At 47.1% G+C, this 144179-nt stretch overlaps 3 protein-coding genes and 1 non-coding gene across 5 annotated transcripts; all 4 read right to left on the bottom strand.

Moving 5' to 3' along the window:
• Positions 1-45863: 45863 nt before the first annotated feature.
• On the bottom strand, positions 45864-47548 carry LOC119445979 (putative nuclease HARBI1). The gene has a single exon (XM_037710280.2). The coding sequence runs from the start codon at positions 47120-47122 to the stop codon at positions 46397-46399; it is 726 nt and encodes a 241-aa protein (XP_037566208.1). The 5' UTR covers positions 47123-47548; the 3' UTR covers positions 45864-46396.
• Positions 47549-47775: 227 nt separating this feature from the next.
• Positions 47776-48979, bottom strand: LOC119444950 (uncharacterized). The gene is made up of 2 exons (XM_049665056.1): positions 48304-48979; positions 47776-48219 (listed from the first exon to the last, which is right to left on the bottom strand). Exons 1-2 carry the CDS (start codon positions 48712-48714, stop codon positions 48076-48078), a joined length of 555 nt encoding a protein of 184 aa, XP_049521013.1. The 5' UTR covers positions 48715-48979; the 3' UTR covers positions 47776-48075.
• A 19028-nt stretch (positions 48980-68007) lies between these two features.
• On the bottom strand, positions 68008-128859 carry LOC119445978 (uncharacterized). 2 transcript variants are annotated; one of them, XM_049663770.1, is made up of 6 exons: positions 128588-128859; positions 125007-125190; positions 121032-121280; positions 115288-115533; positions 112831-113163; positions 68008-68499 (listed from the first exon to the last, which is right to left on the bottom strand). In XM_049663770.1, exons 1-6 carry the CDS (start codon positions 128750-128752, stop codon positions 68495-68497), a joined length of 1182 nt encoding a protein of 393 aa, XP_049519727.1. In that variant the 5' UTR covers positions 128753-128859; the 3' UTR covers positions 68008-68494. The 2 variants fall into 2 exon arrangements, with proteins under 2 accessions (XP_049519727.1, XP_037566207.1); XM_037710279.2 differs by lacking the exon at positions 68008-68499 and having other exon boundaries at positions 112104-113163.
• A 2800-nt stretch (positions 128860-131659) lies between these two features.
• Trnam-cau (transfer RNA methionine (anticodon CAU)) lies at positions 131660-131732 on the bottom strand. The gene has a single exon. It is a non-coding gene; the product is annotated as a tRNA-Met (tRNA).
• Between the last annotated feature and the right edge of the window lie 12447 nt (positions 131733-144179).

Raw genomic sequence — 144179 nt, 5'->3', positions numbered from 1 at the left:
TGCTTTAATACTCACGTAATGTGCAATGCTGCTACATTTCTAGACACGCCAAATGTGCTTGAAGCTTTTCTCGCGCCTTATGTGTCGACGCCCCTTCATGTAGGGGAATAATTGTCAGCCCTGATGGGCGCCAACTGCGGACATGCATTATTCGCCAAAGAGATGAGAATTATTCGCTTTCACGACCATGCCTCTACGTCAAGGATTTCTCCAGAACCAATTTTTTCACCCGAGGCCTTTGTGCGAAAACACGATCACACCGACTTCCTTAGGCGGTCATACTTGTTTCAAATTATAGGTGCTGAAATATTGCACGTTGCACTTTCTCTCGCGTGCTTTATATCGAAAAATTTTAACTGCTCTTAGGAAATCTTATGGATTGTGTCAATTGGTTTATTAAAGTGACTTTTCTGTGTACAGTCTGTTTTAGGGGAAATCTCGGAGCGCATTGCGATGCGGCTAGCGCTGGAGTCGGGTGCCGGCAGCAGCTCGCGCAGACGGTCGAGGCGCGTTATCTTGAACCGCGCCGACCGCTACGGCGGCGCGCGCCAGCCGCATGGTCGGCAGGCGTGCTACTGTCAAGGGCTGTGCACGAATTTCATCGTTACTGCAGGAATTGAGCCGATATTCTTAATTAAACGTTGTGCGACTCCAACCTTTGAGCCTTTATTGGCTACAATGGGGTTCTACAAACGTCTTTTGACAGCATGCTTTGTTTGTTCTTTCGGAAGGCCGGGGTACTGAGTGCGTGCACGTATATTTCTTCGCTTTGTGTGCTACCTTCATACGCAGCGACAAGAAAGAGACCAAAATGTGCGCGCGACGTGCTCGGTCTTTATTTGACGCGAAAGGAAAACAAACCACTCAGCAATAATAACTATGCGGGCCAACACGATGAACACCTGTCTGGTTTATGGAACTGTTGTCGAGAAGAATCACTTCCAGCTCATTGTCTTAACCTAAAGCATTCCTTTATTCGTATCCGTTTGTTTCATCGTGTTTGACCCGCATAGTTGTTATTGTTGAGCGCTCTGTTTTCCTTTCCCGTCAAATAAACTTCAGTAGGACGTTCTGGTGGGCTAGTTGGTTCATAGCTTTTAGAAGTTTATAAACTGCGCAAGAAAACGAAGACACAAGAAGGAAAACACACACGCTCGTGGTGTCGTGTGTGTTTTCCTTCTTGTGTCTTCGTTTTCTTGCGCAGTTTATAAACGTCAAATAAAGACCGAGCGCGTTGCGCGCACATTTTGGTGTCTCTTCCTTGCCGCTGCGTATTACGGTAGCACACACAGTCAAGAAATGTACGTGCACGCACTTAGTACCCTGGCCTTTCGAAAAAACAAACGAAGCCTGCTGTCAAAAGAAGTTTGTAGAACCCCATTGTCACCAATGAAGGCTCAGGGGTTGGCGTCGCACAAGGTTTAATTAGCAATATCGGCTCAATTCCCGCAATAACCGTGCACTGCACTTGACAGTAGCACGCTCGTCGACCATGCGAGCGTCGACGCGGTTCTACCAGCGTCTGCGCGAGCTGCTGCCGGCACCCGACTCCAGCGCTCGCCGCGTCGCGATGCAATTCGCTCCGAGATGTCTCCCAAGTCTGAAACAGACTGTACACAACGTAAGTTCTGGCAACTTAAACGAACACGATAAGCCGTCTTTTGCCTTTCTCGTTTACTGAAGCAGTGCCAAAGGTTAACGAAAAGCAGTTTTATCGGTTTACTGCACCATTTCTTCTGCACATTGTTGGCGCTGCTTGAGATTAAAATGTTTCAGCTGAACCGCCGGGCCCATATTAACATTTTAAGCATTGTAACCCCCCCCCCCCCCCCCGCCACACACACACACTTTTACTCGATGTCCTGTAATGGGCCCGTAAGATATTCTGAATATATAAAACCAACTACACCTTCAAGCTCCCACTCATATGTCACGTCGCCTTTATTGGTGAACCTATTATTCTATTTAAAGAAACGAGGAATTTAGTTTTTTCGCACAGGCGTCATGACTGCACATTCAGCTATTATGCAGTCCCCTTGATATATTTTCCGCTTAGCTAACTGCTCTATAGTTTTCCTGGATGTGGACGACCGAGCATGACTTGACAAGTTTTCGCAGACTCATTAGTTATGGAAATAGTTTACTGTGCACGTTTCAACGAGTATTTTAAAAACCTTTATTCCCTGCCTTTCCCATCTCATATCTCTCTTTAATTGCGTCTCTTATTTCCACTTCGAAAAGCATTATTCCTGACTAATGATTCATTACGCGCTATAGCTTGAGGTTCATTTACCATTGTTGTCCCTGATACGGTGTGTTTGGGAATGCGGTTGCGCCAGTGGTGTAAATTGTAAGATTCCTCAGCTCTATCTACGTACGTAGCTATACCCCTACTCCTGAAGGTATTAGTTGTAAAGCGCGCACATTGAAAGACGATGGGCGCCGCTTTGTGTCCATATGTGGCGTCATTGCTCTTTCCTTGTGCGCGCTTTTGCAAACGACGTCACAGCTGACAATTGGACGCGGAAGTCCATGACGCGCCCCTGCAACCTGAAGGTGGTCAGAAGATGTTCTTCCTGGCCTTTTGTCACCATCTATATCAGAGTGAGGCTTTAAATGCTATTATCATAGGCGTATCTAACGGGGGGGGGGGGTAGGTGGGGCACTTGCCCCCCCCCCCCCCCCCCCACTTTCGTAAGCGGGCACTTTCGGCTGCACACTGGAAAGTCCAACAACACTACAGCTGAAGCTAAGTTTTCATAATAGAGTCACCACGTTAGTATTGCTTTTCTTTACTATAAAAGTATACGTATCCCCGGTTTGGGCAGCGAGTATTCTCCTCGTGACGCGCTACAGGCGAGATTCGCCATACACGCTTGCATTGCGCAGGAGTCCTGGCACTGGACAGTTCCCGCAGTTACAAATTACCGCCTAACCATACTTGAAAAAACAAAGCAATCGGCTTGATATATGTAACCTTCGGGCGAGGGGAGAAGTCCGGATGAAGTATTTTAATCAGCGGCGCCCAACGATGGGTGTGCCTTACTGCATGAAATGGTTGGATTATCAAATGCTGGAACTATTGAATCTCCGTTCAGGGATAGTCTACGTAGCGTTGCAGCATAAATATATATCTTATCACCATCAAAAATCTAATCAAACCACTTACAGGAGTAACTGCCGAATTTCTTTGTGTAATCACGACTTATAGCATATTTATTTATTCATTTATTTATTTATTCGTGATACCTCAAAGTCTCAGAACGGGACATTACATGAGGGGTGGGCACGTAGAAAAATGGCGGGACAGGTTAGGTGGCGTGACTTGAAAGATGGTCTTCAATATCAGTTTTGAAACGGGAAATGTCGGTGATGAGGGCGATGTCAGAAGGAAGGGCATTCCATTATCGGGCAGAAAAAAAAAAAGAACGGTGATACGTGGCGGAATGGGCGCGTGGTAGATACGCAGCATTGGGATGCGTATGGCGGGAGAAACGATGCGCTGGAATGATGATTTGGTTACCTGTGGGCAGCGAATGAAAGAACCTAAAGAAAGAAAAGAAAAAAGACGAGCACTTTTGCGGCGGGAGGTGAGCGAGGGAAAAGATTTTAAGGCTGAGACACTTGTATTATAGGAGTAGTCAGAGAGAATGAACCTGGCAGCACGGTTCTGAACCGATTCAAGGGAATTAATCATATTAACCTGGTGCTTGTCATAGATAGAACTGACATATTCTAGTTTAGAACGGATTAGGGTTTTATATGCAAGTTCATTTATTCATGATATCTCAAAGGTCCCAGAACGGGGCATTACATGAGGGTCTGCGAGGTGGTACGTTCATGAAAGTGACCTCGGCCGAACGTGCAGAGCCGTTTGAGTGCCAAGAGAACATTTAACTGAATCTTTTTCTAAAGGCCTGTGTCACTTCTGGTTCTATCGATTCCATTTTCAGGCCGTTTCTGAATAAGAGCTATCCTACTACTTGTTTCCCAGCAGGAGCAAGAACAGCTGATATTTTATATTTTGAAGAAATGAAGACCACCTTGTTGTGACGTGTTCCGAAAATTTGAACTGCGGTGGTTGCTTACGTACTCGAAAAACCGCTACTGAATACTCGCTTTCCCCCAGTTTTTATGCTTTATACACGGCATTTAGTTGTTGATCCCGGTACCCTCAGTAAACTATGCGGGGCACGGTGTTAATATTTATTCGAAGTACGAAACAATATCCTGAGTGATGAGCGATAAATGTATTTTCTGTGTAGGTTCATTGCAAGCCTTTGTAGAAAGTTACATATTGAAGTGTTCGAGGGTGCCATACCGCCGCTTTCCCCGACTCCTAAAAAACAATTGCATGAGATATGGACTTGAAATTCCATGAAAACAGGGAGAATTTTAAGCGCAGTGCGTTGGGAAAATCTCACTTTCCTGGTTTAAATGCAAGTTTTGCACATAATTACTAAACCCTTGTTTTCCCATTTGTTCCCGTGCACCATACGGGATGCGTATAGGTTGCTTCTCCGGTGTCCTCGGTGAGCTAAACAAGGCATCTTGTTTATATCTGGGGATAATGAAATTTTCTGACGAAGAAAGATGTGTATTGATGAATTACTGTTTTATTTTTTTTTTTCAAGTTTCCAGCAAGAAGTGCTTCAAAGCATCACACGGGGACAAGGTTTAAAACGGAACACTAATATACTGGTAACATTTCAAAGTATGCGATGTAATTACAGGAAACAAGCATTTAGTGCAACTGTTCGAAATAAAAAACAGCTTCACTAAAAATCAGGTTGTAATTCACCAAGTTTGCACACCTCTGCGTCTTTTTTTTTTTTTTTTTTTTAGTATTGAGAGTAATTTATCTTGATTGTACTTCGGTCTGTATAACCTCGACAGTACTATTACCTTAACTACCGATACATTCATGCTGTAGACTTAAACACCAAGTAAATTTTTTTTTTGTTTTGTTGCAGTCAATTTTACTAATTAATGTCTTTTTTTTTTTTGGGGGGGGGGGGGGGGAGCTGCACTGCTGCTACTGGGGTGGATCAGGGACCTCTGGGCACTCAATGCCTTTTGTCCCTGCATCACATAGGTTTTATAGCGGCAAGAAATAAATGCAAATTGAAATACTTTATCGGGCCTCGATGGTTCACCATGTGTTAATGAGAAATAGGTCAATGGCAACAAATAAAAATACCTGACAGATGCATTTCCAGGCTTTTTCACTTATTATAATAGCAATTCAATATATATATATATATATATATATATATATATATATATATATATATATATATATATATATGGAGAGAGAGAGAGAGTCCGATCTGCAGTTTGCCCCATTTCCAGCCTCTACTGGTATATATGCGAACAAGATTGTGATGTACGGTTTTACTGGCTACTTTAAAAGGCTACTCGGATATTTAGCGTTTTCTGAGATCCCATGGTCCGTAAACTTTTTTGGTCGATAGTACGTTGCCTCAAAAAGTTCGATCGGGCGTTTTGGAATGCCCTGTACAACGTAACGAAACGCATTTGGCCCTAAAGTGAATATTACACATTTTGTGTAATTGATCTTAGTTAACTAATTAGGCGCAATATAAAAAATACCTTAAGGAGCGCCACATGACGGAAAACCACAAGTCATTGGTTTCATTCAGTTGCGGTTAACCACTTTTTTTTTATCATTGGTTCAAGTTGCGTGAAACACTTCAGCTGCTTCTTGCTGCAACAATGCCCAAATGTGGAAACTGAAGAAAAAAAATTGAACAAAATTCTCGCTCTAAGGATTATAGATGTATGAAATTCAGCAACACCGCCGGAAAGCGACGGTAAAACTGCAGAGTCAGCAATTACTGTGTAACTCTAATATGTTCTACGCTTGCTTGATCATATAAGTGTGCAATAAAGTCTTTGTAGCAGCTTCAACAAGGCAACTCGCAGAGCTGCTGCCAACACCGTCCGCGTTTCCCCGCGTTCGCGCCGAACGCACGCGGTGTCCGTGACTGCAGCCGGTGCCTCTGCCGGTGGTTCGGCAGGTTTCGACCAGACAAGAACCGGACACTCGTCGAGTAGCGTCGAAAGTCACTGCCTCTTCTCACCTCGCAACGTTTCAATATAAGTTCCTGTTGTAGATTTATGCTTACTTGTGCTTAAGCAACTGCTTCACGTGCAATACATGCACGCTACATCTACAATATTGGTGACCCGGACTTTGGAAGCTTTGCGACTAGGTGCCGCCTGCGGTGAGAATGGAATCCACCGGCGACTCCAGACAAGCCTTCTCCGACCCCGCAGTGTCCAAAGCAGTCTCGGCTTATTCGTTCCTCCTCCCGAAATTCTGGCCAGCTCATCCCTCCCTCTGGGTAGCGCAAGTCAACAGCCAGTTTGTGACGGCCCCGATAACGCTGCAGACTTCAAAATTTCGCCACTGTGTGTCTGCGCTTCCTCCAGAGATTGCCGCGGAAATCCGAAACCTCATTCTTACTCCGCCCGAGACAAACCCCTCTGACATTTTGTCGGCTGAGCTCCTCAAGCGTACTTCGTCTTCGGAAAGGCAACAACTCCAGCAGATACTCTCATCTGAAGAACAACGCGACAGCAAGCCTTCACAGCTTTTGCGCCGTCTTCAGCAGCTCCTCGGTGATAAGGCTGCCTCTTTCGATCAAGACCTACTCCAAGAAATCTTGCAGCGCCTGCCTTCCACAGTCCGCATGGTTCTCGCCGCTGCGGCTAGTTTATCTCTAGCGAATCTCGCGCAGCTTGCCGACTCCGTGATGGACGTCGCCTCACCACCAATTTCTTCCGTCGCCACGACTTCCGCACCAATTGAGGCCTCTCGTTTCTCGGCAACTGATCTGCAGGCACTTCGAGAGGACTTTCGCAGCCAGATAGACCATCTATCCGCATTGTTTGCCACCCTATCTTCACGCTCTCCATCCTTATTACACCGGCGTTCCTCATCTCGATCGCCGCGTCCCAGCGAGTGCTGGTATCACCGCACCTTCGGCGGTGATACCTAACTAGAAGCGGCGAGTGGTGTCGGTCCAGCGAGCAGCCGCTTATTCGTTTTCGACACGGCGTCTGGACTCCGTTTCCTACAGTGGACACGGGAGCCAAAGTTAGTGTTGTTCCAGCCTCGCCTGTATTTCCGAAGAATCGCCGAACCACAGCATGCCACCCCATCGAAAATCGCATGGTCGAACGTTGCCACCGGACACTGAAGGCATCCTTGAGGGCGCAACCCGACACGGTCAGCTGGGCAATTTCCCTACCTCTTGTTTTGCCTAACCTTAGGACAACATTAAAGCAGGACATCAGGTGTACACCTGCTGATGTAATCTATGGTTCGTTACTCCGCCTTCCCAGAGAACTGTTCGACCCTATATATACACATCAAGCTCGCCTTGTCCCGACCCGTCCGTATATGTGGTGCAGCTGCGTTCCGCTCTGCGAAATGTTTGTGCTTCACATCCTCGCCCACAATGCCGTGATTCCCCCTACATATCCCTCGTGACTTGGAGACGGCAACACATGTGTTTGTCCGTCACGGAGCAGTCCGGCAGCCTTTGCAGCGCCCTTACGATGGCTCTTATCGCATCATCAAGCACAGTGACAAGTTCTACACGCTTGATTTGCACGGGCGCCACCACACCGTGTCTATAGACCGCCTAAAAGCAGCCATCGTTGAAAACCCGCAGCCCCGTACAATTCCAGACCACTCCTTCCCTCCCATCCTCGTTGCCGACAGTTCGTCCTTTATTGCGATAGCAATTATATGGACACTCAAAAGCAGATTTCTGCCGTCGGCGTCGCCGTCGCCGTCGGCGTCGCCGTGAGGTTCCGTATGACGTCATTTGGAGATGAAATCGTCGCCGCGCGCCGCCGAACGCTGTATGTGCGAGTGAAAGGGCGCGAGAGGCGCGTCTTTCACTGGGAGCGAACGCACGGCGGAGAACAAACGCGCGTTCTGCGCCGTGCTCGCTTAAGGGCTGCAGAAGTAGGCGTCTCGTTTCTCCTTTACAATCACCATATATGTAGAGCAAACGCGCCTTCTTCAGACGCGCGAGAGGCCATGGGGGAGGGGGAAGGAAGGGAGGCGACGTTTAGCTGCGGCACCAAGTGCCTATTTATATCAGAGGCTCCAGCAACAGTCACCAACGCCGCACGCATTTTGAGCTAACGCGGGCAAAACGCCGATGGCGTCGACAACAGTTCTGCGTGTTGTTGCTACCAAAGCCACTCACCTTACTTCGTATGACATTGCTGTGTTGCTATCGCATTCATTGCTTCGCCCTTCGGGCGAAACTGTGACATTTTTGGAGTGTGCCCCGATTGGTCCCCTTCACGTACAGGTTTAGAGGTGTCACGACCCCGTGTACCGAAGCCATTCCGATACTACCGTGCGAAATCGTAATAATCTAGCGATAAATTAGCTTAGTCAATCTTGTGCACACTTTCTTTAACACCCTGCGTTACGCAATTTGGCGACAGGTGTAAAGAAAATTACGAGGACGTTCGTCACACTTGGTTGTCGTACCGCGCGATGATGGGAAAAGGACGCAAGAAAAGCAGTCGGACTCATGATGAAAAATCCAAACTGCATTCATGAAAACAAAAACCAAACTACATTTACGAAACTGTAAAAGAAAAAAAAAAACTACAAGCACAAAGAACCTTACGGCACATGACATGACACGCGTAATACGCTAGAATTGATGTTGCTACGAGTCCGAGAAACAAACGATTGCAGGACTGCTCACGGTACGGTAGACTGGAGACGAGAGGTTGCCGAAGGGAGGGGCCGGCGATGACGTGACGACGTCGTACACGCCTCGATGTTGGAGGGCGGGCAGAGGATGGCTCTTGGTTAACCGGGGTCGACTGCTCAGTAGTCGAGCCTCCATCCGATCCGCAGTGCACGTTGCAGGAATCGTCAGCCTGCCCAGCGGACAGCTTTCGCGCTGGGCCGCAGTGCTCGGCGCATATGCGGCCATTAGCCAGGCCACGAACGGTGCTCCGCTGGACAGCTGACCGAGGAGACGCATTGCCCGCGATCCGCAATGCTCGCGGCAAGTGGTAGCACAGCAGGCCACGCCACGCTCCGAGCTGCAATACTCGTGCTGGCGAACGCCTTGGCCAAGGGCAACGGGCGGGCGGCAGCTCCATGGACGGCCGCGTTCCTTCGAGCCTTGATTGTCGGCGTCCGACACGTCGGCCTGCTGTCTTCCGTCTACCGCTCACTATATATAGGCGCGTGTCTCGCCACGAAGCACTTCGCCACGTGCTCGCCATACGTGGGCCAATCGTGGCACAACGCATCTTCGGAATACCACTGGGTCATTGCTGATTTGGTGAGATCACTCAAATGCGTGGTCTACTCGCGAAAGAACGCGTGCACACTTTGTCGTTTTCTTTCATTCATCACAACAGGCATGCAATGTCCCGCTAATACGCACGCGCCTATAGAATTACCAGGGCCGTAGCACTAAAGTGCACGCCAAATATATTATTAACGGGGCAGGCACATTGTTTAATCAGTGTAGCCATGTTGGCGTCATAGAAAGCCACCAGAGGCAACGATAGTGGCCGCACAATCTGGGAGAGAGAGTGGCGATAACCACCATCAGAACAGTCGGTCCCGGTTCCCTTCCACGTGCAGTTTTCCGTCATACAACAAAGTAAACTCCCCCAGTGCTTTTCATGCTGGCAAGGGCACGCCATGAGCTTGACTCTTTACTTGCTCCCTTTTCAGGTGCAGTTATTTTTCGGGAAAGGGCACCGCAGATTTCTGCCCGAGAGAGGAACGTGGTGGGGATGTTCACCCTCGCCCTTTTACCCTCTTTCATTGGGGAAAGGAAGCACCGCGTCACAATCCCGGCGCCTGGTTTCTCATTCTGTGGCTGTGCACGGTGCTGCTCGGTGAGTTGCATTCCGTCTTCCGCAAAAAACTGTTCGTGTCTTTCCTAGCAGGCGCTGTCTTCTCTGCCATGCCGCTGAACGTGAGGGGCGCTGAGTGGTTGGCCGGCAAGAAACTTGCCCAGCTGAAGCGTCGCAACCGGGACCTTCGGAAGTGGCTACTCTTGAAGATCCTGCTGGCGATGGCTCGGAAGATCCGGCACAACTGGGAGGTATGCTGAGTTTTAGCCACTGTAGATGCTTCCTTCACTAGTTTAAAGGTAGCCGAACCCTCTACGTTTCTTGTTGTGGGTATTGTTATCGCGATGTAGATAATAAGTAATAAGTCACAGCGGAAAGAAGTGCGTTCACCCGCGCTTCAATGCCGGCGATAGCATAAGCATAGTGGTGGTTTGGGCGATTTCTTAATGCATGGTTCGCAGTTTACGCCGCATAGTGCCGACGTCCCTCTCCGTTCCAGAGATGGTATTGCTGTCGTAACGAACCTAATAACGAAAAGCCGGTAGCTTGACATCACGTTTATAACCGCGATGGTGGTTGTTTTGGTGCAAGGAATACGGCACGAAAAAGCGAGGACAAAGAGCACACAACGAACGCCGTCCTATTTCTACTCTCGCTTTTCCGAACCTTAATACTTCCACCAGCAGGTCTGACAAACTAGGTCTAGCGGCAACTTCTGCTTGCTTTAGATGTGCAGTTGCAAAAAAAAAAAAAAAAAATCGAAAAGTAACGATACGTTGCTGATTTACGTAATTTGTCATCGATATTTTTTATGTCGAATTGTATGTATAGTAGTTGCTTGCCGAAAGACACATTTGCCGCAAACTCGCACAAGAAGGAAGACGCATGCCGCTTGTGTCGTCATCAATGTTACTTCATTTTCGCATGTGTCCCCTTTCCGGCAAACATGTCTCAGCAATTTGGATGAGATTGGGATGCATGGCTTGGAAATACTGTGGAAATAGTAACGACGCGCGTGAGCTCCATTTCGCAAATATCCTATTTGTTGTAAGCGCGGCAAAAAAAAAAAAAAAAAAATGCGTAGCCTACATGGGAGTAAGCACAACTGCACAAAACAAAATGAGATAAATCCAATGTAATCGCGCAGATGTTCACTCTATCAATCGGATGCGGCAGTGCAGTCTTTTCTGAAGCACTTCGTATGGTAAGGTTAATAAATTTCTGCGTGCGCAACTGTGTGATGAAATGTGTATCCTATTAGCAACTTCTGCATTAGCCAAGCATTCCTCGCGCTGTCCGAAAGAGAAAGACGTCGCATATGTGCTCAAGGCGCATTCTTTAATGTGTTTTTTTTTTTCATACCTATAGACGTGACTATATTTTAAGCTTTTCCAATAAAAAACAGCTTGTGATAGCACTCACCCTGTCTGTTTTGACTTGTTCGCGCCATTACTCTTCGGTGTAATTTCTGAACCCTGTATTAGCTCCAGCTATCTCCGTTTTGAATTCCCTTGCTAAGTAAGATTACGCGCATGTAGGGTGCGAAAAACAAGGACAAATGGGCAGCGCGCTACTAGTATCTCCAGACTATTCGTTCTTTCCATGGGCTGGCTGCACGGGACCATCCGATATAGGATGTTAGGAATGTGGAAACTACTGGCCTGTCAGAGAAAATTTTATTTTATTGCAGCACCATTGCAAGTACCTTATGGCGTAATGTTGTTCTCTCAGATGCAAGTCCGTTATTGCTGAATGCGTAATTGCATGCACCGGAAGAGTGCTCAACTGGGCTGGTTCGTGCTTTCCTAGAAGGTAATCGAACAGCGCTTCAGACAGGAAGGAGTAAAAACGACAGACACTTCATCCTGCCTGAAGCACTGTTCGATTACCTTTAAGCATGCATTGCTCTTTCGGTGGGCTACCGCTAACTTCTACGTAGCATCTCCATATAAACAAGCTGTTAGGAATGAGCTACTCCAGTAAACTGGAATGCTCCAACGGTTCCATAAGTGCCCGCAATGTTCAGTGCATGCCGTGCTGTCAAATGTGACGTTACCACCTTACGTTTGTGTTTTAAGTGACGTACTCGGAAATTTCCACAAGTCAAATAAAATTCATTACTGGCCGAGTTGGTTGAAGATTAAGGGGTGCATATTGGAACAACTATACTGCCGCGGGTATGTGCCAGTGGGGACAAGGTTGAAGCAGCGCAGGCTTTTAGGTTAAGCGTGGAGACGAAGACGTTGTTGGTTTTTCTTTGCGACTGATAAAGTGTCTTTGTTGGTGCTGCTCCGCGAAGGGGTGCCAAGCATGAAGGATGGAGAGTACCCCGCACCTCCACCAGTGTAACGACGTGGGATCGACGAGGACGCGGAGCAGCACCAACAAAGACGCTTTATCAGTCGCCAAGAAAAACCAACAACGTCTTCTTCGTCTCCACGCTTAACCTAAAAGCCCGCGCTGCTTCAACCTTGTCCCCACTGGCACATACCCGCGGCAGTATAGTTGTTCCATTGGTGGATAATCGTCGCCACGGATTATCTCACTAGATATGCCGAGACAAGTGCTCTGCGACGGGGAACAGCAGATGAAGCGGCGCAATTTTTTCTTCAATCCATCGTTTTAAGACATGGCGCTCCGGCAGTAGTCATCACGGACAGAGGTACTGCGTTCATGGCCAAGTTTTTGGACATCGTTCTACGTTTAAGTGGTACCGCCCACCGGAAGACCACGGCCTATCACCCTCAAACAAACGGTCTGACGGAACGACTCAACAGGACACTGGCTGACATGATAAGCATGTACGTCGATGTAGAGCACAAGAACTGGGACGAGGTTTTACCCTATGTCACCTTCGCGTACAATACGGCTCGTCAAGAGACCACTCACCAGACACCCTTCAGCCTCGTGTACGGCCGTGAGGTTACGACAACATTAGACGCAATGCTCCCTCATGAATTTGATGACAACGAGACGGGTGCTGAAGAGATCACACAGCGAGCAGAAGCAGCTAGGCAGCTTGCGCGTTGGCGAATCCACGAACAACAGGAATGTGACGCCAGACGCTACAATCTTCGGCACAGACCCGTAACATACAACATCGGCGACAAAGTGTGGGTCTGGACACCTATTCGTCGGCGTGGGCTCTCTGAAAAGCTCCTGCGCAGATACTTCGGGCCCTACATAGTCCTTCGACGCATCAGTGACGTCACCTACGAAGTCGTTCCGGATGGCTCTCACTGTTCAAAGCGCCGACGGCATTTACCCGAAGTCGTTCACGTGCTTCGTATGAAGCCGTACTATGAAGATGTAGATGTAGATGTAGAGCCTTGAAGTTACTGGCACATGAAGACTGACAAGACTGCACAGTTCTTTTTCTTTATCGCAGTTTGCCAAGCCTCTGTCATCGGGACGATGATTTTTTTTTTCTATGGGGGGAGCCAATGGAACAACTATACTGCCGCGGGTATGTGCCAGTGGGGACAAGGTTGAAGCAGCGCGGGCTTTTAGGTTAAGCGTGGAGACGAAGAAGACGTTGTTGGTTTTTCTTTGCGACTGATAAAGTGTCTTTGTTGGTGCTGCTCCGCGTCCTCGTCGATCCCACGTCGTTACAATATCACAGCCCGACGAGGAAACAAAGGAACGAAAAGAGCGTCCGCTCTGCTCATCCTGCTCTTTCCTTTGCTTCCTCATCGACCTCATATGCATCCCTTAGGCTAAGTCAGAGGTGTTTCTAATCGTATGTACTGAATTATTGCTAGTTGCACTTAATTTCGCGTATTTACCGACTAATAAACCCACTTCGGCCACATGAACCTATCATTTGTCACCTCTTTGGCCGCTAGTTAAAAACACGAATCAGATTGTTTTACGCAGGCGACAATGGTAATTGTAGCAATTGCGGATGTTTTATTGTCGCACTTCATTTATCGTTTTTTTTTAACTCTCCTTCCATTTCCAATATATGGAAATGACGCCCGTACAGACGTCCGTACATCGCTTGATACGATTGCGCGTGCAAGTTCTTACTGGTGCCGCGTTAGTACGCGGGAGTGTTTTCCTTGTGCACTGTAATTACGGCGTGCTTTTTTTTTTTTTTTTTTTTTGCACACGCCTCCTGGCACGAAGTCCTATGCCCTTGAATATTCTACTTGATTTTAATTTTAATGGATCGCAGTCACGAAAGGCAATCAAAACTACGGGAATCGTACCGCTGAGCAACTTTCTTTAATGGCAGCGTATGCAATGGGACCCTTCTTCTAACGGCATTGAACGCTGAAACCACACAATAAATGCGTAGTCATTTAGATTCACACGTGCGCGGCGACACCTTTAAAGTGCTATACTTACATTTGTCGTGCCTGATGTGGTGTGTTTTGCACCACTGGCACAACCGCTAACTATTCACCGTAAAATTCTACACTTCCAGCGAACGTATCTAAATAGACTAGCACGGCGTCCCACAGCCTACAACGGTGCGTGCTACCGATGATAACTGTAAACCGCGCATATCGAATGACGGTGGGCGCCTCTCTGTGTGCGGGGTCATCGTCCTTGTGTGCGATTTGGCAAACTACGTCACCGCGGACCATCGGGTGCGGGAATTCATGGCTCACCTTTTCGAACTGACGACGCGCGAAAGCTTTTTTTCGCGACACTTTTGTCATCATCCGTGTAACGCCGTTAGACCTGGGGTGCCATTCTGAATATTGTGAAATGCCACCGTGTTCGTGCTTTTTATAAGGGGGCCGTAGAAGCCATACGAGTCAACCAAAGGAGTCGAAATGGCTAATTCGACAGTGTCCTGAACAACGCATTTGATTACTTATCCTCATTTCTAATAATGACAAAAATGGCAGGGTGGACGATAAATACCGTATGTACTTTATTCTAACGCGCTTTTTTTTTTTTTTTCGGAAGTTTTTCAGCTAGGTTATACAAGTAAGCCGGTTGAAACAGCTGCAGGTTGCTAATAGATGCTCTTGAAAGTTGCAACTATTCCACCACCGCCGTGGATCCCTACACGCATTTGCGAAGTTAATTACCTACCAATTTGACTTGACTTGACCAATCTGATCTATGGTATTGTCGTGGCGTCGGCGGTGCGCTACGAAGCCCGAGGTCACGGGATCGAATCCCTGCCGCAGCGGCTGCATATCGCTGCGGTTGAAATGAAAGAACGCCCGTGCACCGTGCATTGGATTCACGTCAAAGGGACACGGACACGAAATCTGAAAATTTTACGAATATGCTGAAAACGATTACTCAGTGTGTGATTACCCCGAAAAGTAGTAGTCACTTCGCTCATTTTTGAGCCGATGGCTTTATTTTTGGCGTTTTTGGCGTGCGCGCTGGACAATTCAACATACCTGGTTATGTGGCCTACCCCAGTACCACCAAGTGAGGGTCGCAGATCTGCACCAGCGCAAACTGTCGCGACGCGCAACATGCGCCCGGCCGCTCGCGAGCGTCTGTTTACGTTCGCGCGTGTCTCCCTCAGTCTGCGGTCCACGTCGCGGACATACTGACCAGCTCTGTATAGTGTGTGGCAGTGACTGTGCGCGTTGGGAGGACAGACACTTGTGTCGCCAGCGTGTATGTGCAGCCAGTGCGTCAGTGGGACACATCGTTCAATGTGAGCCTCGCGGCGCGCATTGGTGGTGACCGTGACACGACGTGGGGCAGCGCCCACACTGAGCTGCGCGGCAGGGACCTGCTAGAGTCCATCTCTTCGGCCGGCCTCCTGCTCATTAACACCGGCAGCCCCACTTTCGTGCGTCGAAGCATCCAGACCTATCCCTGGTGAGCGAGAGGTGCCCACCGTACCATCCGGTGTGTCCCCGGACGGTGGGTGCTTGCGACGGTGGTAGGGTGGCGGGCACCATAACCGAGGAAGCGTGTACGGTGTTCCTGGTCAGGCACGCCGCACCCGGCACCCGGTACGTCGCAGAACCGCGAGGACACACTTAAGGCTGGAGCGCCTCAAGCCAGGTTCGTTGTAGACTGCGCCATCGTAAAGGAGAGAAGTAGACAAAGAGTCGTTACGCTGAACGCCTCGTTTACTTCTGCTTATCTCCTCGCCACGCACCCGCAGTCCCAGCCCAACTGCGCCTTTGTCTTACTGAGATACATTACACTCTCTGATCTGCTTTAGGGCGACTGTAGAAAACAGGTGAGAAAGTGATAATTACGCACTCATAATATTTAGTGCTTTCGCATCATAAAACGGCGACAGAGTTCTGAGCTCCGATAAGGTTTTGCGGTGGCCTTACTGCATTCGTAATAACGTCATTCCACGGTTGCAAGAACCTGGATATCGAAGGCCATGCTTTTGCCGGGCTTCGGGCGCCTGAAGACCGGTAACTTCATAGCCGCCGTGGGACATCTATTTAACATGTCTTGCGCTGGCCGCCATTCTTGAGAGCGGCAAGTGCTAAAACATGTACTTATTATAAATAGAGTAACCATATAATTTACCATGTATATATTATTTTTTTATTTTTATTAAACTTGGGGAAAAAGTCGTCTTCAGAACATTATTTTCCTTGAAAAATAAAATTATAAGGCCCCTAACAGCATAAAAAGTTAAGCCGGCTGTCTTGTCAGGTTCTTATTCCTCCCTCAGCGCGCGCATACCCTTTTTCGGGACTGCACTTTAAGGCCCACCACACCTATAGTACAGTGTGCTAGAATACCCCTATTTTAGTACACTGTACCTATAGTCAGGCGCAACTTTAGTAAGCAGCAGCATTTAATCCCTCGAAGGTGGATGCACACGTCGCCGGACGGCTGATGACCCCGCGGACGGAGCACACATGGCAGCCCGCGCTTCGAGCTGTGCCGAGTCGCGTCAGCGGTACTATTTCTTTGAGGCCCCAATATACTCTACGTAGCGCGCGCGCGGCACGGCGACGTCACGTCGGTCAAAGCGCTCCCATAGAGAATTCAACAAGAGCGGACACTCCCATAGAGCCCAGCGGCGATGATGATGATTTAATGGAATCCCCTTTGAATCGGGGCGGTGACAGTCCCCTAGCCTGCTTCATTTAATCAGGTATGCTATACATGTTTTTTATCTAGCATTTTTAAATACCTCTGATTATTTTTTTTAAGTCTACCTTGTACCGCAACCTATGATTTTAGATCAGGTCGTATAAATCTCTTACCTGCTTTTTTCCACCAATACCGTAACTGTAACCTCTATAATAATTGTAATTGTAATACCGTAATCTCTATGGCTAATCGGTTGATGTTTCCTTCCACTTTAAAGTCATGCGCTTCTGGAAGTTGTACGTTACCTATGGTTCTTGCTGGTGAATCCTCCTCGCCCGTTCAAGAGGTCTATACTCTACGTAGCGCGCGCGCGGCACGGCGACGTCACGTCGGTCAAAGCGCTCCCATAGAGAATTCAAGAGCGGACACTCCCATAGAGCCCAGCGGCGATGATGATTTAATGGAATCCCCTTTGAATCGGGGCGGTGACAGCCGCCTAGCCTGCTTCATTTAATCAGGTATGCTATACATGTTTTTTATCTAGCATTTTTAAATACCTCTGATTACTTTTTTTTTCAAAAATCTACCTTGTACCGCAACCCAGTAGCGCACCCAGGATCTCTGCCAGGGGGGGGTTGACAGTTTGCCAATACCATCCAAATAGCACTAATTTCAATTTCTTCACGGGAAATTGTCAAAAAATGCGCTTTTTGCGAGTGTGCAGACGATTGCGCGTCTTACATCTGATTGCGCGTCTTACATCTTAGTTGCAGTACTCAAATGCGCAAGGACAGAAAAGGGGTTAAACAAAAAAATGTGGTTGATCCCTCTTATATAGGAATCGGTATAGAACACGAAAGTGAAACGTGTCTTCACAGAAGTAGTGTAATGTTTATTTCACATTGATATATAATGTCTATTGGTGTTTTGTGGCTAAAGCGCCCTTAGGCGTTGATGCACCCACGCTGACGCCTGGTGGCACGTCTCCTCCATCACGACTACCAACGTCGATGACCATGAGCAACCGTCGTGCATATGGAAGCTGCACTACGCTGCACACACTAGCACAACGCGAAAGACGAAGCACGTAACTGACACACTAATACAACGCGCAAGACAAAGCACGTAACTGAATCGTCACCGAGTCAAATCAGCGCGTACAGCACGTCGTAATTGCAGCCTCCGCGATCAACTTCAGAAACATTTTCAGAGCTAATTGCGGAGGCCACGCTCCGCTGTGCTGAGTACGGTGAACGCCACCTAGCGCGTTTCTAACGCGTTTGTGCTAGCGTGTTACGGCGTTGGTAGTGCTTCTTGATGCCAGCGTCCCTTCGAATGCTGGCATCGAGGCGTCGTAGTGCTGAGACCACCGAAGCGTTCACTGTCGGTGCGCGTTAGTGTCATAATGCAGTACTTCTCTTTTCTGCTCGTAGGCGGCGGCACCGCCCCGAGCAAGAGCGCGGGTACACGGAGGAGTGTTAGATATATAAGGCGCGTCTGTGTAGCTCTCTGCAAATGCGTTTGTGGCGCAATGGGTTAAACGCTCGGCGATCTATCGTCGCGGACCGAGAGGTCGTGGGTTCGATTTCCAAATTTTGCATGTTTGTGGAACTTTTTCTTCTGGTTTCTTTCTTTGTATTATGTTCTATGACGTATTTCCGTGACGGAAATACGTCAGTGAAGTCTTGGTGGACCCCGGCATAAACACTTTCGTGTTAAAAAGGGGGGGGGTTAGGTCGGCCTCAGGGGGGGGTTACAACCCCCAAATCCCCCCCCGTCGGTGCGCTACTGCCACTACCTCTATATAATGTAATTGTAATACCGTAATCTCTATGGCTAATCGGTTGATGTTTCCTTCCACTTTAAAGTCATGCGCTTCTGGAAGTTGTACGTTACCTATGGTTCTTGCTGGGTGAATCCCTTCGCACTCCATTGGGATGTGCTGAGTGGTCTCCGGATCTTTACTGCAGCATACACATGCCTCGTCTAGTTCCAAATATTTGCTCCGGTATGTCTTGGTCCTTAGGGAACCGGCTCGAGCCTCAAATAGCAAGGCACTGCGCTTCATGTTATTATACAGATTTTCTCATGTAATTTCTTTCCTCTCATTCTTGTAAATCTCCATGGTCCTTTTTGTGTCCATTCTTTGCATCTAATTCGCTCTCAATATAGCGACCGAATTGACTGCAGCGTGCCAAGCGGTCGGCATCAATACCTAAACCACACTTTCGGTTTTGGGCGCGCACGTTTTGAACGTTAGCTGGCACACATTACGCCGGCTGCACCGATAGTTTTTTTTTCTTTTTATTGCTCAACTGCGCACGGTCTTAGTGTGGAATTGCTTTATTATTTAGCAAAAATGATTTCAAACGACCTTTACAACCCCATCGAATCTCTGCCACGTGCAATTTCACAAAGTAGACGCAAGATGCTGTCTGAAATGAGGAAATGTTTATTTTGCTCTACATAAATGCTCGGTCCGGCTTTTTGTACATTCATCCAACGTTGTGGCCCCAGGTAAACAGTAGTTCCTGAACGAAGCTCCACCGGACGATATCAGCTGAAAAAAAAAGTAAATTACAAGCATGGTGTCATTTTCGTATTTAGACATCGGAATACTGCGTGTAGAGGCGAAACGTGCGAAAGCGGTGAATGGGCGGCATTACAAACAAAAGCAATTCGCTTTTATATACATGGCGTAGAAAATATCCAACTCAACCAAAACAATACCACAAAATATGACATCTGATTTCCAAGCCTACCCCCATTCCCGGGCATTATTTCCTGCACTTTAATAGCAGAAATACATGGGCGACTTCGCGCTTCCAAAACTTGGCCTCAGACGTCGTGATGATACGCTATGTACAACAGAGGCTCCCAGCCAGACCATGCTAGACGTTCGCAGAATGCCTTCTACTTGAAAGACAAATGCGTGGGTGCAAAACCTGTTTTCCGCCTTTAGAAGACGGAATTTTTGAATTACTACAAGTTTCTGATTATGTTCCTCGGCGTTATCTTTTACGCGTTCTGCCGGCGCAAGCAACACACTCCCATGTAATCACTCTTGCCAATCGCTCATTGCGTTTTCGACAAGCGTGAGTACGGAAAGAAGGTATATTGCGGGGCCACAAAAAACGTCACAAACTTGTCCCACTAAGATTCATTACACGCCAAACTCGCTTTCTCACCACCGCCGAGCTGCTCATCGCTAACAGCCACGCCAAACTAACTTTGTCACCACCGCCGAGCTGCTTATCGCCAACTGCGTCACAGCGCCCTGTGCGGCCAGCGTGCCTCAAAAGTACACGAAGACAAACGGATTTTGAGAGAACCGCATGTTCTCGATGCCACCGTACCCTGTGACCGTGAAGCAAGCTGGCAGCCCTTTTATAGCTAACCAGCATGTTGTAGCCGCTTGAGAATCCACTGCGCAGCGCTGCGAATACGATGATGTAGGAGCATGACGCCAACTTTCCCATGGCGGCCAGTTGAAATCCTAATGCACGTGTTGATGCACTCCATCGAGGTCAGGCATACCGGCAGGGTACACGAGTAGTTCCAGGCAGCTTCTTACGGGGTCATGCAGTATGCCTAGGATCTGCACAACGAAGACAAACTGAATTTTGAGCGAACCGCATATTCTCGATGCCACCGTGCTCTGTCAAAATCCCCTGCGGCACCAGCATCGAAAATGCTGGGTGACGGCATGAATTTTCAAAGCTGTGTGTTGGTCAAAACGAGTGCACTACACGATACTGCTGAATAAGATATTCAGCATGCGGCCATTAAACGTGCCTGCTGTTCTGTATGGTGTCAAAATTGAGCCTGTGACCAAAGAGCGGCTACTTGAACACCTACAGACAATGCATTCTAATGCATGCATTGAAGTATGTGAACTAATGGTAAACCCAAATTATCCACTCCTTGGCTGCAGCCTTGATGAAATTTTCCTATGTGAATGCCATGACCCTGCACTGCTTGAAGTAAAGTGTTTTTTGCTTGAGAGATTGCAGTCCCGAAGACTCGGTAGCTGAAGGTCAGAAGAGGAAGGGTGTTCTACCTTACAGCCAATGGGACATTGAAAGAAAGTCATCCCTACTACTTACTACCAGGTGCAAGCTCAGCGTCATGTAAACCTGGACATCACAACATGCTACTTCTGCATTCACATTGAGGGGGGCGGGCATCTGGTAGCAAGTAGAGACGAGAGTTTTATGGAGACACACAAAGAGAGCTTGCAAATTTTTCTAAAAGACATCGTAATACCCAGAATAATTCTTGGCAATTCTATGTAGAACTATATGCACTCAGAATCTATTCCACTAGGAGCATAATATAAACATGGCTTGTGCAGTATATGTTTGGAAGCTTTTTACATGTATTCAAGTACATCCAAACGTATAATTTTAATTCATAAATTACATTGGTGTAATGCCAAAATATTTTGGCCATGAGCACGATCTTGGTCAGCTAGAAAAGTTGCAGAAATGAAACGTGTTCCTCTTTGGTGTCTTTTAATGGTAAGGTTTTGCAATGCGGCTTGTGATACGGTATGTTCACCAGTCAATACAATTTTCAGCAGTCTGTTACCATTACAATTACGAATCTTAATTTTGAACTACTTGAAAGGCTATGATAATTAATGAAGCATGTGATAGTGTTCTACTGTCACTGACAAGGCGAGAATGCAGAAAGGTCTACCCCAAAAAAGAATTTTGATGCACCTGCCTTTTATGCGTGTGTGTGCCAGCACCAATGAGATAGATGCACAGTGAAAAAACTGAATGGCCCCCTGATCCTCTGTGTTAGCATTCACACTCGGAACAAAAAGCTTCCTCCGTAAGGAAGCACCAGAGCAAGGCAGAAAGTGCAGACATGGACAAAAAATGGCAAGGAAGAAGAGAAGGACACGGCAAAGACGATTCGGTGCCGCAAGTATATCAATCGACTTTGAAGGCCCACTGCACTCTTGACTTGCCAAACTGAAACGTGTGATACTGCTATATATTTAGTTTAGCCCTTTAGTGTCGATTTTAGTGGTTAAGAATTTTTATCTAGTGCACAGTACAGGTGTAATTTTGTGCACCATGTTTGCCAACTCGGTTACTACCTCTATATATAATGTGATTATCAATGTTGCATGTGATACGTGTTCTAGTTAACAACATGTGATATTTTTACCAGTTTAATTACTGCTCCATATTTTATACAAGTGTCACTCAACCTTTCCTTTTTGAAAACTTTAGCACCTATGAGTCTGAGTGCAACAATGAGTCATACACATTATTTGATCCGATATGTTCATGAGCTCACTTGGTGCTCGTAATTTTACAAGTGCCATACAACAATACTTGTATTTTTAGCAATCGTATTATGTATTTGATATTTTAAGCAAGTGCAATTTGAACAACTCGTATTTCAGAAAGTTGTGTTGAGAATGTCAGTCCTTTTTGCACGCAGAATATAACCAACACTGTCGAGTCATGTATCATAACTAGAGATCAAAACTTTAGGCAAGAAGGCAATTTTTTTCCTTAAGTACTTATCATGCCTATTTAAAATTAAGCATGAACTATGGGACTAAGGCATTTATATGCACAATAAAAGTGCCCTTAAAATGTTTCCTTTTGATGTTGGTGCATATATTGGATTTTCTGAGCCTAGAAATGCCCTTTTTTATTTATGTCCTAGCCGTAGTTCATGTTATAAAATGTTGGGGTTTTACATGCCACAACCATAATCTGATTACGCGGCATGCCGTAGTGGAGCCTCCGGATTAATTTTTACCGCTTGGTGTTCTTTAACGTGCACCCATTGCATAGTACATGCCGGTGTTTGCATTTCGCCCCAATTAAAATGTGGCTGTCGTGGCTAAGGTTTGATCCTGCAACCTTGTGCTTAGCAGTGCAACACCAAAGCTGCTAAGCAACTGCAGCGTGTTTTATAATGTTATCACTTGCTGGAGAACTTAAGTGAAGACAGCCATTTATATCCACGAACACTTCACCATTGTAATGGCTGTATTTGCATGTCTAGGCAGGATTCGCCACCATCCCCAACGGACATGTTGCTGATACAGTTAGTTCAAATCTTCAATTTGTCTGGTTTTTGGTACTGAAAGAACAAGTATGCACTGCTGAGTTTGGTGGATGTTGAGCATTCTTTTTCTGCTGCATTCTAATACTCAGTGAAAAAAGACTGAATGTGAAACCCAAGAATCTTGATATGGTGCTTGTTAGTGCTTTCACAAATGTTCTCATGTCATCTTAAATTGCGCTGAATTTCACTGAACTCTTGCAACCTACGCCTCTTTTCATTATCTGTTATGCACTGTGGCTGCAATAGTGTTTTTCAGTACACATGGTGTTTCATGGGCGAACTCTGAAAATTGACTGTCAAACCCACTTGTGCGGTTATTTCTGTGTGTGAGCAGTTTGTTTTAGGCACACAGCTGGCAACACTATGCTTTGTAAAAATCTATCGGGTAAGCAAGAAAGATTTATGGTAAAAGCTGGTGCACACATCCAATCTCTGCATCATTACGTGCCATATGCTAACATGCACTAAAGCTAGAAAATAATGGTGGTATGGTTAGCCGTATCACAGGGCACACTTTCCTCAAGAGCAATCAGAATTTTGTATAGCCATATCGCTCACCTCTTTTTGACAATAGAGGACAAAGATTTGTAGGCCCAGCAACTACAGCTGTGGTTTCATCGTAAATATCCACTAATGTGTGGGAAACAGTGCCAGTTATTATGCGCCATTTCTTGAGATGAACAATGGCTCTCTCAACAATAATTCGTGTTGAGAAAATTCTCCTTGAGGTTGTGACGTCTTGTCCAGGGAGCTGCACCCTGTTCTTTGTGAAGCTTGGTGTTATCAGCTGAACTTTATTTCATAGAATTTCTCGAACAGGAGAAAGCCACGATCAACCAGAACCTGGTCGCCACTTTGTAGGTGGTCCATAAATCCTGTGTCAAAAATAAAAAATAACCGGCTGAGTTGCTGAAAACATTGCACTAATATAATGCTAATATTGGGTATGCTCACCAGATGATAATGTCAACTTCCTCATCAGAAACTCTTTCTCCATAGGTCTTTGATAAAAACATTACTGCACCATGAGGGTTTACAGCAACGAGGTATTTCATCCTCGAGCAGCTGCACTTCTGCTTTCATAGTAGTGCAAAAATGACATCTTGTACTTTTAGTGAAAAAAGAAAAAGAAAGTGTCTACAAGTCCTTACATTAAACTACCGCTCCAGTCGATCATCATGAAACAGTAAGCTCTTACGTGCATGCAGCTAACGCTTCGTCGAATAACGTTCCCGGCATGTCATTTTCTTCAACTGGTGCAATGTCGTCTTCGGAAACACTGGCTCGTGTTTTGTTGCAGTTAAAATCACTGACAACTGCTGTGTTCCTAGATTCCTCAGCGGTACCACTAGCGTGATATCCTGCGGCCGTTGGCTGCTGTGTCACAACTTGTCAAAGGATCAATGCCAGCTCCGGCTGCATGTTGCACTGCGGCTGTGCGTTTTTCCGTTAAAGCCGTATGCCTGTCGTATCTGCGTAGACAGCGAGATTGTGGTTGTGCCAATGAAAGAACTATATACCTAAATACCTTTCACGCTTCCTTTCATCTTGACACCTCAGTTGTTCTCTCGTCGTGCCAAAATATCGATAGCATGTAGTCAAAATGATGCGGATTTTTGCTAGGAGCCCTGTACGCAAGTTAAATAGCGAATATGCAAGACACTGATACATCAAACATGCAGGAAATACAGCAGATATCACCCACCTGTGACGAAGTGGTCTTTTGGCATACTCTGACTCCGATGCTCGGTATCCAGAGGCTACTCACAGCAGCTCTCCTTACTGTCACAACCCACTTCATTTTTTTTTTCTTTGCTCCAAGGAAACCTCAACATCTTTTCCCCTTTCGTACTTGATCAACAACCATGATTGTGCTGGCGATAAGATATGCAACGAGATCGAACGAAAAACATTGTATCAGCTCCAACAAAGTTGCTGGCAAAACAGCGCGCCACGGATGTCTTGAACCGGAAGTCGATGCAGACGGCGCACCCCATGAGCCTTTACGAGTTTACGCTTCACCTATATGGTGAGCTAGGCTTAGCCTTGCATGCCTACCTCGGCGGCTGCAATTGGCGGCCGAACTGAGCTTCGTCTTTTCCCGCGAGCAAAATCTACTCATTCCGAGCACCAAGAATGCTTATGTGGTGGACCGCCTGCTTAGCGATTTTGTGACCAAATCAGCTCAGGGAGACCTGCCTCTGCAGGGCGATCTCAGTCAAAATGTAGAAGCAATTTGCTACGGCATCATCACTGTGGCAAATCAAGAAACAGCAGAAACACTGAAAGATGGTGTCCATTGGATGAATGGCACCATCTTGGAACTTTGCAAATTTGGAACCTCCAATAAGGCTCTCACCTGACTTTTGCCGGAAAAGTGAAGCCACGGACAGTGACCTACAACTCGGAAGTTGTCCAAGTGAAGCCCTACCTGCACACTATGCCAGCCTGCGGTGTGTGTGGCACCGTGGGCCACAGGGCAGTCAGACTCATGCCCAAATCCGACGCAAGACAAATGCGGCCTGTGTGGACTACAGGCTCCTTTCGTGGAGGCGGTGCGGGCCCCTGATGAGTGCAAGCCGAAATGTGCTGTTTGTAGTGGTGGCCATGCCACAAACTCCAGAGACTACCGCCAAGTACTGCCTCAACACCAAGATGGCCGCCCAAAAGGGTGGGAAACCTGGCACGACAACAGGATCACGCGACCAGCGGTAACCTCACCAACTCCAAGAAGCAAGCGCCCCCAAGAAGGCGTGACGTCAAAGGTGACCAAGCACCACGAGCAAGCAAGCCCACTACCAACTCAAGCAAGGTGAGACCGGTGCCTGTGCAACTGCGGTCAAAAATGGAAAACAGCGGCTCGGGTAGGGCTGCCTCCTCCCCCCCCCCCCTTCCCCTCGTTTGGCGGTCAACTCTGAGCTTCACAACCTGGTAGCATCTCTCTCCAGGTCCAAAATGAGATACTACTTGCCAAACTAGAAGCCTTCGAAGCTAAAAGCTCCAATCTTCCCCCAAGCAGAAGCCATGGAGAGCAACGTGGCGGCACCGGTGGCCTCAGACTCCTCCATGGACAATCTTGACGCCTGCCTTCACGCCAAATTTTGAGACCCTTATCGGGATGGCAATGGAATGCATCATTGCGAAGGTCATGAAGGTCCTTCCTACCATGATCGCCCAACATGCCGCGAATCTCCCCCGCATGTCTCGCCAGGCTGGTCCTCTTAAAGACGTATCCGGCCGGCCCTTCAAATTTTCGCTTCGAGTAATTGACTTCAAGCATGATGAGGACAGCTGTCCCCTCCTAGGAGCTTAATTTCACCCCCCCCCCCCCTTTTGGTTCCTGAGCACCTACGTTCCCTTCTCTAACCCCTAACTCTGAACATGGCGGGACAACCTCGGTGTAGGCCTTCCCCCTAAATTGGCCTCCCCCATCACTGTAACTCAATGGAACTGCCGAGGACTAGTCTCATACTAAGCGGAGCGACCTTGGCTTTTCCTCTCAACTTTCGAGCATAAGCCCACCATGGTGGCCCTTCAAGAGCCAGGAAGGGGCGCCACCCTAACAAACTATAGACGTTTCAGCAGGACTTCTCGTTTTGTCTATGCATTCATAAAAGTTGCACTGCAAATCTGGTCGACTTAGACCTCCAACTTGACTTTTCCATGTAATGGTGACTCTCCTTCCCCTCTGCAAACAGAGCCCACCATTCTGTTCTAAATGTCTACTGCACACCCAAATTGCCGAATGTATCATTCTCGGACCTCTTTAGCCATGCGCTAAGAGTTGCAGGTCGGGATCCCCTCTTGATTGTGTGCAATTTCAACGCCCCCAGTCGAGCCTGGGAGTACCGCCGTTAAGGGAAACGGGGACACAAATTGTCAGAACTTGTGTCAACGTTGAGCCTCAATCTTCACACAGAGCCCCGTCCACCCAACCCGTATAGGCAATTCCGTGATTCGGGATACATGTCCGGATTTGACCTTTACCAGCAACATTCAGTATGCAGACTGGGTCAACACCAAGGAAGCCCTCGGTAGTGACCACTGCATCCTAAACACTACACAGACCATTAGCAAAACCCACAACACAGGCTCGACTCACAGAATGGTCCAAGTTTAAGCACATTACAACACAGCAACATCCATACTCGAGCAAGGCTACCAGTCATGGTCCCAACAATTGTTTTTTAGCCCTCGCTCCACCGAAACCCACATTCACCTCTCCGAGGCAGTATCAGACATGGATAATCACCTTCTCCACCTCTAGGAAGCGCGGCACTGCCTTGTCCGCCAGTGGCGCCGACAGAAGCATAACCGCAAACTTAAGGCTCGAATTGCCGAGCTCACCCAGCAGGCGGCTGAGTATGCGGCTTAGCTCGCAGACGCCAACTGGGTGGATCATTGCAACACGGCGGCGCGGCAGATGTCCAACAGGAACACCTGGCGGCTCTTCTGCGTCCTTATCGACCCAATGCAGACACGCACAGAAACTCAAACATCTACAATGTGCCATACACACATTTCACAGCAACACAACTCGGCTAGCGCCCAAGTTGCAGGACCAATACTTGTGAACTACCCAGGACCCCCATGGACTGGTGTACTCGTATGCAGGTTTAGAGAATGCTGAGCTGGATCAGTCGTTTCAGCTACACAATCTGCGGGCGGCCCTGGCGAAAATGAAACGCGGCACAGCTCTGGGTCAGGACAAAATTAGTCAAATTACTCGCCAACTTACCCGACCCGGCCTACCAGTCCTTACTGGATTACATCAATTCAATCTGGCTCAGGGATGCACCACTCCCCACTGATTGGAAGACCGCTCTGGTCACTTTCATTCCCAAAGCCGGCAAAGCCATCAACACAGACAACCTCCGCCCCATCTCTCACCTCGTGTGAGGGCACACTATTGGAGACGATGATGTGTGACAGGTTGTCCGAGTTCATGGAAAATCAACACATCCTCACAGACTCCATGTTTGGATTTTGCTGGTACAGGATGTTCTGCTACAACTCAATGGGACGTCCTTGACCCGGTCAAGTGCCCCCACAATGATAAAGTCGTACTCGCGTTAGACTTGAAGGGGCCTTCGACAACGATACTCATGAGGCAATACTCGCTCATCTTTCACAGACCGGCTGCAGACACAATGTGTTCAGATACATTCGGTAATTTCTGACAGAACGCCAATCCTACATTAAGATCCAGGGCACTGAACATGGCCCAATCTGACAATTGGAACCAGAACACCACCACAGGGTGCAGTGCTGTCTCCTCTTCTATTCAATCTAACTATGTTGCACCTGTCGGCCCAATTGGGTGCTGTTGCTGGAGTGCAGCATTCGCTGTATGCCGATGACATCACCCTGTGGGCCACGCACGGCTCCCTCAGAAAAATTCAGGCCAACCTGCAGCACATGGCGACCATTGTGGACCGTTATGCTCGCCGCTGCAGCCTTCAATGCTCCCCTCAAAAATCTGAATTTGTACACTTATGCCCCTCACCAAAGTGTACAGCCAAAATTCACCTCTTTAGAGACGGGACCAATTCCTGAACACACAGAAGTCCGGCTACTGGGGCTTTTCATTCATCGACATAGACGGTCGGACACTACCCTGGCCAAACTCCGCAAGGTGGGGGACCAGGTGGGCTGCATGGTCCACCGGGTTACCAAAAAATGTGGGGGGTTGCGGTGTGAGAGAGCCGTGGCACTCGGGAGCGAGCCGGATCTTTTGAGCCACTCTTTTGAAGAGCGAGGGAGCCGTGGTTCAGTAAGCGGCGGTTCTTTCAGACAGAGGAATCTGGCTCTTTCGTTCAGTGAGCCGTGAGGAACCATTCCTAGAGCCGGGTCTTCTATTGGGTTTCGATTTCTGACTGACGAATGGTGGCTGGTGTGGGCAGACTCGCGCTACTGGTACTCGCTCGCAGTGTGTGGTGTGCGCAGCAGTCCCTTTGGTTTTTTGTGCGTCCTATGGTGTGGCACCCGATGCCACCGAGGGGAGAAGTAAAGAAGCCTTAATTGGCAAAGGATGGTACCGTACGTTGCCTGCTGCTGCTCGAACGGTGTCTCACGACTCTCGCTGATCGCACATCGTGCGCTGGTCCAATAACACTTCGAAGATGGTCTTCCATGTCTTTAAAGACAACAGGTGAACGTACAGTTTACGTCCTGGCCTTCATTTGTGCTAATTAGTGAAGTCATGAAAATGTCGCCAATGACATCCACTTCCGTGCATTTTCTGAGTGTGTATCATTAGCATGCCATTAAAACGAGGCCAATAATCTGTTGTGTTGTAATAGAACCTCATTTCTTTTTTTGTCCTGGCACATGATGGCATGATCACCAGTATTGCGCGTGCGCTCAAGAGAAAAAACAAAAACTAAAAAAAATACGAAAGGTACGTGCGGCAGTTCTGTGGATCTTTCGTATGATTTTTGTATTGTACTTCAAGAAATGATTTCTACATTCATTTTGCATGGTGTTACAGCTCAATCACATTAGAGTGAATGTACGTATGTGAATAAATGAATGAAGTTGAATGATAATGTACAATAATTTTGTTCTTTTTTTGACGAAAGTTAATTTTAAAGTACCACAAAAGCAGACAAGCTTTTAATTCAAGCTTTTAATCTATGTAAAGATATTCTCTAAACATAGCGAAAATACCAATAACACTGTTATTAAATTATGCATATATCGTTTTTTTCAAAGCCAGATAACTATAGAATATGCATAACACAGGTTACACGTTTATTTGAACCAGTGAGCCGTTCAAATGAACCGGTTCATTTCGGTGAACTTAGCCGCTCCGAGCCGCTCACTGACGCGAGCTGTTTTGCCCATTTCTAATACACACATCTAAGACACTGTCGGGTCGCCGCCTCCTTGCCCTAATACACATCCAACACACCACCCTTATGGGAAAGCGGGTATGACTTCCTTTTGAGTGGAGATGCGCCTTCCACGTACACCCTCTTCCTAACATGACATGTGAGGACCATAGTGGCTGGTGCCTGGCGCGGGTGGAAGCCCTGTTCTGCACCAGAAGACACCACTCTCATCCAGGTAGGCCTATGTTTGTGCATTTTATGTCCACTTCTTGACACCTTGAGGAGCTACGCTCGCCCTAACGCCGACTGTGCCGGGACTTTCCCGCGGACGCCACCTTATATGGCAGTCACCGCTCTCCGTGGATATGATCTCACTACCTTGGCGTGGAAAAACGTTCCTGCCTCAACACCCGAAGACTCCCTTCCACTCACGTATATCGTGGACGAGGGACTATTCACCGTGATGACGCTTCGCAAGCGCCGCCAGCAATCTAAAGCTGCTAAGGTCTCGGCTGCCGATAAGGCCACGTAAGAGAAGACCCCACCCAAGAAGAAGACATCCCGTGTATCGTGGCGGCCCGCCGCTATGCCCCGAACTGCTGCGGAAGACTTCACCATCATGCTCAAGCCTCGAGTCATGGTGGATCTCAAAGCTGCCTTCCAGCCAGGTGAGCTAGGCGCCAAGCTCGCCTCATATGTGAACACTACCAACAGTGATTGTCTCAGTGTGTGGCCAATTTGGGCACAAAATATCATCGTTGTCTCAACCAACGACATCAATACTGCGAAGCTTCGCTCGCGAGAATTTTCACTCAAGACATCACAGGGTCCCCTACCGATGATCGGCCACGCCACGATCAGCGGGGAAGTGTGCCGTGGCGTCATTACGGTGCACAAACAAGAGACCTCCGCTTCCTTGAAAGCCAAGATCCACTGGCGGGGTGGAAACATCGCTTTCATCAGAAAGCTGGGCAAGACTTCCGTGGCCCTCCTCACTTTCAAGAACCACCACGTGCCACGGTTCATGCACTACAACGGTGTCGTGACCCCGGTACGCGAATACAAACGCACCATACCGGCCTGCTACTGCTGCGGGACGGTGGGCCAACGCCCGGAGCTGTGCCCCCACTCCAACAACCAACGCTGCAGCCATTGTGGGTGCCTCTGAGGAGGGAATGACCCCACACGAATGCAAGCCATCGTGCCTGGTGTGCGGCGAGGGACACCTCACCGGATCCCTGGCCTGCAAGGCAAAATTTCGCTGCCTGCAGCAGCCGGGCGGCCAACATGGTGGCCACGGCTACCTGCAGCAGCGGCCAAAGCCCAAGACATCTGACGTCATGCCGGAAGGCTGCCAGCCGGGCGCAACCAACAAAACCCCCAAGACCAATCAGCAAGTGCCACATCCACCCAAGGCATCACAGACGTCACAGAAGACGTCATCCAAGACCCCCGACCAGGGCGTCCCCGTGTTCCAAGCTGGGGAATTTCCACCCCTGACCTCTGCCGGTGCCCCCAGGCGGCCAGCTAAGAAGACATCCTCTCAGGTAGGCAGCTGGGCGGGAGCCCGCCTCCTCCTCTCTCTCTCTCCCTCCCCCACCTCCTCCCCCGAATTCCTCATGCTCAAACAAGAGCTCGCTGCGCTCCGAGCACAGAACGTGCAGCTTCTAGCCAAAATTGCCACTTTGGAGGCATGCATGTAGCTCATCAAGCATCTGCATTCTGCCGAGGACGGCAGAAAGTCAGGTGGGATGATGAGGTTAGGAAATTCGCAGGCGCAAGTTGGAATACGCTAGCGCAAGACAGGGGTAATTGGAGATCGCAGGGAGAGGCCTTCGTCCTGCAGTGGACATAAATATAGGCTGATGATGATGATGATGTAGCTCATCTATGAGCCATCCTGCTCATCAAGCATCTGTTCTTGAGGTATGTGTCCATTATTATGAAAACTAGCATCATCTCTTTTCAGCTTACAATTACAATCAAATTCAAACAAGCATTGAGGGTACTGTAGTGCCCTCACAACTAATACAGCTTTCTTGAATAGCACAAGCTGTTAATGTTAGACGCCTTATGTTTTCTTAAGCACTCAAATCTCAACGAATTTCAGAACCACTACCCTTGTGCTCAGCCGCAAGAAGCTTTAATTGCTGTGACACTGTGAGAAATTGCAAAGTTTTGAACTGTATAGTGGAATTCATAGCGGGAATCCTATACTGCACTGGAAAAAAATGAAATTTTAAGGGGTAGTTGTCGTGCACAGCAGAAAATATATGAACATGTCTTCTCACCACAACGCTCCCATTCTTATTTCGGAAGCTTCAAATATCTTGCGAGGAAGCTGTGGCACTGGAACAGAATACACGAAACCAGGCCCAAAGTGATACCTGGAGGCAAGCTAGGCGGCTTCGTGTGATGGCTTCGTCATTTGGGGTAGTTGTTCAGCGACCTACATGGACAGAGAAAGGCCTGCACAACTTGGTCTTGGAGAGATACTCCGACCCACAAAGCGGTGTGCATGTTGCTACATGTTATCTCGTGATTTTCCGTGCCTTCTACCTAAATATGCAAAACGAACATTCCCATATTTATATCCTTAAGGTGAGCCACGACAGCTCGATAAAAATGCGAAGGTGCATCGTTCATCGAGCAGCCGTGGCAGGCCGCGGTAGTTAGGTATACGTACACGTACCTTGTTTCCGTGCGCAACCTTTACACCACGCTGAGAGCAGAAGGGTTCGACGCAACAGCACGATGGCATGACGACAGCTGTGTGCTGAAGTAAGGCCATTACTTATTCAGCTGCGTTTTCGGCGCTGGCACTCTAGCAAATCAAACTGGCACGACAGAAAAACAGCACAGCCCCACATGGAGAGGCCTTGGTCAGTGCGGGCAGCGGTCTGGGCTGAACAACCAATGGCGGAAGATAATAGTTCGCACCTCCGCCACTTGGAGCGCTGATTTCTCTAAAGGGGACCCAGAGCTCTAAGGCCACCAGTGTAGACGAAGACGGACCCATAGAGGACCCAAGATACAAGAAACGTAGAGTCGGTAGGAGAAGAAATAGACGTAAGCACCAGGGGCAAGGTTATTCTGACAAAGGGTACATTAACACGCAAGGTGGCAGGAATAGGCTGAAGTGGGAGGAGATAGGCGAGCAACTAAGGCAGGAAAGGCTTATGGTATACGGGTTTGTGGAGAGACATCTTAGGCACATGGAGCAACCACCCTGTAATCCTGACAATGAATGGGAATATTGCAATAAAACAGAGGGCAGCAGAAAAGGGGGTGGAATTGGAGCATTCATTCATAAAAGTATGAATTGGCAAAGGGTCAAGCAGGAATGCAAGGAGCATTTATGGCTAAAAGGTGATGATGATTATTGTGGTTTATTGGCACAAGGGCCAGATGTGGCCAAAGAGCGCCAAGACGATGGTAATGGCTTGTTAGTGGTATACGAATAGTCAACTATATGAACATTGGATGTGGCATGGCTCTACAGGGGGCCTAAAACCAGTCGCTGTAAAGTGCGTAAAATCTATACATAATAAGATTATGGCAATGACTAATGATGTGTACTATAGACATGAATAATACATTGCAAAAGAATGATATGACTTACAAAATATTACAAATGCAAGAATTGGCCAGAAGCACAAGTGCCTAAACAGAGCCCTTGAGACACAAGGACCTGGAGGCATGTGATGATGATGATGTGTGGTGTTTTATGGCGCAAGGGCCAGTTATGACCAAAGAGCACCATGCCAGTGTTTGCGAGTGTGCAGTGGAGCGATGAATTCTGAGAAGTACATGAAGCATGGCTGTAAAGGGGCCTAAAAATAATCGCTGTAAAGTGCGTAAAATATACATGTACTAAAATCATGGCAATGACTCATGAGGTGTACTATGAAATGAAGAATGCACTGAGAAAGAATGACACGGTATTTAAAATATTTAAGATGCAGTATAATTGGCAAATAGCACTACTGCCTAAACAGAGCCCTTGAACCAAAAGGGCCTGGAGGCATGTGCTATAAAAAACTGCTATCACAGCGGCATCCTCTGGAAAGAGGATGCGCTACGACCTTAATGGGCTAATAACATGCAGGACCACATCGTTCAAGAAATCGACGACTGCTTTGGCGTTATAAAGCGGTTCTTCACCAAGAAACATGATGGGATGAAGAGGCACATGATACCGGTACGCTTGAGGAAAATATTTTTCTTTCTGTTTCGGCTTCCCGACACTCCACGAGGACATGGAGGACGGTCAGCCTCTCACCACATCTACCACAGGTTGGCGGTTCATCACCAGTAAGCAAAAAATTGTGGGTGCCATATGTATGTCCTATTCTTAGACGACAGAACAGGACATCAGTTCGTCGTGTTTTCGTTACGGGGGGCCAGAAACCTAATTGTGGTTTTATCAAGTGAAGCTTGTTATTTCTTTCTGCATCCCACAAGCGTTGCCAGTGGCTTCGCAGTTTCTTTCGCAGGAAAGGCTTCAAATCTGTTGCAGGAACAGCAGCTGTAGGGAGATGTAATGCCTGAGATGTAACTGATGTGGCCATTTGGTCTGCTCGAACATTACCCTCAATGCCTTTATGGCCCAGGCAATCAGCATATAATCACATGCTGGTTAGATATATACGCTTTACACAGAATGGAATAGAGCTCATTAAGTACAGGGTTTCTGTGTTTACAGAGTGATTGCAATGCTTTCACAACACTTTGCGAGTCTGTAAATATGATAGTCTTTTTAAGTTTTGATTCCATTACATACTTTACAGCCGATAATATTGCATAGGCCTCAGCCGTAAAGATACTTGTCTCCGGATGCAGTACACCGGATTCCGAAAACGATGGACCAATGGCTGCATAAGATACCCCGGCATGTGACTTGGAAGCGTCTGTGTAAAACTCTGTACACGAGTATTTAGATTGGAGTTCTAAGGAATGGATTCATGTGTGCTTCTGGCGCGTGTTTAGTGACCTCTACGAACGATGTGTCACATTCTATGAGCTGCCACTGCCACGGCAGAAATACTTTCGCTGGAGCCATAGGACATTGTTCAAGCAGCGGAACACCCATTTCCTCACTGAGGTTCCTCACACGCAAAGAGAACGGCTTTCTCGCTGCAGGTCGGTTACGGAAGAGTGTGGCAGCGGTCATATCGTTTATTGTGGAATAACAAGGCTGTTCAATGTTCGCTTGTACTTTCAGAAAATATATAAGACTGCTGTATGACCGCTGCAGATGAAGCGACCACTGATTCGATTCTACGTAGAGGCTCTGGATTGGACTTGTCCTGAAAGCACCAGTAGCGAGACGGATACCCAAGTGGTGAACGGGGTCTAGTATTTTTAACGCACTTGGCGTTGCAGAATTATAAATTATTGACCCGTAATCAAGGCGTGAGAGGACAAGACTTTTATACAAGTTAAGCAAACACTTTCTATCACTACCCCAAGTCGTACGCGACAGAAGCTTTAAAAGGTTCATTGTCTTCAGGCATTTTGCCTTCAGATGCTTAATATGAGGAATGAATGTGAGTTTACAGTCTAAAATGATTCCTAAAAACTTGTGCTCGCTGCTCACAGAGAGCGCATCTCCTTTGATTGCAATACTTGGGACTGGCGTTACGCCTCTCTGTTAGTAAAGAGTATGCAAGTGCTCTTCTGAGCGTTAACTTTAAAACCATTCTCATCTGCCCATTTGGACAATTTGTTTATTCCAAGCTGCACTTGTCGTTCGCAGATGGCAATATTGCATGACTTGAAGGCTATTTGTACATCGTCGACATAAATGGAATAAAACATTGTGCGTGGAATGACTGTGTGTAGGGAATTCATTTTTACTATAAATAGTGTGCAACTGAGCACGCCTCCCTGTGGTACACCGGTCTCTTGGGTGGATGACTTAGACAGAGCGTTACCCACTCTTACGCGGAATGTGCGATTAGATAGGTAACTTTCGATTGTATTTAACATGTTGCCACGGACACCCATCGCCGAGAGATCTCGGAGAATGCCGTAGCGCCATGTCGTGTCGTAAGCTTTTTCTAGGTCGAGGAACACTGAAAGACAGAACTGCTTATGTATAAAAGCGTCTCTAATATAAGACTCAACGCGAACAAGGTGGTCTGTTGTGGACATACCTTCCCTGAAACCACATTGGAAGGGGTCTAGTAATTTGTTATTTTCAAGGAAACAGATTAAGCGCCTGTTGATCATTTTTTCAAATAGTTTGCACAGGCAGCTTGTTAGCGCTATTGGCCTGTAGCTGCTGGCTAGGGACGGGTCTTTACCTTGTTTAAGCACGGGGATGACTATAGCTTCCTTCCACGAGGACGGGATATACCCATCCGCCCACATGGCATTGAAAAGATGCAGGAGTGTTTTCAGAGTTTCAGGATGTACGTACTTAATCATTTCATATATGACACGATCACCGCCTGGCGCCGAGTCATTGCAGCAAGCGAGGGATGCCTTAAGTTCAGTTAAAGTAAATGGATAGTTGTAGGCCTCACTCGATGAACATTTATGTTTAAGGGGCTGTCGCTCTTCGCGTTCTTTGAACCTCAGAAATGCTTGTGTGTAGTGGGACGCACTGGATACATGTTCGAAGTGTTCGCCCAGACAATCTGCCTGGTCTGCCAGGCTCTCACCTTGGGTACTGACTAACGGTAATGGGTGTACCTCCCGGCCTTTTAATTTATTTATTCGATTCCACACTTTTGTCTCATCCATGTAAGAATTTATACTGGAGATGTACTTCTCCCAACTCTCCCTTTTAGCACGTCGACGTGTTCTTCTACCCTGGGACTTTATTTGTTTGAAACTAATCAAATTTTCAGCAGTTGGGGAGTCACGAAGTCGTCCCCAAGCTTTGTTTTGGTTTTTCCGTGCTTGTTTACATTCTTCATTCCACCACGGGATGCGACGTTTATTCGCTAGTCCATTAGTTTGACGGATGCATTTCGTGGCAGCGTCAATTATAAAGCCTGTAATATACGCCACAGCGTCTTCTATATTAAAGGATGCAATATCATCCGTGCTTAAGTACGTAAGTTCTCGGAAACGTTCCCAGTTAGCTGTGTCAACCTTCCATCGGGGAATGTGTGGTGAGCTTATATCTGGTTTTGTTAAGTTTAATATAATAGGGAAGTGGTCGCTCCCAAAAGGGTTCTTAAGAACGGACCACTCTAGGTATGGCATTAGTGTGCTCGATACTATAGTTAAATCTATGGAGGAGTATGTATTATGTGCCACACTGTAGTATGTTGGCTCTTTCTTATTAAGTATACATGCTCCTGAGGAAAAGAGAAAGTTTTCGATTAGGCGACCTCTCCCATCGCAACGAGAGTCTCCCCACAATGAGTTATGTGCGTTTAAATCTCCGACAACTATGTATGGAGCCGGAAGTTCATCTATGTAGTTTTGAAATTCGGTTTTATTAATTTGATAACTTGGATGGATGTATATTGAACTGATAGTGACTAGCTTGTCAAACATTACCCCTTGGATAGCAACTGCCTCCAGGGGCGTACGAAGTTTTATTTCCCGACAGGCAACACCTCTGTCAACTATGATAGCAACACCGCCGGATGACACAACAGTGTCATCGCGGTCTTTGCGAAAAATAGCATACTGTGTGAGGAAATTTGTTTGTGTATGTTTGAGGTGTGTTTCCTGAACACACAGCACCCTGGGACTAAACTTGCGGAGGAGTTCTTTAACGTCGTCAAGATTTTGGAGGAGACCTCTGACGTTCCAGTGAACTATTTGAGTGCCCATATTAAAAGGAGTGTTGTGCTGTGTGTTTAGGACAAGAAAGTTAGCTTACAGAACCCTTTAGAGGCCCTGTAATGCGGGGTTTCTCTTTTTTGGAGCGGTCGAGAGATTCTCGCCGCTCCTTAGGCGCTGGCTGCGCCGTCTGGCTAGATGTGTCCATCGGCTCTTGCGGCGCGCTGGACACCCGCTCTTGAGAGCGGTTTGTTCGTGTTGAAGGCCTCGTCTCGAGGGACGAGACCCTTGAGGCCACCAGCCCGGAGGTCGATGGCCCCTTTTTCTGAGACGGCGGAGCAGCACTAGCTGCAGCCGCCGAGGGGGCGGATGGCGTTACTGCCGGCTCGCTGCTTGCGGGCCGGGCAGGCGCCGGAAGCCGTTGCGACGCTGCCCCCTGACGCGCCACTTCGGCAAAGCTGCTCTTCGGCAGGTATGACACCCGCCTGCGTGCCTCCTTGAATGAAATATTTTCTTTTACTTTGATTGTCACAATTTCTTTCTCTTTTTTCCAAGACGGGCACGACCGCGAGTATGCGGCATGCTGCGGCCATCACAGTTGACACAGTGCGGAGTGTTCTGGCATGTTTCAGAAGAATGTTCATTGTCACTGCACTTGGCACAAGTCGGCCGGCCTCGACAGTTCTGCGAACTGTGACCGAACCTTTGGCACTTGAAGCATCTGAGAGGATTTGGCACATATGGTCTAACTCTAATCTTGAGGTACCCGGTCTCGATGGACTCGGGCAGAACACTTGAGTCGAAAGTAAGTACTAGGTGTTTGGTCTGAATTTATTTTTTATTTATTTACAGATACTGCAATCCCCAAAGGGATTTTAGCAGGGTGGAAGTACAATATATGAGCGTACAAATGCAGGCAACAAAGCAAAGCAATACGTAGTACATTGCCTATACAAACAACATCGGTTTAAATAAAAGTGGCAAAAAGAAATGAATGAGGTCACATTTGATCTTGAGGCCTAATCAACAGATGTTAGCAGCAAATAAAGACAACGAAGGCTGAGTAACTTCTATATTAGTCAAATTATTCCATTCTATCACAGTCCTAGGAAAAAAGGAATATTTAAAACAATTATTTTTTACGCGGAATGGTGTCACTGTTAGTTGATGCCTTTGTCTTGTGGCATACCCGGAAGAAAATGTAATTATATCAGTGATGTTAATGTTGTAGTGTCCATTTACAAGCTGATAGAAGAATTTTAGTCGGGAAACTCGATTGCGCTCTGTTAGTGCAGGCAAGTTGGCTTGTTTTAGGAGTTCTGTTACTGAGGTACGGGAGAAGTTATTATAAATGAAGCGAACTGCCTTTCTCTGCACCCGTTCGAGCTTTTTGATGTTAGTTTGCGTAAACGGATCCCAGATAATAGCTGCATAATCTAGTACTGGGCGTATAATTGTTTTATACGCTAATAAGCGAACGGGACACGTGGACAGCTTTAATGCTCTCCTAAGAAAAAACAATTTACGATAGGCATTAGTGGTTACTTTATCGATGTGCCGATTCCATTTGAGGTTGTTAGTTATCCACAGGCCAAGGTACTTGTATTCTGTTACTTCAGATAGAAAAATATTGTTAGCCGAGTAATTGAAATTAAGCTTTTTCTTTTTGTGAGTAATGCACATAAAAACAGTTCTCAAAGTTCACTGACATCTGCCAATCTTCACACCAGGCAACTACCTTCTGAAACGCATCATTTAGTAATACTTGATCCGAGGGGTTGTCTATTACTGAATATAAAACACAGTCGTCTGCATATAATTTGATTTTAACAGGAAGATCATTTACAAGATCGTTTATATACAACAGGAAGAGGAGCGGCCCAAGAACCGAGCCCTGGGGAACGCCAGAGTCAACGGAGAGATGATTAGAGTCCTGATTCTTAAAAGTAACGAATTGTTTACGGGCAGTGAGGTAATCTGAAATCCAGTTAATCAGCTTATGATTTTTAAGAATTTTGTTTAATTTATGGAGTAGTTTATGATGAGAGACTTTATCAAAAGCTTTGGAAAAATCCATAAATATGGCGTCTGTCTGTTTAGCGTTGTTTATATTATTTGCGAAGTCATGCACTGTTTCTACCAATTGGGTTATTGTTGAATAGCCTTTTCGGAATCCATGCTGATGTGTTGTTAGAAAGTTATGTTTCTCAAGGAATTCCGAAATGTGTTTGTGAATGATGTGTTCCAAAAGTTTGCATGCAGTTGAAGTTAATGAAATAGGGCGGTAGTTCTGAATGTGCTGCTTATTCCCGGTTTTGTGGAGTGGCTTAACTCTGGCGGTCTTCCAGTCGCTCGGCACTTGGCCTAATTCCAAGGATTTCACAAACAAAACTTGTAAATATTTGGACACCCATTCCGCATAGCGTTTAAGAAAACCATTCGGAATGTCATCTGGGCCAGAAGATTTTCTAATATCTAGATTAGGTAGCATATTAAAAATGCCCTGTTCAGTTATCTTAACATCAGGTATAGGAGGCAGGACTGCGTCGTAGTACGGTAAAATGTTATTATCTCGAGTGAAGACAGACTTAAAGTGTGCATTAAATAGGTTTGCAATTTCCTTGTTATCATCAGTCAACTTGGCATTCACGTCAAAGACATCACACTCTTCTGATTTAGGACTAATGCTCCTCCAAAATTTCTCAGGAGCCGATGCGATGTAACTTGGCAATAAGTCGCCATAGTAGCGCTGCCTATCGCTACTGACTTGGTGCTTAAGCTTTGAAGTTAATTCACTGACTACGTTACCATTGCAATGCAAATTTGTGTTCTTCATTGTTTTCTTTAATCGTTTTAGCCGCCTTTTCAACTGGAGCGCTTTACGAGAAATCCAGGGGTTTTTATGTTTCTTCTTTTTTGTAATTCGTGGTACGAAAGAGTTAATACAGTCATTTATAATATTTTTAAACCTGATCCAAAGCTCATTTACATCGCATCTGCTGTTTTCAAACTCATTAAAATGAAACGCAAGAGTATCAATAATTGAAACGTCGTCTGCCCGAGAAAAATCGGGGAAAGATAAACGTTGCAATTTTTTATCAAGTGCAGTATTGCTTAGGGTTAGTAGCACGGCTTGGTGGTCAGAAATTCCTGGAAATACCTCGCAGCTTGTTCGAGCATCAATGGATCCGCTGACAAAGAATAAGTCTAAAACAGACTTAGAAGGTCCCTGAATTCTGGTATAGTCCTGCACAACTTGAAGCAGATCATATGTATAGCAAATGTTTAGCATGGCTTCTCCAACAAGATCGTGCTTTGTGAGCGTGAATGTTGGCCAGTGTATGTTAGGCAGATTAAAATCCCCTGAAAGGATAATTCGGTCATTAGTCTTTATATTTTCTCGCAAATATTTATCTAGTTCATCAAACATGGAAACTGGAGTGTTCGGTGGTCTGTATATAGCACCTATAATGTACCTGATGCCATTGTAATACGCTTTACAAAAGATACCTTCAACATTGGGTATATTCGGCATTCGCAGGATGTTAAGTGATGTCTTGAAAAGGATACTGACGCCTCCACCTCTACCGTCTCGATCTTTCCTAAACGCACTGTATCCAGACGGGACAAGCTCGCTATCATATATGGAGTCATTTAGCCAGGTCTCTGTTAGAATTGTGACGGCAGGATCATGTGAAAGGACAAGAGCCTCCAACTCCGCGACCTTGTTAATTACGCTCCTACAATTAATATTTATTATCTTTAGAGACCGGATGTTAGGGTTCTGGTGTCAGTCAGTCCTTGCCTTGGTTATCTGAAATCGTACATTTTTCTTTTCATCCCAACCGAACAAGATATTATTGATGCTCAACTTATCATAAACGAGTTTTACTTTCGCGCCATTTGCTTTCTCTCCTGCCGCACTCTTCCATAACTTCTGCCTTATGTCTCGAAGCCGTTTGGAAAAGTCTTCAGATAAGGATATATGTGTCCCCTTTAGTTTATGCGCCGATTTCAATATGGCCATTTTTTCGCGATAGTCGAGAATTTTTAATATAACAGGACGTGACCTGCATGTTTCTTTTTTTCCTATTCTATGACATCTTTCAATGCCAACTACCTCCCTGACGAAATGTTTCACAAAAATGTCTTCTTGTACTTTTTTAACTAGTTCATCGTTTGACTCAGTATTTCGCTCGTCAAGACCATATATTACCAAATTGTTTCTGCGACCTCTGTTCTCTATGTCATCCATCTGGTCCCGAAGCGCCAACACTTGAGATTCAAGTTTCGAGACTATTGATTCCATATTCTGAACCCTCCCGGCTGGACCATTCAATTTTTGTAACTGCTCATCAATACCATCAATGCGTTCATTTATTCCGGTAAGCTTTTTTTCTATTTCCTTCTGCGCACACTCAATGCCCTCAACAGTCGAACTGATAATTTTTTGACCTTGCAATAATTCGGATAACATTTTTTCCAGCTCAGAAGGCCCAGGATTGGCCTCGATGTCACCACAAGATAACAGATCATTGTTGGCCGGCAAAACACAATTTAAAAACCTTTTGACGCACAGTGGGCAAGGCAACAGCACCAGGAAACGGTTGTCGCTTCGGTAACAACTCATAGGCAAATAGCCACTAACCTGGATAGCGAAGCAAAGCGGGTTTCTAAGCATGTTGCCGCCAGCGCTGTTGCCAAGCCCACTGATGAAGAGCTGGCTCGTTGGGCTTCTTATAGCCTGAGAATGGACCACGTGACATGACGTAATCGACGTCGGCATTGGAGCGGGCATCATGACGCAGGGTTCATTGGGACCACCGCAGATGTCGATAAGTGCCGATGTTGCCGTGTCGTGCCCAGGAGCGTAGTCCACGTGTGTCGTCACTGGGGAACCGTCATGCGCCGTTTGCAGGATTCCGAGGAAAACCTGGATAGCGAAGCAAAGCGGGTTTCTAAGCATGTTGCCGCCAGCGCTGTTGCCAAGCCAGCGCTGTTGCCAAGCCCACCATCTCGCCTTATCTTAATTCGTTTGACACTGATGACGTTCTGATCACTCCAGCCCTCCAGGAGTTCAGCTTCAGATAGCTCCAACAAATCAGCATCGGATACGACGCCACGGGTGGTATTCATGGTACGGTGCGGGGTTGCTGTTACTGGAACGTCCCCAAAGTACACTAGATTGGGCAGTTTCTCATGTTTCTGATCACGGAGCTCGAGTAGCAGATCACCACTGGCCATTTTCGATGCTTTGTAACCCGGACCGAAAACTTCGGTTAGAGATTTCGAGACGAGGAAGGGTGAGATCATTCTTACTGTCTTTTCAAGTTTATCAGAGTGGATGACGTGAACGCGTGGAAAGTTCTTTGTTCGGTTGCCATAAAATTGATAAATATCTTCGGTGTGCCCTCGTTTGTGAGAGCGATCAGGGAGTCGGGGGAATGACGAAAGAGCCATAAAGGTAATGATTTCGGTAACTATGCCAGCCACCCACCACCGAGCCCAACAAGGGGACGCTACGAGACCTGAAGGAGACGCAGACGCCAGCTGTACATAGCTACTATAACCTAATATAGTAGACCCAAGACTGGATAAACTACACCAGGTTAACCCTTGCTGCCGGGAAAATTGGAAGTAAAAAGAAGTGAAGACAGGAGAGATGGAAAGTGAGAGAGAAAGACGAAGGTTGGAGGGAGAGAGAGACAGGAAAAGGCAACTACCGATTTCCCCCGGGTGGGTCAGTCCGGGGGTGCCTTCTATGTGAAGCAGAGGCCAAAGAGGTGTGTTGCCTCCGCCGGGGGGCCTTAAAGGTCCACACACCTGGCATTAGCTCAACATCCAGGATCCCCCTTTCCCCAGACACGGCTAAGCCACGCACGGTTACGCGTGGGAGGGTCCAACCCCCATGTGCTCAGGTCCGTGGTGTTGCAACACACCAAACGCCTGCTTGCGCAGACGCCCCTGCGGGCCCTGGAGGCATGTGCTATAAAACACTATCACAGCAACATCCTCTGGAGAGAGGATGCGCTACGAACTTATTGGGCTAATAACATGTAGCACAACATCATTCAAGAATGTGAGGACTGCTTTGGTGTTAAAGAGCGGTTCTTTACCAAGAAACATATCGGGATGTAGAGAGACACAATAGCGATATGCTAGAGGAAAGTGTTTCTTTCTCTTTCGGCTTACCGACACTCCAGGAGGACGTGGAGGACGGTGAGCCTCTCACATCTACCACAGGTTGGAGGGTCATTACCATTCAATAGAAAATTGTGGGTACCATACATGTGTCCTATTCGGAGAGCACAGAATAGGATATCAGCTCGCCGGGTTTTCGTTACGGGGGACCAGTAACCTAACTGTGGCTTAATCAAATGAAGCTTATTACTTATTTCTGCATCCCACAACGGTGGCGCGAAAACCAGGCCAACTTGCTCGACGAGACGCGGACAGGGTGCATTTTTGGTGACGAGGCCGGCGCGACTTGCAGCATTTCGCATCTCGATGCCGGCTGCTGCTGGGGTACGCCGGATACGTCGGCCGCGCCTCGCGCTGGACCATAGAGTGCTGCAATTTCGCTGTCGTAGCGTCGCCGTGCTGAGCGCGCTCGCGCGTCTACGCTACGTCGGATTATAGTGTCCTTACAGCCAAACGTAAACGTGCGCGCGGCACCGCTGTATTTGCACGAAGCAGCGTCGTGGCGCTGGAGCAGTTGTCTACCTTTATATGTCGCGAAGAAGCAATGAATCAGTGTCACGTGCCTGAGAATTTGTCTCCCACGAAATTTTAGCAGAGGTATCAGTGTGAGGGCATATTCTGCTGCCAAATGGGGTCGTGCTGTTATCTAGGTCAGGACGGTAAGTGCATCCAATTTTCGAATTGGTCTCATTGCCAGAGAAATCAGCAAATTGCTTTTCCTCAAGCGTCACTGTAAGACAGTGCTGAAATTTTGATTAACAGCCACCTGCTCAGGAACGTTGCATCATGCTGAGCGTGTGTAATGTGTTGAGCAAATATTTAACTTGAACGTCACCGTGCATGTTTACATGAAATTATTCGAAATTTCGTGTTGAGATGAGGTAGCGCAGCAAACATCGAGTTATTGTTTTGTTAAGGTGTGTTAGGAAGTCTGACATGGATTAACCTAATTGCTTACGTAGTTGCATGAAATGCACGTGGTGGTTCAATGTACTGCAACATGTCACCGAACACAACTTGTTTGTGGTTATGTCGCTTCATATATGCCACCTATTTTAATGCAGCGCAATGAATAATATTTCATTTGGTTTTTCCCATCAACAGTGCCGGAACACAGCCAAAAGAATGAGCAACGCAGTGAGTACATTTTATTTTATATTTTTATTTATTAAATACTGCGGACACGTGGTCCAAGCAGGGAGGGTGACATATGGTACATACAATGAAAATCAGATTGATAAAGCAAACACAGCAATGACAATACAAGATTAGGAAGTGGACTCAATCATAGTATTCCATTCGGTTACAGTTCGAGGAAAAAAAGAAAACTTATATGTGTTTGTTCTTGCAAACTAAGGGGTTAAACCATGCATCATGTCTGCGGTGGCGTGTAGTTCTGGTCGATAACTGCGATGAATGTTCAGATGGTTCAAGGGATAAATTGTTGGTGTAAAGTAATTTAAGGAATTCAAGTCTGTTTCTTTGGGATATGCAGGTGTGACACCTCTAGAACTACCTCATGCACTTTTTGTTTGCAGGTACAGGCTGTGAATGGACAGCAGGAGAAACCAAACTGTTACTAGACTATTATGAGCAGTATTTTGCAGATATTGGTCCGATGAAAAAATTCAAAAATAAAAAGGCTATGTTCGCCCGCATTGCAGCAAACATATCAGAGGCACTAGGAATTCCCAAAACCGGTGAGCAGTGCTGTAGCCGCTATAAGACGTTCATGCGAAGGAAAAGAAGTGCTACAGCACACAATAAGAAATCTGGGAATTCCCCGTGTGATGTGCCGTTTGAAGACGAAATAGCGAGAATACGCTGGCTAGACGACAGCCTCGAGCCCGAAGAGCTGAGGGACAGCTCTGGCATTGTTGCTGTGAAGAGGCCAGCCAGCCAGGCGTCGGCCAGCCAGGAGTCGGCCAGCCAGGAGTCGGCCAGCCAGGAGTCGGCAAGCCTAGCGCCGAGCCAGGCATTTACAGAGGAACCCGTGGCCAAAAAGCCTAAGCCCTCGGGTTCCAGAATGCTTGAGATGAAAGTTTTTTTGAAGAGATGTCAAAACTTCAACAAGAAAAAGAAAAAAAACGAGCTGCACGGGAACAGCAAAGAGAGAAGCGCCACCAACAGAGGCAAGAGTACGAAGAGAGTATTCGCCGAGAAAAAGCGAAGCAGCACGCCGAAAAAATGATGCTTTTAAGCCGTGCTCTTGGCCTTGAGGGCGAATAAAAAAATTCCAGTGTGAATGTCAGCATGTTAAAATAAAAGTGTATAGTGCCAAACGTGTGCTTGTGTATTTAAAGGGGGCTGTGCGTTAGTACACATACCGCAGCCCCCAACTACTGCATGGACTTTTTGATTCACCAGCTTGCTGCAGCTTTATTTCGATGCACCAGCTCCAATGGTTCGGAGCTAGTGGTTCTTACGTTTACATCCAGGTAATTACAGAGCTACAAAGAATGTCATACCATCATTGCATGATTACGCACGTAAAGCCTAGTGCTGTTATTAAAGTGGCTTTTGGTGTTTTGAAGCTCAAGGAAACGAAGAGTTTGCAGCAGAATCCATTTAGGGCTTATGGTGTTTTGAAGCTAGAGGAAAAGTACACTTTGGAGCAGGATGGTTTAGTGCCCACAATTTTTCTACAGGAACTTTGCCAAGACTTTCGTGCGCTTAATTTCCCCAAGCCTGCGCAGTGCTCGCTCTTCACCAGATTCGTCAATGTGATTATCACTGCAGTTCTGCCACTGTACATCATTGGGTACTTGTTCATCATCATCATCATCTGGCTCTACATCACCATACTCGATGCACAAGTTGTGGAGAATGCAGCAGCTTATGATGAACTTATTGAGCCACTGAATAGTGCGGAGCTCAAGATACATCAGCTGTCTGAAGCGCTTTTTGAGGTTGCTAAACGCATTTTCGATGAGCACTCTTGTGGCTGAAAACTTATAATTAAATCCTTTTTGCTGTTTTGTCAAAGCACCATAATCCCTGTAGGGTGTCAACAGGTATTCCCGCAGTGGATACGCTGCGTCCCCTAAAAGATGGAAAGACCCCTGACATACGGCAGAGATTTTCTTTGAAAGTGGCGACAAGCTGAACACATGGGAATCATGCATTTTGCTTGAGCTTCCAATGAATACATCAAGGAAGCGTCTTTTGTCATCGCAGACGGCTTGCAGTGTCAGTGAAAGGTAGTGGTGCCTGTTACAATATGTTGAAGCAACCTTCTTGTCCGGGCACTGTATCTTGATGTAGGATCCATCTATGCAACCAATAACATCAGGCATTCCAGACACCTGCAAGCAAGTCATACACTTGTATTGAGCGATATCATCCATGTCTGAACAGAAAATGATCATTTGCAATGAGTTTTAACAGGAAATACTGGTGCTCATACCCATTAACTCCCATTAACAGCATACCCTTCATGGCACAGCACCATTTATTTCATGTTAAAGAAACCAAATGCAACTTTGAGAAGTACTGAAGGTAGCATGCACTGCCGTGCACACAACATATTACGTTTTTTACTATCCACTTCTTTTTTTTACTAAACAAAATGTGAGAGAAAAGAAAACAAAGCCTGTGTATGTTCTTCCCTTAAGCGAGTTGAAGCACGTAATGAGAACTTTCTCGCAAAAGCAGACGTGGTCTATATCGCATCGTACACCCGGAAATATGAACAGAAATCTACTGTTGTGGGTGATGACAAAGTATGCAGCATCATTCCTATGAAAGGAATTTGCTGTGATCCCAGGAGATACTTTAGGTTGAATGTTTCGTCCACCACTGGCAGAAATTCTGAGTGTTATCATCACAAGCTATGACGTTTTCATGAAGGTCCAGCTCTATAATGCATAGTGCATTATAGAGCTTGAAATAGCAACAAAAAAAAAAACGTGCACAATGATGTTGCGATATCATCAATAAAACTTGGCTGGGCGATATCATTGTTCCTTATAGGTAAAGCAAATCACAACAAACCTCAAAACTTCTACTGAGGTTCTCCAGGTCAGCAGGAAACTTTATCAACGATGGTCCCAGGGTCAGGAGGAAGTCCGCTACTCTATGGAGGATTCGGTGAACAGAGCTTTCTGACAAGTCGAACCGGCTTGCCACGTTTCTCATGCACGTTTTGTTGGCCGCGTACCTGCGCAGTGGGATAACACGCATGCGGAAAAGCAGCTTCAGACTACACTGCAGTGCAAGCAACGAGCTCGCTGTCAAATGCATTTTTATGCAGGCATCCGACGCCCTCGCGTTTCATTTATCGTTGTTCATTTGGCAGGTGCATAGAAATAAAGGCGAGAACTCACCAGATAAACGACAAGATGTGCGTTTCCGCAGATTTTACTGGAACCCCTCCATGTGTGCTCGAAGGGCACATAGACGACGCAGAAAACTCGGCGATCAACTTTTCAGCCACAGGTCGAGCTAGCCTGAAGTGCCTTCGGAACTGAAAAAAAAAAAGAAACAGAAAGGAAAGCACCGCAACGTGTTAAACCTTGAGTATGATGCTTTCCTTTCTTTTTTTCTTTACCTCATCGTCCGAGTACTGCCGCACGACGTCCTCGATGAAGCCGACTATTTTGGGCCTCTTCGCGGGAATGCGGAACATCCTGTCGAATTCCCGCTCGTAAGCGGCAGTTTCAGCGTCGCTGTCACTATCCGAGTAATCGCTCGTGTCGGAACTTGAGCTTTCCGACTCGGAGCTGTCGCTGTCGAGTAGCATAAGCAATGCCGCATGCTTTGCCGAACTTGCCGAGCCGTTCATGTCGTCCACCATTACCACCACAACTCGCGAGTCGCGACCGGTGGCGACCCCCAGCAGAGAAACGTGGTAAAGGAAATACGTCACGCAGAGTTCCGGTCCACTCCGCCGATTTTGGCGGAGCATCTTTTTCTGCTCCACAGAGTGACTCCCGCTCTGAATCCACTCCGACTCTCTCATTGGAACACTTTGCTCCCGCCCTCACTCTGCCATTGGAACAAACTTGCTCCGAAACGAGCAGAAAAACTTGCTCTGACTCCGCCATTGGAATTCAACATTAGTTTTAGCGGTCATGAGAGAGGTATCCCTGTGCAATTAGTTGCTGCTCCAAAATCGAGTTCTGTTAGAAAGTTGCTCCAAAGCAGCATTTTCTCTGCTCCAAAAGTTGCAGTGGCTGGATCACCACTGTTGTGATCAGTAAAGTAGGGAGACTTGGTTGCAAGACGCAGCTGAGCCCAACTCTACTCGGGCAACGGCAGCAATGTCTCCTTTCAGGGCTCCGTAAAGGCCTATAGTCCGACGTAGCATGAACGCGTACACTCAATACGTCACGTTGGCGAGAACAGCGTCTATAGTTAGACCGATGGTTCGACGTACTGGTGCTGCCAACGTAACCGGATGCGCGGCCAATGCGCTGTGACCTATGGGGTGTGACCTAAAGTGTCATTCATGGCGTCATTTATGTGGCAAAGGTTGCGAATCGGCACGATGTACCTGTGGTTTTCTCTGTGCCTAATAAGTTGTCAAGGCTCTGCACCAGCATTGCCTCTCAAAAGGCCAATCCTGTGTGCACAAAGGAGTACACCAAGCCTTGTCTGCGCTGTGCTGTCGGCACAGTCTACGAGATACCTCTGGATTGCGGCCGAGTATATATCGGCCAAACTAGACGTTGCACTAACGACCGATTAAGGGAGCATAAATTATTAAGAACGATACAGGTTCGCACTTGCCCTTTCATTGTGCTTCGTGTGGCTGCGAGCCGCAGTTTGGGGACATGTGTCTACAAGGTAAGAGTCGGGGAACGCTGGCACGAGAATTGCTGGAGGCGTTTTTCATCAAGAAAAAGGGCGATGCTTGTGTCAGTGTCTCATCAGTCTCATTGCACAATAATCAGTACCAATTTTCAGATTCACTAACGTGATTTCTTTTGTACCGGAGCACATCGGCACCACCTCTGTGCCAGCCAGTGTGGAAGAATACGTTGACGATCGTGTGGTTCGCCCTAGGTCGGTTTGTGAGCCAGCTTGTTTTAACCGTCTAGCTTCGTCAAGTCTACCTGCCGAATACTCTTGTCCCATTTGGTGGAAGTGCTGGGTCGTCCCTTTCAGCGTCCTGGAACTCCGCAGCCTTACGCTACCATCTACATTCGCTATGACCGAGGACACAGGCCCCTCGCGAGCTGCCCCTGCTCCCACACCTGTGGTGTGCTCTGGGGTGCTTCGTCAGCGTGATCCTCCAGTCTTCAGTGGCACTGACGGTCACGACGTGGAAGACTGGCTGGCCGAGTATGAACGTGTTAGCGCACACAAGTGGGATGACCATGACAAGCTGACTTACGCCATCTTTTATCTTACCGGCGTGGCCAACTTGTGGTTCAAGAACCACGAAGCTGAGTTCACAACCTGGTCAGCGTTCAGAGACCCTCGTTTCATTTTTCGGGCGGCCAGCGGTGTGCAAGCTTCGCACCGAACACAGCCTCCGCGGACGATCTCAACAAATTGGTGAGACCTTCACAAGCTACACACTGAGATATCATCGGCCTCTGTAGGTGGTTGAATGCGTCCATGTCGGAATCTGGCAGAATTAAACACATAATTAAAGGCAAAGACGATGACGCCTTTCATATGCTCGTGGCCAAAAACCCACAGAGCGTTACTCAGGTTATTGAACTTTGCCAAAGTTTTGACGAGCTGCGTAAACAGCGCATCACCACACGTCGCCCTGGAATGCAATCGGCTGACCTTTCACCTTTGGCTCCCAGCAGCGCTTGTATTGACTACACCTCCTTGCTGCCTCAAATTCAGCAATACGTACGCGAGGAAGTTGCAAGTCAGCTCTCTCTTGTGGCATTGGTCACCGAGCCTCTCCCCACACTGGACCAGTCGCTTCTTTGGATTATCCAGACGCAAGTTACTCAGGTCCTGCCGTCCCCTGCTTCGCCGCCGCAAGTTACGGCACCGCTACAAGTTACGCCTACGGCGCCGCTCACTTATGCTGAGGCCCTTACACGATCTCATGCCCAACCGACGCCAGTCTCATCCAGCCCAACCACCAACTTCTACACACCGCCAAGCCCTGTACGGCCGGTTTACGTACCGTTCTCGCATCCGAGACCACCTATCAACCCCTGGCGCACTCCGGACAATCGGCCAGTGTGCTACGCTTGCGGTATACCGGGACATGTTGCGCGCCTCTGTCGCCGCCGTGGACTCTATTTTCGCGATGGCGCTCCCAACCTTGGCCATGTCCCTCAACAAGCTACATACTGTCTTACATCTGACGCAACGGACTCCTATTCCCGTCGCCCCGCCCTTCAATTCACGCCGATCTTCTCCCCGCCGCCGCTCCCTTTCCCCCATGATTCGCCAACTAACAGCCGCAGTTCCTGAGGCAAGAACTGCGCCATCGTAGAAATTTGCAAGGCCTCTTCTTTCGCCGCCCAACGAAATTGTAGTGTTTCTGGCCGGTGTCGCGACGAACGCTCTTGTCGACACGGGAGCAGCTGTTTGTGTGATTAGTGAGTTTCTATGCCGCAAACTGAACAAAGTGACGACTCCGTTTCTTGATATTTCTCTACGCACAGCGAGCTCGCAGCACGTCAAGCCTTCGGCCCCCTGCACCGCGCGTGTTTTAATTCAAGATGTGCTCTACGTTGTCGAATTTGTCGTCCTCTCTTATGCGTCGCATGACATTATCTTAGGCTGGGACTTCCTTTCCACGCATCATGCAGTTGTCAATTGCACTCGTGCACAACTCGCCTTGTCTCCGTTCTGTACCGCAACCATCGATGACCCTCGCCCATCTGCCAAAGTGGTTGTCGCTGCTGACGTCGTCATCCCAGCTTTCTCTGTCGCCTTAGTGTCCGTCACCTGTGATGCTGTCCCTAATTCCACTGCACTTTTTGCACCATCTGAGGAATGTGCGCATCGCCGGAACCTTGTCCTACCGTTTGCAGTCGTCACACTTGATGATGATTCCGGTGCCGTTTACACGTGCAATCAGTTTCCCTGCCCTTCAACTCTATTACATGGCGAATCTGTTGGGCATCACGACACTTTTGATGCCATCTTTCCGTTTGATGTGCCTTGCGATACGACCCCACTGCCTATCGATGCTGTCGCTTCTGCCGCCGCTCCCACCTCCCCAGCCTCACTCACCCAACTATGACGTCTTGTTGCGCAGTGTCGATAACGCGCTCCCGCAAACTCGGTGCAATCAGCTCGTTCAACTGCTTGACTGTTTTCGGGCTTCTTTCGACCTCGGCCAACCATGTTTGGGGTGCACGTCGGCGGTTGTTCGCTGTATTGACACCGGTCGCCATGCTTCACTGCGTCAGCGTCCCTACCGAGTATCCCAAGCCGAATGCCGAGTCATTAGTGAACAAGTCGATGACATGCTGCAACGTGGTGTGATCCAGCAATCACACAGTCCTTGGGCTTCTCCGGTCGTACTGGTTCGGAAAAAGGACGGTTCAATCAGATAAGGATGTTTATCCTCTACCACGAATAGACGATGCCCTCAATTGTCTGCAAGGTGCCTAATTTTTCTCTTCCCTGGTTCATCGATCTGGATACTGGCAAGTGCCGATGGCTGAAGCGGACCGTCCGAAAACGGCTTTTGTGACCCCCGACGGGTTATACGAATTTAATGTGATGCCCTTCGGCCTGTGCAACGCGCCTGCGACTTTCGAGCGGATGATGGACACTATCCTCCGGGGACTTAAGTGGCGTACCTGTCTGTGCTACTTAGACGACATAGTTGTCTTTTCTCCCAATTTCGAATCTCACCTTGATCGCCTTGAGCAAGTTTTTGAGTGTCTCACGGCCGCCGGTTTGCAATTAAACTTGAAAAAATGTCATTTTGGTGCAAGACAGCTTACAATTCTAGGCCACGTCGTTTCACAAGAAGGAATCCTGCCAGACCCTGCCAAACTGCGTGCCGTTGCAGAGTTTCCCAAGCCAACCACTCTTAAGAGCACAAGCCGATGAAGCTACGGAGCTCTTTATTTTCAGCGTTTCATCCGTAATTTCGCCTCTATTATCGCCCCCTTGACTCAGCTACTTGCCAGCAGTGCTGACCCCTCGGCGTGGACTCCCAATTGTGACGAGTCATTTATGACGCTCCGCCGGCTCCTTATGTCCCCTCCAGTACTGCGCCACTTCGATCCCAATGCGCCTACTGAAATTCACATGAACGCTAGCAGTGTCAGTCTTGGTGCCATTCTCACCCAACGCAAAGACGGCTATGACGAGTATGTCGTTGCGTATGCCAGCCGTACCCTAACTGAGTCAAACTATTATGTAACGGAAAAAGAATGTTTGACAATTATTTGGGCGATCGGCAAATTCCGTACTTACCTTTACGGATGCCAGTTTGACGTTGTGACTGACCACCATGCCTTATGCTGGTTGTCATCTATGAAAGACCCTACTAGCCACCTCGCTCGTTGGGCTATACGCCTTTAAGAGTATGACATACGTGTCATTTATTGCTCGGGACGCAAACATTCAGACGCCGATGCCCTATCCCGTTCTCCGCTGCCTTCTGACCTACTTTGCTTACAAACTTCCACCTGCGATTCGTCGTCCCTCAGCTTTCGTCGTCCCCCTGGATCGCTTCTCTGCTTGACGTTCTTTCTCACCGTTCCCTTGAATCTGTTTCCCGCACCATTCGTCGCCAAGTGCAACACTTTGTCGTTCGTGAAGGCTTGTTGTACCGCCGCAATTACCAAACCGATGGCCGCAGGTGGCTGCTTGTTATCCCACGTCATCTGCGCTCGGACATATGCACCGCCTTCCACGACGATCCTCAATGCGGCCACGCTGGCGTATTCAAGACCTATTCCCGCCTACGCCTGAGGTATTACTGGCGCGGCATGTATCGTTACATTCGCCAGTACATCCGGTCATGCCTTTCGTGCCAACGCCGCAAGACTCCCCCTCATAGCACCGCGGGACCTCTTCAACGTTTGCCGTGCCCTGTACGACCATTTGACCGTGTTGGCATTGATCTTAACAGTCCCCTCCCGAACACTCCTGCAGGCAACCGGTGGATCATTCTCGCCGTCGACCATCTCACACGGTACGCTGAAACATCTGCGCTGCCAGTTGCCACCGCGATAGACGTCGCTCGCTTCCTTCTTCGCCACCTCATTTTGTGACACGGTGCGCCCCATGAATTATTAAGCGATCATGGCCGCGTCTTTCTCTCAAGCGCTATCGAGGCACTGCTCCAAGAATGCCGCATTGTTCACCGCATCACCTCTGCATACCATCCTCAAACCAATGGCATGACGGAGCGTTTCAACCGTACCCTTGGAGATATGCTTGCAATGTACGTGTCCGCTGATCACTCCAATTGGGACCAGGTGCTCCCCTTCGTCACGTACGCCTATAACTCTGCGCCACAAACTACCACCGGCTTCTCTCCTTTCTTTCTTCTATATGGACGTGACCCATCATGTTAAATGGACACCATTCTCCCCTACCGATCCGATGTTTCTGAAGCCACGCCTGTTTCCGAAGCGACTGCTTATGCTGAAGAGTGTCGTCAACTGGCTCGCTCGTTTACTGCGCAAGACCAATGTCGCCAAAAATCTCGCCATGACGAATCTGCATCAAGTGCTCACTATTCCCCAGGAATGCTAGTTTGGCTCTGGGTCCCGTCCACTACTCCCGGCCTTTCGACCAAGCTCTTCTCGAATTACCATGGTCCCTACCGAGTAGTAGAGCAAACGTTTCCCGTGAACTACATCATCGAGCCGCTTGAGCCATTCCTCCGACCACCGCTGCCGAGGGCGTGAAACAGTTCACGTCGCACGGCTGAAACCGTGCTACGACGCTCGTGTGCTGTCATTCCCCTAAGTCGCTAGGTTGGCTCCTTTCTGTGTGGGGAGTGATTGTACCGGAGCACATCTTCCACACTGGCTGGCACAGAGCTGGTGCCGAAGACATTGACGATCGTGTGGTTCACGCTAGGTCGGTTTGTGAGCCAGCTTGTTTTAACCGTGTAACTTCGTCAAGTCTACCTGCCGAATACTCTTGTCACACTTTATACAAGTGTACTTTCTCGTTCTTCGCATGTCAATCCTGATTGTTTCTATGTAATAACTTCAGTTGCAAGTTGGCACTCTTTCTGTCCCTTTTTTACTCTTAGTTTTGTTGCGCCAGAACCACATTTCAAGCATGAACCAACTAGCCCAACATCGCATTCTTCTGAATAGGTTGCAGACTTATCAGAGAACAGCATACCTATAGTGTGTGGAGTATGTGGGTTCATATCACAAAGGTGGTGTGTTCTCTTCTTACACCTTCTCTTCTAGCATCAATAATGGAAAGTAATGATCATTTTGGCACGTTGAAGGAGAGCGAAAAAGAGTCTGCCCTTGGGCTTCTGCGGATTCAGTGACCGCATTTCTTAAGGTATGCCACCCTGTCAGGGGGCGCTGCGAGCGCGCGACCGGATCAGATGTGCAGTGTTTCGGCTCCGTCGTTTTTCGCACGGAACCGCAAGCCACCTCTTCGGACCCCTAGGAAAACCTTACCACCGTCTCCGGAATGTGATCCGGTTCATCTGGACACCACTTTCTGGCAAGTGGACCCATCTTACGACTTTCTCGGGCATATTACATCTCGACGCCGGTGGCGGCCCAGCTAGGCCTACTAGCTATGGCGCCTCCCGGCAGAACGGGGAATTGTCCCCAAACTACTCCCGCACCTGAGGCGGACACTTACGCCGGTTACGACCCCCACGGCATGCTGTGGACAACCATCCAGACCTCGGACAGCAGACCGGAGCTGCCCCAAACCTTCAAGAGCACCGCGCTTGCTGCCGCGGTGGCAAGACGAGAGCGGGCAAGCGGCACAGCAATTGCAGCTGCTGACACGGCAGCTCAAACCGGTTCCACAACACTCCCGCAGCAGGGGAAGAAGAAACCCACGTGGCAACCTCTACCTCTGCCGAAGCCGAAAACGACGGATTTCGTCGTCGTCCTGAAACCGCGGACTCGATTGTCCCTCGCCACCGTTTTCCCCGAGAACGGAGCCGGCAGCGCGCTCATCGCCCACCTTGGAGCAAACGCCAACCGGCTGGTCACAGTAGTGATGGCGCGGGACCAAAACTTCATCCTGGCCTACACCGCAGACCCGCTTATTGCGGACAAACTGATTGGCGAACTCACAGTTCTCTCCTCTGTCGGACCGGTGCCCCTTTTCGGGTACCTACGCGCGGATACTCAGGACTCTTGCTACGGAGTGGTGACAGTGCGTAGTACCGACTCAGAAGCCGAACTTCAACAACATCTCTACTGGGCGGAGGGCGAGATCCTCCACATCCGGCGATTAGGCACCACCAACAAGGTGAGGCTCACCTTTTCCGGCAAGATCAAGCCCAGGTACGTCACTTACGACGCCCTGCTAATCCTGGTACATCCTTACAAAAAAACCATACCAGCATGTAGCCAGTGTGGATCTGTTGGGCACCGCCCCGACGCCTGCCCTGGCCCTAAGCCGGACCTCTGCGGCACCTGTGGCAACACGGTGCCACTTATGGATGGCGCTCGCGCACACCAAAATGCGCTATTTGCGCCGGACCCCACGTCACCGGGGACCGGAGCTGTAAGGAGCGCTACAGGGCGCCACCACCCAAATCGCCCACTCCTCCACTGGAGAGCCAACCCGGCCCCACGAAAGGCAAAGCCAGCGACCACGGAAGCCGAGGCCGCCCGACACCCGCGCTTCACAGCAGGTGACTCCATCTCCTGCCACCAAATCTCCACCCCCGCATCCTGGAGCGGGGACCCCTGGGCCTTCCAAGCGAGGCCTCACTCCGCCGGGACCTCCCACCGAGAGGTCTCCATCGAGGCAGCGCCCACCTGCCTCCTCCACATCGCACCTGCCGCCACCCGGACTCCAGCCTGCTGCCCAAGGGGAACTGACATGGGCTGCTCACATCCGACAAGGACCTCAGGTGAGCGGCACGGGTACGGCAGCCTCCCCACCCCGTCCCCCCCCGAACCCACCCAAACCACCCACACCTCCCACTCCCTCGCGGGAACAAATCGAAATTCAGCAACTTAAGGCCAAAGTGGCCTCGCTAACACAGGCAATGGAGGCGCTCGTGAACCGCTCGCCCCCACTTCCTACCTCGACACCTTCCGGGCCAGCACCGGAAGCAATGGACAGTGCCCCCTCTGAACAAAGGGACTGCACGGCACTCCTAGCTCCGATTGAAGCGCGTCTCAGCAACCTGGAGGGCCAAATGGCCTCCACAGTAACCACTATCGAGGATAGACTCGCTGCTGCTCTTCAAACTGTATTCGACCGCATCCCGGCCATGATAGTGGCCCAGCTGCCCCAAATCGTTTCCAGCACCCGTCGACCCACCACCAAGCTTAAACGGGTGAATAAATCGCAGATGCAATGGCCACTACCTCATATGGCCGAGGCTGATCGGCAGCCTGTCAGTTTGACTGCAACCCCGGATAATAGCCCCAGAACGAGCAGCGGAGCGCCTATGGACCTCTCTGCTCTACTGGAAGCCACCCAAAATTCTAATCCCCAAGATGGCGGGACAGGGCCCTAAATCACGCCGCACCCGCGCTAATTCGGACCCTCTTACAATCGTTCAGTGGAATTGCCGGGGATTTCGCGCCCGTACTAAGCGGGCTGCTCTCCGGCTCCACCTAGAAACCTATCCCGATTTACCCGCGGTAGTGGCTCTCCAGGAGCCAGGCGAGCACGCCGCCCTTACAAATTATACCGTGTATCAAAGGGACGCACAAACCGCAATATGCGTACACCGAAATTACACCGCCAACTTGGTGGATCTAGAATGCGACCCGCCTTACTCGTGTGCTATGGTGACCCTCCTCCCACTTAGGAAGCAGGACCCATCCATACACATTCTTAACATTTACAGTTCACCCAAACTGCCCAACGTACACCGACATCTTTAGCAAAGCGCGAGCGGCTGCAGGCAGGGAACCACTAGTCATAGTAGGTGACTTTAATGCCCCCAGCACCCATTGGGGTTACCATCGGGAGGAACGACGCGGTAGAAAATTGGCGGAACTGATTTCTACCATGGGCTTCACCCTCCTGACGGACCCCACACATCCAACATGCATTGGCAACTCTGTGACTCCCGACACATGTCCCGACCTCACACTGATCAAAAACATCAGACACGCAGATTGGCTCAACACCGAGGAAACCCTCGGCAGCGACCACTGCATTATCCTCACCACAATCCGAACAAACCCCCTTACCCGTCCTTACCAGCAGGCAAAACTTCCCGACTGGACTAAATTCCGATTGGAGTACACCAATTCGATCCCCATACCCCACCAGGGCTACGCCACGTGGTCTCAACACCTCGTGTCGCCACTTCGTCACACCGAGCAGACGGTTCAACTCTCAGAGGCCACACCTGCAGTGGACAACCACCTCCTGCACCTCTGGGAGGCCCGGCACAGCCTAGTCCGCCGCTGGCGCCGACTGAAACACAACCGAAAACTCAAACTACGAATCGCAGCCCTCACCCAAGAAGCGGACGAGTACGCGGCCCAGCTCGCCGATTCTAACTGGGTGGAACGCTGCAACAATGCCGCTACGCAGATGTCAAGTCGTAACACCTGGCGTCTTTTCAGGGCCCTCATAGACCCTAGCCAAACACGCACAGAAACACAAAAACACTTACAGCGTGCACTTCACGCATACGCGGGAGACGCGGAGAAATTGGCACAAGCGCTCAGAGATAAATATCTCGGCGGTCGCCAACAGGACCCCCTCGGACCGGCGTACTCCTATGCAGGCACGGAGAACGCTGACCTGGATCGTTGCTTCCAACTCCACGATCTGAAGGCGGCCCTGTCCAAAATGAAACGAGGAACGGCGCCAGGCAGGGATCGAGTGACGGTTAGGCTTTTAGCCAACCTCCCTGACTCGGCGTACGTTCACCTCCTCGACTATTTCAATCAGATCTGGGAGGGGCGTGAGCCCCTACCGATTGATTGGAAGACGGCCTTGGTTAAATTCATACCCAAATCAGGCAAATCCATTAACACTGACAATCTCAGACCCATTTCCTTAACCTCCTGTATGGGGAAACTTATGGAAAGCATGGCCCGAGATAGGCTCTCTGAATATCTGGAAGCCCAACACACGTTTGCGGACACCATGTACGGTTTTCGCCCACATCGCTCTGCACAGGACATTCTCCTGCAACTACACCGAGACGTTATCGAACCAGCTGAACACCCCAGTGACGACAAGGTAGTCCTCGCCTTAGACCTCAAAGGAGCTTTCGATAACGTCACTCATGACATCATTCTTACCCACCTCTCACAGACAAACTGTGGGCATAATGCTTTCAGGTATGTTCGCCAATTCCTCATGGAACGGCAGACATACCTCCGTATTCAAGACAAGGAGCATGGCCCGTACCCCCTCGGTACGCGGGGAACACCACAAGGAGCGGTCCTCTCTCCTCTCCTGTTCAACCTTGCCATGGCCCACCTCCCCCCATTGCTCAATGATGTCCCAGGCGTGCAGCACGCTCTGTACGCTGATGACATCACGCTATGGGCAACCCAGGGATCTCTTGGCAGCATCGAGACGTGCCTGCAGCAAGCAGCGTCGGTAGTAGAAGACTACGCCCGTCGCTGCGGTCTCGAATGCTCACCTGCCAAATCGGAATACGTGCACCTTCGCCCCAAACCAAAGGACACCACACAAATCGAACTTTCCCTGCGTACCGGGCCTATCCCGGAACGTGATGAAATCAGTCCTTGGGCTCTTCATCCACACACACCGCAAGATCGACACCACCCTGCGTAAACTGCGTACGGTAGGGGATCAGGTGGGCCGTATGGTCCGCCGGGTTTCGAATAAACGGGGAGGCCTCCGGAGCAGGGATGCTCTGCGCCTCACCAACGCATTCGTGACCAGCCGGATCCTGTATTCGACCCCCTACCTGCGTCTGCGTAAATGCGACGAGAATACACTCGACTGTATACTCCGCAAAATCTACAAACGTGCCCTTGACCTCCCCATCTCGACATCTAACCAACGTCTCGCAGACCTGGGCATGACAAACACATACGGGGAACTTAAAGAGGCTCATCTCAACAACCAGTACCTGCGACTTGGCACGTCGCAGGCTGGAAGAGACCTCCTACACCGTTTACACATCTCCTACACCTACACGGTAGAAGAGCGGACCACGATACCTGAGGACTGGCGTGGTGCCCTGATCATTCCGCCTCTGCCCCAAAACATGACTAAGGGGACCCACGATGGTAGGCGTATAGCGCGGGCTAACGCCCTACAGCAACGCTATGGCTCACGCACGGGGGTCTTCTACACGGACGCATCCGGCCCGCATCACGGCGGGTGGTACACGGCCGCTGTTGTTCACCAAAACGTACCTATTCAAGAGCTCACCTTACGAGCACCCGACATCACACACGCGGAAGAAGTCGCCATAGCTAGATACGGGTCCGCTATCTCGGATCATCATTACCGACTCGCGGAGTGCGTGCCAAAATCTCATCCGGGGTTGCATCACTGAACGCACAGCCCAAATTCTTTAACGATGCTACTATCTAGATCGCCCCAACCCGCGTACAATCATCTGGACCCCTGGCCATACAGGGCTAGGTGGAAACGAGGCTGCCGATGCCTCAGCCCGCGCACTAAATTACCGGGATCCGCCTCACCCTCCATCGCCTGATGTTCCAGCACCAAATCCGGCTACATCCTTCAAACAAATCACGGCCCTGTACAAATCGCACAGGCTCAGATTCCCACCACCGGCATCGGGCCTAAACAAGGCGGACGAGCGCTGGCTCCTCCGTCTCTACACCAACACGGTATTGTGCCCGGCCGTACTCAGACACTTTAACCCGGCGTTCTCCGGGACCTGCCCACACTGTGACCATCCGTTCGCGGACCCATTACACATGGTGTGGGCCTGCCCATCAAACCCGGCGGTCCCGCCACACCCCTTCCCATTCCCCCCTACCCGAGAGAGCTGGGAGGCTGCCCTGCTCGGCTGCTCGACCCTGGAGGATCAACGCGCCCTAGTGGCCCGAGCGCGTGCTGCAGCAGAAGCCACAGGGGTTCCGGACTAGGGACCCCTCCTAGATTTTGTGAGAGGCCGGCCCTTAAGGCCGTCCCCAACTCTCTCCTGTCATCACTCAATAAAGTTTTTCACCACCACCACCACCCTGTCAGTTGTATTCATTAGCCAACTTATATACTATGTGTCCCACATGTTAACTTGTACCAAAACCTAAGAATACGCAACTGCCATGTAGCTGGACAAAACCAAGCATCATGTTAATTGTTACTTAATGTGAATAAAGTTCAAAGTTATTCAGTCATGTTTCTGTATGTCTCAGGTCCTCCGACAAGACAGGGTGCTGGACGTGCTCAGTTGCCTATCATCCTTGCCAAACTACAGGGAAGAGGCTATCAGAATTGCCGGCTGCATAGTCATGACCACATACAACAAGACTATTAGAGAGTTTTAGATTAGGGGGCGCAAGCGTTGTGGCCCCCTAGCGCTTGGGGCCACGGTACTGTGCATACACAGACTCCTACGTAAACTTGCGTCTTTGCATTGTTGGGGTGGCCGAAAACATCACTGCCCTTAAGAGGTCACGTGACAAACGATACTCCCATGGTGGACGAGATCTTCTGAGAAGCGAACCAAGCAAAGACGAGCCGTCAGTCCCGCCACACACAGGAGACATGGCTGCGCCGGCAAGGTCGTGTTCCCACGTGCATTTTACTGCCATGTTGACATCCTTGTCCTACGCGAGGTCAGGGCAATCAACCCATTTGAAGATGTTTTGCGGTGGGCTGTCATCTCTGAGAACCTCCTGCGGGCCCTTCAAAAGAATTTGTCGCCCCGCTGCCTGCGAGACCACGTGGATTTGTTGCAGGCTCAGTTTTCCACACGTGACCGAGCTAACCTCAGAAAGTAAGTGTGCTGTTCGCTTCACTGCTTCCAGTAATTGTTCTCCAAGCTTATGCTGCGAAGTTACAACCTTACCTGTGGGGCGTTCTTTTAGGTCCGGTACAGAGGAGGAGTATAACGAGAAAGAACAGCTCCCTGCAGAGATATACGAGCTCACAAAGGAGAGTGGGTACAATTTGAAGCCCTCGGCTGTTCGGAAAGTTTCGGCCACACGGCGGCAACAGCAGCAACAGCGCGTGGCTTTGTTGCTGGCTCAGTTCACCACACGTGACTGAGCTAACCTCAGAAAGTAAGTGTGCTGTTCGCTTCGCTGCTTCCAGTAATTGTTCTCCGAGCTTATGTTGCGAAGTTACAACCTTACTACCTGTGGGACGTTCCTTTAGGTCCGGTACAGAGGAGGAGTATAACGAGAAAGAACAGCTCCCTGCAGAGATATACGAGCTCGCAAAGGAGAGTGGGTACAAGTTTAAGCCCTTGGCTGTTCGGAAAGTTTCGGCCACACGGCGGCAACAGCAGCAACAGCGCGTGGATTTGTTGCTGGCTCAGTTCGCCACACGTGACCGCGCTAACCTCAGAAAATAAGTGTGCTGTTCGCTTCGCTGCTTCCAGTAATTGTTCTCCGAGCTTATGTTGCGAAGTTACAGCCTTACCTGTGGGGCGTTCTTTTAGGTCCGGTACACAGGAGTATAACGAGAAAGAACAGCTCCCTGCAGAGATATACGAGCTCGCAAAGGAGAGTGGGTAGAAGTTGAAGCCCTTGGCTGTTCGGAAAGTTTCGGCCACACGGCGGCAACAGCAGCAACAGCGCGTGGCTTTGTTGCTGGCTCAGTTCGCCACACGTGACCGCGCTAACCTCAGAAAATAAGTGTGCTGTTCGCTTCGCTGCTTCCAGTAATTGTTCTCCGAGCTTATGTTGCGAAGTTACAGCCTTACCTTGGGGCGTTCTTTTAGGTCCAGTACAGAGGAGGAGTATAACGAGAAAGAACAGCTCCCTGCAGAGATATACGAGCTTGCAAAGGAGAGTGGGTACAAGTTAAAACCCTCGACTGTTTGGAAAGTTTCGGCCACACGGCGGCAACAGCAGCAGCAGCACAGTCAGTACCGGCGGCCGGCCTCGGATAAAGACATAGCGTCGGCTGTTCGGGACCTTGCTGCCTCAGAAATTGCCACAGAGTCAGATGGGACCGATGACGGTGGTTCAATAGCGCACGAGGCCGCCGCTTGTGACGACGACAACCTTTGCAAGTTCCTCGTTGATCACCAGGAAACAATGCTTGTGTTAGTGGTCGTAGTATTTCTAGTATAATATCTAACGGTCGCTTAGCTTGGATGCTGGTAGTCAAAGACCTGCATTTAATAAGGCTAATGTATAGTGATAAAACGGCCGTGCTGTGCACAAGTGCCGTGGTACTATATACATTTTGGACGCATTAGCCTACCTTTCCATCTTGATACATGAAAAAAAAAATGTGCTGCCACTACTTTCCTTTTTCTTAATTAGTGAACAAGTTCGAACCACAGTTTTCGTCTGATTAGAAAGCTAGTGGCAGCTCATGCTCCACACTGCCACTGAGACGACAAAGAAGAAAAAGCTTGTGGTAAAAGTTTCATATGGCCAAGATGGATGGAAGCTTTAGCTAGTTGATTTGACATTGGCAACGAATAAGTAGCACAGTAAACAAAGGAAAGCATATGTACATTTATATTGCCTGCTTGTGTCTGTAGGTCACGTTTCATGTCCGATTTTCTGTACAACCTATTCATTACATATATGTATACTCTCTTTCAAGGTCTACAAATGTGTACGACGTGGCTGAGGTGTCTGCGGCAGAGCCCCTTCACAGCAACTACGAGGTGCTGGTCGCAGCTCCAGGGCTAGATGCCAGTGCGTCGGTGAGTAGGTCACCGTGGAGGGCAACCTCTCCCAGCGCCTCATTTCAGCCCATCCGGGACCCCACCACTAGCCCCACACCTGGCACTACCCCTGGACCCACCCCAGGCCCTATCTCTACCCCCACACCTGTCCGCCTCTCCGGTGCCACTCCTACAAGCACCCAGACTCCAACTGGTGTACACCAGCACAGTCGTATGTTTTAGTAAACCATTGATAGAACTTCATGAGATGGTGTGCACCAGCCACTATCTGTTGGCCGCGAGGACATGACATGCTGGGGCGGACCACCTGCTTTGGCGGAGTCAAGTGTGCTACAATTTGCTTTGTATTGGCGCTGTTTCGTAGCTGTATGATGCATTCCTGTTTTTCCCTGCCTTTGATTTTATCAAACTTTGTGGTGTGCCCAATGTGAATTTAGCCCAAGTAACATTTGAGCTTGTCTCACCGGGTTTAGTACTACTAGGTGTTGCTGCGAAGGCTCAGTAATTTTTCACCTGTGATAGATTGCAAGAATTCTAGTCCTTGTGCTGGTCTTCTCGAAGAGGCAGACATTATTTCCACGAGAAATCATAGTGCCTAATCTACCAATTTATGAATGAACATTTTCACTAATTACCTTGTGTTTCGTGTTGCAATTTACAAATTTAAACTTGTGAGACTAACGCATATGCACTTGAAAGAATTCTGTGGATATCAAACTTGCTGTAGAAATGCACAGTCCTTCCACTTACGCTTTAATTGAAACTCCGTTTTGTGCATTGAAGCACAAAAGTGTCCACACCACCAATGTATATCTTCACAAAGATTGGCAATTTGTCTTGAAACTGTTGTTATCCTGATGATTTGTTACAATTGGATCTACCTTGTGAACTTCCAGGCTACAAATTGAATAATATGCTGCGAGGTTAATTAGTGAAAACTTCATATGTAAATTTTTAAATTATTCAATAATGCATTTCGATTTCTAGTCTCAATAATGTCTGCCTGTTTGGCCAATCCAGCTCAATGATTATAATTGTGCTATCTGCCACAGATTCTTAAAAAATTCACCGAAATTCTTCGCAAAAACACCCAGTATTTTGTTAAGATTTTGAGAAGATAAGACACACTGCCTTCTCCATAGCGAGAGCGCTCATCAGAAATCTGTTCTTGCTTTTAAAGCATACACATTTATGCACAAAATCATGGGTCTTGGCCCACAGAGATGCATTCGAATTCAGCAAGGGTATACATACTTGATATTAGAGCGGCAAATGACGGTAGCTCGAAATGGACACAGACGAGCGCTGTGTTCGTACCACAGCACTCGTCGTGTGTCCTTTTCAGGTTGCCATTGTGTTCCGCACAGATTTTAACTATGCACCCATTAAAACCAGCCTTCAGAAAGGAGCCGCAGAACTGGTTATGTGGCGAGCTGTGCGCATGGTATCACAATACGTTGGGTAAATCTTAAATGCTTAGGTGGCTTGAACACAAAATGCAATCCTCCCAATAAGGTTTAAGAGCGCATTCACTGCTGCTGCACTTTATTCCTGAGCACATGAGCACGCACCTGTTCATTGATCGTCAGGTCATTGTACTTGCTCGTTTACAGTTACATGCTGTATCATATCTGCGTAACTCTGATCTAAGCATCTAGTGCAATGTTCTGTTAACCTTCAGAATTAGTTGTTGCTCTGGATTACTTTGTCGCTGAATGCAGATCAAACACAAATCAATGAGCCTCATGTGTCTTGTAGTGGAAGACAGCGCAAGAAACAGGTGCAAGATACACAAGTGCTGTGTTATTTGTTCAACACGTTCAGCAAGCTAGTAACAGGCATGAATTTTTACAAGTCTCAGATGGTCAAGTGGCACGTCTGGGACATCTGGCTTGGAATGACTGCTTTATTTCTATGTCCCATTTGTAAAGGCCACGTCTCACATCCAGTTACAAGGCAGGCAAGAAACTATTTTTGGTAACTTTCACAGAGGCTGTGCAGCTCTCTTGATGAATGAGTGCAGGTGGTGGTGACGATGTTGTGTACAGAGGTTTCGCGGCACCCACTTTTAGTGACAGCTGATGTGCCTAACATCTTCATTGCCCCTCTTAGCAGGTACCCATAATCTATATATCTGTTTTGTTTACAGGTAAAAGGCATGCAGACCCTTATCTGCAGTTTTTTGAGAAGAGGCTACACGTTGAAAAGGGGGCCAGAGCCAGGGAGATGGAGCTGGAGAAGACTCGCCTTGCCATTGAGAATAGGCGCATTCTTCTTGAGAACAGGCTTTCCTTTGAACGAGAGCAATTTCTGTAGAGGACATGCGAATGGGAGGCAGCGCAAGATGTTCGAAAGGCAGCAACAAGCTCTATTGGACGTCATAAAATCACTGGCCCCGAATTTCCGCAAATGAACTTCTGTTTCTGTGATCAACACAGGTTGAACAATGGATGTCCCTGGAGCCAATGTTTCAACAAGGGTACTTGTCTTTACCGGAGAAAGAACTGCTTTCCTTGACAGCATTTATGTACCTTCTCGAACACCCGCTGCAGGGGAGGAGAATAAAAAGGGGTGCACAGAGAGGGGTAAGGCACATTGAAATTTATCAACGCGTTTTACCCTATTCTATGCGCCCATTTTTATTTTCATCCCCCGTAAGGGGTGTTCGAGAGGAAGGTACATAAACGGTGTCAAGGAAACCGATTGTTTCCCCGACAAAGGGAAGTCCCCTTGTTAAGACACTGGCTCCCGTGATATCCCTTGTTCAACCTCTATTGACCACTTCGTCCACGTCTTTTCCTGAGTGCATCTCCTAGCGCGTCTGTGGAAACCACTTTGGACTGTGCCCACATCCAACGGTTCTGCCAGACTCTACCAGTTCAGTAGCCTCGGTCAGGCAAGTAACACAAACCGGTCCTTCTCAGGACCACATGTCTGCTTCGGCCACGGGATCGCACGAGACCCCGTATTCACACAGTACCCTCTTTGCATGCTCAGCACAGCTTTATATTACAGGTGTTATGAGAATAAATTAAGTTCTGAGAGATGCCCTGTCCTACTGTTGGTTTCTTCTACCTCTGATGCTGATAATCTTATTCACTTTTAGTACCCTTTTGGTCTGTCTTTTGCATGGTGAGCTAGCTGCTTCAGAGGCGAGGTGGTGCCTAGAGGACCATAGTGATGACTGCGGACTCATCAGTGACTGACGGACAGGTGGACTGACACAGGCACATTATTGAGCAACGAATATGTGATCCGCAGCCAGACCAGCATTGTTCTTTGTTGTACCTTTCTTTCTGTCGCATTAATTCACTTTCTTTTGCAGTTGTACAAGGTAATACGAAACAGTAACAATTGCCGGCATTGTGATAAGAGAGTGAATGACTGCCTAGCTTGCAGCTTCCAACACAGCAAGTTGGGCAAGTTGATATGTTTGCGTGTATGTGCAGGTGCGACACGGACAAGATTCAAAGAATGGTCGACACGAGCACTCATGTCATGCCAACCCTCCCTCACCGGCTGCTTTCTGTAGCTGCTGGCAGGTAGCAATACAAGTTTATGCATACACCATCGTGGCGGCAGCTTTGTGTTTTTCTTAAAAACCACACAATCAACTGTGGCAAGTGTTACAATGAACGACGTAGACTCCAAAGACTGCTTTTAAAAACGGCCATGAAGTCGTGCATTTTCACTGCAGGGTGGCTCTAGCTCTGACACTGTCTCACACGGTGCGTCAATGGGTTGTGACGACCCGCACCAGAGATCGATATGTAGCAGATGCCTGTGGCTCAACATTTTAGACAATAAAATCAATTATGTGTGTTGGCCTTTTCCAAATTACAACCTGCAGGTGTGTTTAATGCATTTACACCTCAGTGTAAGTGGCATGGTAAACAAAGTGCAGTAGCAGTGCGGAAATGAGCCAAAAGCAGTGGTTTCATATTAGGTTTCTGCAAAACCCTCAGTGAACCAAACAAGAAACATTGTTTACAGATGGTTAAAATAAGGAGAAAACTATAGGTAATGTGTAAGAATTATTCAAAGTGTATGGGCATCTAGTCAGAGGAGGCGTTGGTTCTAGGTAAGGTGGACACCAAGCGGCTCCCACATGCAAGAACCAAACTCTGCTTGGGTCTCACTGGGTCTCATTAGTTTGTGTCTGTTAATCTGACCCAGCCCCACTACATCATCTTTGTCTTCGCGATTGCTCGTGACAATATGACCTAACTTGAAAGATGTAGGTGATGTAATGAAAGTGCACACCATGTCAAAGCTACGACTTACCGTTCTTTATAGTTCCTGTAGTCGGTGGCGCTCTCCTTGGGCGGTGAAACGGGGAAATGGCACCCGTCTAGTGATCCCATTGCTTGTGGGAACTCCAATGTGGTCGTGCACTTGTGAATGTGCTCGGCCATGCTCGAAGCTGTGGCCATCTTGATCCACTCAGCCTCCATAGTGTGGATAATGGCCTCGCACAACTCTCTGTAGGCCACGTTGACGGTCGAGCATCCCACAGCGAACAATTCGGCGACACTACGGTCTTCGGCTGAGGAACACAACTGGTACAAGCCAATCACGACACGTTTATTGAGTGCGATGGCTTCACGCATGTTCGTGTTCTGACGCTCGAGCAGCGGTCTCACGGCGTCCACGGTGTAGCAAAAAGTCGCCGGCGTTACGCGGAATGCACGCTTGAAAAACTTCTCACCAAGCAATGCATTGCACAGTCTCCTCCAACCACCTTGTCCGGCAAGAGAACGACCATCTATCTCTGCACATGCTTTGTTCGGTCACCGAGACTATTGTCATCATCAAATTGTTGACGATCAGCAGCTCTTCCTTGATGGCGTCGGCTTCCGCTTTCGCCGCCTCAATCCCAGCATCAAGCTGCATGATCGCAGCCATATAGAATATCATAGCAGCCTTGTCATCCTGCAGCTCTGTCTCTCTGTCACCCACAACAGCAGAGCAAGAGTGCAGTCACAGCGCACTTTGAAGTTTGAAACATGTAAACACACACCAAAATGGCAGCCGCATCGAACGACCGCAAACGTTGCCACAGTTCCGCTACTCAACAACTTAAAAACTAAACATATATGTATGGCAATGTATAAACAATTTTTGTTTATAGTATAAACAAAGAAAAGAAATTATAGTGCTCTTAAGTGGTTTTAATGTTGTTTAACTTTTGGTGACAAGAAAACGAAAATAAAGATCTGCAGCGCCACACAATTTTGCAAGAAACGCCTGAACCACTCAACGGCCTTTTAATTTCCGTGTAGCAGCGCGACAACTCCTTGAGTTGATAGAGTTGTGTCGTTTTGAAGGCCATCAACTGGAAGGCCTTCCAAATGTGCCCGTGTGACACAGGTATAAAGAAGTTGGCAAGGGAGGCTCTGCCAAGCAAGACATTGCACAGTAGTACAGCATTAAGCTTAACACACTATCAAATTTTATCAAGAATAAGTGCTTGATATTGGATGCTTTTGAGAATGACAAATTCAAGATGTCACGAAAGCGAATGTGCGCAAGCGCCTACTCGGAGTTAGAGAAGGCGCTGGCTGCTGCTTTGGATCAGAGCAGGAAGCAAGAAACTTCCTCTGAGTGGTGAAATCATTGCGGCGAAAGCCTTATCACTTGTAGCAACGTTGGGGATCAACGACTTCGTTTCTTCGGATGGATGGCTGACATGCTTCAAACATCACCATGACCCGATTTTTAAGAACATGTGTGGAGAGAAAGCGTCAGTCAACCAGGAAACATGCGCTACATAGAAAGCAGAAAAACTTCACAAGTATCTCGGTGTATATCAACTGGTAGACATTTTTAATGCAGATAAGACTGCGCTTTTTTATCGGCTGCTACCAGAGAAGACTGACATTCAAAGACGACGCCTGTGCGGGGGGGGGGGGCAAATGGAGCGAAGAAAGGGTGTCCGTAATGATCGCAGCAAACATTACTAGCACTGAATTATGTTGCCTACTTGTGATCAGGAAGGCTGCTAAGCCTAGATGTTTTAAAGGCATGAAGATGCTTCCTGTGGACTATGCAACGAACAGAAAGGCATAAATGATGTTTCAGGGATTGGATCACGAAACCAACTGTTCCTTGTGAGCCAGTGCAGTACCAACATGAACATACCAGCCTTGGGTGCGATCAGCCTGCAAACACGACAGTGTTGCAGCCCATGGACCAGGGCATCATCAAAAATGTAAGATCCAGTACAGGCAACATCTATTCGAGCACATTTTTTTTTTCTGCATGGACAACTTCTCGCAACATGAGGCAAGTTTACTCAGTGTCATCCACCTGCTAGTGCACGCTTGGGCTGGCGTGAAACTTGTGCAATGAATCACTTGACCAGGTAGCCAGCTAGTTAGTCTGTAGCCACAGGGATTCTGTCGTAGTCTCGAAGGCTTGCAACATGCTTTATGAAAATGTGAAAAAAAAGAACATTGTTTTAGACTTGTCAATGTTGAATGGTCTTAGCATTATGGCACAGGACATTGCTGTATGCAGTGTTCATTTTCTTCACGATGGCACATGGCCCTCTATGTGCCCATGCTTCTCATATTATATGCATTTCCCCCGAAAGCCCAATGTATAATTTTTGTAAGGCTAAGTTCGATACATCAAAATTCTGCCTTAAGCACAGGAAGGTTAATGCAATACCAGTAGTAGAGGCTTTATTTTTATTTGCTGGAACGAGTTTTAAGTTGGGGAGAATTCAATAAACCAATTGCTCTATAATTTTTTTTTTCGTAGAAATACCCTGTATGGCCAGAAATAACGGGTGTAAACAAGTTCAAATTTCCCTTGATGTGGTATGGCGTTTGATATTCAATGGTTTACACAAATCAAGTGGCACAACGCTTAGCTTGACCATCAATTTCTGCCTTTGGCACCATACTTTCAATGCCAATTTAGAAACCAGGCTTCCATGTCAAAACTTTTTTTTATATACAATGCTGTGACGACACCAGTTCAGAGACGAGGTGCTCGTTGCACCGTGCATATTTGACAAGGAGGCTCTCTGGAGCCAGCTGAAGGTGCTCCTGGACATTGAAGGCCCTGCACACAAGACCATGCAGCAGTGGCAGGCTTTTTGGCGGAAAGAGCACTTCCACGTCGACCATGCATTGGCCATGGTCAGAGAACAGAGTGTGCGGAGTTGTACCTCGGCTGGTCATCTTACACGCTCCGTTTGTGCTTTACAGGAGCACCGAAGGCCGCATCCTCCAGCTGACCGGAACCGCACGGATTGATGGGGAGGTTGGAAGGAGCAAGCACTGGCTTAGAATATCATTGTTTGCCAAGTGCTGCAAACTAGCACTCTGTGACCGTCGGGAATTCGGTATTGGAGGTGTAATGCAACATGGCCCACGGTGAAAAAAACAATTTTGCAGTAATATTGCTGCTCACAGTGATAACCATGTGACAAACAGCTCAAACATTACAAATACGGCTGCAGCAGCCAAGGGAGGCTAAGCTTTTCAGCGACCAGAGTAAATGGGCCCAGATCACTGATTTTCTCAACGCTGCAACAGGCAAGGTATTCATAGTACGCACATGGGCAGAACTTCTGACTTGTTCGCTACTCGTCGAACGACCTGAAAAACCTCCGCAAGTGAGTTGATTTGTTTCTTAGTGAAATATACTAATATGAATCGTAAATGACAAGTGTAAATATTTTATTCATGGCCTTACAGATCCAGCACAGAGGATGAGTACAGAAAGAAGGAACATCTGCTACAGGAAATAATCGAAAAAATTAAAAATGAAAGTTTGAAGATTCGGGCACCACAGCGAGCAAACAACGTTGCAGCATTAAGCAGGAGACACACGGTCCGATTTGGCGTCCGATCCGACGTGCGGCGCGCCGGAATGACGTCACATCCGGCTGTTTTCATCGCACCGGAGAGCTGCATCTGACGCCGGCTATGCATCTGCCCGGCCAGTTGTTCGTCGTCCGGCGGCCGTATCGTAGGAAAGCGACAGCCAATGACAGCGCGGATGACATAAACGTCACGATGACGTGCCATCTGGGGATTGGAATTTGGGAAGACGGCCATTAGCTGGGTTTAGCGAGGTTGTGGTTAGAACTGACAGCGAAGCAGAGGAACTTGGACCATGATGACCCCACCTATATCCAATGAGCTTCTCATATCGCTGGTTCAATTTGAACCAGCTTTGTGGGACCAGCAATCGGACATGTATCGGAGAAATGACGCTAGGCTCAACGGATGGAAAAGAGTCGTGAAAGCTCTAGGCCTCGTCGTGTCGCAAGGTATGTAGCCGAGAGTCGATTTTCGAGCGCACTGTCTCCGCGCACTGCATTGCATGGCACGTTTTTGTATGTTTTCACCGTATTCGTTTACCATGTTGTCTAGTCAAGCAAAACACGCTATTTCTAGAATTAAAATTGTTAGCTTCCTCACCTCCACATAGCCCGCGCCAACACGAAAAAAAAAAAAATGCGCGGTAGCGGCATGCGAAAATGGGAGGACAAAAAAAAATGTAAATCAGTGAGCACATGTTGCGCGTGGCGCGGTTGCAGGCGCCTGTGCTGCATGTTTGGTGATGACAGTGCCTCTTCTAAAAAAAACAAACACGTGATGAACGCACTTATCGGCCTCCTTTGCGAAGTGACGTCCGATAGCTGCGCGCGTCTGTTTTGAACAAGGAAAACAACGTGTATGCAACGTGATTGTAAAAAACGGAAGGAAACAGGTTAAACAATATCAGGGAATCTTGTCAGCGTGAATTACATGCCTATGTACAGCCGCGCACGGACTTTTGCCATGTGTCATGTCAGTTTTCGGCATGTCTTCCTACGGTATCGCTATTGTCTCTGATTATTTACGCTAGTACGCGATAGTGTTAGCTATGTGAATGAGCATGCTTCTTGTGGTCATATTTTCCACCTTGTTCTTTACATTGCATCAAATTTTGTATTCAAAATTGTTGAACCCGATTTCCTCGTATGCACAATTAATGCGAAATTTATTGATTGTTAGTAACTCGTGTGCGGTTAACCTTTTCAGAGAACATCAACCTCATTGTACGCCGCTGGCGGAACCTGCGGGACACTTTTGGTAAAAAAGTGAAAAGAATTGAGAAAGAAGAGCGGAGCCGGAGAACCGGCTTCGAAATGGAAATATTTTGATATGCTGCTGTTCTTGAGGGATATTGTGGAGCCACGCCCGTATGTGTAAAGTTTCTTTTCTGCATGAAATACTATCTTTCAAGGGTTTCTGAATGCAGAATACCAATGTATACTGCTGTGCAGCATATGAGTGAGTGAGAGGTACACTGTTACAATTTGTGGAGCCACAGCAGTGACTGTGCCTTTGAACGCTTTTAGTACACACAGGGAATAAGAAAAATGCTTTTATTATGCTTTTAAAAAACTCCACACATCAGGGCACAACAAAAATACAGCTGATCTATGCAAAAATCAGCCCATCAGGCAGCAGAAAATAATAGAAAGCAGACACTGCAGCAATAGCTGACAATTCCTGGTCAATTTGGCAAGCCAGCAAACAGGAACTTGAAGCTTCTACATCATGACTGGATACTTGCATTGTTCAGGCTGTAGCGACTGTACTGCAATTCATATTTACTAAAATTGACTATTTGAAATTCTCTACTCCTATAGCAAAAACTTAATCATGTTGAGGTTATGGAATATTTTTTTCCCTTCTTGGCTCTGTGACACCACAGGAATGATTTAATAATTCACTTCTCTTTCCTCACTTAGAACCACAAGCAACCTGGACGATTGTCCAAATTCTCTGGACGAAGTGCTCAGGGAGAGTGAAGATGGTCCATTAGAGCTGTTTTCTTCAATGCAACCTAGCTTTGCCAGCAATGCAGACAATGACCTTGTAATGCCACACAACAACGACAACACACACACGATCGTCTACACCCCTTTCAAGTATTTTACCCCACGACCCCCCTCCATCTTCACAGCCTTCCCTTTCTCCTTGCTCTCAAACATCAACACCTCAAAGAGTCTCCACTAACACACACACTAACACACAAACAAACAGACAACACAAGAGAAAATCTGCCACAGACATTTTAATGGCCAGAGTGGACTCCCAACTCAGGGAAGAAAAGCTGGACCGAACAGAGCAATTTCTCCTTTCACTGGCAGAGCACATGGACAATGTTCCAATTCGGCTGAGGGCCGAGTGCAAAGTGCACCTATTGGAAGTGCTTATGCATTACCAAGCGGGACAAATCCCAACCGTGCTGAGTTCCGGAGTAGGCCCACTTTTGTGGCATCACGATGCTAATTAGTGTGCATGCACATGAAGGTAATAAATAAATGTGTGTGAAAATACTCTTCTGTGTGCCGGAGTTCTGTCTACAATTTTCATGTACTAGACACATTGGGTCCACACGGATCACTAAAACTAGAGCTTCATTGCAACTTCAGTATGCACACCATACTGAATGCACCATTTATTCATTCCTACTGCAATTCCCATTAGGAAATTTAGCAGTATGGAAAACATGCATCATGATCATCGGCCTATATTTTATGTCCACTGCAGGACGAAGGCCTCTCCCTGCGATCTCCAATTACCCCTGTCTTGCGCTAGCGTATTCCAAATTTCCTAACTTCATCATCCCAATCTGGTTTTCTGCCGACCTCGACTGCACTTCCCTTCTCTTGGTATCCATTCCGTAACCCTAATGGTCCACCGGTTATACATCCTACGCATTGCATGGCCTGCCCAGCTCCATCTCTTCCGCTTAATGTAAACTATAATATCGGCTATCCCCGTTTGTTCTTTGATCCACACCGCTCTCTTCCTTTTTCTTAACGTTAGTCCGAAGATTTTTCGTTCCATCACTCCTCTTTGTGCTGTCCTTAACTTGTTCTCGAGCTTCATTGTTAACCTCCAAGTTTCTGCCCCATATGTTAGCACCGGTAGAATGCAATGACTGTACACTTTTCTTTTCAACGACAGTGGCAAGCTCCCAGTCAGGATTTGGCAATGTCTGCCGTATGCACTCCAACCCAATTTTATTCTTCGGTAAATTTCTTTCTCATGATCAGGGTCCCCTGTGAGTAATTGACCTAGACAAACGTACTCCTTTACAGACTCTAGAGACTGACTGGCGATCCTGAATTCTTGTTCCCTTGCCAGGCTATTGAACATTATCTGTCTTCTGCATATTCATCTTCAACCCAATTCTTACACTTTCTCAATTAAGGTCCTCTATCATTTGCTGTAATTTGTCTCCATTGTTGCTGAATAGGACAATGTCATCTGCAAACCAAAGGTTGCCGAGATATTCGCCGTTGATCCTCACTCCTAAGCCTTCCACGCATATAGGTTACTAGATCAAGTAATAGAAGATTACAGCAAGGACATCCATTACAGTAAATGTGACACAAATGTACCTGGTGTTTCACGTAACTTGAGCCAAAGATTTCAAAAAGCAGTAAACCGCAGCTGGGTGTATGCCAACAGTATATTGTTTGCTGTTATATTCCACTTAAGTAATATGATTAAGAAAAATATAATATTCACTTTAGCCTCAAGAGTGTTATTTTTTAGATGTAAAGGAACATCTGATCCAGGTTTTTATTGCAACAAGGAAGCCAGCAAAATGTAAAAACAATGTGACTGCATTCCCAATATCCTGTTAAGATAAAAAGAATAGCAATAAACTATTTGGCTTGCAAAAATAATTTATTTTCAGGCACAGAACGAGATTGTCATTTGCTGCAGCCTCAATGTTGCCAGAGTGCTCGTATAAAACCAACCGTCCATACAAAATAAGGAAACGTGACACTAACACATGTAATACACTAATGAAAATGCTGTTTAGATATCTAAGATAATTTTCAGGGTTTGCTACATTTTGGGAATGCACAATTTTCACTTTTGTCAGTGGCGCCATAAGCTTTTGAAGTAACACTACATTTCAACAGCTGTCAAGTTTACTGTGTAGTTGCGATACAACCCCTTTAAGATGATGGAGCTTGAGAATTTCAAAGGCCACTATTGGATGCGAGGGCCAACACTAGAAGCAGTAGCGCTGCAATCGAGTTTCAGAGCTCCGCTCGGGAGGTGGCCGCAGTGGTGGTCATGCGAACTAGTGGCGCTGCAATCGCGTCTTCTGTCACTTCTGGATTCATTTCCGTGGTGCTGGTTCGTATGTTGCTACTGCGGTCGTGTTATTGGTGTCGTGTGACGTGTGGCAGTTGTTCCGATTAAAAGTTTAACGCAGAAGTGTTTCGGCGTCTTATAACAGGAAGAAGTTATGTATACGGTCCTGCTTTGCCAACGGCTGCTCGAGCGGCCAGATGCAACGTAATGCTGATACTCACTATTTCTTTCGCACCGCGACAACGGCAGAGTTTTATATATGGAAACACATGCTAGGCTGAAAGAATGGCTCACAGATAAGTGTGCCGTGTGCAAACATTATGTTGAGGACTATTATCTATATTTCCATTCTTGAATACAAAAATATATTGATTCCTCGCGGAAAATATGGACACTGGTTCACAGCGCGATTCCACAACTAAATTACCATATATTGCCAATTACAAGTCGACATAACTTTTCATAAAATGACCTTCCAAAGTTCGGTGGTCAACCTATAATTGGAGTCGGACTATACGCAGAATCATAAAGTCAACTTATCTGTAGGGTCGAAAGTAGTTTCAATCGAGCTGCGGATAGTATCACACCGTGCATGTAAAATTCCGCAATAGCTATCAGACATGGTGCGAAAGCAGACTGCTTAAAAAAGAGGAATTTATCTTGGGATAAGCCCTAAAGTTTTGTTTTCATACGACAAACACTTTGTTGACGAACCGTGGGTGTTCCACAGAAATGCTGGCAGCACCGTGTAGGCTGGCAACGCTTCGCAGGGAACTAAACCACCTGACATGCTCTATCTTAGCGTGCACTGGTACACGCCGTTTCTTTCGCAAACCCAAGTCAGCACGATACCCTGCCGTTGAGGAGGTGGTTCCAGATTGGGTTCAAGACCAGATAAGCAAGAGCCTGAGTGTTTGCTACGCTGATATTGAAGCTAAAGCACGTACTGTCGCGAAGGATATGTGCATCCCGCGAACCGAGTTCAAAGTATCCAAGAAATGGGTCACAAACTTCATAAAACGGAACGGCCTGAGCCTAAGACGACACACGACCCGGTCTTCATGAACACATCTCAAAGCCAAGAAATGTGATGCAAAAGTGAAGTTCAAGAAAAAAATTATTAGGAGCTTGAGTGTCGGCAGGCACTTCGGCGGATTGAAGCTTGCAGTGATGTGCTTCAGGTTCAAACCAATTGTGCTTGCAATATTGCTGTGCTTCCCTTCGAAATATGCGCTACTGACGACGCTCAACAAGCTCACGATCGTGATTTTGCCTTCGATACTCTGAAAGCTTGAATTTATTGAGGATGACGTCACACAATAGTGATATGTGGATCGTTTTATATGAGGCAACCCGTAGGTCGTCATCTTTTGATTTATGGAAACTGTTGTGACCGTGAAGAGTATCACACCGAACACAACCCTCAAGCAATTACAAAAACATGTATGGACAATAATATGAAGAAAAATGCCTGTGGCTTCAAATGTATGTAGTTCTTGACTCCCCCAAGCCTCGATCTTCGCAGAGATATGAGGTCATTGAAAACCATCCTGAGGTATCCACTGTTATTGAACGCATACAGAATTAAACATTAATTTATCCCACACCAGTGAAATCTGGAGTAGCCCGGTCAGGTTGACGAAATCATTTATGAGTGTGTGCATTTGCATGTGATGATTCGTAATCGTTGACATATGAGTAATCAAGTTTTATATGATCATGCACTGATCATGCGCGTGCACTTGAGAAAAAGAAAAAAAGAATGATAAGACGACCGTTTACAAACCACGTGCACATGACCCGCCAGAAAAAAAGAAAAGCAAAATTACTTTGTAAAAAGGTTGCACAAATAAATAAAGGACGTCGCAATGTAAAGCTGCCAATTAGGTTCGTAGAAAAGACCTATGAATGTTCAGTTGCGAAAACAGTTCTTGCCACTTCCCTGCCAACCACAATGAACGTACATCTTATATGTGTGAGTGAGATGTAAAAAGACATGCTTGAATTAATCAGACCAAAATGCAGAACAAACTTGAATTGAAAACAACAAAGCATCCATGCTACTTCAGTGGTGCAGTATTGCATCCTGCCAGGACACACTTCCCGCAGTACTGCTGAAATAATCAGCATAAATTTCCCTGACATGCCGAGCTGTTTGGGCAAAATTGCGTGCCTGGGTGCGAGCCACTTGCAAAGGTGGCTGTACTAGCTGCTGACGCCAGTGGCCAGACCTTCGGAGCCCAAAGCCATTGATGGAATCCGAATATCCAGGGCCGCAGTATGCATCGTCACCCTCTGCGCTCCTATGCATAAGGAAATTGTGCAGCACACAAAGGGCTTTAACAACCTCTTCGGCATTCTTGGGATTTTCGCCCATTGTCCTCTCGAGAATCCTCCAGCGTGTCACGAGGATTCCGAAGGCGTTCTCTGCACACCTCCTGTATGATGCAAGAAAAACAAGTGTTCTACACATTGCCCTCTTCAGTCCTTTGAAATATTGCTAAGACATCTTTGTGAAACTGCTAGTCTAGGCTGTTGTGGTACAGAAGAAGCAAAAAACGAAGTTAAAACACTCAGCAGAAGTCGCACAAACTTGTTACACCTGCTGGTCTCACTGACTAAGTCTCAATGGGTATAAAACCCGAGAAACTAGTAGTGAAATTAAAACTTGGGAAAGACATGGCATTTTATGCATTTATCCTTTCATCTGCACACTAACTACATTTTATGCATTTATCCTTTCATCTGCAGACAAACTACTGGCAGTTCATTTGTGATAGAAAGTTCTCGTACAGAGTGACGTGACAAGACACCTGCCCTATTATCGCTACATTTAAGGAGAATTTTCATTTGCTTAATGTGGGTCTTACTGCATGAAGGTTTCCTAAGGTCAGAGAGGTAACAGCCCTGTCACACAGACTTCTGTGAACTTCTTTTAACTCCATCTTCATCGCAAGAGAGATGCGCACAGTGGCACATGATAGCATTTTCGCTAAGTGCTTTATCAATTCAATGCACACTATGATTCAATGTTTCCCTTTAGTGTCCATTTAAAATAGTTTTACGCCTGACCAAAGGGGACATTTTTGTCTGTACATAAGCAAAATGGCACCTAATGGGGCCATGGCAGCGTCTGTTAAATGCCTCTTAGTGTTGTTGTGAAATGGCCACAACTTTAAGGTCAAGCTCCAGTAGGAAGTCTCGTGCACCTTTATCTCAAAAGGGTTCATGGCTTATCTGGTGAGAGGAGTACAAGGGTGAGGCTTTCAAAGAGTTTAGAGAATTTCACCTTGCTCTGCTCAGGCGGTAATTGAAGATCCGCTTCTTGTCCTCAAGCTCTCGTCCAGGGTATGGTCTCAGGAAGTCTGGCCGGAGCTGAAAAGCCTCGTCACCAACTAACACACATGGAGCTTGCTGCATGGTGTTTGGCAGTGCCAAGCTTCTCGGAAGTTGCAGCTGGCCTTGCTCCAAGCGCTGCCGAAACTGCGACTGCTGGAGGACTCCGCCATCGCTCTGCTTGCCATAGGCGCCAATGTCCACGACCACAAACTTGTAGTCACTATCGACTATGGCAAGGAGAACGATGGAGTACGTGCCCTGTAAAAATAGTCCATTCATGAAGTACGCGGGGCATTGTTAAATTATGCATTGTGTGATTTAGGACAAAGCTTTGATATCCTTTCTAGATGGCTTATAAATATGGCTGTGCAGATATTGGAAATGTTGAACAAGAATTGAAGTCTTTGCCATTCGAATCGAAAGCTCACAATTCAAAACGACTGAATATCCATATTCTCTTCAAATATAAGGGATACATTATTGCAGTCAAGTGGTGACTCTTCTTAATGATTTTTCCACAGGAGATTCAGTTCCTGCACAAAGGCTAATGACCAGCTTCTGAGCAAATTCATAGAGAACATAACTTCTGCTCAATATTTCTAGTCTTTCAATAAGCATGCCTCACCTCTAGGGAGACTACAAATTTGTCGTCTGGAGCTAAGCAATCTAGGTATTACTTGGTTAATCTCACCATGGTCTGCCAGACAGATATAGGGTGTGTGGACTGAGCTCAATCTGCAAGGCGGCAATGGCATTGTTGGGGCAGCCAACGTTACTAGACTAGCTTCAATGCGACTAGCTTCAATTGCAAAACTTGGCGGCGTTGTGCGGAAATGCCACCTGCCTACATTTTCATGGCACTGCCGTCGCACCCAGCTTCACTTCCCCACTAGCCGGCTACGCGAACTGGCTGGACGAAACACGCAGTGCAGCGTTGGTGTATTCTGTGGTTGGTTGTTGACGGCGGATTTCGGGAAGCATGTCACCCGCAAAACTCTAGCCTTCACCGCGTTTGTTAAAGATATTAGCAGACGATGCCGACGTGCTGCGTTCCTGACTGCAACAAGTGGCTATCGAATGATGTCGACAGTTCAGCACACCACTTGTGTGCTCCCAGCAATGCGACACTTCGCTCGGCATTCAACAGAGCGATTCCTCGTGCCGACCGGGAACTCTCTGCGAAATCCATGGTGTGTGATTTACACTTTCATGAGCAGGACATCTTAAAGTGTTTGTGCATATTATCAATGGACAGACAGTTGAGGTGCCACGAGACAAGTGGACACTTGCCGAGGGTGCGGTGCCAAAAGTGTTCTCGAACGTTCCCTCAAATCTGTCAAACCAACCGGGGGGAAAAAAACGCAAACGAAGAGATGTTTGGTGACCTGTTCTGGGCCACCTTAGAAGAGCTGTCAGAGAATACGCTGAGTCGTGTTGGGTGCCCCTTGCGCTTTCAGGAACTGAGTGCAAGCATAATTAAATTTTTAACAGCGGCGCTGTTGAAGCTTTTGGCTTCCCTGCGTAATATTTGCAAAAACTCGCCTAGCGATGACGTCACTGCGCACAGCTGCGCCTCGCATCACCTTGCGATAGCCAAACAATAGCTAATAAATAATCGATCCATAAACAATAACTTTGGGAAAATGCTGGGGATGACTTGGTAGTTATTAGCCTAGCCCAAATTACGTTAATTTTTATTTAGTCACGTGCATGCTTACACGCATACCTTGCAGGAACCTTGCATAAAAATGCATTCTTAGGAAGGTTCCTGCAGCAGCGGCGGGGATCCAGTCTTGAAGTAAAGGCAGCGAGAAAACATGCCAAGCTGCTGTAGGTGGAGTTGGTTTCCACGTAGGCCCAAATCATTTGCCTAGATTTTGTCTCTTCTGACAGTTAAAGTCTTAGCTATATATAGGGGCATACAGTTGTTTTTTACTTCATTTTATTTAATGAAGCGTTCATTGGTTTAAAAGAAAGTTGTGCTGTTATTTTTGTGGATAAGAAATTTGGTCTCGCTAGCTGGCATATAACTGCCCCAGACCAAAGTGTTAAGTAAGTAAAAGCAGCGAGAAAACGTGCCAAGCTGCTGTATGGGAAAAGTAAACTGCGTGAAAGGTTTAGGTGGCAGGAAGAAACACAAGACACTTAAAAACGAAGCTTCTGCGCTTCGTCGCATGCATTTCTTCCTATCGTGCAGTTTACCCCTTTCAGTATGAACCAACTAGCCCGATATATCTTATTGCTGTAGGTGGATACTGCTTTCGCATGGTATCACTATTTCGGACTATAGGGAGAACGCCAGCTAGCGTGAAACATGCGCAAGCTGCCCTTACGCATGAGCTCAAGGCTGCGGCAAGGCGTCTGCAGTGGAGCGCGATGGAACGGCGCCGCCATCTGGCGGCGCCCATGGTGTGGGGACAATGGCGGTAAGCGCATGGGCGGAGAGTTTTACAACTGAAGCTAGTCTAATAACGTTGGGGGCAGCCACGCTATATTACTGGTTGCGTCAGTCGTGCAGGCTGTCGGACAGATACTGGAGATACCCGGCAAACTTCTCATAACATGTGTTGGACCCACCCAGTAGACTTGATACATCAGCTCAGACACAGGATTGTTTTGTCTGAGTACCGTGGCAAAGGGTCATCAGAGCTGCGAGGCATCACGGTGAAGTTTGCCATGTGCGTCCGCAACAGCCATTAAAGAAGCCTAGCTATCAGTATGATGGCTAGGTTGTATTCTTCTCCATATGTAATCTTATCAAGCACCCTCTGCCTGTATTAATGAGGCACTAGTGTAAATGTTAAGATGAAGTCATGGATGTCGCTTGCTACATAAAACATTACTGTAATATTTTGCACATTATTTACAATACACTGCCAGTGTTACAGACGCACAGATTGCCTGAGTAAAACAATAAAACAGCAACAGCATGAGGCTGCCAAAGTGTATGCTAAAATACTAAACTTACCTTATAATTAAAATACACTGTGCCGGAGTTCTTGGGTCGCTTGATGTGGACATGTTTGCCATCAACGGCACCAATGCAGTTTGGGAACTGCCATGTGCGGCCGAATCCTTCCGCAGTGCGCAGCCATGCAGCAACGTCTGGCTTCTGAATAGAATTGAAGCAAATAGAGTTTGGTCATATCACAGTCTTCATAGTGCACAGCCTACGTTTAGGCAAGTTAGTACAGATGAATCGTGACATAAATGACACAAGTCCTTGGTTGGACTGTAGCGTCCACCGGCATTCACTTGAGCAGCAATACAATAAATTAGTCTCTGTGCCAGAGCAAACGACTCACATTAATCTGCAGGGCAACCATTCCTTTTACCACTCAATGAGACAGGTAATGACCTGCCACTGTGGATCGACAATATATGCAAAGGTGTACAAGTTATCTGCATTCTCTTTTGAACTGCACACAACAGATGACGACATAAGAAACAATAAGAGCGCCGTCTAACAATTGAGGATCCTCGGTTGTTTGTTAGCATCTATGGTGTGTGCTTTGCATTCTGGCATACTCATTCGCTATGCGCTGAAGCACAAAGGCTCCAAACCAATTCAATCAACTCTCTAATAGCTCAGACACCATACAAAGTACAATAATTGAGCAACCTGTACAGAAATGGAAAGATGAGGTGCAGTGGACAGAACAATTAACAGTGCCATTAAGGGGTTTATTTTTTAGAAAGTAAGTGCGGTAACATATCTACAGAACCATCATAAGGGATTGTTTAATTGGGCCAGATTAAATCACTGAAGTGTTGTGCTAAAGTTTGATGTTAGCATAACTGCAAGCTTTCAACAAAAAGGCAATTTTGCGTTGGAAACCCACACCTACAAAGTAATTCAATATCCTGTAGACTAGTAGTACAAATAGGGTCCTTTGTTTTTGGGAAGAACCACATAATTTCCAAAGTTTGTACCCCAAACAAGTTCTGTGAAAGCTGGGTTAAACCAGATTTCCCCCAGAGTGAACGAAGGAAAACCACAATGACAAAGTATTGCCACCCCATTTTTTAGCTGTATTCGGATGACCGGCTCCATTTCCCTGAGCTAGCACGACATGACTGAGTGCCACCAAACAACACTACAATGACACTGCAAACAAGCTGCTAGCGGCACATGCCGCCTCATTGCAGCACACCAATATGCTTCATCGCATTTTGCTGCTCAGCCACACCACACTCGTCTGTGTAATTCGGTCAATAATGTGACTCCAGCTTTATGAACTAATCACATACCTAATGTATTACTACGTACACAGGACAGTAATGGGACCATGTGACTGAAAATTCTGTTTAGCATGAGTTGTTTCATCCAGGATCTTACACAGGAATGTACTTACGGGCATGTATATTGGCTGAAGCCTGTGCCACAGTGCCCTGCATGTGACTCTGACAGCCAGGCATGCAGTGGATATGCCCACCCGGAAGGAGAGCGCAATATCCTGCATGATGTCTCCAGAAGACAGATACCTGCATTGATATTATGGAATATACACATTTCATAACAACTGCTTGATGGGCCATTGGAAGGAAGTAAAAAGGGTGAAAATGCAGCCACTGATCATGCAGCCACAGGGCCGCACTACATGGCATTAGGTGTTACCTGAGCGTCATGGCCAGTCGTTCTGCAGAAGAAATTGGCTCTCTGATGCAATATTGCCTATCCAGGTCTCTTCCGACAAGACACTGCTGGGGGACCATGCGATAGTACTTCTTGAAGTACTCGATGTCACCATCACGCATTTTTTCCATCTGCAATAGGATGTAGACTTCTATTAATTTTCTTTTCAAGCACACCAACAAATATCGCGGAAAGCACTTGACGAATAATTTGAACTTGCACTTGAGTCGGCGATATATGTGGCTACAGTCCCCATTCGAGCAAAAAGCCTAGCGACACGATGGGGATCACGGTCGCGTCATCTATTCGATTGCCAATGAAAGCAGCGCGGTGGCCTTTTACATACAGGCGTCAGACGACTACTTTTGACCGCGATCAGCCTGATCCAGATCAAAATTCTCGACTGCGATTAGCTCCCTCGCGCACAGGAGCCAATCACGAATGATAAATTCGATACGGATTGGGCTCGCGATCAGAAGTGCGCCGTGTGACGCCCGAACGGCAGACTCGAAGTTGTCACTCATGTCGTCTTCTATTGCTACCTCACGTGAAGTTTACTAAACATAGCACGTCCTGTTTTTCCAACTTTTTGAAACATGCATTTAATTCCGGACAGAGGTGAGTTTCTTGGGCTTTTGATTCTCGAGTTAAAAATATTTGACGCGCTGAACACACGAAACACTGCCACAGATGCCCACCGGCTTTTCGTTAGCTAGTCGCTCAAAACATCGCATCGAGCAGCGAGCGACGGCGGCGATGAGCGATCTCGTCGCGCGTGAAATAGCTCAAATCGAATTTTAAGCTGTCTACAGGTGCTGGTGCGTCTAATTAGCATCATTGAACTCGCGGCAACAAATCACACGATACGTACCGTGGTGAAAAACTCGCTCTCAGCGTGTCGCGTTCTCCACGAGGGTCGGACCCACCATCTGCGCCGGCGTTCTTCTTCCAGGCATTTTTGGATGAGAACTTTCATTTTTAGCAATAAAAGTCTTTTCCGGCGCTTAGTCAGCACCATCTCTGTACTTGTAGAAAGTCCTAACCAACAAGAAGCAACACCGACGCTTTATCGCAGCCCTTGCCTTCCCCTGCTTCCCCGGGTTGCTGCAATTGTTACCAACACCTCAATACTAGATTATTCCATATACAGCCGATAATGTAGCACTACATATAGTACCTTGTCGGTTTGCATAAATGTATGCAGATTTTAACTTAATATGTTTTCCCGCAGCCTTTTATTATATATAAATTTGCAGACGCAAATGTATGGAGAATTATTTTTTTGTGTGTGACTGTATTGTTGGTCAGGCAACACTGTTTTGGGCGGAGCCACAACTGAACGGCACCGCGATGAAATACCGCGCCGTGTGTCTCCAATCGACGGAGCGGCAAGCCGGAGCATCCGAAAAACCGGATCGCCGCACGTCGGATCAGACGCCGCGTCGTACCGTGTGTCTCGCGCTTTACAGCCAGCTCGTTCCTTGTGTATCGTGGGTTGTCGTTCCTTGTGTGAAATGAGTTGTCGAACAAAAGCGAGTTCCCCACCTAATGTGCAAATTTTCCTGTGTTTTGAAACTCACTTTAGATAGTAAGATTTTTGGTAAATACTTTTTTTTTCAGTTCCCGTGAAAGTTGTGTCAATGAGATTACACTGCAAAGGCCCCACCACATGGGGCTAATCCTATGTGCCTGGCTAGACGTCACGCATCTGCAAGGTTGTGTGCGCTTGTCCTCATGTTCAGTGAGGGGCGACCACAGGCCACGTGCGCTTCAGGCAATGCTTGATTTTGAGCATAAGCAACGGAAGGGGCCGTTCACTTGTGCGCCTACATCACATGGCATGCACGTAAATCTCCGGCGAGAGTCTTGAAATAGGTTGCAGCAGGTTCAAAATAAGGCCAAGACACCGGGAGTCACCACCGATTCCGCGTCACACAAAAACTATGGGCGCTATCTGTAATAAAACTCTGGTTGCCTGCATTGAGGCTCAGTTTGCACTTTGGCCGGCAAAGCACAAGCACCAGAGTAAGCATGCGACGAGGTGATCGTGGGCTGAGGTGGCGTGACTTGTGATGCCCAACGCTGCCGAAACAGGTAAGTGCTCAGAATTTTATGCGAATGTCATACTGGGCACTTTTAATCACGATCGAGCCTGGTCGAGATCAGACTTCTTGATCACCTGCGTTGCACAAGTTGAATAAACATTCCTCAAACCCAAACGTTTTCCTCGAAGGTGATCTAGCAGCACTGTGCTACACGCAAGGAAGTGCTCAATTGGGCATGTACCAAGTGGCATGTACCAAGTCCAGTATCACATGGACATGGCCTCGGAGACAACATATGCTTAGATAACATAATAAAGCTCCGCTTTTACGGACACCTAACGCCATCTGGCCGGTAATAAGAGAACTAATGTGAATCTTGTTTTTTTTTTATGCCATGTCGGCGCAAAGACTCTAGCGGAGAAAAAAAAAAAGCGGCGGATATGGCGTCGAGTTTCGCATAATGGCACGGCGCGCCACTGAAGAAGCAGCGTTCGCAAAGTCATTCCACTGCTTCTGTTGCTGATGTTATCGATGACAGCAGTAGTGAGGAGTCCGTGGAGGACATTGGACCATCCGATTTTGACAGCGATGACTCATCTACGCAGACCGGACCTTCGACTTATGTGGCAAGGTAAACAGTTTCCGATTTCGATGATGTTATGAGATGTGTGCGTTTTGTAAGTGATGATACCTGTTTACATTTTTTCTTTCTGGTGACAACTACTTATGGAGATGTTTTGCCCAACAAACCGAGCAGAGTGAGGTTTTCTCCGAAACGCGCAGCTGGCGTGCACCTGCACGTGATGCAGCGGAGTGAGGCGCAGCGGTTTATCAGTGCATGTTTATGCTGTTCTTTACCGCTGATATGATTACTGCTTTCTGTGCACACACCAACAAGTATGCATGGACGAATATTTTTGAAAAGCAGAGCTATGCTCAACCAGATGGCTGGTGCCTAGAGGTCATGCCCCCTGAAATGTTGCATTTCATTGCACTGCTGATTTACATGGGTATCGTGCAATTACCTCAGCTCCATTTGTACTCCATTTGTAAAATGTTGTCAAGGCTTCCCTACCGAGCTCAAAGAATCAAAATGGGAAAAGAAAGCTCAGCGTGGAGATGTTCCGTGAATCTGGGAAGGAAACATTTTGTTTCTTCAGTGAAATCTGATGAGCACTATTCATACAGCTAATTAACATGTCACTGCAAAGAGACGCGAAAAAGTTGGCAATAAATGGACAGAAAGGACAATAAAAAGCCCTTGTTAGTACATGAACATAACGCTGGAATGCTGGGCGTGCACAAATCTGACCAGATTATTGGGACTTACAATCTTCTTCGAAAATGTGTGTGCTGGTGGAAGGTGCTTTTTTTTTTCCTTTTTTTTACTGCATAGGCATTGCTTGTGAAAATAGTTTTATATTCTTTCAAGAGTGTCGCAAAGAGAAGCCTGATATTCCTGAGTTGAATCTTGGTACTCGCTTTGCTCAGCTTTCTTTCCGAGAGATGCTCATCGAACAAATTTGGAATTTGACGATGTTCAGCCAGCCAGCGTTTCCTATCTGCCACCCGACTGGATTTGCCACAAGCCCAAAAAGGTAGAAAACCGAAGAAACTGCAAGCTGTGTTATGAAAACACAAAAAAAAAAGTGAAAACAAATGTGTTCTGCAGCAACTGCGAAGCACATCTTTGTTTCACGACCACGCGCAACTGTTTCAGATTGGCATATGCATCATGGGCACTAAACTCAAAGGTCACTAAAACTAAACTGTTTCCCCTACGGTGCTCAAATTTGCAGAAATTGTACCTGAGGGCATGGGCAACCATTTGTATATTCTAGCTTTATTCTATTATACACGTCGTGAAGTGCAGCACCAATTTATGTATTGTTATGGACATTTTGCCCTCTTTCTTCAACTTTGAGCAATAAAATTTCAAAAGATGTGGAAGTGCTTACTTTGTATTTTATTACATAAGAAAGGCAAGGCAATCTGCTGCGTTTTCATATATAACACTCTACTGTGTAATGAAAAGTTCCCAAGAAAAAAAATTTGTGTAGATGCATAGCAAAAGGGGCCTTTTTCTGTGGTAAGGAAAGAGTTAAGATGTTGGAGTGTCATAACAACAAGTCACAAGAGCGAAAATCAACAAAACTAGAATATCACTTTTGCTTGCCACGAACAGATAGATCAACCAAGCTTCAATCACTTGCGACAGAAAGGAGAATTGCCACGATGTTTACAGAATTCACTTTCTTTTACAGTGACCTCAGGTCTAACAGGAAAGCAAGGATGTCCGGCAAACGTTCTGGCAAGTGGGTCAAGTCCTGGAACGACGACTTGGTAAGCCTAGGTAGAAAGGTCTGCTTGCTCACTGATGACTGCTCTGCTCACCATTGCAATGTCAGCATCAGCAACATTGAACTTTGTTTTCTGCCATCGAACATGTCGGTGCTGCAGCTTTCTGTTTGTACATAGATGCCGCAGTTTCAATCTTGCACCCTTTTCAAAAGGCTTTGGTTACTTCGGGACATAATTTTACCCTTTGTCTTAATTTTTTTAGAAGTTATTCAGTAGCACTCATTTTATTTATTTATTTTTATTTTTCCTCGCATAAAGAAACATGGCTATTGACGGCGTCAAGCAGACAGGCTTGCAGTAGCCAACCATGCTTGGTCTAATGAGTCAGCTTGCCACCAATCAATAAACCATAGCTTTTCTTAGATCGGCGTCATTTATGTGACCTACAGGGAAGTCAATGCTACGAAGGTCACAACCCACGTTCTGCACATAATGACCTGATGCCAGGTTGACTGATGCAATGGGTCTAGGCGACTGCATCATTGGTCTAGACAAGAAATTACTGCTGCCTTGCGGAAATTGTGTAGTGAAGGGATTCTTGGGAGCAGCACAATTGCCCGCTGGCTAGCACACTTTCTAAAGGGTCGGACCAGAATCAAAGATGATCTCCAGTTAAGCCATCCTCAAACAAGGACAAATGACATCAATCTCTATTGTCGTGACTTCGTTTAACGTAGTCGGATGACAGTCAAGAGATAGCTCATGAAGTAGACTTGTTCACTATGTCGGTTCACTGGATTTTGACAACCTCTTTGCGGAAAAAGAAAATTGCAGCAAGGTAGGTGCCCCATGCTCTCTCCCCCGACCATAAAGAGGAGCGAGTTCGCATCAAATAGTGCAGAGACAGTCCGGGAACTTTTGACTAAATATGTCGTTGGGCAAAATTGCCAGAAAGGACGAGCGGGGCAAGCAACATGGATAAGACAGCAAGTGGTGAACCCCTGTCCACCTGGCAGCGCGTGCTCAGAAGCAACTGCCAACCTGCTCCCGCGTTTATGTACTAACATGCACACTCTAGACAGCTGTGATGAGGGCTGTGCAGGAGATGACACACATTCTACTTGCACTGTATTCGTACTGCACTCAGTTCTTGTACATATTTTGCCTGAGCGAAACATTGCACAGTTCAAATGACACATCCCCTATAGCAACAAAGCTCTTAGTATTGCATGTTCTCACAATCCAAGACTTGTCAACTTGCTCATGCCTAACAAGCCGCTTCCCACAATATCTGCTGAGCAGTTATCTACCCACATCATACTGAAAACTTTCTCAGCAAAGCTCATGATCAACTTTTGGAATCCCGACTCGGGTACACTCTCTCTCTGTTCTAAGGTTCCACTGTCCACATTCAACATCGCAGTTTATGATGTGCCAGAAGCAGCGTTGCTGGATTTCTTGGAGTATCCGAGAAGCATCACAGTGGCCATCCTGGAACATGGCACCGAGGATCCACTAACGACACCAACGCGGACAATCAACCGAAAAACATGCCCGATTCAACGTGAGCGAACGACAACGGAAATGGCAACCAACAAGGCGGCACACACAGTAGGATCACGACGCGATGATCATTGCAACTACGGTGCGAGGGCAAAGCTGAACGAGGTCAACGACGCAGGACGAAAGCAAATCGGAACGTCCCTGGCCTCCACTGTGTCACCTAACGACGTCACAGTCCCAAAACAAAGCACGGCGTGCAACGAGCGATAACCAACATGGCAGACTGAGACGACGAAGTGAAGCACTCAACGCTCAACGATGAGTACAGGTGTGACGAGCCGCACGGAGACACGCAATGAAGATGATTTTTCCCCAAAACTGCCCGCGATAACATGAACTGTTAAAGGGGCCCTGAACCTCGGGCTTGGTGAAAAAATAACATAGTCCGCCGGTAGCATTGGCTGCTGTGAACATCTCAGCCAAGTTTTGCTGTCATACACGGTGCATGGAGCTCACAAGTGGAGCGTGAAGTCACCTCTTTCAAACACTCGTGTTTAAATTCCTTTCAACACACTCTATGATCCTCACTCTTTTCTGCATGCTTTATTTTGTAATAAAGCACATTCCAATAAGCGGCTGCTATTGGTCGCTGCGGTCAGCTACACCGCGGCCGCTGCGAGGTGCCGCCACGAGTCCACTGGCTAAGCGCACGGCTCGCTGAAGACAAATGCGTTTGGCTTTCGTTTAGCATGTCGTAGGCACCAAATTCGGAAGTCGTGGCGTCTACATTAAGGAGGGACACGGCCCTCGAAAACCAAAAAATCGCGAAAAAGTCCATTTTTAAGAAACAATATTTTTTGTTGTATTAAACTACCTGTTCTGTAATTATCAGCACCTAATTCAACCGCAAAGTAAAAAAAACGCAACTTTTGAGGCCATCGCGGCTGACAAAACACATGCCAATGCCGAAATGAAACCAAAATTCATGTGTGCGCCATTCCTGGGCCATGCAGCCTGCCCACGCCATCTTCGTGTCGTTTTGACCATGAAGTCTCTCGTTTGCTGCCTTGCAAAATGGCGATGGCAGCATGGTTGATGCGCTATTGGAATTTTCCCGCAATGCGATGCAGCGCGCTGATTGGCCAGAGCAGTGCATTCAAATTTCACGAGCTAAAGCGCACCTGCCATTGCGTGCCGCCGTAGCGGCTGCTCCCTTGGATGCCGCACCCACCGCGCTCGCCTCGTTGTTGCTCTTTGCTCCGTCCACTTCGACAGATAGTGAGCTGCTCTTCGCCTTGTGCCATCTTTTAAGACTTTCTCAGCCCTTTATAATTTTTTTTTCACTGGTTCTGTGGCCTTTATCTTCATTGTTGCACGCGATGCGAACAACGAAGCCTAAGACAGTGCAGAAGTTCAGTGCACGGAAGCGCGCTATGCAGCTTGTATGAGCATCGAACTTCCGATCTTCTGCTGCGAGTGCCGACAGCGTAGACGCTTGCAGTGGCAGAACTGTGCTGTCGGCTGTAGCCAGTGGAGAATCCGACACATTGAGTGTCTGGAGCGGCAAGCACACCGAGTGCTTGAGATCACCGGACCCGGCTCGTGTTCTGAATCGGTGTCATCGAGCATGAATGGACCATCAACCATTAATCTGTGGATACGTTTTCTAAGGAAGAGGTCGACGCGAATGCAAAACATTGTAATGCCGCTCGCGCTGAACTCTGCTCTGTGACAGTGACCTGGAAAAAATTCCAACTAATGGAGTCGGCTCATACACGTGCAGTTATACCTACAAATGAGGGCGAACAGTTTTCTCGTTCAGATGGACGTTTTTAGCAGCCTGCTCAGCTGCACATTTCCAAACATTGAAAGGTGGTTTGACTGTGCAAGAGAGCACCAAGCTTGGACTGGCAACAAAACTCGAAGTCATGTGCCCCTCTTGCACCATTGAGAGTTCGTGGACATCACCCCGTAAAAAAGGACTCGCAGGCTTTCGAAGTCAATGTCCGCGCCATAATGGCTATGAAGCAAATAGGAAAGGAGCAAACAGCTCTCAACGATTTTTGGGCAGCAATGAACGTCTCTTACAGAGGTCTGCACCACAAGACATTTCAAAAGCATTTAAAAGAGACATTCAGGGAGCCAGAGGCCCACGCCTTGGATATGTTTTATACCAATTCTGCCACAGCAGTGATTACCGAGTATAAACAAATGGACACCAGCTTTTGCAAAGACATCACCGTGGTGTATGGTGGAACGTGGCACAAGCATGGGCACACATCTCACATCGAAGTAGGATCTATAATTGACTTCCATACAGGTCTCATCTTGGATGCCAAACAGGGTCGAAATCTGGAGATGCAGCATCTGCCAGAAGAACACAGATGCAAAATCTGGAAGCACAGAGGTGGCGGCAGGCCTGACTCTCTTCAAGCGGTCCATATCCAAGCATGACCTGCGTTATAGTACCCTTGTGTCCGATTCGGACAGCGTACCTTCTCTGGCCTCACAGAAGAGAATGTTTACGAGCTTGTGCCAATTGTGAAAGAAGAGTGTCTAAATCATGCCCAAAAGAGGATGGGAAGTGGACTACGAAACATTGTGAAGAAGAGCGATAAGCCACTGAGTGGCAAGGGGAAGTTGACAAAAGCCCTCATTGAGAAGCTTGGACTATTATGGTTGGGCCCTGAGGAACAACTCTAGTGACGTGACAGCAATGCAGCGTGCAGTAATGCCAACATATCACCACGTCCCATCGACCAAGACCCTCACCATGAACTTCGCGCAGAGGGAGCTGAATCATGGTGCCGCCATAAAGCTGCCGAGGCAAAAGGTGAGCCACAACCCAAGCACAACCACAACCACATGTGGGAAGTGTATCTCTCTATGCACATTTTACCACACGAAATGGGTCAAGACTGTCGCATGTCCAGCGGCCAACGCCGCAGAAGCAGTTAAAGCCTTCGTCGGGCAGGTTGTTTTGCACCATGGGGCACCAGAAAAAGTGACATTTTCATTGTAAATATGAGAGCAGTACAAGCTGTTAAATGTATTGGCAAAGGGGCAACAGCTTTGACTGATTTCTGGTCAATAATGAAGGTCTCCCATGGAGGGTTGCATCATAAAACATTTCAGCAACATCTGAAGGCCGAGTTCTGACTTGCCAGTGAGACAGCTGCTGCCAATATTTTTTCTGATGCTGTGGTGGCAGTGTGCTATGTTTACAGGGAGGTGTACCCTGCCTTTAATAACAACATAACCGTGGTTTATGATGAAACGTGGTTGACACATAGCCACACATCCCACATAGGTGTCGGCACTATAATAGAATTTTTCACAGGACTGGTGCTCGACTGTGTTGTCCTATCAAACAGATGCCATGGTCGCACGCTGGGCCCCAAAGAAGGTGAAAGCAGTGATTATTGGAAAGCATCACACGTCTGCTAAAAAAACACAGATGTGTACTCTGGCAGAATGGAGGTTGAAGCAGCAGTGATTCTATTCAGGAGGTTCCTTAGCAAACATGGTTTGCGATATGCAAACATTGTGATGGTGACAGTAGAACCTTTTGTAGCACTAAGTCAAGACATGGATTTATTCCATTTCCAAAGGAGGACTGCATTAATCTTGTCAAGAAAAGGATAGGGACAGCCCTGCAAGCTCCGATCACAAAAGGCCAGAAAGGGGAACCTCTTGGAGGGAACGGTGGTCTCATTCAAGATTTCATAAAGAAACTGACAAGTTACTATGGCATGACTGTGTGACACCTACAATGTGTGACACCTACAATGCTGAAAACATGCATGTTGTATTCTGCCTTCTTTCGGTTTCGAATTGATCCTGACCGCTGGCGCCCAGTCGCGCCTACTGCTGTAATCAGCGTTTGCGCCTGACCTCTTCCCACTCTCCGAATAAACCCAATCATCGTCTGGTCCCCAAAAAAAGAAGTCGTCTCTTTTCTCTGAGGCGCTGAGCGTCCCGGCCACCTCGCTGTGCGAGGCCCAATACCGCATCTTGACAACGAGGTAAACCATGTTCACTACAACATGCTCTCTCTCCTGCTTACTTCTGCTGCCACCATGGACTCGACGCAGCCTGCGTCTACTTCTCCTTTGTCCACCGCTTCAACCATGGTGTTCGCTTCTCCGCCGCCGCCTTTTGTGCCTATTCCGGGTATACCTGACGTACCGTGGCTCACGTGGAGACGTTCTTTCCACACTTTTCTGAAGGCGGCCGGAGGCGATACGCTACCGGAGAAGAGGAAGAAAGCTGTACTGCTGTCGAATTTGAGTTTCGAGGGTCAGCGTCTCTGTTACAACTTGACGTCACAAGTGGACCCCACTACGTTACAGTTCCAAGATATCATCCGCTTGTTGGACAAGCACTACGAAGACAGCACAAACAGCCTCGTCCATTGCATTATCTTCAGAGACCAATGACAGCAGCCTGGAGAGTCTTTCCAAGAATTCGTGACTTCGGTTCACCACTTCGCTCCAGCCTGCGCAGTTCGGCGCTTGGCACGACGAATCGCTCAGCAACTAAATTCTGCAAAGAGACGCGTCAACAAGAATCGGTGAAAGACTTCTCTACGAGGGACCATCGTTGATGCTCAAGAAAGCGGAAGAAATTGGGCGAACCGTCGAACAAGTTCACAAGGAACTTCAAGTTTTCACCGGGTTTCCAGTACAGTGCAATTCTTCTCCGCGGCAAGATGGCGTCGCCAACCATCGCCTTCCTAGCCCGGGTGCTGAAGATGGCAATCCTCGCCAAGCTTCTTCCTCAACAAGACGAGTCCAAGATGGCGCCCAACGACATGGCGGGAAGTCGCGATCTGGGGAAGCCGACCAACGTGGCGCTCAGCAAGAATTTTCCAAGCCCAGTCAAGATGCCACTGTCCATTGCTACCAGTGTGGACCAACTCGGCACATAGCATCCGATCCAGGCTGTCCAGCTACACACGTTACCTGCCACACGTGCAAAAAAGTGGGACATTGTGCAACAGTTGCCGTTCACGGAACTGAATGCATTGCGCATCTCCAGGAATAGCTCAGCTCATTTCTTCTTCTGCTGAAACAGATTCAGCAAGTACAGTTTCTTCAGAGCTAACAATACAAGCACCAAATGCCCGTCCGGCAATAATCTTCGCCAAAGTTCTCATTCGGAATACTTCAATCAAGCTTCTTGTGGATACCGGAGGTACGGTCTCGCTGATGAACAGCGCAACGTACGAGGCACATTTCAGGGTCTTCTCATTATCTCCTTCAAGTCTCTGACACGAGAACTATTCCCAGCAAGAAATTTTGCATTCAGGACATTTTTCCGTGGTTACGAAATACCGCAACAATTCTGCAGCCATGACATTTCACGTCACCGACAAAGGCACTTCTCTTCTGGGCCTAGACGCAATACAAGCCCTAGGCATCGACATTCAGGGATCTTCCCTTTCGTGTCAAGAAGTGACTGAAATGCCAGCTGTTCTGGAAATTAAGTCTTCGTCTCTACTGCAAAACGCTCCAGCATAATTACTCATCTGTTCTCAGGTCAACTAGGACTTGTAAAGGGCTTCATTCATGACATTCATCTAGGACCTTTTGTTCAACCAGTTTCACCGAAAATACGTCTGCTACCTCTGGTTCTCCGTGAACAAGTCTCCGTCGAACTGCATCGTCTAGAATCGGCTATCATCAAACGAGTGTCAGTGTCCGAGTGGATCTCTCCGCTTGTCGTGGTTCGGAAAAAGGACAATACCATGGGACTCTGCGTCGATCTTCGAGAACCCAACAAGGTGATCGTCGTCAACGCCTTCCCTCTTCCCAGGACTGATGAACTTTTGCATCGACTGGCTGATGCTAATGTGTTCAGTAAGTTCAGTAGACTTGCAGTCTTTGAATACTTAGCAATTTACAGGTTTACGCCACACATCACTACAGGTCTCTCTACGGCTATGCTGCTCCATAGTCGTCAACCGAGGACTCGACTGGATGTCGCTAACATGCCTCATATTTATCCAGAATTTGCTTCTCCAAAATTAAGCGAGGAAGTTCAAAAATGTGTGCTACAAAACCAGGAAAATGTCAGAACGTACGTAAACCGTCGTCGTGGAACAAGAATTTCTCAATTTCAACCAGGAGATCTTGTATGAGTACGAAACTCTCGTAAGTCTGGTCCTAAATATTCACGTCCTTTCAAGATACATAGCAAAATAGAATGCCAAGCGTTGGAATGCTTCCAAACTGGTGAAATATCACGCTCATCCACATTCTTTTGAAAACATAAGTGAAGAGAGTAATTCCAGTGATTACTCATCTCTTGATGATGGTATCCCACATTTTCTTTCAGATCCTACTCGTACAGGTTTTCCTCCCATTTCACAAACGTCACTTGGTTCATTCCCCGCAGAAGAATCCATCAAGCTTCCGTCCGACTTTTCGTCTCAGCCTGACGCTCCTGAAGAGTCTCAGGACAACAGTGCACAAACTTCCAGCTCATCATCCAATAATGATTCTTCTACTCCTCCTTCTCAACCAGAGTTAGTGCTCCCTAGGTCTACTCGATCTAAACAACCTCCAGCATGGCTTCAAGACTATGTCCCCGAATAGTACTACTGTCTCAGTTTATAATAAAAAAAAATAACATGTCTTACAAAATTCATGCATTACTGGTGAGATCGTTCATGTTGCTATAATTAATATGTCTTCTCCGCAGAACATTGTCTTCAGGTTTATTTCGTGGGCCTCGTCAAAAGCTGTGAGCTCCCACTGTAATTTCAGAATACTGTTGCACTTCCGATTCTTTTCTGTTGCTGTCTTCAGCGTGTAAGGAACTTCGTTTGACGAGAGTTTCTCTTTCTTCATATGTTTACAAAGGTTCGTCCTTCCATGCAAACTAGGCTCTTATGGCAAAAGACTTTGGACATCATCTTTCGTTGTGTATATATATATATAACATATTATCCTTCAAAAGGGGGGAGATTTCTTACAGCATAATGTGCAGTGCGCATACTTCCAAGCCTTCGCGGTATGGACTGATGTATGAATTCGGCCTCTAACTCCAAAAAAATACAAATTTCTGGTACATTACTCGTTAGGTTAGGTTAAGTAGGGGGCCTTTACATGGACTCGCATAGTCGAGAATCCGTTATGTCTGCTTAACCGTGCGCTAAGCACAATTCCAAGTCAAAACGGTTGTGCAGCCGTGTACTCTGATTCAGGCTCAAAGCGAGTGAGCCACACATCTGTATCTCCAAGCAGGTCACATGAATGGTCACACTTCCTCATTACATGCAACCTTGTTGTACAAGGCTACCCAAGGACGGGGTATTTTTGCAGTGCACACATATTGCAGTGTTTACATTTTTCCAGTGTTTTCATGTACAGTTGTGCATTCTTCTGTGCAAGAGTTACTTGCATCATGTTCTTCCGAAAAAAAGGGAGGGGGGGGAACCAAACTTGTTTACTGTTTAAATATGTCTTAAAATTAGGGTACCTACACTTATAGATTACGTTTTCTACTGTATAATGTCTGCACTTAGTGCACTTCTGTCCATTTGTCAAGTTATATTTTCACAATGCTTAAAAATTCCTAGTCCAATCCACCATACGGTGCTTAAACATGACGTATCGTCACGAAAGTGTCTTGTGCAAAAGTCAAAGTGCATAAGGCCGTGATGGTAACATATAGCATAGCTACCAATGAAGATGCTCATCATGACCTTTGCTCGCAGGGACCCCAAAGTTGGTGCCAACATCGCCGCAGAAGCAAAGAATACTCCACCTCCTCACAAGTACCTGGCTTGGAAAGCATGCTGCTGATGCATTGCTGCCCATGTACCAACGTCTTTATGGCATGCAGCTCCTCAGCTGTTGCCTAGGGAAAAAAACCCAAAACGCTGCCGGAAACCTTCATTTGGTCCCATGGGCACTGCTGCCAAAAGATAAAAATACATCATTGGTTGCGACAGAGACAGCTGTCCATGAGGCAGTATTACTGTCCCACATGATAACGAATGATTTACGAATGGTTTACAAACAAGATAACGAATGATTTCTCGAAGTGTATGGACTTCCCATCACCAAAATGGTATACTGTAAGTCACCTGCTTGCCGAGATAGGCTTCAAGCACGAGGAGTTGCAACTCGCTCCTTATCGACTGGGATGACATCAACGAATGGCGAAATCGCTACCTTCGTGACGTGGGGCGCCACTGGGCCCGGAAGGCTGAAAGATTTTCCTGGAAGAAACATATGTGACGGCAGAACACACTGTCAATCATGTGGATAGACACCGTGGTGCAGAAGCAGGAACGCCAGTACACTAAAGCAAATGGCCTGTAAACAGGTCTGAAACAACCTTCTGGGTAAGGCCAGCGCCTGATCGTGAAGCACATCGGCAGCGAGAATGGCTTTGTCGACGGCTGCTTGCATGTATTCAGAGGCCAAAACACAGGCAACTACCACGAAGAAATGGACGGCAATTGCTTTGAGGGATGGTTCAATGACAATCAGCAGAAGTTGTTAGCTGGTAGTATCATGTTATGGACAATGCACCTTATCACATCCAGCGAGAAGAGGAATTGCGGATGACGGCCTGGAAGACGGAAAAAATACAGGAGTGGCTCAAAAGCAAGTTCATCGTTGCTTGAGCTGGTAGCACCTGTAAAGTCACGCTTTCTGAGCAACATCGTAGACAACGCAGCTGAAAGGGCCGGTTGCATTGTACTCGGGCTCCCACCGAGCTTGTGTGTACAAAGGTCAAAAAATGGCAACGCTGTGGACAACAGACTTCAAGCTATCCATGGTCAAAGATATCTTCAGTGAGAAAATGAAGCACGTAACAGCGGAAGACTGGAGGAAGAACATTGAGCACGTGATGGACCTGGAGGCAAAGTTCACACTTGACACGTCAGGAGTGACCACATCGAACCCATTGTCTTCCAACAAGCCCAATCCTCTACATCTGCCCCAACAGATACTAGATTACATGACAAGATTCATTACACCACCTTGGCCGCAAGAACTGCTGGTTGAACTATTCATCAGCGGGCTGACGGATAACTATGCTTTGAAGCACGCAGTATGTTTTTTCATTTAATTCCCTTCTTACTCCTTCTCTCTTTCTCTTTTCAGTGACCAACAAGCTTTACCACGAGATCTGTGCATAGGAAGGTGAACAGAAATATTTTACAACGGGAAGGAATCTAGGAACCTATCTCCTAGCAAATCTGCAAACAAAATGAACGGTGTAGCTTACTCTGGCATGCTGCTTAAAGTCGCCTGAGCCCTGCAAAAAGTGGCAAGGACTACCTGCACTATGCCACTATATCCACCTATGCCCATGGGCAGGAAACTACTGTCAGTGTCGAGGGTTGCTCCAAATACCCATCAAGTGAAGGACTCAACCTATGCGCCCCTGGCTCCAAATCACCAGAGAACATTTCATCAATCTCATCCTCTACTTGCTGCATTATTCCAGGAACCTCTGTTTCCTTGAAATCGGAGCTGTCCCCATCCACATCTCACATAATGCAGGTATGCAAGTATATTAAGTCGAGCGTCGCTTATGTTATGACTATTACAGATAAAACTGTGGAGCAGCCAGATGTAACCGACGGAAAATGGGAGCCTCTGTGGCCCACTAGTGTCCAAAAATGACTGCGCCGATTAGGAGCGGGTTGGATGAACTACCATTGCTCTCGATCCTCCAGCACTCCTTGCGGCTGATCCACGAAGCAACAAAGAGCCCCTGCGAACACATCACTATCCTACAGCAGATGCCATTTATCGCTTTTTAAAGTTAACATGCGTGTCACCGCCAAAAAGCTCTTTTAACACTTTAAAGTTGGGTAAATGGACCTAGCATGCACACACTTGGGTAGGGGGTTGGGTATGTTTGTGCGTGGGCAGAACAGGTCTGGACCGGTTTCAGTGCGCAGTGGCATTACTGCGCCGTGTGACGTGGACATGAGTGGTGGGCAGTCGGAGGAATGTTGCCGTTCGAACAGCGTGCGAACATCAAGTTCATGTATAAATTGCAAAAATCAGCTTATGAGACGCTATCTGCCCTGCAGCAAGTGTACGATCATAATGCAGTAAAGAAAACCGCACTTTACGACTGGTTTGCACTGTTGAAGAAAGGGCAGAAGTAGGCATCTCACACGGATCAATTCATCCCATTTTATGCAATGATTTGAAGATGAAACACATCAGTCCGAAGTTTGTTCCGAGGCGGCTGAACAAGGATCAGATGGAATGTCGCATGACAATCGCTGGCATGTACGCAGGACCCGACGTCATTGCTCCAACAGATCATCACTGGTGGTGAGTCTTGGGTGTACACCTACGACCCAGTGACGACACAGCAGCCATAGGAGTGGCAGCACACACCAGCGTCTTCCAGACCAAAAAAAAAAATCGTGCATCGTCAGATCCAAAGTCAAAGTAATGCTCATTGCATTCTTTGACATTGACGGTTTGGTGCACCACGAGTTCATACCACCTGGACAGTCTGTTACTGGCCATTCCTACGTGCAAGTTTTGCAGAGGGTGCGCGATGCGGTTCAAAGGATGTGATGGGACAAGTGGCAAGGCAAGTAGTGTCTGCATTACGATAAGGTGCCAAGCCACACATCGCTCAACCACCGCACTCTCCAGATCTCGCTCCAAGTGACTTTTAGCTGTTCCCTACTATGAAAATGAACCTCAAGGGGACACGTTTTGCAACCGTGGAGGACATCAAAGCGAATGCGACGGCTAAGCTCCGACAGATTCCGAAAGAATCCTAATACTGCTGCTTCCAACAATGGCAGGAGCAATGGAGCATTGTGTGTGCACGCAAGGGTCCTCCTTCAATGGTGATTAGGTAAGCATTGCCATAGGTCGTAACATTAGCACACTGATCTTGTATGAAAGAAGTGCAGGTGTACGTAGATAAGCAAGAACAAACATTTAATTTCGACATTTCGGCTGGGCTCCGATCTTCATCAAGAGTGGGATTGCAAGCACTCTGAGCACACTTTATACATTTCCTCTGTAAAGGTGAAGTATTAATAAAAAGTTATGGCGTTATGAATACCAACACGGGTACATTCACTCAAGTAAAAAGCCACGAGCGTTCCAACATCCAGCGGATTTATGCTACCTTGATTCTACCGCAATCCACTAACCGGTGGCTTGGCTGCCGAAGTGAAGCGCCAGTTTACCACTACAAGAAGGAAGCATGCCACATCAATAGACTACTGAAAGACTTCTGCCGTTGCCCCGGTGTGGTTTCATAGTTTGACCATGGCATTGAGTGGTTGCCTCCAGTGTGGATTCTCACTGCTGACAGCCTGCACCTCAGTTTTGAAGGCGTGACTGTCGTTGCTGGCCATATTCGGCAGGTTTGCTTTGGGGTCACTTTGGGCGGCCAGTGAGTACCCGCCTGCTCCGGCCTGCGCGCCGGGCAATGGCCAACAGCTCGAACCCAAGAACAGACTTAGAGCCAGCCATTCTAGTTGGGTCTCAGGCAAAAATTGACACATCTACTCCTCGTGAAAGCCAACAACGACCCCGCTAAACCAAAATGTCCCTACGAAGTGCCCCTCCACCAACAACACGAAGATTAGATAGACTGCTCCGTCACCAATCAAGAACCCGGAATCACCACCACGCTGAAAGTGCCCGCCCTCCGAGCTGTCGTTATAACCAGAGAAGGACATTGGTGAACAGCAAAAAATCACCTGCTGGTCATTGACTGCCAGCGGATTCCCTATCTCCTGCAAACAGTGACATCTTCAAAAAGTATTTAAAGGTGAGGAAAATCGTAGAAAAAAGGGCCAGATATGACTATCATGTGAGGACTCTCCAGCTTTACTGGACTCACAAAATTGCTCCAAAAGGCTTACGTGCCTGCCTAAATCCATCTTTCTGAAATGTCTCATCTTTCTCGCACGCACGCACACGTGCGCTCACTTCGCATTCTGTCGTGGCGGAGAAGGTGCTTCCGGTTGCTGCTCGTGCAAAAATGACAGAATTTGGGGCGAAATCTCTAGGTTTTCGGAAGGGAAAATTCGTTATTTCGAGGGGGTCTCCCGCTGCCACTTCGTTAAGTAGAGGTCTCAAATACATGTGCTTCTATGGAGTAACGGTGGGGAATTGAAAAACTTCATTATATCCAGGAATTCGTTATATGGAGGTTCGTTATAAGCAGGTTTAACTGTATAGGTAAAGCAACAGTACCTGCTAAAAAAGCTGCCCAGCTTGCTGGAGCGCTACATGAAAAAAAGACATCTACAACGGCAACAAAACTGCACTCTTTCAAATGCTGCCATCCAAGATGGCACACATAGTTATACGATAGAGCTGTTGTACTAGGGGTTCTCTTTCGAATCCTGGGCCGGTATAACGTAAAACTATTTCAATCTATTTTTATTCCAAATACGCCCTTACCACTCCGTGACTGGCCCAAATTTCTCAGGCCGCACCCATTTTACCCGTCTGTGAAGCAACGTCAGGAAACCTCAAAAACCGACACGTCAAGGTGACTTTACAACACACTAATTATGCTTAATTATGCCGAACAAACCCAGCAATATCGTGGAATAACCTATGACTGGCCCGTTTCATTTCAAATAGACAATGGCTGCCTTATTAGCATTGGCGGCGGCTGCTTGGCCGCTCATGCATGGAAAAAGGGAGCCCGAGGACGCGTTTGACATGCCAGACAACCTGTTCCGGCGGTACTTTTGTCTAAAGAAATTGGGCGGTGGCTGTGCAACAAAGTGGCGGAGGAACTCGGAAGGCATGCGAGCAACAGCGCCGTCGGTGGAGTGACAAGTGTTGTGCAAATGAGAATAAGAATAACCCTGTGCAATATCAGAATAAAACCCAGTAGAATAACCTTGTGCATTTATAATTGCCCTATAATAACAAAATTTGGCATACATACTCTACAAGATATGTAGAATGCTGATATCTACTTGAAATTGCAATATTCTTAACAGGGTGCACACAGGTCCTTGAAATCCTTGAAAACCCTTGAAATTGAAAAGTGCGTTTTCAAGGCCCTTAAAAGTCCTGGAATTTTTTTTCCGTTCTTGAAAATCCTTGAATTTCGTGAGCAATCCGCTCTGATATTGACATTGCGACCTCCTTTCTGTTGTAGATCGGCGTCGATCTGAGAATTAAACTCCCCATTTCCGAAACAATACGCCGGCGCAAGTACACATGGTTTGGTTTTGCAGAACTGCACGGAAAAATAAAAGGCTTCATCGCATGAAACCGCGAACGGAGCGAGAGACCCGTGCTGCGCTTCGATGCTGCCTCGGCTGGCAGTGTTTACACTGCTTTCCTGACACTATCGTTCGTTTCACTCCTCGCCCGTTAGTCTGCCTTTTCCCACTTTCACTCTTGCACGCCAGGTGAAGCTAGTGAAGCTAAAGAGAGCTATAGTGGAGCAACTTTACCACTGATGTACAGTGCCTTTGTGTGGAGGTTTGTTATAATATTATTTATGATAATGTAAGTGCAATAACATTACTGTATTTTCCGTTCTATAAGTAGCACCTTTGTATAAGACGCACCCCACTCAAAACAGCAGTTTTTCCGGAGAAAAAGAAAACGCATACAAGTCGCACCGGTATACAAGACGCAGCCTGTTCTTTCGGTAAGCAATTTAAAAAAAGTTACAAAGACGTTTCGCAGCGTGAACGCGGGTCACGCACAAGCGCATGGGTGCCATATATTTCCACTCCAGGTGCATTTCTGCCGTCATGGTTGGCGCGACGTTCCGTGTAAAGTCCAATGGCGATAGCATCGTCCCCGCGCACCATATGCTGTATGTACAAGTGAAAGCGTGTGACGGTGAGCCGAATAGCGCACAAGGGAGGAAAAGCGGAAGGCAGCCCGGGAGGGAGGAGGGGCTGCCTGTACTCTCGTAGCAACTGCGTAGTTTGCGCAGCGGCGTGCGCCGTATCTTGACAGCGATCTGCAGATGCGACGACTTCGGGGTCGATCGACTAGTGGTCGGCCTACCGCCGCATGCGTTGCTGCTCCATCCTTCTCGCATGGCACTCGGGAACTCGATCCCAAGAACTTGGCACCTCGATAGCGCGCACAGAACCCGTAGCAATTAAGTCAACCAGCGCGCTTCGTTTGGCCATAACATCGGATCCGATTTTGATGGCAGTTTTTCCGGAAAAAAAATAAACGTACATAGGTCGCACTGTTCTACAAGACGCACCGACGAAAAATTAAGAAAGAAAAAAGGCGTCTTATACACCGGAAAATACGGTATGCTGAATGTTTACGAAATGTTATAGATGAACCAACCCAGCTAATACTGCAGAAGCCTGAGCAGCTGTTGTGAGTGTTCGTTGTGTTAACTTTTGATATTGCGGACTTGAGAAATGATCAAGACAAGGCATGTTTTACAAATTGCAATATACATCTATTTGTTACAATTTAATGAATGTGTAGCAAGACTACACCGAATGATTTGGAAATGTTCGGTAAACTTTCCCAGTTAATACTGGAGAAGTCAGAGTAGCTGTTGGAAGCATTCATTGGGTTTTGCAAACTATATATATATATATTTTTTTTTGGTAGTGTTGTGAATTTGCCAAGTGATCAAGGCTAGACATTATTAACAGCATTGGGATATGCATTTATTTCTTTTTATTTTAGTGCAATAACCCTATGCTGAATATTATGAATGTTTTTGGTCATTTATCCAGCCTATACTGGAGAAATCTCAGCCGCCGTTGTAAGCGTTCATTTTGTGTTAACTTATCAAGGCTAGACACTTTTATTATAATTGTGATATACATTTATTTATTGTAAGTGCAATAAAACTAGTCATTTTTGGGAATGTTAGAATAAAGAAATCCTACTTTGGATGCCGCTTTGAGTCCTTGAAAAACCTGTGACAGGTCCTGGAAAGTACTGGAATATCCTTGAATTTTTGCCTTGGAAACCTGTACGAACCCTGTTTTAAGCAGTAGTTGTGAAAGTACACGGTTATTTTTCATGGGATTGGGAAAAAAATTGTTTGAAATGTCCAGTGCATGAAACTCGCACGGCCAGTGCATGAAAAGAAGCTGGCTCCAGCCCCGCTTATTGCAAGTGTTGTTGATCTAGTATTTTAAGTGTGCATTTTTTTTTCTTTTTTTTTCTTCTTGTGTACACATGCTGAGGGTAATTAGTGTTAAATAATTGAAAGTGTCTTTAGTTTTCCATGTACATCTTGCATAGTTTAACTTTAACTTATTACATTTTTTTGTTACTTGTACGTAGCTGGAAGATTTGTTTTTCTCTCGACATCGCAATTTCTTTTTTTCTCTCTCTCTGGGGCCCATCATTTTTTCTTTGCGAGAAGGGCGAGGGAGGAGACAATGGCCCCTGTCATTCGCCAGTGCATGGGCAACGACCGACGCGCGTTGTGCAGGGTGGGGACGTTGTGTGCCCTTGAAGAACCACGAAGAAAGTGCGCGTGCAGGGGCGTGTGTGCGTGTTTTGGGGGAAGGTGCTCGGTTATTGGTGCGCGGGGGTATGACGCAGTGTGATGGCGGGAACACGCCGGCAGGGGAGCCGATGAAGCTGTCAACCACTGCGTGCGTCCGCACACGACAGTGTGCGGAGGCACACCCTTCGGCGGAGCACATTCAGCCACCACCAGTCTCCAGCTCGAGAGAACATGGCCGCTCGAGGAGAGCCACGTGGAGCGCACAGCCGTCAAGACAAGGGCCGACCCGGACTGTCTGCGCGATCGGCTTCACCCACGCATACCCCAGTGCAGTCCCCAAGGAATACCCCAAGGCCACGATCAGCAGGGATCACGCGCAGGACCATGACGACGTAGACGAGCCAAGAACAACAGGAGACCCTGCGATGCTTCGCGACCGAGGCACCCTGGAAGGCGCAGAGACGCGTCAACAGGGAGCTGCCGCTGGACCGGGTGCCTTGGCCGTTCCGCAGCCGCACGTTCGCCAACTGATGTGCGGCTCGGGGGGCCCAAATGCCTGCGCCGACTGACGTGGAATTTTGTGCACTATGGTGTATTACCAGAGTCATTACACTGGGGCCTGGCAAGTGGCGCGCACGAAGGAAGATGCGGAGAAGGGTCATGGGGTTGGCACCCCGAAGAAGCGTCAGCCGTCACCATTACCGGACGCAGACCTCGTGGCTTTATGCCGCCAACGGTTATGAGAGAGCCCGGACTTCGCGGCACTGATGGCTGGACTACCCGGGCCTGAGGCAGAAGCGGGCGCACCATCCCACGAGGCCACCCACGTGGACCTGCTCATGACAGAGTTGGGGGATTTACTGTAGAAAATCAAAAGTACATAAAAGCCTCCGCCTTTTTGTCCTTTGGACCAGACCAAGTTTTTTATATTTGTGAACATAACATAAATAACATAACAAACATAACAGAAAGTAAGTTTTTTCCGTAAAATATTTTACCACTAGTTCTTTTTATTATCTTTTTCTTTTTGTTTGTTTTTTGGAATGTAGCGCATGAAAGTGTCTTTGTATGTATGTATGTATATGTATGTATGTATGTATGTATGTATGTATGTATGTATGTATGTATGTATGTATGTATGTATGTATGTATGTATGTTGGAACGCAGTGTTAGGAGTACTTGCTGGGCTGAGGTTAGCATTTAGCTTGTGCATGAAAGACTCGGTTGTCCTTGGTGCGTAAGTCCCTACTAGCTGTTTCGCCAGGCTGGTAGGGGGGCATCTAAGAAGAGGAGGATGTGGGGATTGAGGAATGCACTGGCGCCATTGCGTGGGCTTCACCTGTCTGCAGTCCCCCACCTATCCCCGCCCGCTAATAACCGGTTTCAGTGGTGGCGCTCCACTCGCGGGGTTTGCGGTGGGGCCGAGGCGCTGACGTCACCACCCGGCCACGTTCAGCTGTGAGTTGCACAGCATGGCTCTCTTATCTCCGGGACCAGCGCAAGGTATGTACATGCTTTTCTATCGTCCGCCAACACCTTTATGACTAGGACTTGAGCTCGCGCACGGTGTCTTTGCCCGTGCGGGGAGCGGGTACTTTGTGCTGATGTTTTCCCGACGCTAAGCCGAAGAGCGGTGCCTTGTGCTTGCGCGAGGTCGTACCACACCGAGCTGCATTTGCTGAAGGAGATTGCCCGAGCTCTCGCGAGTTGACCCATTGGTTATCGCCAGAGCAAGTAGCATAGCCGCCGGACTTTTCCTAGCGGGGTGTCTCAGCTTGAGCCTGTGCTCTCGCAGCGACGTGCTATAGGCACCGTTTCTGTATTTTTGCCCTTGGTGCGGGCCCTTTGGCTTCCCGCCACTCGGGCGTTTGTGCAGTACTGGTGCTGCCGGATTCAATAAATGGTTTTCGTTACTCAGGGCAATACGGTGTTCTTGCGTTCATCGCTCGGTAGCACCTTGCAGCCCGAGCTCACGCGCAGCGGTGATGGAGGTGACGGCTGATGCGGCCCTGTGGCTCGCTAATCTTGAACCCGCGGTGGTCGGTCTCCTGTGAGACATTTAGACCCCACAGTCCGACAGTGAAAACCTTGCGAAGGGTGACAAGACTTAGGCTTGTCAATAGCTCCCTTCATCAGTTCGGAATTTTTTTTTGAAGAAAAAATTGAAGAAAAAGAAAGCTTGGACGAGCAAATGGTGCTGTATTTTGGTCGACGCAGCTGTAAGATGTTCATAAAGGGAAAACCAATATGCTTTGGTTACAAGGAATGGATCCTTCGCTCTTCATCAGGGTATCCCTTCAACATTGATATCTACTGCGGGAAAAACAAATGCACGAATGTACTGCTTGGAACACGCACTGTTTTGAACGCTCTCAAGTGCGTTGATGGGCCAACAAACCATGTTTTTATGAACAATTTTTTCACATCACATGCTTTACTGCAAGAGCTGAAAGAATGTGGATTCAGAGCAACAGGAACCATGAGGGAGGTCAGGCTGAAGAAATGCCCACTTCTGGATTGGAAGGAACTAGCCAGTCAAAGAAGATCTTTTGCTTTTATGTGCGATGACGACATCCTTGCTGTCAAGTGGAATGACAATAAGTGTGTGTGTGCATTGCCACAAATTATGATGGCATTCACCCAACCGACACAGCCCCCTGCTACAGCCAAAAAGGCGAAAGCAAGTTCCAGTGCCCCAGCTGAGAGTAATAGAACAATACAACAAGCATATGGGTGGTGTCGACCTACTTGATAGGTTCATCGGCAACTATCGTGCCTGCCTGCAGTTAAAAGTGGTATTGCCATTGGCCATTACTGAGCAATCTGCTTGTAACACTGCGCGTTGCAGCCTGGATGCTCTACACAGAACTAGGGAGTGAACCGCCACTTGACCAGTTTCAGTTCACGAGGCTCATCGTCCAAGGTCTGCTGACCAAGAGGCTGAACACCGGAGAACGGCCTGGCCCTTCAGGTTCTCTTGTTTTCCACAGCAAGGAAGGCCGTGGCCATCATTTGGTGCCGTTGCGAAAGCAGAGCCGATGCCGCAAGTGCACCAAAAACACACAAATTAAGTGCCAGATGTGTAGCGTCCCCCTCCACATCCACTGTTCGGCTGCCTACCATGAGAGAAAATAAAGCACGCATGGAGCCTTGCTTCCATGCCTTGCTTCTGGCCCCGCGGGGAGAGAGAAAGCAACCCCAGCATACATACCAGTCCCGTAGCCAGGAATTTCTTTCAGGGGGGGGAAGGGGGGGGCATAAAAAAAGTTCGAACCTGGAGCAGAGGAAGCTGCACGAAACTTTTTTGCAGATGCTGTACTTGCAGTAAACGACGTCTACAGCAAGATGCAGCCATCTAGCCCAAATAACATCACAGTTGTTTATGATGACACTTGGCTTACACGAGGCCACAGCTCTCCCATTGGTGTAGGCCACATTATTGAGTTTTATACCGGGCTTGTGCTGGATTACATCGTACAGTACAGTCCACATATAACGATAATACATATAACGATATATCGGTTATAACGATGAGTCGAGCTAAGAGTTTCAACTTATGCATTAGGTCTATGAGAAAAAAAAACATAACGATATGTTATTCACCGCACATCGGATATAACGATGAAAATTTTGCTTTTGGGCAGTGTTTTTCATGCAGAATAATCGTGAAAATTGCGTTCCTACGTTGCCCTTAACCGAAATGGGGCGAAAAGTTTGCCTACGCGAGTTCATATCAGCCGCCATTACCGCGCAGCGCATCCCGCCCGCGCACCGATTGCGAAAGCCACGGAGAGCATCCCAAGTTGGTGCAGCGTGCACAAGATGGCGCCAGCTGCCTCGCGCCCGCATCACCGGCGGTCGCACGAGGAGGGGCGGAAGAAAGGCGATAATCGAGGGGCGCCTGCGCTCCCTGCAGCGCGCTCTCTCAACGAGCGCGGAATTGCACCGCGGAATTGCACCGCGGAAGCAGCGGGAGGTGCGCCCCTTGAGACGAAACTGATTTTGCAAGCAAGACTCGAAGAAGTACGAGCTCGCGCAGTCGATGATATCGACGATTATGAAAACCGGGAACGCCCGTCTTTGAAACAGACTCCGAGGTTCAACCAAAGTGCAACGTCGTCGATCAAGTCACTCACTGAATTCATGCATGCTAAATTATAGCCACCAGTGTTCGCGCAGCAAATGGACGCGATGCACACGGCGGCTGTGAATCCGAAACTTCCGCGAAAGCAAGTCCAGATTTCTATTTCAGTGTACCTACCGATTGAGACGCTATTTAGAGGTATAAATAAATGTTTTATTTTTCACGGCCTACTTTCTGCAACGTCGATCTTTTTATCGCAAGTGGCAGTTTCGGTTTCGGGACTGCAAAGGCATATTCGGCATTCCAGATATAGCGATGATCGGTTATAACGATCGGATTTCTCGTTTTCGTTATCGTTATAAGTGGACTGCACTGTACTTTCTAACTTCTGTCTAGGGTGCTGCCAGCGACCACCAGGAAGTGACCCTAGCTTTGACACTTCGAATGAGCCAGAAAAAATACAGACGTTGGCTCGGGACAAATGGAGGTGGAAGCTGCACTGCTGCTTTTCAGGTGCTTTTTCAGCAGCTATGGCCTTCGCTACACGAATATCATATGTAATGGCGACAGCCAAATATATCTTGCACTCTGCAAAGATGATTTATATGGCTTTATACACCTGAATAAGGAGGGCTGCCTAAATCATGTACAGAAGAGAATGGGCACTGCTCTCCGCACGCTGGTGACAATAGAAAAGAAAGGGGGGAGCCATTTGGTGGGAAAGGTGGACTCACACAGGACCTAATTAAAAAACTGACCAGCTACTACAGTTTAGCCCTGCGCAGGAACACAGACGTAAGTGACATGCAATGGCCACATTTGGCCACATTGGCCACAATGGCCACATTTTATCACTTGACTTCTACAGATGACGAGCCTCATCATGAGCTGTGCCCACTTGTCCCTGATAGTTGGTGCAGGCATCGGTCAGCACAGCCCAAAATGGAGCCACCACCGCCTCATAAATACAAGCTGTTGAGACGAGTAGCAGAGGCATTGCTGCCTGACTACCAACGCCTGACTGACCCTCAACCGCTGGAGCGATGCAGGGGAAACAAGATGCAGAATGCGGCAGAAAGCCTGCATTCAGTCATCTGGTCAATAACTTCAAAGGAACAGCACGCTTCATTGTTTGCAATGGAGAAGGCAGTACATGAAGCAGTTGCACGCTACAACTTTGGGAACTTGAGCGCCTACACTGAAATATGCAAATCTATATATGCATAAGAAGACCCCTGCAAGCAAGGACACTAAATATTACAGCCCCGGGGCATTTTGATGGACATGTAGTGGCTGTGCAACTTTTTAGTGCCAGTTTTCTCGGAAGTGTGTTTTGACCAGACTGTCCTGCTTGCAAAAAGCGTAGCACGATTATGGCTTGATGGATTTTCATGAGGTCTGTTGCATTGTATTTCTTAGTAAACTCTCTCTACACAGTGACATTTGTATGTTTTTGAATTACTATCTCATTTTTTTACACTCTAGCTAATTTGACATGACGACGACTGCATTATACAAACATGGATATAATGTTCTGTGTAAAAAAAATCAGGGTGATAAGAATATTTGGAGAATTTCACTACATGCGCCATTCCTATGGCTAAAATATAAGAGCAACTGTGGGCTTCTACCATGTTTTTTCGTCACACCAGGCTTTCTGAAAGTTTGGTAGAACAATGACGCAAATAAAAATTTATAATGTCAAAAATACTGGAGGTATCTTAATGAAACTTTGTAATTAGTCATTCAGCGCGCTTCCCAATAAACATGCCAAATTTCATTGCTCTACTACAAAAAAATATAGAATTTCATCTCTGATCCCCACCTCCCCCATTAAATTTGTTCAGTGCCAGTTAGCTTAATTTGTTATTTCATGAATCCCATAAATTACAGTAAACCCTAGTTATAACGAAGCCACTTTATTTGAATTATCTGAAGTATCCTAAAGTGGAGAGTGCGCTTCTTGAGCACTGAAAAACACCAGAAGTGCGAACCTCCCCATGAATGGGCCTGCACTGACCGCAAAAGCCGAAGCTCCAGCACTCCAAATGGACAAGAAGACGGCTAAACGGCTTTTTTGTGCACATCAATAAAGGTTTCCTTTATTGAATGTCTCGCACTTCTACCAGTGTCACACAGCCCAATCTGGATCACAATTCTTGACCGTGATGGGCTCCATCCCACCGCTTGCACGGAGGAGCCAATCGCGATCAAAAATGTGCCGTGTGGCACCTATATTAGACTTCTGGGGAGTTTTTGTGCTATTTCCACTCTACTTTCTTTGTTTTTTTAAGGGACAGTCACTTCTATTGAATTACCACTTAAATCTAATTTTTCAGCTGTCCCGTTCACTTCATTATAACGAGGGTTTTCTGTATACAGTGATACTACCATCTTCCGAGTATGACATGCATTCTGTGACATTTAAAATTACTACGGGCTTTAGTACATCCAGTTCTACATTTGACTGGTTCCTACTGCGCTCAGACCAAGATATTGGAGCCAGAGAGAGCCTGGCAGAACTGTATGTACTGCTTCTCCCAGAGGAATTGGAGGAGCCATATGACGAATTCTGTTGGATCTCGTTCACATTCCCAGCTCAGAGGCAAGAGCACCTCTGAGTGCTCCGAGCTGGAAAGCTGCACTTGTAAAGAACCAGGTAAGTGTGTTCAGAGTGCTATGGGTGTTCGCTATGAGGATACTATTAAACCCTTGTCATGCCTGTATATGCTGTAATTAAAGTCCTTGTCACGTCTAAATTATGTAATCTGGTCCCCTTTTCGCTGCACCACGCTGAGTGCGTACAGGGACCTAGGGTCCTGTCAGGCAGTTTTGACTGCCTTTAGTCCTGGAGCTGCTGGACATTTCTATGTCCAAACAAAACCTGAAGTGCATCAAGCATTCAATTTCAACCAGCCAAACGAAAAGCACATCATAAGAGTGCTCGAATGTTACCAGTCAGATGTACCATAACCCCACATTGAAGTTGTACAAACAAACCAGCATCAACTTTCAGCATTTTCAGTACACTTTTCTATTACGATAAAGGTACAGCTTTCATCACTATTCTCACTCGGCTTCGCACTTATAAATTTTGCAATGTCACCACTCATCAAGCACAGATCTCTCGTTTTGAACGGGCAGGAAGAGCTGTGCGAGACACACTGTGTGCAGCGACGATCGAAAGTCCGTGTGGCTGGGCACGCAGCTAGTTGGACAAACAGTCCCGAGTACTTTCTGCAGCGAGGCAGATGTCCCTCTACTAATGAGCACACGCCTGAACTGTCTTTCAACCACCAAAATCTCGTGCAGCTTCAATGCCGCTGCCGTTGAAACGCACAATCCGATTTTAGCCACCCTCAGCTCTCCCTCCTCCTTCGTCTGCGAGAAAGGAGATACACGTGAGAATGTGTCCTTGAATTCGTGGAGGAATGCCGTTGCCTCCTTGCATTGTTCGTTTGTAGCACCCGGTGGCACCGACATCATCAAAGAGCACCAGCGATCTACCTGTTCAACAAACCAGGCTGTTGTCTCTGCTTCCTTTGGAAGAACGTTGACTGCACGCAGGCAACGTAGCCCCGTCACCGTACCCTGGTTCAAGACTGCGTTTGATATGCTCGTGTCCTTTCGCGTGCATTCGGGCCTAAGGCAATCTAGTTCAATGACGCGCACAAATCCCAAGTTATCAGCATTGTTTGTCGCAAAAAGTGACCTAATATGGTCGAAAGACACTTTACCTGTGGGAAGGCCATGCTTCTCAACCACATCTCTGGGAAGAAGCAAGGTCTCATTTTCAATGAGAGCATCAACGATGCTCTTCGTGACATACGGCAAGTCGGCGAGGATCATCAGCCGCCGAGGGTCCGACTGCTCGGTGGTGGTGCACGGGTGACTGGTCGAGAAGACGGGTCGTCTGAGGGGACGGGTGGAAACTCCGCACTGCTTCCACAAGGAGAGGCTGGGGGCACTCAGGTCCGTCACAAGGGCGTCAACGGCCAGGCCAAGGGCTTCGCACTTTCTGACCACTCGGAAGACTGCATTCTTCAGCATGCCACAGAGTGCTGAACCACCTGTTCAAAGACAGGAGAGGAAAAATGCAGGGAAGCTTGCAACGAGACCCAAACATGTACCACTGTTACAAAAAAAAAAACATTTTTAAGCATAGGATGAAACTATATTTCCGCATTACTTCCCACAGAAACTGCAAACTTTCCTATCCCAAACACCAAGCTCTCTGCAGAACACCAAGCTCTCTGCAGGACTGTAATGTTGTCATTGCAGATTTCCCTGTCGCTTTGTAGCAGCCGAGCAGTTGGACCCTCGGTGGCTGATGATCCTCGCCAACTTACCGTATGTCACGAAGAGCATCGTAGATGCTCTCATTGAAAATGAGACCTTGCTTCTTCCCAGAGATGTGGTTGAGAAGCATGGCCTTCCCACAGGTAAAGTGTGTTTCGACCATATTAGGTCACTTTTTGTGACAAACAATGATGATAACATTTGTTCATTTCTGTAAGGCCACGATGTAGGCATTCTTTTTTTAATGTCCTTGACAGTCTCCTTGTAAATTAGTTTCTCTTCAACCAGTACAGATATCAAGAGGTGTCGAATTTTGTCACAATTTTGTCCACGTGCCTGGCACACCCTTCAGTTTCACTTTCAGAAGTTGCACTTTGAAACAGTGAATACGACTATACAGAATTGTAAGTATCCATGCTAATTAGAACGCTTCCCCATGGTTCTTTTGCCAATGCCATGAAGTTGCAATGTTCCACCTGAATTTATCGTACATCTCAGGTACTGCACACTGATTTGTCCAAAAAGTATGGCCATCATCGACTCTGCTCGTTCCGATTTGGATTCGAAGATATATATAAAGATGCAGTCCTCAACTAATGGCGAATTCCATTGGGAGAACAGGAGCACTCAAAAGCACGCTGAAAGTGCTCGTTCCACAGGCGACGTGTTTCAGTGGTCGAACAGGAGTGGGAGCGCCGTCATCCAGTGGTAGAACAAGAGCAGTTTCGCTGCGCCGAGAGCAGCTAGGAGCAGTCCGGACTGCTCTCGCTTGAAAAGCGGAGTACGGAGGAAGTCATGTGGCTTAAACCGTCATATCCTCCTCATTTCTTTTTATTTTGCTTCAGCCAGCGCGCGCGGCGGCAATGGCGGCAGCCTAGTGTGGTTTGTGTTTTGACACCGCTGATTTTGACGTCGGTGATACGAGCGAGATTCGCAGCGATTTAGCGACAGATCCTGGCATTTCTAGTCCGCCTTGCTTCTCGTCGGATGCGCGGGGCACAGCGGCAGCAAAGCGTCTTCGCCTTGCTGAAGTGCTTGAGACGCTTGACGGTGACAGCAGCGAAAGCTGCTAGAGCTCAACTTGAGATGATCTTCGCAGGCGGAAACGTTGTGGGATGTGTCGGCGCTGCACAAAAGTATGTAGTACGTGGCCGCAAACGGTGACAGCGTTAAGCCCGACAGATTACAAGACGATCAGGCGTGTTCTGCCGCTCTCCTGCAGAGAATGGTGGGACGTCGATTGCTTTAGTCACATGGTACATTTCTCCTCACAAGTCCCCCTCCCAACTGCTCTTCGAATGCACGCCGTATTCCAGTGGCGGGTCGAGTGTGCCTGCTCTCACTGCGCTGTCACCCGACTCCGCACTGCGCGGCGCCCTGCTCCTCTTCTCCCAATGGAATTCGCCATAAGTGTTGAGCAGGTGCGGCTGTATAATAATAGCTTTGCCACTGCTGGCGGCAATAGGCTTTGCCTCATTGTCAGCACGTGTGCTCGCTTGACATTTACATGTCATAAAACAGGTAACGAAGGTTTTCTTTATGTCAGCTTCGTTGGCACTGTGCTCCGGAAACCTTAAAAGCAGAAAGATGCACCGACAAGGAATGCGGTTCCACTGTAGCTGCAAAGTGAGCATCTCAGGATTCGCAAATGTAAATTCTGGGGTCTTACGTGCCAAAACCACAATCCAATTTTGAGGCGTGCCGTAATGGAGGACTTCGAATTAATTTTGACCAGCTGGGGTTCCGTAACACCTAAATCCAAGTAAACGAACATTTTCGCACTTCGCCCCCATCAAAATGCAGCCACAGCGGCCGGGATCGAGCATGTGCTCTCAAGCTCAACAGCGAAACGCCATAGCCACCGAGTTACCATGGCAGATTTTCAGGATTCTCACCCGTGGAAGTGGAAGAGACCAACTCAGTAAACAGGTGGTAACCCAGCGCCTGCTTCCAGTAGGAGGCCAGCCCCGCTACGCTGAAAACAAGCGCGTCTCCAGATGACTCGTCGTCCGTGCCACCAAGGGTCGGTACTGAACCTGGCAGCACTGCCACCCGTTCCAGCCAGAGGGCGACGTGCCTGTCCTCTGGCCGCATGGTGGACACTTTGTGTTCTAGTGCAGGTAACAGACCATCCAGCAACCCTGCACAGAACAACCACACCCATACACCTGCGATACAGTCGACTCGGTAAGTCCCATTATTTCGACCCTTGGCCAGACCCCTAGATTTGGTCCAATTATCCGAAATGTGAAATTCAAAAGTGGCAGCAAAATAAACGAACTACAATTTTTTTTTAATTCTTGAAGTAGTGTGGCATTGTCTCTTTGCTTCTTCCTCTTCCAAGCATGAATCAACCGGTATGCAGCAAAGAGCACCGACACGTTAACAGCATTGAACTGTCACGCTGCTAGCAATGTCATTATCTACGAGTGACCCACAAACCTCGAACACTGTCGTTGGTGCTGACAAAATACTCAAAAGACAAAACAGGTAACATCATCCACTAAATTTCTTTTGTTTACAAGGTTTTAGTAACCGCTATGCACATGAAGGGGCGCGCGTCAGTAGGGCATCCTTTCACATTCGAACTAAATGAGTTTTCCATCTTAGGAATTTCTGGTTTCTTGTTGAGAATTTTCAGTGCACTCGAATTAAAGGAAAAGTCAATTAAATGAGGTTGAATTACCAGTAGTCGACTGTACATCATGATTTCAAGCAGACGTCAGTGTTACAGGCATTGGGTTGTACACATGCATAGGATGGGCAGGCTTGTCCATTCTTAGGGTGAACACGCATGCGCTGCTGCAGCGGAGCCCAAAGCTGTGGCTTCACATTGTCTGTTACTTTGTTTGGACACGCCAAGCCTGCATCGCAATGATTAAAGCTACACTTTCAGTAGCATATCACTGTCGTGAGGAAGCCAGCCTTGTGATTCTGCACTGTATGTAAAAGGCGGGCAGTTTCACTACCTTGAGCCCAATGAACTGCATCGACGCCACTTAACATTCATGCCAGGTAATATCAGCTTGGCCAGTAGTTACGAGAAAAGCCAAATCTTTCTTCCCAAAGAACAACACTTTGCTTGTACAGTAAAAGCTCATTCATTCGGATTTTACAGGACCGAAAAAGAAAGTACAAGTTGACCAATGTCGAATTATCAATGGTATAAAAAAACAAAGAAACGCTTACAAAATCAGCACACATTTACTTACTGAATGAATTAATAAATCCCATTTCTGTTTAACACAAAAGCAGTGTACAAGCTACAATTGTTGTCATCTCGTGACGGATTAGGACTTGCAGCGGTCAAGGCCTTACACTTCCTTCGCAGCGCTGCCACAGCGCAAGACCCACGTTTCCATCCAACACATGCTTTTCAATACCGCATGCACATACAGATAATTTTTTCATCAATGAGCTCAACAGATTGCATGTCCATCACGATGTAGCCGGTGGGTTTCATGTCAGCGTGCGAGTAGCAGTAGACTCGTTCATCCTGAACAGCTGGCGCCATGTTTATGACAATGCATCCGCAGTGCACAGAGTCAAAATGAAACTACTGCTCGCCGCAACCGCTGTGGACAAAACCATGGTCGCTGTCGACGCAGTCATGGATGGCGACCACGCAGTTATCAAGGCACGCAGCCAACCTGTGCACAAAGTCAAACCGGAACTACTGTTAGCTGCAACCACCACGGACAAAACTGCAATATTCATAGATGCAATCATGGATGGCAACCACACATTTCTGAAGGCATGCGACCGCGCGTATTAAGCCAAACCGAAACTACTGTTAGCTGCAACCACCACGGACGTAGCCGTGGTTTCTATCAACGTGATCCTGATGGATGGCGACCAGCAACTATGCAGTTCTAAAGGAATGTGAACAACGCAGTGTCATGCACGGCGATGAATGCAAGAATAAAGGCTATAAAGGCACAAATAGGCATGAAGCGTTCCTGCTGTTCCCGTCCACCTCCTACTGATGGATATTGCGATGGGGACTCCGCCGCTTTGGTTGTACGCTAGCACCCCTTTTGCTCATTTGCATTGTACATTTATGGTGCTCCATGCTTGCTGCACTCAAGGTTGTCCAAGTTCACCGGTGTGAAGCCAAATGCGTCTGAATTAATGAGAGTTTGGTGCCATTAAATAATGTACAAGCCTGCTGGGACCAGCAGGCGAGTCCAAATTATTCGATTTTCCAAATTAATGAGCATCAAATTAACAAGCTTTTACTGTATCAATGCAATTCATTAGGCTTGGAACGCAAAATCCACTGGCCCCTGCCCGCTTACATGCGATGCTTGGCTTCACAGACAACCATAAGTTCGCATGGGTAAAGTTTGGCTCCCCGGAACACAAGCCTGGCACAACTATGCACTGTAGCAGACGTCACAAATCTAGGTGCCACTGCAACTGCACAGGCTCTCTTCAATGTGTGGATGTGCTGGCTTCACTGGTGTTCCGTGGAGCGCAGCCACATGCTTGCAAGTTCCCACTAAGAGTAAAAGAGCCTGTGCATGCGTTGTATGCACCATGGTGCCTCAGTGGCTATGGCATTCCGCCACTGAAGATGAAGTCGCAGGTTTTGTTCTCGGCTCCAGCCCCTGCATCCTGACACAGACAAAATACAAAAACACTCGCACACCAAGTGTGGCACAATAATGAATGCGAAGTGATCAAAATCAATCCGGAGCCCTCCACTACAACAGCCTTCATATCCCAGGTCTTGATTTGGGATGTGAAACCCTGCTGGTCAATGTCACATGAGTTGTAAGCACACAGTACCTTCACATGCGACATATGCATTCAAATGACTAAAGTGGTACAAAATGAAGATAAGTATGCATGAGTACAAAATAGTTGTTATTGTTTTTAACGGCTACTTGGTGATGTGACTAAAAAAGCCTATATGAATAGTCAGACGGCGATATAACAAACCTCTATTTAATCAAATCCACAGTGTAAAAACTATTTTCATTTCCCGATCTTGGTTTCATTGAAAACTATTTTTTAACAAATAATTTCGTGACACTGTTTCGATTTTTCGAAGTTCTCGGCCATTTCAAGCATGCACTTGGAAGCCTCTACTTCGGCTTAGGCAGAAGTCGTTATTTGCACGCGTCCTTCTGCATGACAAGTTCAAGCGGCAAAAACACTATCATGTGAATAAGATAATTGCGTTCCTTGAAATGCACACACTTACATTTGCAGCATGTTGGTAAGCATTCGGTTCAGGTGTTCTGTCAAGCATACGTCTGTGGATTGTATGTAGCCTATAGTCAACCTATGTTGTATCGACCAAAACTTGAGAATGTCATCGATCATCTTTAACAGGAACTGTCAGCCCTGGTCGGTTAGGAGTTGGTGAGGAGCCCCTCGGGAGTCTCACTTTATGCAGCAAGAAGTCTGCAACATCAGTCAGTGGCCCAGCTAGTGCACAAGTATGGCAAACTGCGTCCCATAATCTGTAGCAATGGCGACCCACTTGTTCACATAGGCGGGTAGGGAAAACGGGCCACGATGATGCCAACGCAGTGAAATAGCCCGTATGGAACGTCGAGAGGCAGCATTCTCGGCCTTTTCCAGCACTGACAAAGGTCACAAAAGTCCACGTAATGCACATTCTAGGCCAATAGGAACGACAGCGTGCGCAGCTGTATGTGCGGGACAGTCTGAGATGTCCCAACGTTGGCATTTCGTGAAGCTGTGCCAGGACAATGGGACGAAGGTTGGCCAGAACGACAAGCAATAGGTCAGGACCGTCAGGGAGCAAGCTGCGACGGTAGAGGATGTAATCTTGGAGCACAAAGAGGCAGAGGGGAGAGATCAGGAGCGTGGGAGTTGAGATTGACATCGCCACAAAGCAAATTGACATCGACACTAAGGATGCAATTTGTTCCCAAGGATGCGAATGCCAATTTGCACGAGAAATACGGATTGTGGAAATTCGTATCTGACTTCCACAAATCGGTGAAACTAACAGTTAAGGGCATGTACCTGGAACCTAGCTTAAAAGATGCTCAAGAACAAAAATGCTGAAGTCATTAGGAAGGAAGTCAAGCCTGCAGGAACGAAAAACTGCTTTCACAAAACTTGGGATATCCTCCTGCCACAAAGCGCAAGATGTTGGCTTATGCCTAGTGCATGCAGGCTGTGAAGAAACCCTTGTCAACTGTAGGCAGACGTGGAATATCTGTTGCTATGACGACAATGCAGATGTCCCGGAAAACATTTTATGAAGCAGTTGTTGAGCTGGGGCAACTTCCAGACATGGAGGCCTCCGATGAGCTGAGAAACCAGGTAGCCTTCAACTGTGCCTTCCAGTGACGTCTTCAGCATCACAGCCTTGCTGAAGCATCTTAAAAATGGAAGGAGATTAGCCTAGGAGCACTCCGACAGCCTGTCAAACTTAGCGAGTGCCATTATTGAGTCGGCACTACATAAACAAACCTCAATAACCAATTTTCGCTAGTGTAAGTGCAGTGCACGTCAATTTCAGGACTAAAGTGGCTCTTTAGCACCTTGTTCTATTCTTTATCCATTTCTGAGCGAAAATCCAATCATAAACAACTGCTGGCATAGCGAACACATTGTGTACAATGAAGGTGTTTATTATACCGTGTTTTTCCGTGTATAACCCGCACCCTCAATTACAGGAGCCCGGAAAGAAAAAAAAACCATCCATGCATATAACCCACGGAAATAACTGCATACAACAATAAAAACCTTGCAAAATGTCTCTGTTCGCGGATGCACAACTCATCCAAGTCATATCTTTGGCCAGCAGTTCTTATTCTATATATTCAGTATAGTGAGACTTACAGTAGCACATGTCGCATGCATCGCAGAGCTCCACGTGCTCGATGCCGCCCAAGCGAACGTTTTATTTTGTTTTTGATGCAAAAAAGCGCCAAAGGCGCCGTGGAAGGACTTCACTGGCTGATGTGGTAGCGGACTGTCACTGTGGGCGCTCCGCAATGTCGCCCCGATGAGGGAATCGTACACACAGCACCTGAACACCGCAATTCGCACAATGCCATCATGTCGGCCGGGACCGCCTCTGTCGGTACAAGGTTCGTCCGAGTCAACAGGACCAATCAAAATAATGCGACACGGAAGGAGGGGATGCCAACAAAAGCACGCATATTATAAAGTGCAAAGATCCAGCCGATTAGCCGCCGATAGGCATGCAAGTCGTGTCAGATACGTGGCAACGAACTTCACGTTGCTTCAGCATCTTTACAGCAACTCTTTCCCCCACTCTTCTTAGTGACTGGTTGTCTACAAGCTTAAGCCCCTAGGTATGTGCTTGCTGCTGTCTTGCCAAGCAGGCAGCATGGGCCACTGGGTATGCACCCGAATAGACAACTTGCTAACCGACAACTTGTGTCACAGGAACCCCGGTTGCCAGAACAGACAACTTACACTCCATAACTAGATAACATACATTACTAAAACCTCTACCTATGAATTTCCCATCACCAAATGACACATGCACCACCGCTTGAATGCTGATCGCATTAGCGTAGATAATCATTCTCAAAGGATGCATTCTGCCTGCCTAATGGTACCGGTAAACACTCGTTCTGTGCCATCACTGGGGGACCCTGAAGTGTGCTGGTCTCTGCCTTACCAGGTTCAAAAGGCAGTGCCTCCACGCAATGCCGTAGCTGCAGCTCGGAAGGAAATCCAAGGCACATCTCGCGCACAACCGCATAGCCTCGCTCGCCAGCTGCAAAGCGGATCTGCAGGGCCTTGCTTGTCAGCGCATCAGCCCAGTCTGAGGGGCCACATGTCTCTGCTGACTCCACCGTGTCAGCAGCCACTGCTGCCTCGGCTCCTGAGGAGTGGTCGACTTCCTCCTCACCCTCACTATCTCCATCTGCACAAGTGTGAAAATAGCTTGCAATGAAGAAACGTGCAACGTGATACATAAGGCAACTCGGCCACAATAAGTGCACAGAAGAAGGCAAGTGTCATTAAAACTACAAAGATAACAGAAGATGATGATGTTGGGCAAATTGTTGGTCAGTGACGCCAGTGTTTAACCAGATGTCGAAATGTTCAAGCAGTGCAACAATTTCCAGTGTCGTGCTCAGCTAAGGACATCTGGAATTTCATGACATTATTTACAATACTTCCACCGCCTTTCCCGAAACTTCATGTACATTGCCTACCCTCTTTAAACTTCTAAAGAAAGGCACTACCTTCATCATCAGCTTTTCAGCACAAAAATTAGAGGACTAAAGGGAGAGTCAAACAATTCTCCCTTCAGTCCTGTAATTTTCGCACTGAAGTGTTCATGAATACCTACCAACTTGCTCAGTTCACCTTACTTCAAACACTCCCTTCACGTGAGCCCTGGGCAAGCAGCCTCTTTTTCTGACCTAATCCGTCTGCTTAGTATATTACCACCACTGGCCAATTTCACTCCTCACCATCTACATAACTTTGAAATTGGGTCTGTCCTTGGCCAATGACAGCACGGCAAGGAACGGCTAATCCCTTGAGCCAGCTGCCTTCTTTCATGGAACGAAACTTTTCCATTACTGAGTGCGAGTAGGGGCTGTCACTAAATTCTGGCTTTACTTGTCCGGCCACATTTTTCCAGTGGTTACAGACCATCGTGTCTCTGCTGGCACTCGTCGCTCAAGGATCTGTCAGGGCGTCTCGGTCGCTGGGCATAACAGCTCAAAGAAGACTCATCTGATGTACACTAACGAGTCTGGATAAAGGTGCCGATTATTTGTCATATGACCCTGTTGATGCTCCTGATGAACTTAAGACATTAGCAACTAAACCAAAGCCAACAGCATGCAAAGCAACAACAGAGCCATGTGAGAAGTTCCCAAACAAGAATTCTCAAGCACCCTCCACAGGAGAAGTAAGAAAGCACTTAAGAGGAAGCTTTAGCTCGGGCCCAACTCCGATGCTGCCTATTCAAATACATGTAAAACGCAGAAACGCTTTTCTGAGATTACCACTGGCCCGATTTTAATGCAATTAGTCGAATTAGAGAGAGAGTTAGGGCCTGAATTTTTTTTAAAAGAGAGTTTTCAAATATTGGTAAGTTTTAAAAATATAGAAGCACAAAGTTTACAAATTTGTAGCTCAGCACGTAGAACAGATATCGCAGTTCTGTCAACATAATCCATTAGACCACCCAAAGCAGACAAATTTTATAATGTAAAGTTATATATTACACAATAATATTACATTATTTACAAGGGTTTTGCAAAAGTACCACTCACAAATTCTATTTGAGAGCCTGTATTTTCTATTTGAGAGCCATGTATAATATATCAATTTTGTCCACTTTAGATGCACTCTTAAGTGCAGTTTACAGATCTGCGATATCATTTTACATTGCCGAATTGCAGAGTTGTAAACCTGACTGTTTAGCTTTCTGAAAATTTGAGATTTTTGTCAATTTTAATTTAAAAATTGATGACCTAAATAAAATTCACAACAGTCACATTTTACCTTTTTCCTTTAAATTCAACAAACCTCATCGAATTTGGTGCACTGTTTGCCCAGAAAAACGATTTCTCCTTTCCCGTGTATTTAGATAGGAGGCCCTAAGCTAAAGCTTCCTCTTAAGGCGCATTCAGGTTACGCATGACAGTGACAGTGCTACACTCGTGAAATGCAATGCATCAATTAAAGCTTAACTAGTGCACATACTGTCGCTTCCACTGTCTCCATTTCAAGTGACATTGGCGTAATTTTGGCTCATACACTTGAATCAGAGTCTGTATCACCCTTAGTGAAACATGGAGTTCTTGTGCATAGGGTGTGTTACTTTAAAGTTTCCCGGTCACATTTAATTTCGTGAGTATAGTACAGGGTATGAAGAAATGCCGCAACAGCATGTGCCACAGCAAATAGTCGCACGAGAGAAAGCGGCTACTGCATGCACTAAAGTGTTTCATTATGAAATAAGCAGTACTTCAAATTTAAGTTCAATAATCCTCTTTCATCTGCAATGAGGTGTAGCCAAAAAGAAAGAAAATTCAGGGGTTTTTGTGCCAAAAACAAGATATGATTATGAGGCACGCTAAAGTGGAGGACTGAATTTTGACCATCTGGGGTTCTTTACCATGCACCCAACGCACGGTACACGGGTGTTTTTACATTTCGCGCCCATCAAAATGCGGCCACCGCAGCCGGGATTCAATCCCTCGCCCTCGGGCTTAGCAACGCAACCTAAAGTCATTATGCCACTTGAATATTGTACAAGGGCGCTTATATTTCTTCCATATTTACGACTTATATGCAAAAAATATACTACATACCGTATTTGCACATGCACAACGCGACCGCGAATGTGACCACGAGGGCATACTTTTGGTCTCCACGAAAACAAATATATATATAAACGCGAAGTGGCGCAACTGGAAACAGCAAAGAAAAGGTGAATGCCTGCAGGGCTTTATCGTTGTCGCCGTCGGAAAATAAGTGCATGCACAATTACTCGTCACTGCTCATGTTTTTGCCACTGTCGGCAAGAACAACGTCGCCGTCCGTGCCGTCAAGATTATTGGATAGGCAGCGCGTCATAAATGCCCGCGTAACTATCAAAGATGGCAGACCCTCTCACCGCATTGCCAATCCATCACGCGACTTCACAGACCGTCACAACGCTCGTGTGATGCCGACCCATGATGGTTTCATACTAGCGCCATGGCGCAATGCGATGGTCGCAGCATGCTCTAGCGGCGCGTGCGTCCCTTCCTACGTGCGATCATTTCAGTTTAAAGCACAGATCGTAAAGAACCGCGCTATAATCGTGTCACGACGCCAAAAATAGCACGAAGCACGTTCTAAGGATGAAACATTCTGAAGAAAAAAAAATGAAAAGCTCTCGTAATATTCGGATCACGATCCCCAATATAGCGCGAGGCGCGCTTTGAACGCGACAATTTTGGGGGAATCGCATTATAGTCGTGCAAATACAGTAATACATTATTTCACTTGTCTCTGTTTCCAACTTCATTTCACTGAAGAATTAATTGTTGGGCTAGTAGTTGCTCTTGCACTGCTGATGATGAAAATTAGCGCAACAAAAAGACAGCGCACATAGGAAGGGAAGACAAATACAGCAATTATGTGTTATTCTTATTCATGCCTCCCAGCTGTCATGTGCCCTGTACTAATGGCCCAGCACCCAGTCAGCTACTTAATGTAGCTTTCTGCCTGGGGTCACCTCACAAATTTTGAAAGATTAAAGTCCGATTCTGATCCTAATTAAGAGGAAGCCAGAGGTGATCCTTTTTTCAATGCTTTACATTAATAAGATAATTGATCATATTAACAACTGCAAATGGTTTTGAAGGATATACTTGCTGGCAAGACACTAAATACTTTATTGGCGATACCTGTAACCTAGCACCTTAAGATACCACTCTGGTATCATATCTGTATGATATGCTTAATGATACATTTTATCTAAAGATATCCTATGCATACACAGGGATGCATGTTCCCTTTGAGGAGCTGCATTTTTGGCCTGTCATTGATTGCAGATGCCAACCTTATCTGGTCAGAAGACTGGGCGCTGCAGCCACTAATTTAATCAGGAATTAAAACAGTGCAAGGCATCACTGACCATCCACAGAGTCCGATGACGAGCGCCTCCTCTTGGTTGCCCTTGGTGCCCGCCTGTTCCTACGCCGTCCTCTCTTCTGGCCTGCGGCTATCGCAGATCCGGGGATGGTCGGCACGGCATTGTGTTTGAGCAGCTTGCGCCCGTCTGCCCTGTGCTGCTCAAACTGGTCTGGTTCGAAATGGTCCTGCGGACACGCAGCCATTAACAGACTTGTTGCCTTTGCTCGTGGAAGGACAACTTTATGGCAGGTGGCAATATGAACAGTAGGCCAGTCACGAGAACGATTTGGCATATTGCAATAACTGACCAGTCAAAAGTTTCATCACCTCACCCTTTTTAAAAAAGTGTAAAGGTTTAGGCAACACAAAGTGCAGCACCCTGCTACATCTTGTACCCAGGCATGAACAGATACAAACCAATACGAAAATAATGGTTCTAGTCACAAAATTGCTGCAGGAGCAGTCGCTATGGCCCTACTTATCCCTTTTCTCACATTTAAGGTTTCTGCAAAACTCTATTGCTTACTGTTTGGTTCAGTTTTGTCAAAACTTTATTCACAAATCAGGGTTCGTACAGGTGTTAAAGAAAAAATTTCAAGGGTTTTTAAGGACTTTCAAGCCCCTATCGGAGGATTTTCAAGGCCCTTTTGAGAGGTTCATTTCTTTTTTCGTCCGTGCTGAAGATATTCAAACAATGCTCACAAAAGGTCTCAAGCATTAATTGCACAAAAAAAAACATATCACAATGCAAATTTGCTTGTATTGCACACAAAAAATAATAAAGATAGCTTTACCAAATATCACAATGCATTTTTTTTTTGTATCACAGAATAGAAAATAGTTCTATCCTTTGTGCTTACTTGAGAATTCTTAATAATCTGCTCTGCCTTGTAGCCGATGTCCACCTTCTCAAGTGAAACATGGTTGTCAGAATTATCAACATCGACCTTTAGCAGGCCCACAATTCCTTTGGCAGAAAGGATCGAACTTCGTGAGCAGCTTCCTCAAAACAGTTTCTAAATCCCTAGCAAGGAAAAAAAAAACCATTGCTTTGTCTGTCTGGTTACTCTAACAGAAAAGGCTTCAGTGCCATTGCAACACATAACGCAAAATTCAACTTTGCTGGCAGCAAAATATCACAGCTGTACTCCCACAAGTTGTTAAATGAGGCACATTTCGGCAGGTTCACAACTTTTTTTTCTGGCAGCCTCAATGTACTTTTTGGTGTCAGACTACACAAACGGCGCTCTCCCAATTACAGGGACATTCTCCAACCACCGGTGGGCGACAAACTTGGGAGGAGACGTGTATTGGCCTGTGACTGCCAAAAAGTCCTTTCTCCGTGCCCTGGAGCATCTTGAAAAGTGTGCTCAGACTGGAAAACAGGTTCCAAGTGGATACGCCTTGCGAACTCACCAGCTATAATTCGTAGATTTCAATATGTGCTATAATCCAATTCATTAAAAGTTATTTAGCATAATTATGTTAATTATCCAATTAGGCATCTTGTTTTCTCGTGGAAGTAATGGCCACCTCTTCGAGTAGTTTAGATCAAGGATTAGAATTGTGCTATCTGCCACAGGCAATTTTTAAAAATTTGTTGCAGCTCAAATGAACCACTTAGTCCTCTTTAATTACAAATGCCAAAGGTATGGCCACATGACTTATGCTGGCCTAAAAAGTTTTGAAAGTTGTGAATGACTTGTTCTGTCCTTTTGTAGAATCCCCTCATGAAACTTCCTCCCCCTTGCGGGATTCTGCAGAATTGATATGCCATGTCCTTTTGTAGCTTTTCAATCTCAGTTCAAAGTTATGCGTACTATTAGTTTTCCGCACACAAAGGTTGGCCCCATGCACACAAAATGCGACCTTCCCTACAGAAAGTACGAGATCATGAAATAAGTGAACTACAGTCTTCATCGGAGGGCAACCATGCACTTGTCCTGGGCCTCCAACGCGGAGGTCAACCTCCAGGCCCAACTTAGAAAATCTCTGCCACTATACCTGCAATTTTCATACGAGCGATGGCAAGTGGTTGCTGTCACAATCTGCCTCAATGCTTAATAAAGAAATCGCTTTTCACACTAATGGCATATTCAACTGAGCGTTTCAGAGTGCTCAGATTGAGCTATAAAGGTTGTGTAAGACAGCAACTAAACTATACTGAGAGCATAAATGGCCGTGTAATCGCTACCAAACCTGCTTATTTGATAAGACAGCCTTATAGCTATTTTACACAATTTAAGTGAAACAAAATCTAGCGTGCCGCAAACAGACCAGTCGAATGTGCCATAAAATGACTAATGTCAACATGGCATTCCTATTTTATTTGCAACAAAAATTTAAGTGTATTCCACATTCTTGGTATGTGGCAGTGCTGTAGTACGTACTACGTAATAGATACATGGCTGAAGTGACCAACAGTGGCCAAAGAAAACATGTCCAAACGGTCTGTCCTTGTATACACTCGCAAGAACACCCTGCAAACTTTTTGAGTTTGTCAATATGTAACCGGGCATTGATGCAGGCTTGCTAGTACATATCCGAGTCTAAACAGCACGAATTAATGGGACAAGAACATTGACGACAAAGCACAGCAAGTGCACTAGAAAGGGGGCTACACAAGTGGAAGGAAACCTGGACAAGGTGATTACGCAAGATTTCGAATCAAGTGCCATTGTGAACCAACCTCTAAAATATGACATCTCCATCAAACAGATTAACTGAAGGTGTGCTAAGGGATGCTGCGCCTTTCTTTACCATCCTGCACGATTCAATGATTTCGCGTGTTCTCCGATTTGCATATTTTCGCAGAATGCTTGAATTACTCAATTCCGGATAGCACCCGCGATCTTTGCAGTGTAGTGCCAGGTTGCAGCTGCCTACTCTGGTTTTTTAATGAGACCTGACATTACAGGTGTCTTAAAGACACGTGATATATTGTGGAAAGTTGGCCAGCGCCTGTTTGCTAGTGTGATCCCTACGTTCGCTAGTGAGCACCAAAGAGTAGCAAAATATAGATGCGAACAGCTTGGCCGGAGTCTCCACCGTTAGGAGAGTACGGATGACAACACAGGCAAGCAATGCTTTCGAGGCGACCGGCTTCGTTTATCGCAGCATTCGCTCGCTAGGCAACGCATGCGCAAGGTCTGATAAAACCTTCACGTCTTTCTTTGTTCCTTTTCTAACGCCGCAGCGTAGACGATGCTCAAATGTTTCACGCTACCTGTTACTAAGCAACCTTCAGGCGTCAGCCAGAAAGAGAGAAAGCTACGTCCACGCCTCCAAACTTCCACCAGTCAAACGTGCCGCTCAACAGGTCGGTGCACTGCAGAGGATGAAATTAACAAGAACGCGTGCGACAGTCAACGTCAGTAATGTGTTGGCATCATAATAGAGCGACATTCGCCCGTGGAAGGGTAGTACATCTAAACATTACGTAACTTAAAAAAGAACACAGCGAGACGTCGAGACCGTCGCCGGAAAGCTAGGCCGGGTGTTGCCGGCTCGCGCTTTTCAGAGAAGCAACCGCCATCCAGGAACTACGGGGTCAAGTTCGTCAGGGTTTATCGGAAAGCTCACCTCGCACAGACGTGATCCCGAGGTCGGCACGAATCCCTGCCGCTTGATAATCGCCAACCACACCTCGCGCCGAGCGGCGTCTTTCTCGCTCAAGGGGATGCGGAACATGCGCTTGCCCCGCGTCACGCTGTTGGAGCACCCGGAAGCGCAGCATGACGCCGGCATTGGCGAGTTTATCACAGAATTCACTGCCACCTATACAGATTTATTTGCCCCGTAGGCTCAAAACGCCCCAACTTTAATTTTCAGATGCGGAGCGTTTTCCTATTGTGTACGCATGTCCTCCAAAATGGCGCAAGTTTCGAGACGCTTAGCGTCACGTGACTTATCTGTGCTCTCCTCCACAGGTGGGGTTAGTGCGGTGAGCGAGGTTAGCGAGGCATCGAGGCGTCCTAGTGCTGACAGGCTACAAGCGCTACGCCGCTACGGAGCGGTTAGAGCGGCGCAAAGAACTCTCTGCAATGGTCATTCCTCCCGGTTCACTGGTTCTCGAGCTCCCATTACTGCGACAGTAGATGAAAAATGACGTTTCCTTAGCGCATCATTCAATGAACGCATATCTATTATTAAAAAAAAAAATCATTTCCTTTATTGCTTCTGAAATATTTCGAAAACCTTGTTAAATATTTGCAACTTTCGGCGCGTTAAACGAAAGCCCGCCAAATATAACAATGCGTGACGCGCAGGAAAACAAGTCACGCGAAATATAACGTGCCGCAAACAGCTGCAACTGACGTTCTCGGGGCTGTTCTAACACCTAATGTCGACACGTCTGCAGTTAGTTAATTCAGCATTACAAACTTATTAATTAGCAGCAAAATATCACCGACGATTACGGTACTCCCCACTTCTAAATTTGAGTGCAGCTGTATATGTGTTTTCATTTCGCGATATATTATATATTGGCTGGCGCGGACAATCTGATCTCGTGCGGCACGTTACAAATGGAGCGAAATGTGGCGCGACTGCCTCGCTAATCGGCAGATCGCGAGAGGCTGCGAGTGGGTGACGCGATTCACAGCGATTGAAGCACGACTACAATTCTAGGCACTGTAGCACGACTATATTTGGAGGGAACAAACATTGGGAAAGAAAAAATTCGTTTTTTAATTAAAGCGAGACACAGTTAAATTCATTCAAGGAAAATAAAATTCGTAATCAACTTTATATACGCATGGCGAGAAAAGAACAAATCTATTTTACTTGATCATTATCATCAAATGCCTTTTTTCGGCGCCCACCGTAAGAGCGCCTACCGATAACGGCAGGCGTTGACGCCGCTATCACTTGCAATGCAATGTAACTCTTGGAAGTGGGAGAAAGGCGCGCTCGTAAAGTTCACTGTTACCATAGGCCCCCACCCTCGTGTTGCTTTGATTGTCAATGTTTGTCTGATTTTGGTGACGCGAACAGTTTCATTGTTTCTTAACCTGTTCAGTCAAAAAGTAGTGAGTTGCGACCGCCAGATAATTGTTTACTTTAGTTGTTTTCGTGGGAGAGCGCTGACCGACGTGCTTGGCGTCCGACTAAAGGACGAGCACTCTACGCTCAAAGCGTTCGTTGGCCTCCAAGGAAAGTATCTTCTGTGCAGCGATTCGATTTCTACACCCGTACGGCTGATCTTTTCCTGCATCGCTTTCCGCGCTGAAATCACGAAACGCCCATCAAGTCGAATGGCGGGGCATTTGAATATACAGCTACATTGGCAGGCCTCCGAAAACAAATTTCGCGCATATGAGAACAAAATGACGTCACTTCTGTTTTTAACGGATATGACGTCAAATAATTTTTTCTTCCGCCGGAAGTGTTCCTTCCTCACACAGATGGCGCTAAGCCCCATGAACCACCGATGAACCGCCATGTTTTGAACGTATGGGCTTTTGTGGAAGCTTCGCAACCAGACATATTTACGTTGGAGAGACCTCCGCTCATGCAGCGCTTTGTTTCCATACAGAGGACGCGCGCTACCCTGGCGCCATCTCGTAGCCATCGTCGCCGCAAAGCCCGTCTTCCGCGGCACTATACGCTTTTCTTCTCGCGCTTTCGCCATACCCTCCTCCTCGCGCCCTCTTTACAGTCGCCGCCTTGCATCTCCCGATGCGTTCGCTTTCGTCGTTCGCTCGGTTACGAGGGACAACGCGACTCTCGACGCAGGAACGGGCGAGCAGCGCTCTAAAATATACGAGACGCTTCATTCGGGTTGCTGCTAACGATCGACAGGCAATACATGTCATCCGCATGGGAGGCTTAATTACGTTTTTTTCTCTTTTTCAACTTGGCGAATAATAGCTGGGACACATGGTGTATATGTGTTCGCTTATGCCGAGATTTGCCTGCACCGTTTTGTTTGGTGTTGCAGATACTTTTTTTTTTTTTTGCTGATTACAGATATATATTTACAGACATCAACAGCACAACTATAGGCCAGCACGATTATGTATCTTATAAATCCGTTTTACAAAATTATCTTAGATAAAGATGAACTGAAATAGCGCAGTAGCATAGCTTTAATTGCTAACGAGCCCAGAACATGTCTTGTCCTTTACTCGACGAGATGCGCTCACTGCACTGCAGTACGATCATAAGTCATACTTCACACGTATAATGCGAAGGTAATGTGCGGTGATTGAAATCAAAACACGCCGTCACGTCTATAGTTGCACGTCATCGCGGCGTTGCAGTGCCTTTCCCACGTCTTCGCGGAAATTTCCCCTAGATTTTGACAAATTTCTCTTTTCCCCTAAACAAGACCTGCCTAGGATCTCTAAATCTAGAGCACTGCACGTGAACCCTCCCTCACTCTTTATCCCCTATCGCCATAATTCCGTCTATTGTCTGCTGCTTCATAGAAGTCACGATGTCACGCGCATTGGGATGCTCGCACTAAATGTGCTGTAATAATTTAACGGTAGTATGTTCCTAAATTTATACTTTAGGCTTAGTGTAGGGATGCCGACAGATGCACGATAAAATGAAAAAAAAAAAACGAAAAAAATACATAGCGAGAGCTGAAGGAAAAGCGAAAAGAAAATTCTTTTATTAGCGCGGTCAGAAAAAATGTCGCCGCCATCTTGCCCCGGGTGAGGATCGAACTCACGACCTTCAGATTATGAGACTGACGCGCTGCCTACTGCGCTACCGAGGCGGACGGAAAGCGGCGAGCATGCTGATTATGTCAGCGGTAAATTGTGAGCCTGCAAATTAGAATGCTCATCGTGACGGCAGTAAACCACAAACCTGCACAATAGCATGTTTACCACGTTCCCTATGCCTGCAAAATATCATGCCGATCATGTAGCGCGGTAGCCTGCATTTTAAATGCCCGTCAATCTTAGCTGTCAATCCCGTACGTAAAGCATAGTGTGGCGGAATTTCTTGAACGCGCAAAAAGAAAAAAAAAAAAGAGAGAAAAATTATAGTCTTGTATAACGGCCATTTAGCACGGATTCTTGGCGTAGGGTTTGTTTGCAAAGCATCTCAGCACGTCATAAAATCTGAGGCAGCGGTCACAAACGCTGATGCACGCGCTGGCCAGCCTGCCGGTCCAGTGGTCGCAAGCCACGTGCCTTCGCCGAGAGCTGTAACAATTCTTTCCGAACGTTTCAAATCCACGCTTCTCCTCATTCTTCTCCGCTTACAGTCAAAATGCGAAGCACCCTTTGTTTCTCTCGTCAATTCCATCGCCTAAAAGCTTTCGGCAAATCGATCACAATGCAGCTTCGACTACTCCATCGACCCACGTATCAGGAATACCACGTGATCTCCCCCCCCCCCTTTTTTTTTAGGGATGTAGCGGGATGTCTTGTAAGGAAACCTTACGCCAAGAAATTTGGCGCACTTTTTGGAAGTTGCCACATCATAGGATATTATAGTTCACGATTTGTTGCATATTCGTAGAATTCAGGTGTCCTACCGTCATTCCGAAGTCAGCGGCTATCTAAAAAAAATAAAAAAAAAGAATCGACACAAAAAATGTTATGCCATTTCTCCTTCAAGATTCATTTCACTACCACAACTCTGTCGAACTCCGACTCCCTGATTTAGGTTCTGTCAGACTTACACCCATTCGGACTCTGATATCAACCAGGCTGCACAATTAAGTGAATACGAATACGCGTGGGTGGATTCATAAAACAGTTTTCCAACCTCGCGGACCTCATGTACCAAACCAAGCCGTCTTACGCACAAAAATCTGCGTCACAAAGACGCGATCACCGACGCAATTAAAACGTATAAAATACATACAGTAAGGCCTCGATTTAGCAAAATCCGAAAATTTTATTTATTTATTTATTTATTTATTTATTATTATTTATTTATTTATTTATTTATTTATTTATTTATTTATTTATTTGCACTTTTATCCGCAGCGCATTGCGGCATTACATTGGTGAATACATAAAAAATATCGCGCCAAAAGCATAGCTCATGCACGCATGCCAAAAAAGAAACAGCAGTGTACATATAATGAGAACAATAAAAAATTGATGCACACAAATATTAAAAGATAACAGCAAAAGTAAGCATCAGTGTACATGACGTAAATAAAATATCAAAACACACAGATATGAAAAGTAAGATCACCGATGGTAGACATGCAGTCCAAGAAATGCGACAAATAACTCGTTTTACTTTACTTGTTGCTGGGCCAGTTGGTTCTATTTATAGCGATGTCATGTCCTTGTCATTTTCCCCTTTGGTTCGCGTCATACATCGCAATAAATGATTCGGTATTTTGGCCATTAATTAAAGAACGCCGGTAAACGAGCTTACCGCTATTCCGTTATATCGAAAACTCAAATAAAACGAAACTTTTTGAAACATTACCGACGAGGCGTGTCCCAAGAGTTCGTGCAGTCCATTTAAAAGAAAAATTAGTTTCGCAATGTTTCAGGGACATCTTTAATTGTGACCACCTGTATTAGTCACTCCTCCAAACACTGGTTACACTTATTTATTTACTTATTGTAGTATACCTACATATTAGCCCTGTGGGCATTACAGAGGGGGGATAATTGAACGTTTATGCACAAAAATGTGCGCGATCGAGTGATAAAATGTTATACAATATAAAAAAGTACAAAGCACTATCTAGAAATTAAATACTAGAAATACTAATACTAGAAATTAAACCAGAGTCAAACTAACTTAGGAAGAGTAATGGTCCGAGGAGAAACCATTGGGGTTCACCGGACGAGACAGGAACTTTATAGTTGAATGAGCTAGGTTAGATGGCTTTATAGCCAGGAAAAAAGAAAAGTGATTGGGAAGGCCGACAGAGAATATCTTGTGTATATCTTGTGTAATATGAGAGTGTGAAAAACTGTATCGAAAGGTTTCTGAAAATCAAGCAGTTACAAAGGCGTATCCACCTGGAGGGCACGGGGGGGGGGGGGGGGGGGGGGGGGGGGGTATATAGGCCATTTGCTGAGAAAGCTGTCACTTGGCAGTCCAAAACAAGTTTAACCTACCACCCCGTGGATTATCCGTGCTTGTTGCGGCCGTGTAACCTAACCATCTTAGGTGACACAAAATCAGATTTGGTTTTTATAATTTACCGGTATTAATCCGTGTTGCCATTTTAGCGATATTGTCGCTAGATTTAGTGACTTCTGTTTATCTGTTTACGAAAAGGCTTTATATTTGGTAATCAGCGACTTCTTTTAGTGACTTAGAAGTTAGAAAGGTTGCTTCAAAAATGGCCTTCGAAAACGCAGTTTAATATTCAAAAGCTACATGTAAGTGGCCGAAACTCGATCGATCGCCGTACGATGCATAGGCTGTGTGGCCATGATGAAACAATGGTTGCCTTCACATTGGTAGCCTCCTCATTACGATTGCGCTTCACATCACAGTGGTCTAAATACAGTGGTCATCGTAGCCTTCGCATTGTGCTCCCGAAATTGATGTTTCTTTATTATTTACAAAACCTATTTGAGTGCGTTTAAACGCTGCGGGTTCAGCGGTGGCGCTAAATCCATTCGATTGGTGGTCGGGCGCAAGCGTGTCAGAGAGCTAATTTAGCAAAACCAAATGGAATAAATTTTGTGTTAAGGTTTAGAACACGGCACTGGTGAATATAAGACAGATCGATTGCGTAAGAAAGGCGCGAATGTCGAAACGGCTGAGCTCGTTCACTCGTGTCTGAGCAAATCACTTTCGTTTATCACGGCTTTCGGACCAATCAGTACTTCACGGCGGCTTTCAGGTAGATCAAGTATGAAAATGTGGTATTTGACCGGCGTAAAGCTCGGGTAAAGTGTCGGCGTGTTAAAAACACGCGGCCAAGAGCGTTCCGCACAGTCTATATAGTTGTGCTACCGCGAACGTCGAGAAGGACAAAAATTCAGGGATAATATTGCATTTTAATGCTAAGAAGACTATGTTGCTTATGTTCTTTGTAATCGTGCTGTATTTGTAACCTTCCAATCTGAAGGTCACAAAAAAATGTAAGCTATCGTAATCCGTTATGTAAATATTAGAGGTAGTCGAATGTTGACTTTTTCGAATAGGAATCGAATATAGAATCGAATAGACAAACGCAGACGCACATATTTACAACAGCAATATTTATTTCGGCATAATAAGGAACACGCTTGTACTGATTAGATATAGTCAACTATTACGGACAATTATAGTATTGTTTTAAGCACAATATCACTACAATCGCCATGACAAGAACTACACGAATAGCCGCTTGACACCTTAGCCTGGTAAGAAGCAAGCTAAATTTAACAATGACAGGCTGCTTTATTACAAACTTTCCGAGTATGTACAACGAATAATTGTTGAAAAAAAAATATCAAAAGTTATGGAAAAGGAAAATAAAAAGGTAATGAAGTATAGTTGTTTGCCCTAGACACAATAAAGAGCCTGTGACAAGAAAAACATCACTGCTTGTAACGTAAATGACAAAACTAGACTGTAAGAAAGACTATAATGGGCAGGCCAGAAGCAAAGATAAGCGGTTGTCATGTAATGGGTGAAAAGAAGGGGAACCGAGAAGCGCGCTTTTGTAAGAACGCTCGCTCACTTTTGTTAGTCACAACCTTATGAAACCAACAGATAATGAACAAGAGGAAACCACGTTGGAAATTATTTGTAGTTTTTGCATTGAAGTGTAAAAATGGGAAGCTAAATCCCGGGAAATGTAGGGAAAAAAAACAACAGCTTGCTGACGTTGGGAGCCGAACCCACAACCTCCGAATTCGAGTTCCTACGTTCATGCATTCTTGGGTATTTATGTATGTGTACAAGATGTAACCCACGGAGTGTTAACCAGCGCCACACTTGCACCGCAAAATCAAAGACAAAGCTTGCATTACCGATTTTGTTTCTGCATTGTTTGAAAAACATTGTCGCTGTTTTACTTCTGATAATTTCAATTAGATACTTTGTTCAGCAGATGGACAGTAGCCCGATTTTAACAGTCGGTTGCCACGAAATATTTGGTTAGTTTCGATATTAAAAAAATACCGGATAGTTCATTTCCGAATACGAATAAAATATTACATGCCAACTATTCGTATTCGAAACTTCGATTATTCGCCCACCCTAATAGGCGCATAATTGAGGCACGTAAGCAAGTAAATTCACTGTTTCCTTCTGCTGCACAGAAATTAGACCAACGTGAAACGTCCAGGTAAATGGTTTACTTCACGTTAGTCTATATTATAGTGTTCCAAAACATCTACGTTCTTAAAAATCTACTTCACAGTCTTACCGTTCTACCGAGGTGCCTTTTTTTTTTTTTTTTTTTTTTTTGTCTCACTTCAGCGACACGATTCAGAAAATATTGACTGTAATGATCGATTCATAATGTGCGATTGAAAACCAGCTCTGTCAATGACAAAGGTAACTTTGACTGACGCATTTGTCAGCCTTTTTAAGGGAGGCCAGAGGTTTGCAGCGCACACTTCGGCGACAAAGCATACGCTGCAAACCTTCACAGCGGCGCCTCAGACTTGCCGATCCGGAGCTTCACCGCCCACTTCTGCTTAAGACACGAGTCCAGCGGAAACGAATGAAGCCTTATCTCATCCTTCGCCGCTCGCTTGGTGCACTGAGGCCCACAACAGATCCTGTTGCTTTTAATCTTTTTTTTTTTTTCATGGCATAAGTAGAAGCTGTTAACAAAACAGAAACGCTTACTCGCATACAGAGTCCCTGTGCGGATACTCTATCTGGCGCTGGCCACTCCGCTGCGCGACCGTCTGTGTATGTACATTGCAAATAAGCAGTTTGCGTGGTTTATCAAAAAAGAGGAATAGATCACGAGAGAATTAAGCTAATTGGGTAACGCAAGAGTGTTGTCTAAAGCCATGCTGATTGTCTATAGCTATATACGAAAAAGCTCTTGAAGCTTATTAAAGATACTTGCGTGTAAGATATGCTCTAAAGTCTTGCAGCAAACGCTTGTCAAGGAAATAGTAGGTATAATGGGTAATATGACTTCTCTCCCCCCCCTCACACACACACACACACACACACACACACACACACACACACACACACACCACACACACACCACACGCACACGCACACACACACACACACACACACACACACACACACACACACACACACACACACACACACACACACACACACGAAAATGTGTTGCATTTTCGTGCTCGGAGTGGTTTTTCCAGTTAATTCCAGCTAATTTTGCGCTTCAATGCATAAAGCAACGTTTTGGTAAGAAACTAACTGGAACGCCAATGCATTTCTCCGCAATGTTCAGGAATTCATATCTTGAAACTGGTGTCATCCTGAGAATTAATTCCAAGTGGATCCACCTCGCGAACTCCACGGCTCCAATTTGTAAATTGCAATATGGGCCATCAGGTAATTAGTTAAAGACCTAATTAGCGAATTTTTGTTACTTATTCGATTATGCATTTCAATTTCATGTGCAAGTACTGTCCGCCTATTTGAGTAGACTAACATGTGCTATCTGCCACAGTCAACCTTAAATAAAATTTGAAAGTGTTCGCTGAAACACCCTGTATATACTATAATGCCGTATTAGCAAATTTCCAGGCGTTTGATGTACGCGGTGTTAGATACATCCAGCCCCTGAGTGTGAGTGTGTGTCACTGCATCCAGCCGAACGCCTGCTGCCGCGGCTTCATGCAAGAAATCACCCGCCGTTGCACACACATTCCTAAGCTTTTGGGCTAGATGGAGGTGACTGCGGACCTAACGACGTCACACGGCGCGCCACTGAGCTTCAAGCAACCTGTGCATGCGTGCACGAAAAGTGAGGGCGCGTGATTTATCGCCGGGTTAGCGTCTCCCGAAGTGCGCGCGCCGTTTATCACTGTCGTGTATTTATTCATTCACTCTTAAATTACTTTGAGTAAAACGCTGAAGAAATCAACATCGTCAGCATTCTCGGTGTCATTATATTATTATAATTATTAGGCATTTTATTTGCTGTTGGATTCCTCTGGCTAAAGCAAGGAACTCGCATATTATGCAAAGTGCTACCCAACCACAAAAATGCCCCCCCCCCCCCCCCCCCCCCCCCCCCCCCGCCAGAGATCCTGGGTGCGCTACTGCGAGGAGGACCCGAAGAACAGTCCATCATTTTCCCTCCGGCGAACAAACATTGCGCGGATCCCACGCACTGTGCGAATCGATACAAGCGAAGCTTTCTGAGTTGTTTGCTTGATTGACGATTATTAGAGGTGATGTTGAACGCGAATATTCAATTTCTTCAACGTTTAGTCCAATACGAGAGTGGTGAGTTGATGTTAAAACCTTACCTCGCGTGCACCACTGCTGTTTGACTGCGTAGTACACAGAACACACGGGGAGACCTGTTTGCTTGACGCGTTGTTGTGCGTACTGTCCATAATCACTGAGAGGGTTAGGATTGTCATCGCCTCACATGGCACATCGCATCGGGGCATAAGTGTTAAACTTTAATTGAATTATGGGGCCGTACGTGCCAAAACCACAATTGGATTATGACGCACGCCGTATAGTGGCGGACTCCGGATTAATTTTGACACCCTGCTCTTTAACGTGCATCTAAATCTAAGCTCGCGAGTGTTTTTGTATTTCACTCCCTTGGAAATGCGGCTGCCGCGGTCGGGATCGAACCCACAACCTAGACAAATGCCGTAGCCGCAAAGCCACGGCAGCGGGCACAGAAGTGTTGATTTGACGTGTGACCGCTTCCGTAGTTCGCGTAGACCCTACGGTGTGGCTTTGCATCTACACCGTAGAAGGCTACCAGCGCACAACCGCCGACTACTTCAAACGACCCGCCGCGGTGGCTCAGTCAGCTAAGGCGTTTCTTCTGGTGAGCATGAGCTCGCGGGATCGAATCCCGGCCGCGGCGGCCGCATTTCGATGGAGGCAAAATGCAAAAACGCCCGTGTGCTTGCGTTATAGTGCACGCTAAAGAACCCCAGGTGGTCAGAATTAATCCGGAGCCCTCCACTATGGCGTGCCTCATAATCAGAACTATAGTTTTGGCACGTAAACCCCCAGAAACAAGAATACTTGAAACGATGACGAATACTTCAAAAAATGTAAGATTCTATCTAGGAGCAAATCCAGCCTTACTAGAGAAATCATCAAAGCTGCCGCAATTACACATGCGGGAAATAAGTGCGTCAGTTGTCCATCGATAGCCTTGTTAAAAAAAAAAAAGAAAACTTTAAAAGCTGACCTTCCTAGATTCAAATGCCAGGGTGCGATAGCGTTATGAGCAGCTTCTGTGCGCATCTGTGATCTTGTTCTTTTTTTTTTTTGCCAAGCGTTCACCATAAAATAAACAGCGTTCACCGGCAAAATAAACATTCTTGTTGAAAGTCAGCGCTGTGTCTTTTTACTTTGTGCGTTTCTCCTGTCTTCGTCGGTTCCGCGCTGTAGCCTTCTGTGATGTTCAACCAACAAGCCCAACTGGTTACTCCGCTCAGCATATACACGCCCTGCGGCAGTTGTGCATAGTGGTTTTTTTTTTTTTTTTTTTTTTTTCAGAAATGGCAGAAACGTACCGTACCGTGTCAACGCCTCCTTTGGGAGGCGCTGACCGTGCCTTCAGTTTGGCCGCAACCGCTGTCGTGTCAGGCTTGCCTTGCCTCCTCACGTCATCTTCTCCCTCTCCCTCCCTCCCCCTGTATAGGAACTGCGAGCAAAGAGTGGCATGTTATTCATTCGTTTCGCTGCTGCCACAGTTCTACCTTCTCCCCACTCCTCTCTATATCTACCTCATCGCTGGACTTGCACGCTAGCGCCGCAGTTTCTGCAATGCTTTTGCGGGAGGTCACGGATAGTCACGCGGGAGGTCACGGACAGCTGTCAAGAGGCTAATGCGGCGACGCCCAAGGAGCTCCAGAGGGCATTTTGCACATGCGACGCCTTTGGAAAGTTCTAAACGAGTTTCTCGCTTCGCATTTCCACTCTGCGCACGCTAGCCGGGTCGGTTGCGATCTAGGTCAGTTGGTACATATTCTTGTGAATTAAACCAGTCAAAAGACGAAGAACAGGGGAGAGACGTGGCACACACAACGACTGAACTAACATCCGCGCTTTGTGTCTTTATATGTCTTTGTGTTAGCGTTCCTTAGCACTTGTTACGATGTCCAAATCCTGTCATCACCAACTAGCCAAAAAGTCTGCGTTGAATAGTGCAAGACAGCCGCGGTAGCAGCAGAAAAGTCGAAGGACGAAGCAAAGAAAGTTTAAAAAGTGCGTCGAACCAGCAGTGAGGATATGTGAAGAGGATTCCTGAGACTTGTCGAGGGCAGCGCTCATTTTGCTGCCATCCCCCTCAAGAGCCTTCCAGTTTCTTTACATCATTTTTATCTTCTTGCCCCAATGCCGACAAAAATGTAGAATAAACCATGTTAATCTTTCGTCCTCGAGCGTCAATATCCCTGAGGCACGCTTCGACATCTCAGGCAGGAGAGCGTCCGAAGTTATGGACACCGACTTGGTAGAGAGAGAGAGAGAGAGCTGATATTTTACGACCCCCCCCCCCCCCCCATTTTCCCCGAAAAAAAAAAAAGGAAGAAGAAAATGCAGTAGTAGCAGTCGCCACGGATTCTCCCTCGGATTCGTTACCCTCTCCACAGGCGCCCCTTCTTCCTCCACACGTACGCACACAAGAAAAGCTGTCTAGGAGGTGCTGACTCACACAACACCTCCTAGAAAGCTTTACTCACACCCACTCTCGCTTATTCTTACACCGCGCTCACGCCGCACAAGAAAGCTCCTCCTCCATTGTCCGCCCCTAATCGCCTCCGCGCGACGCCGACGCAATGGAAGCTTCGTAAAAGGTTCCGTGGCGGACAATGGGCGAGACTCACAACGCACAGCGGGATCTCCTCACGTTGGCATTACGCGCAGCACCCTGCTGGTGTCGCGACGAGCGGAGGTGGGACCGGAAAAGCGCAGAGAAGCGCATGGGATTGTAGCGCTTCTGTGTTGTCGAAATATGATCATCACGGTATGTTGTACGCGATGCGTGTGTTTGTGAGGTGGTTTGGGGCCATGTAGGCGTTTCAGCAGCGATGCGGTTCCCCTTTTGAATTGCCGTCACATCCCCGAAATGTCGCCATCAGAGCTTCCAGTTTGCATTTGGGGGGAAATAAAAATTAAAAAAAACAACAACAACAAGTCGCGGGAGGCTAATTTCGACGTGGGGAAGGCGTTCCGGGCACAGTGATGGAATTGCGCGCGAGAAACTCACGCCCGATTACTGCAGAGTGCGCAGTGGCATTATTGTACATAATCTAGCTACCATATATCTTTGGACAAATTTGGTTGCACCTCCACGTAGAGAGCTCCATTGACAGTTTCACCATCAGGTAGATATGCTTATAGTGATATTTTGTTCCATATACCAGACACTTTCTCACATGTGATCATTGAAAAGCCAAAACGGGGGCTTAAGCCATGGGTGTAACTTCGCATCTGCCAAGTGCTGGAATAAGTCAACGTTTCGACAACGGAACTTGTCTTCGTCAAGTTCACTTGTAATCGTAATACCGACACTATGAATTTTTTTAAAATCCTGAAGCATACTAAACATAATCATTCTGTGAATTTGTTGGACTAAATTTTCGATCCAAATCACGTATGTGAAAGCATAGGTGTCAATTACGGGGGGGGGGGGGGGGCAATTACGCGGGAAATGAAGCCCCCAACCCTAGGATGCCCCAATTACCAGCTGCATTTTGCTGCAAAAGTTGAATTATCTGTTGCCAGTGCGTTTGTGTTGGACTTTGACATGAATCGTACTTTTCGTTTTGGTATTCGAGTGGGTGAGACACTTTAGACACTCTGTAACAATCTGCGGCACATAATTACGGGTGACACAAGGACCGGTCGAATGTATGAGTCAGCTGTTTTCGTTGGTGGTTATGTGTTGTTATTTAATGACTATTTATTTTCTGTGTCTGCCTCAATGCACACTTCATTTGGCTTCCACAAAAAAGGATCCGGTGTCTAATCGAAGGCGAAGAGATTTTCAACGCTGGCTGTCTAATTTGTTGCGGCGTCAAGACATGCAGTGCTCACGCTGTTACAATTCAAGGACTGTGTGTGCAGACGTCCCACGTCCAAGCTATTTGTTGTGTGTTGCTGCCGCAGTGCGCGCCCCGTAAATATAAATCAGCATTGAATGTAATAACGCCCCGCGTAAATATAGATGACTAGCTTGCATAACCAGAAATATACGTGCGTGCTTGTTATTTTACGGCGCATGACGCCCTTGAACTTACAGATGTATGCGACGCGAAGCGAATTTAGAACGCACGCTCAGGCTGGAGTGCAGCGTTATCGGTTTGAGCCAGAAATTACGCCGATCCTGTTTTCAAATTCGGTTTTAATTCAAAAGGGTCAGTGCAAGCAAATATATGCCAGAGACCTAGCGATCGGCGCGCAGCTGCGAACGTAGTTACGCTCCGATGCAACGAGCCTGGCGAGGTCGAGGACGCGCTTCAGCGTGCCGCCCAAATTTATTGTTTACTGCCGTTCTGCCTGCCACTGAGTCAAAAGCGAAGATTGGTGTGTGTGTGGGAGGGGAGGTGGGACATGGAGAGGTTTTGCAGCGCAAACTACGGCGACAAAACGAGCGCTGCAAACCTTCACTACAGTGTACTATACCTTCACTGGCGGCGCCTCAGGGTTGCCGATCCGGACTTCACCGCCCACTCCTTTTTAAGACACGCGTCCAGCGGAAAAGAATCAACCTTATCTCATCCTTCGCCGCTCGGTTGGTGCACTGAGGCACGCAACACATCCTGTTGCTTTTAATATTATTGCGATAGCAATTATATGGACACTCAAAAGCAAATTTCTGCCGTCGGCGTAGCCGTCGCCGTCGCCGTGAGGTTCCGTATGACGTCAATGGAGATGAAATCGTCGCCGCGCGCCGAACGCTGTATGTGCGAGTGAAAGGGCGCGAGGGGCGCGCGCTTTCACGCGGAGTGAACGCACGGCGGAGAACAAACGCGCGTTCTGCGCCGTGCTCGCTTAAGGGCTGCAGAAGTAGGCGTCTCTTTCCTCCTTTACAATCACCATATATGTAGAGCAAACGCGCCTTCTTCCGACGCGCGAGAGGCCGTGGGGGAGGGGGGGAGGGAAGGGAGGCGACGTTTAGCTGCGGCACCAAGTGCCTATTTATATCAGAGGCTCCGGCAACAGTCACCAACTCCGCACGCATTTTGAGCGAACGCGGGCAAAACGCCGACGGCGTCGACAAGTTCAGCGTGTTGCCGGTGCTGCTGCATGTCCAAAATTATACAGCTGATAAAGCTAATATCATTACTCCGTATAGCTCAATACAAATTTGCTATCGCAATTGATGCTTCGCCTTTCAGGTGAAACTGCGACAACTTTTTTTTATTGCGATAGCAATTATATGGACACTCCAAAGCAGATTTCTGCCGTCGGCGTCGCCGTTGCCGTCGCCGTGAGGTTCCGTATGACGTCAATGGAGATGAAATCGTCGCCGCGCGCCGCCGAACGCTGTATGTGCGAGTGAAAGGGCGCGAGGGACGCGCGCTTTCACGGGGAGTGAACGCACGGCGGAGAACAAACGCGCGTTCTGTGCCGTGCTCCCTTAAGGGCTTGATAAGTGGTTCTTGAGGGAAAGGGAAAGGTTGGCGCTATCTTCTGCAGCCCTTGAGGGAGCACGGCTCAGCGCCAACGGGGAGGGGTAAGTGGGAGCGAAAGAAGGGATAGAGTGGAGTCGCCATGGCTGGGCGAAGCAAAACCGGCAGGCATAGGCGGCACGTATCAGGCCGAGATGGAAGGCCTTGGTGTGCTGCAGAGTCTGCAGGGGTGTTGTGCCAGGCCGGTCAGGCCCGGGGTGGGGTGGGAGGCCGTGAGGCCTTCCCGCTTGTAGAAATGTCCTTAGAGGCGTGCGGAGAGCCCTGACGAGTCAAGGAACTCCACGACGCCTCGAAGTGCAGAAAGGTGGTGTCGGCCGGGGAAGAGGAGATCTTCCTCCTTGCCAGAGGGGAGGCCCAGGCGGCGGAACTCCTGCAGGAGTGGACCCCGCTGCTGGAGGTACGCCGGGCAGGCCAGCAGGAGATGTTCGATCGTCTCCGGCTCCCCGCAGGAGCTG

Source organism: Dermacentor silvarum, chromosome 3 (assembly GCF_013339745.2).
Source record: "Dermacentor silvarum isolate Dsil-2018 chromosome 3, BIME_Dsil_1.4, whole genome shotgun sequence".
Classification (NCBI taxonomy): Eukaryota; Metazoa; Arthropoda; class Arachnida; order Ixodida; family Ixodidae; genus Dermacentor; species Dermacentor silvarum.
Note: the sequence above shows the minus strand (reverse complement) of the source record. Positions and strands in the feature narration are given on the sequence as shown.

Excerpts from the sequence above, each read along its gene's own strand:
- LOC119445979 (XM_037710280.2), bottom strand. The coding sequence starts at position 47,122 with ATGATCATTTTCTGTTCAGACATGGATGATATCGCTCAATACAAGTGT.
- LOC119444950 (XM_049665056.1), bottom strand. The coding sequence starts at position 48,714 with ATGAGAGAGTCGGAGTGGATTCAGAGCGGGAGTCACTCTGTGGAGCAG. Across the intron at positions 48,220-48,303 it reads GGCAGTACTCGGACGATGAG|TTCCGAAGGCACTTCAGGCT; the intron begins GTAAAGAAAAAA and ends TTTTTTTTTCAG.
- LOC119445978 (XM_037710279.2), bottom strand. The coding sequence starts at position 128,752 with ATGCCGGCGTCATGCTGCGCTTCCGGGTGCTCCAACAGCGTGACGCGG. Across the intron at positions 121,281-125,006 it reads GTCATCGGACTCTGTGGATG|ATGGAGATAGTGAGGGTGAG; the intron begins GTCAGTGATGCC and ends ACACTTGTGCAG. Across the intron at positions 113,164-115,287 it reads GGTCTCTTCCACTTCCACGG|GTGGTTCAGCACTCTGTGGC; the intron begins GTGAGAATCCTG and ends GTCTTTGAACAG.